Source organism: Vidua chalybeata, chromosome 21 (assembly GCF_026979565.1).
Source record: "Vidua chalybeata isolate OUT-0048 chromosome 21, bVidCha1 merged haplotype, whole genome shotgun sequence".
NCBI classification, from domain to species: Eukaryota; Metazoa; Chordata; class Aves; order Passeriformes; family Viduidae; genus Vidua; species Vidua chalybeata.
Window position 1 is genome coordinate 8,475,385 of NC_071550.1, and position 143,051 is coordinate 8,618,435.

General features: G+C 45.9%; 1 protein-coding gene and 1 long non-coding RNA gene across 7 annotated transcripts; one reads left to right on the forward strand and one right to left on the reverse strand.

The window, feature by feature from the left end:
* The first annotated feature begins 44,502 nt into the window (after positions 1–44,502).
* TNC (tenascin C) lies at positions 44,503–116,506 on the forward strand. Of its 6 annotated transcripts, XM_053961928.1 has the most exons (27): positions 44,503–44,637; positions 68,642–69,234; positions 70,187–71,407; positions 72,682–72,945; positions 73,958–74,073; positions 74,154–74,310; positions 74,889–75,158; positions 76,194–76,379; positions 77,126–77,215; positions 77,855–78,118; positions 87,181–87,453; positions 89,332–89,604; positions 90,672–90,944; positions 93,209–93,484; positions 95,082–95,354; positions 97,010–97,282; positions 101,479–101,601; positions 102,809–102,952; positions 104,132–104,251; positions 104,804–104,947; positions 106,030–106,160; positions 107,104–107,236; positions 109,155–109,306; positions 110,134–110,230; positions 111,602–111,763; positions 113,850–114,013; positions 115,203–116,506. In XM_053961928.1, the coding sequence occupies exons 2-27, from the start codon at positions 68,772–68,774 to the stop codon at positions 115,311–115,313; spliced, it is 6,153 nt and encodes a 2,050-aa protein (XP_053817903.1). In that variant the 5' UTR covers positions 44,503–44,637; positions 68,642–68,771; the 3' UTR covers positions 115,314–116,506. The 6 variants fall into 6 exon arrangements, with proteins under 6 accessions (XP_053817903.1, XP_053817905.1, XP_053817906.1 ...); XM_053961930.1 differs by lacking the exon at positions 87,181–87,453; XM_053961929.1 differs by lacking the exon at positions 44,503–44,637 and having other exon boundaries at positions 67,021–69,234.
* LOC128798434 (uncharacterized) lies at positions 60,266–66,386 on the reverse strand. Its single transcript, XR_008434423.1, has 3 exons — positions 65,458–66,386; positions 65,025–65,089; positions 60,266–62,478 (listed from the first exon to the last, which is right to left on the reverse strand). It is a non-coding gene; the product is annotated as an uncharacterized LOC128798434 (long non-coding RNA).
* Positions 116,507–143,051: the final 26,545 nt, after the last annotated feature.

Consider the following 143,051-nt stretch of genomic DNA (forward strand, 5'->3'; position numbering starts at 1 on the left):
AATGATGGGTTCACATTTTTGATTCACGTGTAGAGTGGGGGCGGAAGAGGAGCTGCTGTTTTCTGCTCTTCTCGTCTGCTTTTAACCTCAAAACCACTTGGCATGGAAAAACAATTCCCCAAAGACTCTGAAAATAGCAAATCTGAATAAGCAGAATATTTTGCAAGTGAGATAGCACACTCACGGTCTCGGCAACAGCCCTCAGAGAGGAGGAACACCAGCAGTCACCTCCGAGGAATGGAGGCATTAATCTGGGAGCAGGAAACAAAGAGGAAACTCAAGCAGACACCTAAACGTGACTCATTACCGCCATTTGTCTCAATTAACACGCTGAGACAATGGCCTGATTATCTCGGTAGCACTGGGTCACGTTGTACCCACCAGCGAGTGTCAGGGAGGAATTAGCCCCCATCACGGAGTGGGATATAATGCCCTCCTTACACAGCAGCTGAGTCACCAGCCAAGAGAGACAAAATAAATCCTGGAGAGGAGAAGTGGTGAATTGATTAGAGCAGGGGAACAAGGGCCCGGGGCTCCCAGTCCGGCTTTGCAATGACTCACTGGAGCCCTGGTCTGACATGCAGCATCCGACCTCCCCTCCGTGTGCCTCTGCTTCCCAAAAGGACACAGATCCCATCTGCCCCCACCCAGGGCTGCCCTTGACTCACCTGAACTCTGTCCCAGTCATCGCTGGGGATGTGGCTCCCGTTCCTGGGAGGATTGTGAATTTCTGACTTCCAGCTGCAAACCCTTCAGATGAGTTTGGTCTCCACCCTAAAGGGCAATGAAAGGAGATGGAATGAGGCACAAAGGACACGAACACGAGAGAGGGGAGGGAGGGCTCCACCAGGGTGGCTTGAGCATTTGGGTTTTGATCTTTGTTTCACAGTGATTGATACAAGGGATGCTGAATGGGTCCCGGATGAGAACAATATGAAGTTTCTCTTAATAAGCCATTGATGTTGCACTACAATAATTAATGTTGTTGATTTGTGATCTTTATAAGAAACTTTTTCATTTCCAGTTCCTGTTCTGTCTCCTAGAAACTGTAAAGGCAGGGATTTATGAACTTTACTGGTTTTCTGTTTAGCAGAAATCGATTTTTTTTTTCCTTGATGGAGGCGATTCCCAAGCTGAGACATGAGATGCTGCTCCTCTGGCTCGCTTGCATAGATAGGAAAATGGGTGAACGTATTTCAGCTCAGTTCACCAGTGCTTTGGGGAGGGATTTTATTGATGAAACAGATTTGCAGGGACAGCAAGGTGGCAGAAAGTCTTTGTTTTAATACTTAATGAAGGTGGGCAGTTATTTGCAGTGCTGCTTCTCTAGTGGAGTCCTTTAAAGAGTGTGGTTTATTCTCTTTCTGTATCTGTCCTCAGGCTGCTTTGGATTTCAAGAGCTGGCAGACCCTTGCAGTCTGACTCCTGTTACATGATGAAGTGTTTTGAATTACAAGCTGGCCACTGGTGCTGGCATTGAAGTGATTTATCTCAAAGGTTAGGTTGCTTGCTGGATGTGTGGTGCAGCTCCAGGGCTTGAGGGCAGTTGGGATGTTGTAGGGAGGAGCAGCTCTCCTGCAGCCCAGTTCTACCAAAGGATGCTGAACATGAATGGAAATACTAAAAAGTGAGCACAGGATTTACACTCCACTGCTTGTTCCCACCCAGCCTTTCTCATATGTAAAGTACATAAGAACAGACTTAGGAGTAAAGATTTGCTGTTGGCCTTTCTGCCAATTCTGTGCCTCACCTTGAACCACAGTTCTATCTTCTGGTGAGCAATGATGATTCTGCCCCTCAGCTCTCCAAACTGCCCAAAGACACAAGATGGTTGCAAACTGAAAGAGGACAGGTTTAGATTGGATGTTAGGAAGAAATTCTTACTCAGGAGGAGGTGAGGCCCTGGCACAGGGTGCCCAGAGCAGCTGTGGCTGCCCCTGGATCCCTGGCAGTGCCCAAGGCCAGGCTGGACAGGGCTGGGAGCAGCCTGGGACAGTGGGAGGTGTCCCTGCCATGGCAGGGGTGGGATGAGGTGAGTTTTGAGGTTCCTTCCAACCTTTACCATTCTGTGATTCTAAGTTCATATGACAAAATCTATAATATTTACATGTGTGAATGAATGAATGAATGAATGAATGAATATTTATTGACACATTTGTGATCCACCAAGTTCAGTCTGGTTTTCAGACTCTCCTCTCTTCCCTACCTTGTTTTTGTTTTGAGCTGGTTACAGACTGTGATGCTGCCATGGATAGGGAGCTGCATTTTGCTCTCAGTACTTTCTTTGTAGTTGAGACAGTCACAATCCAAAGCAACACTCCATTTGTTTGAAGGCTTCAAACTGTTTTTATTCCAGCCTGTATGCTTTTTCAACATTCTTACAAACTCAGAAGTTTACACTTTATTCATTGGTCATGAGAGACAAACAAAATTGGAACAGGCAGTGACAGGTTTCTCTTATTTATTCCTCTTTCTTTCTTTCTTGGTTTCTATGTCAATGACCTTGGTAGAAGATTCTTTCAGGGGTGAACGTGGAGCCTCTTATCAAACTTCTCTCTGGCTCACAGAAGTCTCTGTAAAATCTCTTCCACATTTCTTCACCACTCCCCTGCCAAGAAGTGCTGTAGGTAAGGAGGGAAAGCAGAGCAGTTGTGCTGGCGAGGACAGGCTGTGCAGGGAGTGCAGGTGGAGCTGCTCTGCTCTGAGCAGGTTCCAGGTGTGCTCACAGCCTCCTCTGGGCTCCCTCGGGTTAATCCCTGGACACCCCTGCTGCTTTTCCTGCTGGGAAGGGGGAATTTCATCCCTTACTGCCCAAACCTAAGGCAGCTTTTGGAATGAAATGGAGATGTTAGCAGGTAATCCAAAGGAAGGGGGCACAAAATGCTCCGATTTCCTCGGTATTTCCCTCGAATGAAGGAGCCCTTTATTCCAGCCTATTTTTAAAGGAAATAAGGAAGTTTCAGTGTGTTTGCATTTTCCAGGGGGATGTCTCTGTGTGGTCGATGCATGAATAGGGTACCTTGCCTGTACAAACAGGTAATGACCATCCCAGCTTAGGCATAATTTTGAGTTTAGCTTTTGATAGTAATGTGACCAAAAAGTATGAGGTAGGTATTGTATGGATGAAAAGTAATGATTTCCTGTGAGACAGTAATGTCTTTAACAGAAAAACATCTCAGGAGGGAGCAGGATCACTGCAGATACTTGATAGCTTTTGCAGGGATTTGTGTTATTAATGCAAACACCACAGAGTCTTCCTTGGAAAAATAATTTAATTGTTGAAATTGTGTGTTGTGCAGAAAATAATTACGGGTGCAACAATGCTGAGCACTTCTAGAAATTCCTGGGTAATTTTCTCTTAAGGGGAGGGAAATGTTTAACTTCCAGATGTGACAAAAGGTGGAAAAGCCTAAACACATTGGCAGGGGATGTAATTGTAGCAAAAAGCCAGGGCAAAGCTGAAGGGCAGTCCCCAGGTTAGAACTGCACATCATTTAGGTTGGAAAAGAGCTCTGAGGTCACTGAGTGCAACCATCAACACATCCCTGCCAAATCCAAGTGAATCAGAGAGGCACAGGACGATTTGGGTCAAAAGGGACATTAAATCCCATCCTACCCATCCTCTGCCCACCTCCAATACCCAAAGCTGCTCCCAGCCCTGTCCAGCCTGGCCTTGGGCACTGCCAGGGATCCAGGGGCAGCCACAGCTGCTCTGGGCACCCTGTGCCAGGGCCTGCCCACCCTCATGATGTGAGGGATGTAAGTGGTACCTGAGCTTGAGGCCATTGCTCTGGAAAGCAGGGCATGGTGAAACGCTGCTCTCCCTGACGGGATTTGTCAGATCCCCCTAGATTGTTCTGATTGTTCAAAGCACACTGGGCAGGACCAGGAAAATGAGGAGCTGCTGCCTCTGGCCTTTTCACCAAATACAGATGTGGACCAACCTGAAAACCAGACAACTAAAAGGCTTCACAATCTGTCCCGAGGAGGTAAAATACACTGTAAAAGTAATTACTCTCTGAGTTTCCAAGGAAAAAACTCTCTCACACTTAGCATCACTTGGATTTCTGGGTTTAGCAGGAAAGCTGTGGTTTCTTGCCTGCCTGCTCCAAGGACAAGTGAGCAGTTTAGGGCTGTGTTCCTCAAAAGCTGCCCTGGCTTGCCTGGGCTGGCTCCTGCTCTCTAATTTTAAATAATCAGCTAAAGAGGAGACAGTGCTGAGACCATCCAAGTTCATGTCTTCTCTGCTCTGCTGGTTCATCCTCACCCAAACTCAAAGCTCCAGCTGGTTCTCCTGACATCAGTCACCACCTACACCATTATCTACCTCAGAGCCTGGCCCAGATTCCCTCAGTCACTCTAATGAGAAGAGAGCTGAGAAATAGTAACAGAAACACTTTGGGGTGAATGAGTTCCCCTCTCTTCCCCCAGAATCTTCAAGAAGTAGCTGCTGTGGCCTTTGGGGAAGGTTGGGAAGTCCATGGTGTTCCCAGGAAGGCTCTGTGAGCACAGTTGGCCAAACAAAATTGTGCTTTGGATTGTCACTTCAGACTGTCTTTAACAGAAGTGGCAGAAACCCAGCAGCGTTAGTGATGAGTGAGATTTGGGGACAGATAATGCTCGACCATCTGCCAGAGTATTTTTCAACTTAGTATGCTGAAACAGTGGATTTTCGACAAAAGTCCTCCATTAAAGTACACTTTAGGCTGGGCTGAGCAGCTCTTGCTGTGGTAATGAGCAAATTCTAAAATGTGAACCTTCTCCAGTAATATCTCTGCCTCAGGTGTTTGCTGGCAGAGCTATTAATGGCCTGAGGAGTGAGTATGGATCTGTTTATATTTTCAGTGAGGTTTTTTTGTGCAGCAGATGACAATACACTGAAGCATTCATTTATTTTACTGTGGTGCAAACAACTGCAGTCGGAACTTGTTTATTTACAAACCAAAATGTTTAGAGAGAAAACATTCCTGGGGAGGCACTCTAAATCCAGGCAGTGACAAATAACCATGGCTTTCAGCTTCCTCTTTTAATGGAAATAACAAAATGAAACAACTCTGATCAGGTGGTGTGTCAGAGCTTGGAGCTGGCTTTAGACATTGGGGTCAACTTTGCTCTTGGGTACAAATGGGAGTCTTGTTTCCTTCCCTGCTAATGAAGAAAAATTATCAGTGTAACACAGCAATTAAGAGCACTGAATTTCCAAGGGAAGATGCTGTACAAATGGTTTCTGATTGCTTTTTGATTTTTTTTTTGGTTTTTTTTTGTAATGAGCTGTTTCCCAGAGATTTCAATATATTTATTATGTGACAAATGAGACTTGGTTCTTTTAAAGACAGTAAAGTAAACTAAACCTGAAATCATAATAAAGCAGCTTGATAGTCTTCAGATGGGAAGCTTGCAGCAATTACTTTTTAGCCTCCTGAACCCAGATTTGTCCAAGTGCAGGGATTTGCTGGGCAGTGTGACCTGCACTGGTGGTATGAGAGCTGCCCTTGCTGCAGGCACACTCTGAAGACCTTCAGAGGAGAGCTCCATTCCAGCAGCTGCTTTTTGAGCTTTAAAAAGGTACTTAAAACACAAACAAACCATCCAAGCCACCTCCAAACAAACAACCAAGGAAAACCCAGACCCAAAGGGAAATCATAAGAAGAACTTCTATTAATCTTCAGATGTGGAAATAGCCACAGTTGTTCTTTGGCCTCCTGCAATGGGGTTTTCCAAGTGGTCTGTTTTACCTTATGGTTTCTTCCTGTTGGCAGCAACATCTTCAAAAATTCCCCTTCAAATTCATCCAGTGCTGCTGGTGTTAGCAGGAAGTGTCAGTGCTCAGTTTCCCAGAGTCAAGCTGCAAACACTGCTGGGATTCTTTAATAAACATAAAGCTCAGTTTGATGCAGGGAGTCATTTTACCAAGAGAAGAAGGCTGAGGGAGTGATTGGGAGCTTTTTAAAACCTTGGTAGATTTCCAAAGCTGTTCTTGGAAATGGAGGTATTTCGATTAAATATATCTGGAAGAGTTCTTTGTCCCTAACCAGAACCAGTGGTGGAAGACAAGGGAAGGGAATGTCCCAGGCTAGACTGGATGAAGTCACCTTCAAGCCATCCTTTTCTTGGAGAGGAGAACTGTGGTAACTCAGTCCCATCTAGGAGGGTGACCAGGTCACCACTTATCTAAAAGTGGTGCAGCTCTGATAAGAAATCTTGCTGTTTAAAATTCTGTCCTGACATGGGACATTCTGAGCAGTGGCTTGACCCCACTTCAGCACAATTCTTGGGAGTGCAATGGCCACTGATTTCTTAGTGATGTCTTGGGCTTATAATTTGTTGTCTGAACAGGATGGAAATTTTTTGATTTCATTGTCTGAATGGAATGGAACTATTTTGATTTCATCCTGATTTGGCATAAAAAAAAATCCTTTGAAGTTTTACCTTTTCTCTAAGATGGATCAATAATTTTTTTTTAATTTTTTTTGGTCAGCTTTTGTAATGGAATATTCTGGTGAAAGTTGCAAGTTCCAGAACATGTTACAGAGCACAGGTGAAAGTGTGAGATATGGTGAATGTGGTGATATTAATGCAGGTCAGCCCCGAGCCTGAACTGGTGAGTGGGGTTGTTCTTCCGCAGCTGCTGATGCTTATGAGGGCTGCCCTAGAGCAGAGGCTGGGCAGAGCTAAAGAATAAAGCAGGGATTTATTCAAAGGCCTCCATGGATCCACCTTGGGCAGCACCAGAGCCCAGCCAGGGCTGCACCCAAGATGAACCAAAATGGTCCCAAAATGCACGAGCGCTCCCGGGGGCTCTCACTGGGATCAGCTCTGCTCCATTTGCACCTTGCAGTTCATTGTCCCATTCCAGCGTTAGCCCAGGCACTCCCATCCTGCTTGTTTTTCTCTCTCCAGCCCACGCTGTTTGTGCTCCTGGGCTGAGCTTTGGATCATTTGTCCTTGGTGCCCAGCTGGAGCAGGAATTGTTTTGTGTCCCTGCTCTGTGCACAGAGCTCACCATGCCCTCATGTGAAGCCCAGACCCACAGACTAAAGCAGCAGAGAATTTGAAAAATAGAAAGGCTAAACCCTGAGGCATCAGTGCAGGACCCTTTATTTGCCCTCACTGAAGTTCAGACATTTTTTCTCTCTTCCTCTCAACCTGCTGAGGTCCCTCTAAAGGGCTGCTTAGCAATTGGGGTATCGGCCACTCCTCCCAGATTTGTGTCATCACTGAGCTGCTGAGGAGGCACGTCAGCATCCAAGCCTCTCATCCAAGCCTTTGATAAATTAATTAAACATTAGTGAGCCCAGTATTGAGCCCTGAGGGACGGCAGCAGTGACTGGCCTCCAACCTCACCCTGTGCCACTGATTCCAACCCTCTGGGATCTGCTGTTCAGCCACTTCTCACTGTCCAAAATAACAGCTCTGACAGTCACTGCACTGATGCAGTGTCATTCTCAGAGAACTACAGAATACCCTGAGCTGGAAGGGACCCCAAGGATTGCCCAGCCCAGCCCCTGTCCCTGCCCAGACCCCCCAACAACCCCACCCTGGGCATCCCTGGCAGCGCTGGCCAAACGCTCCTGGAGCTCTGGCAGCCTCGGGGCCGTGCCCATTCCCTGGGGAGCCTGGGCAGTGCCAGCACCCTCTGGGGGAAGAACCTTTCCTGCTCTCCAGCCTGACCTGCCCTGGCCCAGCCCCAGCCCTTCCCTGGCTCCTGTCCCTGTCCCAGAGCAGAGATGGGAGCTGCCCCTCGGGAGGAAGTTGAGGACCACGGTGAGATGTTCCCCTGATTCAGACCTCGTGTTCCTCTTCCATCTGTGTCGGGATTGCCGCACATTCCTGGTCTGGGCACAGATGGCAGACATGAATTTCCCTCCTCCCAGCGTCCCACTTGCACTCCCAGAGACGTTCCCATGTCGGTGGGATCCATGCCCTGTGCAGATGCTGCCCTGACTTGCTTTAGCCCCGATGCTCTCATGTGTTAAACATCCTGGTCTTGGCCTGGCTTTCACACTGAGTCGGACTCCGAGAAATTTGCAGTGACGTTCATTGCCCCTGCAAATCATCCCTGTCTGCCTCGTATGGAAAAACGGGCCAGAGCTCTGCTCGGCACTAGAAGGGAGCAGAGCATTTCGGAGAATTAATGCTGGACTAATTTGGTTTATAGATTTGTAAGTTCTGAGGTATTTGGCACAATATTCTCTGAGTGTTGCAACAGCCTAGTAGGTTTTAACACTATTTTTATGAAATAGGAAAAAAATTTTCAAGTGTCTAACAGAAAGGAAGTCAAAAGAAATTGAGTTTTCCTGCTCAAAATTTTGCTTCTAGACTACCCCAGTGAATAAGATAGAAACAGGCTGTAAGGAGAAGGAAATTCAGAAGGAGCAGGATTCCTCCAGAAGGCAAAACCAATCAGGTCTGATGCTTGGTTTGGGGGAAAAGAGGACCTTTTAAAATGTGTAGATCCAATTAAAGTCACGATGGACTATGTATCCCATGCTGGAAAGATGCACACACCTGACTAACAGAGGGAATGAGGGTGAATGATTAAGGCAATACTTTTCTTTTTTTTGTTTTAACAACCAAGAATATTCCATTTAGGAGAAAAAGATATGTTGCGTAGGCACACCAGAGTTTCCCTGCATTTTCACTCCTCTGTAAAATTAAAACTGGGAGAAGAATTAGCAGCCACATGGGACAATATAAGGAAGATGAAACTGTTGTAAAAATACAGAGACTAAAACCTTATTTCTGAAAAGTTTTAGGATTGTCCCCCTCATAGCAAAACACTGCATTGGTTACAGTCTCTCTAAATGTCACTGCTCTGCGGGCTCTTCAATGGGATCAGCAGTGAAGGAAGATGAGTGGCTCTAATGGGGCCACTCTAATGGGCTCAACCAACAGCAGACAAACCTCAGGCTCCTGAAATGACAAAAAGTAGGGGCAGCCTTTGAGTAATCCTCACCAAAGTGACTTTGACAACCAGCCTTTTACTGCAAGTCATTTTTTCTGTTTCAATGAGACGAGAAATCAGGCTAAATGTGCACACTGCTGTACCCCTTGGGCTCAGGGTTTAATTTAGGAGTGATAAAGATCACTTTGTCTCTCTGTTTCCTGAAATCCATGTTTTCCTGCATGTCTTTGCTCCATTCCCTCCAGCAGTTTGTTCTGCCTAATTACCCTGAGTGTCAGAGCACGAGCAGGTGGTGAGTGCTGCACAGAGCTGTGCTATCCATTTCCCTGACCAGGAGCTGCTTCTGGTGTCATTAAGATTTCCACAAGGCTTGTTTTGCAATGCGCTCATTCTTTCAGAGCTAACGTTTTCTCCCTAAAATGCTGATTTTTCTTTCTGTCAGCCCTTCAGTTCAAGTGTAATAGCAGCTTACAGGAAATTCACCCCAGTTTTCACAGCCCTTCCAGAGGTTTTGCTGAGGCCTTTTGCACAATTTGCAGATTTTCATCTTTACATTATTAATGACTTGGTTTGGTGCACTCAGCTGCTGAAGGCAGGTGGGTGTTTACACCTCATTATAAACCTTCATGGTATATCTTAAATCATGGAATGCCAGGCTTGTTTGGGTTGGAAATTCATCCCATCCCACCCCTGCCATGGGCAAAGACACCTTCCACTGTCCCAGGCTGCTCCAAGCCCTGTCCAGCCTGGCTTTGGACACTTCCAGGGATCCAGGGGCAGCCACAGCTGCTCTGGGCACCCTGTGCCAGGGCCTCCCCACTCTCTGAGTAAAGAATTTCTTCTTGAAATCTGATCTAAGCCTCTCATCTTTCAGATTAAAACCATTTTGCATCTTTGAGCAGCTTTGCAGTCCTGCTGCAGCTCAGCCTGGCAGCTGTGCTGTTCTCAGGCAGCAGCAGGGCCAGAACCCAGGGAGAAAAGCCTGCAGCAGGCTCTGGATAAGTCACTTTTGGTGCCTGAAGCATGAGGCTGTTTTCTCTGGGAAATAAGGATTGGTGGGTGACCCCAGGGAATGTGCCTGATGTGGTTGCCTCTCTTTATTTCTCTGACTGTGCAAGCAAACCTAAGTCTGTGCAGATTTCTGGGCTCTGAGGAGGTGGTGTGGGTTAACCCAACAGACAATGAGCTCCACACAGACATTCACTCCCTCCCCCTCGGTGGGATGGGGGAGAGAATTGGGGAAAACAGTAAAACTTATGGGGTGAGATAAGGAGAGTTTAATTGGATAGGAAAGGAAGGGAAAATCAAATAAATAAAATAATAACAATAAAAGAGTGCAGAAACAATAAAAGAACACAAAAAGCAAGTGACACTCTGCAATTGCTCCCTGCTTTCCTGAGGGATGCCCAGGCAGTCCCCAGGGAGCTGGCACCCCCAGCAGCTGCCCCAGCTCTAGATGCTGGGCAGGGCAGATGGCATGGAACATCCCAGGGGTCAGCTGGGGTCAGTTTGGGTCAGTTTGGGTCAGCTGGGGTCAGTTTGGGTCAGTTTGGGTCAGCTGGCCTGGCCGTGTGTCCTCCTGACCCCATGCTGGCACACCACGGGGGAGCTGAGAAGTGCTGGACTTGGTGTAAGCACTGCTGAGCAACAACTGAAACAGCAGTGAGTTATCAACATCTTCCCATCCTAAACCCAAAGGAGACCACTGTACCAGCTCCTAGGATGAAAATTAACTCTGCCCAGCAGAAACCAGGAGAGTTTTGTGGTTGGTGTGGAGCTCACATGAGTAACACAACTGCTATGGAAAGAATAACCTCTTTGCTGTCCTAAATTCAAACCAAATCTTGGCTTTTATTTTGCTGAAATACATATTGTTTGTATTTTATTTGTGTGTTCTTGGCACACTTGTGATATGCTGGGACCAAAAAAAAAAAAAATCCCAACCCTCAGACAAAACAACTTCTAACTGAAAGAGGATCTCCTCTCCTTGGTAAGTGAGGCACTATTTGATTTTCTCCATTTGAAGTTTGACTGATGTGTAAAAGAAGGTTACACAACAAACCATGTTCTTAATTTACAAATGAATCAACATCTTGTAAAGAAATAAACCTCATAAAAATCCAGCCAGCATATTGTTATCCATCAGCCTTTATTGTTGCTTTGCTGCTACTGAAGAAGTGCCCAGACTGGGAACTCCAGAGAAGTTCACTGCTGTTTTCTAGATTTGAGGAGCAACATAAGAGTGGGACCTTCATGACAAGTGAACTTTTCTGCTCCTTTTTTACCCACTCAGTCTTGGATGGTGTCAAGGACACACTTTCTACACTTAGATTCTCATCTGAAATAAGAATTAAAAATGTGCATGCAACATTTCTTAGAATCCTGATATGGTTAAAATTAGGACAGATGATTCCTCTGCTCTCACAGCACTGTAATGGGGAAATCCTGAGAAAGCTGATTTTGCACACCCAGGAGAACTTGATTTTACAATTCCAGGCAGGAGAGGAAGGTTTTCTGTAGGACCTTGTGTGTCCCTCTGAACACAGAAATTTTCTGCAGTTATTCTTTATATTCTCACTCAGCTGCCAGCTTGCCCTTGCTGTACCTCAAATCTCTGAACATTTTAACTCCTAAAATCTACAGTGATTACATTTCTGCTCCTCCTTGACCACATTAATGAAGCGGGCAGCTCTTTCACAGGTAAGTTCTGGCACTTTCCATACCAGAGGTTTTGCCTTCTTTTGTGTGGTCTGATTCAACAGCTGAACTTAGAGAGTGCTTTGACCTGCTGGGAAAAAGGCTCAGGTAAAAGTGTTCCATTTTACCCAAAGGCTCTGTGGCAAATTCCTCTGCCTGGCTTAAAGACTTGGATAGAGTCTGCTCCAGCAGCTCATCTGGGGTGAGCTGCCCTCCCATTCCAAATGCTCCACTCGATATGAAATATGATAAAAATATGGGAACAGCTTCCTGTCCTTGCTCCAATAAATATTTAGCCAATTACACAAAGCAGAGCAAGTTCATGAGGAGAAGCTGAGAGGCTGCCAGCTGATAATTAGTAGCTGCTGTGGGAGCTTGGCCTCCAGGGTTCCCATCCTTGCTCCAAATCCAGCAGCTCTGGGTCTTGGTCCTGAGTCTCCTTCACCCTGAATGGCTTTGGCTGTTGGCCTTGAGTAGAAGAGGACAGCACAACTTGTCTCCTCACATTTGTGGGAGATGGGATTCACCTGCACTGATGGCCTCTGAGAAATAAACATCTCCTTTCAGTCCAGAAATTAAAAAAAAAAAAATTAGTTTCAGTTCAGAACGAAACACTGAATTTTCTTCATGGTCCACCTCTCTCTTGTAGTTTTTAATATTTCAGTGATCTGCTGCTTGATATAGTTGGTGTCCTCCTGCAAAACCTTATGAGAGGCCTCCTTTGTTACGGTGATAATTAATGGAGTGTTTGCATTACTCAGTAATCCCAACTGGCTGGGCAAAGGATCAAGAACCTGTCCTTATTTACTCTGTTCTTTGAGGGTTTTTATTCTAAATGTGCAGGTTCTCACCTCAGCTGCAGCTTGGGACGTGAATAGATTAGGGGTAAATGAGGTGTTGACATAAGTGGAATTGAAAACCTATAATTGAGACAGAAGGGGAATTTAAAGGGATATTTTTCAGCTTGTCCAGAAGCATGTCTGCTTTTCTTGCTCTGAAATCAGGGTATAAATCTCATTTGGTTTGAAATTAAAAGAGCATCTCCTCATGTTGAAGATAATTTGCATTGTGGCACCTCTGTAAGGCAGGATGGAGGTTGGGGTTCCCAGGTGAGAAAGAGTGGCAGGAAACCACACGGGGTTTCTGGCTGGGGAGAAATTGTTGAATACACATTTTTAGCTAAGTACCCTTATTTATAACCCCTTCATTTCTGCAGTGAGGTCTCTATTTGGGAGCAGAGAAATGAGTGAAGGTTCAGCAGAGCTGAATCCCATACTGTTAATTGTCCTTCTCAGCTGAAGCTTTCCACCTCTCCTAGAGTCATCTATTGATATCTCAAGTTGTTATTGGGTTAAGGGTTGGGTTTTCTTTGCTCATGAATATTTTATTAGCAATGGGGATATCACTGAACTGACGACAAATACGAAGTGTGCTCGGCAAGAAAGATGTGACCAAGGCTGACATGAAAATCCCTTTTATTTCCATTCTTGGGCAAGAAGAGTGGGAAAGGTCTTCTAGTGTCTTCAGAAGTGCTTCACTGCAAGGAAGTGAGAGATTCTGAGGTGACCTTGAGGGCAAACCTCCATCCTCTGCATCTGAGCAGCATTCCTGGCTGGAGGCTGCTCCGTGGGCCCAGGCAGGATTAGTCAGAAGGCCTGGGTGATTTATGGAGGCACAGGAGATTGCACCACGCCGAAGGCCGTGGGCCTCAGCGCTCTCACCGGATGCACAGTCACGCGAAAACATTGTTCAAACGCTAAAGGAAACCTCAGCACGGGCCCAAACTCCCCAGTTACGATCTGACTGGAGCCCCAGCTGTGCTGGGGAGTGATTTCCCTGCCTTGCCAGCCCTGAAAGCCAAGCTCCAGCTGCGTTTCTGGGACAGAGCTGTCCCGTGTTGCCCCAGGAGTGCCACGCGGAGGTGGCGGAGGAGGAGGAAGCCAGCGGAGCACGGGGATCATCTCAGAGCAGGGCTTGGCTCAACCCTGCCAATGTGATTTGGCCTCTGGCCACGCAGCAGCTCGGGATGACCTTAAAAAGCAGTGGAAGTTGTGTTAGCATGTGCTGCTGGAACGGCAGCGGGACGGCTCGGCTCGGGGTGCTGACTCACGGGCTGGGAGCTGCCGGGGGAAGGTGCATGTTGGGTTATTCATCAGCAGCCAGGCCGGGCTGGCACGGGCTGTCCGTGCTCTCCTGCAGGATTCCACACGTCCCGAGGGCCGTTGCGTCAGGGCCGGTGTTTCTGTGGAATAGGGAACCTTGGCAGGAGGCAGATTCAGCTGGAATCTAGATCAGGCTCGGGAGGTGCTGCTCGGTGTCTGAGCGGCAGCGTGGAGGGTGTTGTACCCACAGGAAGAGAGAGGAAGGAAAACAATCCAGTTTTAATGTGGCTCAGCCAAAACTGGAGCTAGTTATGGATTCCTCCAGTAATTACTCCCATAAACAACAGCACCTGGGTTTGACCCTCAATGAAACAGATGCCAGAATCATCTCCAGGTACTTTTCCAGCAGCACCACTTTTCACCTTGACCCTACAAGGATCATCAGAAGAGAGGGTGAGGACTGCATCAAAACTCATAAAATCATTAGAAAATCATTAATATTTGTAGCCTTATCTCTGCTCTCAGAGCTCAAGGGCACTTGAATAAAATTCTCATGACTGGGAGTGAAAAATGAATGAAATATTTTAGTGAAGGATCATCATGGGCATTTCCATTTGTACAGAATTTTTGTGCTTCAGGGGAAAGACCCAAAATTTAAAAAAAAAAACCACACAACAGCTTACATTTTAAATAAGGCTTCTAAAGTGTGTGCTGGGTGTTTAGGGCATGGTTAAGGTTATGATTTAGGTATGGGGAGGGTGTGGGGGTCTCTGTGGGGACAGGCCAGGGCTGCCCCATGCCCGGCACAGCCTTTTCAGCCTCCTCAGAGCAGGGCGCTGCTGAGCCTGGGAGTTACCAGGGGGTGCCTCTGTGAAAAACGGGAGTTAAAAAGAGCCAAAATATCAGCCAGACAATGAGGGTGAGGAGCAAAGGGTGAGGAAGCAGCCCTGCAAAATCCCAGCAGGGATTTTTCCCAGCCTGGGGAAAGGAGCACAGCAGAGCAGAGACCCTGCAGGGAGCCCAGGCTGCAGCAGGGAAGTATTTGGTGTTTCCTGACAGGAACTGTGGCCTGTAGAGGACCCACACTGGAACAGGTGTAAAATGTAAGGAGGGAAGAGTGTCAGGGAGGAGTGGTGGACTGACCATCACCCTCCATCCCCTGGCTGCCTGCACTGTGCAGGGCTCGGGGGGAGCAGAGGAGTCAGGAGTGAAGCTGAGCCTGTGAATACAGGGGTGGGGTAGGAAAAGATCTTTTAATTCCTCTTTCTTAAGCTATTTTAATCAGCAATACATTATTTTTTTAATATATGTTTTGCCAATGGCTGCAGTTGCTAAGATATCTCCCTGCCTTTATCTCAACCTACACATTTTCCATCTTGTGTTCTTCCCTTGCCCTGTTGAAGAGGGGGAGATATTTTTTCAGTCTCCTGCAATGTAACCAGAATCTCTTGAGGAAGAACTGATGCATCAGCATCTTCCTCAGAAGAGCCACCCCTGCCCACGGCCCTGGCAGCTGCTGCACCTCCCCAAGAGCCTGGGAGGTCTGTGGGAAGCACAGCTGGAAGCCTGGTGAGCACCATTACAAACACCAATTCTAGAGGAGAATATATTGTTACCTTGGGCTAATAGTTTTAAACCACATCATCTGAATCAGAGACACCTGCCCAGGTAATCACCATGGTGACATCAAAACAAACAGTAACCTTAACATGATCAGCCTGAGGAAAATGGAGCTGGGCTGCAGTTTTTGGAGGGTGTTTAAGATTATGCCTATGTGGTTAAATATGAGCTTGTTCAGCTCTGAAGTGACCAAAAGGCACAGAACTGTGTACGGCTCTGTGCCTGAGCCAGCACACGCCAAATCTCTGCAGACCTCATTAGTCTGGACAAAAGGAGCAGGGATATCAAGATGATCAGAGAGATGGAGAACCTCTCCTGTGGGAAAAGGCTAAGATAATTGGGATTGTTCAGCCTGGAGAAGAGACCAGGGGTGACCTAATTGTGGCCTTCCCGTGCCTTAAGGGAGCCAAAAGAGAGAGAGAGAGAGAGAGAGATTATTGACAGCAGCCTGGAGTGACAGGAAAAGGGGAATGGCTTCAAACTGACAGAAGGCAGGGATGGTTGGGATATTGGGGAGGGATTCTTCCCTGGGAGGGTGGGCAGGCCCTGGCACAGGGTGCCCAGAGCAGCTGGGGCTGCCCCTGGATCCCTGGCAGTGCCCAAGGCCAGGCTGGATGGGCTGGGAGCAGCCTGGGACAGTGGGAGGTGTCCCTGCCATGGCAGGGGTGGGATGAGAGGAGCTTTAATGTCCCTTCCAACCCTTCCAACCTGTGATTCCATGAAAAGTCCACAGCTGCAGAAGCTCTGTCTGACCTGAACACAGGCAGAACAAACTCCTGTCACTGTGACAACACATCCACCCTGAATCAGGAGCTGTGGTCCATGGGCTGTCCATGGATCACCCTCCCTGGTGTCCTCCCTGCTCAGGGCATGCTCAGCCCTCACGCTGGGCAGGGAACAGCTCCCTAGCTGTGTGTATACCTACTTTTGCCCAAAACTCACACAGGCAGCTGGCTGAGATAGGATGGATCATTTGAAAGGATCATTTGGCTTAAAGAGGAAAACTGTGAACAGGATTAAATGGTATTAAAAGGAGTCTGCAGGAAGGAAAAGGGCACACGCACCCATATATCTCACTCTGGGGTATCTGCATCAACAAAGCCAGGAAAGCAGCTGCTGGGATTGTTTTGGGGAGCTCTGGAGTGATGATGTTTCTGCAGGAAAATGTGCAGTTAGATCCTGCTGGGGTAGGATCAGCAGCTGCTGGGAGCTCAGGCTCCACATGCAAACCAGCTGAGCTCTGTCTGTCCGCATCGAGGGGGGAATACCAGGCTCTTGGGCTGCTTTCACTGCTGGAAGGATCTGGAAGAATTAACGAGTTCACAGTTCAGGAATGCTCCCAAGAAACCACAACAAGGGAATCTGAGCAACTGCAGACATGGAAAGTCTGTGAAGCACAGACCCGAGCTCCCTGTGGAGAAGCAAAGGAGAAAAGGGAGGTGAGGATGACCCAAAGAAGGAAAACCTCTGGGATTTCTGACACAGCTCCCCTGAGGGCTCTTAGAGCAGCTGCTTATCTGGAGAACGTGGGACTTCCTGGTGGCATCAGGGCCAGGCTGGGCCAGGTCTGGCTCCTCCTGCCCTCCCGTTGGTATCCATGAGCTGTGCTGGGTGTGGATGCAGCACTGGAATGTCACTGGTGGCCTTCCAACACACATGGCAAGGACAAACGTCACAGACCTGTGACTTATGAAAGAAAAAGAACACCAAACCCAACCAAAAATAGAGGGAAAAGAGGAAAACCCTGCCTTTAGAACTGCTGGATGCCAGTTTAACCTGGTTTTAATGGTATCTCTCCTCCATCCATCTGACAAAGCAGATGGGACTTATTTTGCATGGGAGAAGATGTGAGCAATAAAAAGTAATTAGAAGAATGTTTCTGATTATAAAGATGAAAAAAATCCTGCTCTGAGCATTGATTATTATATTTCACTTACTTTTATTCCAAAATGATGCCCTAAACTGGTACAGTTGGTACAGGTGCAAATCTATACAAAATAAAGCATTCTGTGAAAGTGTTTAAATCAGAGAAGAAAAGAAAACAGGGATTTTTATACATAATAGGGATGGTGTATTTTTTCCAATATGTAACATATAAAAGATAGACCAAACAACAAAAAGCAGCAGCATAAAAGATTTGCAGATATTATTTTAATATCAGCCTCACATAGCTTTGATTATTTTTTCCCAGTCAAATGTTCCTAATGGAAAATTCCAGTGTAGCATCAAACAGCTCAGAGTAAACTAATGTGGGGAGAAATCCTGAAGAGACAAACACATGTTTGTAAAGCATGGTAATGATTAACAATTGTAAAAATTGTGGAAATACTTTTTCTAATGCTTTTTTGGCCTAGTGTTCTAAGTTCCTCTGAAGGACAGAATCTTTCAGATGGGTCATGGGGAAAAATTCATATTTGGCACCAAATATTGCTTTGGGTTATAAAATAGTAAACTCTGGGTTATAAAATAGTAAACTGAGTAATAAAAGAGCAAACTCTCCTTCCATGGAGAGCTGTATTCCCACCACAGGTTTCTGTTCTCTTAGTGGGGAAGAACTCTGATAACTCTGAAGTTATCATAAAAAACTAATTAGCCTATTTAGATAGATCAATAGCTCTTGAACAGAAAAAAATGAATATTTTATTCAAATATCCAACAGGTTTCAACAAGGGCTGTCCCAGCTTGGACAATCTTCTTTTCACAGCCCTCTTTCCCCAGCATTGCCAGCTGCTCTGTGAGCTTCCCAGAGCAGTTCTGGATCTGCAGAGCTTCCTGGGGTCTGCCAGCCCTGCAAACCGTGCAGGAGGCTGCTGCTCCTGCTCACCAGCTCCTGCTGTGTGGCTGAGCACTTCCACAGCCCTCAAAGCAGTGCCCTCAAAGCCTGATTCTTTTAGGGAAATGCATTCTGCACATTCCTGATTGTCTGACTCACAGCCCTGGTGCCAGCACTCCTCATTTCTATTTATTCACCACGGGAAACCTAAAGTGCAAATACATTGGATGAGAGCCTGGCTCCAGTGGAGTCAAGGACAGAATTCCCATTGATGTCTGTGGGCAGAGAACTTCACTTCTGTGCTTTTGGTTGTTCTTTACCATTCCTGGCTGTGGGCTAAAGGGACATTTGAAAAGGCTCTGTTGCCCAGAGTGATGCTGAGTCCCAGTGGCACTGCCAAACACAGCCCAAGTGCACAAGAAGCATCTGTTTGCATCCTGGAGGCTTTGTAGCTTCTGAACTGAGGCAGATTCGAAGGAGGGCACAGCAAAGGTTTTTTTCCACACACTCAGACTCTGAGTCTGTTTGAAGTTGTCCCCCAGGCCAGGCCAGAGCAGGGGATAAAGGGACTTGTGACTGGTCCAGGTATTGCTCAACTTTTGGAAACACACAGAGTTGGGTAACAAGGATGGGATGGAGCTTTTGCCCACCTGTCCCACCAGGTCCAAACCATGGACCACCTCCCTCAGAGCTAAAACAGCCCCTTGGTGATGGAACCAGCACAGAATCACAGAATGGTTTGAGCTGGAAAGGACCTGAAAGATCCTCTAATTGCAACCTCCCACCATGAACAGGGATCCATTTCAGCAGAATTAATGTGACTCTAATTTATGCTGCAGTACCTAATGTTACTTCTTCTCTACAGGAGTGAAAACAATTATTTTGAATTTTACACTAGTTAGGGAGAGAGTCTTGGCTCTAGCCTTATTAACACATTGTAAGGGCTCACTGTGTGCTCCATCAAGTACAAATTCTGATAAAGAACATTTGAGAAGTAAAAAACCCCACAAAAATAATCCTAGAAAACAACTAAATCCAGAGCAAATCAAGCACTTAGGAGCATACAATTTCCAGAAAAAAAAAATCCCAAATACCTCCAAGTTCTTTGCATTTGAGTTGAGGAAAGTCCATTGGTTAAAAAAATAACACTGACAGCTCCCCAGTGCTCAATTAATCATTTGCTTTTAACAACAGCCACTCAGAGGCAGCCACAAAAGTGGAGCAGGAAAGCTGGAGAAATGAAATGGGCCTTTGTCTTGGGGCTGAACTTGGTGCCCTTGCCAGGACACAAACAGTTCATCTGGGGAGAGGAACCCACTGGCCCACTTGGCATCCTGCAGCTGCTGGCATGTGCTGAACAGGGCAGTAGGTGGTCTGGCACAGCCCTCCTGGACGTGCTTTCTCACCAGGTCCTCTGCCCTGCAGGCAGGAAAAACAGCTCCACAGAAAGGGTTTTTCCATTGGATTTGTACATTGGTTCGTGGTACTTGGAGCTCTCTGGGAAATATGAATTCTGTAAGGCTGTCCTAGTTATTAGAGTTGTTTCATGCTATCCCATATAATTCCTTTGGAAACCTGTTTGTTTTGTCTCAGTGATCCACACAACCATTTTAGCAGAGAAACTGCAAGCAAGACACAATTTGTGTATTCAGAAATCATTACAATTATCAGGTGAAATAATCTGGCTGAAACTTTCAGATGAAATGATGGAGAATCCCAGTGCTTCTCTCTGCCTTCGTGTCTGACTGTATTTTAGCTCCAAAGGTTGTGACATTTTTCACTTTCTTACTTCAAATCTACTGGAGAGTTGATTGTGCTGGTAGTTACAAGTGTCTTTTAATGCTTTGTTGTTTGTATATTATTATTATTATTATTATTATTATTATTATTATTATTATTATCCTTGCAGGAATATATTCATCTTAATATAAAGGACGCCTGACTTGCACTAAACTCTTGGAAAAATGTTCAGGTTTTAATTGGTGAATCAAATGGAAAAAAGAAGAAAGAAGAAGAAAATTCAGGAGCTATTGACAAGGTTTTCTGTCAGTTTAGTGTTATCTCTTGGAGCTCCTCTGTTCAGGTCTTGTGGAGGGAATGCCAGGCTATGACTTCTGAGGTTGAGACAGGGACACATTGTTTGTTTTTATAGCCTCAGCAGAGTTATTGCTTAGCACCTTACTCAGCAAAAAGGAGACCCAAGGCGGAAGATTGTCTTCCACTGGTGTTTATTCTGGTGTGCTTTTGTTCATTTTCCTCCAACAGCTTAAATTGGTGCCTTTTCCATGAAATACAGAGGATTTATATGTGCTGATGGCCCCAGAAATAGACAACTCCTTATACAGGTGCAGTCCTATTTAGTTTGATAGAACTGTCCCAGTTTTTTGTGTTAAAAATTTGAATTTACTTCAGTTTATTATAAAGTGCATAAGTAATGTCCACCCTTCCTCTGTCAACTCAGCAACTGTTTGGTTCTCTTCTTACAGGATGGTTCCCATCAGTGCCAAAGTTGAGAAAAGCCCTTCCCAGCACGTGAACTGCATGAACTCTCCTGTGACATAAAAAACAAGAATTTTAGCTATCAAACGAGTTTTGGTGGGGAAAAGTGTCAATAACAACAAAGTTAAATGGGATTTCGAAGCTGTCTGAGATGCCCAAATTCAGTCAACACCCCACTTCAATACACCTAGACCTTAGTTTTCCTCTGTCTTTTACAATTAGTGGAGGCAAGTTGCTTTCTTCCATGAGGAATGTTGGGAGTTTACTCTCTTGGGAGCTGTCAGTGCAGGAAAGAGATTCCTAAAATATGTATGAACAACAGCTTTCCATTCAGTCTGTTCTGTCTTCCAAATGAAGAAGTTGAACATGCTGCACAGCAAGATGGAAAAATTAATTAGATTTCTCCTTTTTTTTAGTAGTGGTGAGTGCAGAGAGCTTTTGCCTCGCTGTCAAGCACAGTTGTCTCCATGAAATCTGAAGGCCCTGTCTTTAAACATTGAAGATTTCAGGAGTTCCACCAGCACATTCCAAGTCAAGTCAGCAGAGTGTTTTTGGGACATGTTCCCACTCCCTTTCCAGATAAGTGTGCCCACTTTGTTGGTTGGGATTGCCCTCCTGAATCATCCAATATTTGCATCCACTCCCCATCACCGCCTCCTTTTCCATGTGAATTTCTGCCTGCCTGGTTTTTGTATGAGTCCATAACATACTTTTTCCCTTAAGAATCTGTTCCTCAAGAGGGAAAAAAAAAAAAAAAAAAAAAAAAGTCACTCTTTTCCAAACAATTGTCAAGAGCTCCTAAGCCTTCTGGAGCATCACACAAAAGCAGCTTAATCCTGCTCTCTGCAAATGTCACTTTGCCTTGATCCCTGCGAACAGGAATTTGTTAAGTTGTTGCTCCAACGCTCCAGCAGCCGTGCCCTGTGTCACCGCCTCGTGCCACAAATCACACGCAGGGAGCTGTCGGGGGTAACAAAAACACACCCAGGGTGGAATGGCTTCAGTCCTGTCTGAGGGACGCAGGGTCATCATTCCAGGGCTCTCGTTGGTTTGTCTCTGTTTGCTTCTGCTGGAGCCTTTGAGACTGAATTAGGTCATGGATCTGTAGGGGGGGTGGAATTTGCTGTGTAGAGCAGAAAAAAATTTGAGTTGAATGTAGCTGGGGCTTGATGCCTTCATAAGGATTTACTGAAAGTGGTTTTGTAGTGTGACCTTGTCCAGAGAGGCAGAGGAGAAAGAGTTTGTGGCTGCCTGGCTGCTGGGGCAGAGAAGGGAGCAGAGGAGTCCAGGACTGGTCAGTCAGGGTGAAACTACTGCTGTTCAAGTTCAATTTCCTTTTATTTCCAGTCAGGTCTCTTGTGGACATTCTGCTGAGTGCCTCCACGAGTCCCAGCTCTTGAGAGGGAAGCCTGGGCTGAGGGAAGCCTGGGGGTGGCTGTGCAGCAGGAGGAGGCAAACACGGACCTGGCCAGGGTGAGCTCGGAGCTGGCACTGACACCCCAGGGCGTGCAGGCCATGCTTTATCAGATCAGGTTTAGTGTCAGCCTGTCCCAGTGGGGATTTGCTGGGTTGCAACCTTTGGTTGGCCTTTGGAGGTAAATTGTTACAATCGTGGAATGGTTTGGGAAGGGACATTAAAGCTCATCCCATCCCACCCCTGCCATGGCAGGGACACCTCCCACTGTCCCAGGTCACTCCCAGCCCTGCCCAGCCTGGCCTTGGGCACTGCCAGGGATCCAGGGGCAGCCACAGCTGCTCTGGGCACCCTGTGCCAGGGCCTGCCCACCCTCACAGGGAACAATTCCTGATTCCCAATATCCCATCCATCCCTGCCCTCTGGCAGTGGGAGCCGTTCCCTGTGTCCTGTCCCTCCATACCTTGTCAATTGTCCCTCTAGCACCTCTGCTTTGAGGAAAGGCTGGGAGGATTGGGATTGTTCAGCCTGGAGAAAAGAAGCTTTGGGGTGACCACATTGTGACCTTCCAGTACCTTTGCTGCAGATCTATTCTAGAGTGAGAACTCTTCCGAATGCAGGATCCCTCTGCTAAGCTCTTTTATTCCAGAAATTGCTTTTCACAAGGGAATTCTCTTCACTTGTCAGTGACTGGGTGACACCAGGCGTGTGACAGCGGCAGCACACAGCCTCTGGAGGGGACACTTGGCACTGGATGGAGAAGGAGGTGCTGGAGCTGGGCAGCAAAGCGGGTTTGTACATGGAGTTATGGCTCATTAGTTGCCACTCAGCGAGTTTATTTTGGTGGTTTGACTTTTCCAGTGAAAGATACACAAAAGGTGCAAGAGGAGCCTTCATCTCCATGTCCTGATGAAAGTGTTCTTCATTCCTGGGAGAGTAAGTGGTAAAGGAAACACATATTTATGTGGGAAGAGATCCAGGTCTTCTAAGACAGCTTTGACAAAATTGTCAGCGGGGATTTTTCTGTCCATGCTGCCCATTGAGGGTTTGTAGAGAGCTTGACTCTTCTGTCAGAGGGGTGTGGACTCCTGCAAAGAATTAATAATGTTACTGATGGCCAGATACACCTGCTAGAAGCACCAGCCCACCAGCACTGTGGGGAAAAAATAATTTGTTTTTAGAGAGAATTAAAGGAAAGCAGTTTGTTCTTTTTCTTATAACGTAACAGCCAATTTGCACTTTAAATAGACCTTTGGAGAGAAAGAATTCCCCATCTGGAGGGAAGATGTGGTGTGTAGATTCAGGTTTGCGGCTGTAAAAACAAAATGTGGAGGGTTCTAGCTGATTTTTGCAGCTGAATCACTGAGCCAAGTGTTTTGAACTGGGTGAGGGAAGACTGATCAAGAATGGTCCATAATGTTCTTACAAGATTTTCTCAGGGCTTGCAATTAGAAATTATTGTGTCATCACAGCGAAAGGGCAGCCTGGAGGTCGGCTCTGCTATGGGAAACCCCAGGCAGGTCTTTTAAAATAGCAAGGGCAACTCAAAATGATGAAATAATGAGGGAAGACCAGCTTGTTACTCAGCATGGCTTCCCCAAAATCTGCTGTGCTGTATCAGCACAGAGATGTGGCCCTGAATCCCAAAGCCTGGGCAGTGCATTTAGACTAGAGGATGTCTTGTCCTTGAAAAGTTTAAATCCAAGCAGAGTTTTTTCCTACATAGACAATGTAGGATAATAGAGACTATATAACTATTAAATAACTATGTAACTATTTATAGACAAAAATAGTCTATAAATACAGGACTTATCAATTTGATTATTCACACAAGTACAGATTGATATCTGCCTCACAATTCCAGGTCTGAGCAATTCACAGCAGGGCTCTGAGATGTGGGAAGGGCAATTCTGCCCTGAAGTGTTTGGAGCTGGAGTGTCTGTGGCTGTGACAGCAGCAGATGTTTCTGTGTGGATCCCCACACAGTTTGGGAGCATGGTGTGGCCACTTCATTTGTCTCTGTCCTGTGTGACATTAAAGCAGTGATTCCTCCCTCCCCACGAGGCCAGGATGTGCCTCCAGCCAGCAGAGCAGGACGAGCAGCATCTGGCACGCAGGGCGCGGGATGCTTGGAGAAGAGCAGCACAGGAGACTTTAAAAGCAAACAAAAGGTTGAAACAATCAGGCTCCAGGCAGCTCGAAGAAGAAGAAGAGGGGCTGAGGCTGTGGAATCCCAGCCAGCCCATGCTCTAAGCCCAGGCTGGTGACGTTTCCCAGCAGCAATGTAAAACAAGAACTCTTTCACACTTCAGTCCCCCCAGCTCTGGGCTGTTGTGCCGGGCTAAGTGTGACTTGACTTTGATGTTCTCCAGACAGGCCCCATATTTGTCCATGTTTACATATTTTGACAGGAAAGGAACAGCTCTGCTTAACATCCCCTGAGCTTCCTCACAGCAGATTTAAACACTGCAGGGCAAATAACAAACCCTGCAGGTCCTGCAGAAACCGAACTGCCACGGGCAGGGGTGTGTGGAGAGGGAGCAGGCATTAGTGAGGGCATTTGGGACCTATGGCCTCTCCTGCCTGCAGATGTTTGGAAAGCTCCCATTCCCTCCAAACAGGGAGAGGAAAGTGATGGAGAGGCTGTGCTAGGCCAGCCAGGGAGCTGCCTCCTCCTCCTCACCCCTCAGAATGCCTGGGGAATTCTCCTCACAGGAGCTGGACATTGAGGAGTTGTTCCCATGGCAGGGACCTGCTGGAATTCTGTGTGCAGTCAGTAGTGTCCTGCCTTTAAACCCAGATGTGAATGTGTCACTGAATCCCAGGGTTGTGGGAAATGGGGGTTTGTGGAGTTGAGTCTTTTTGACACTGAACTTAATTCTGATTTGATTCCTTGTATATAAGAACTGGGATGGAGGACATTTACTGAACAATCTTGGTCTAATTTTGTCCTCAATTCCACTGGTTTTGTGCATTACTTGTCTTACTACAGGTCCTGCTTTAATCTGTTGTGTTATGGGCAGAGGACCTGAAAAGTTGGAAGAAATATAGGACAGATACCACTGGATGAGGAAACTCAGGCACAAAGAATATGATTTTTTTTTGTGTGTGTCTTGGGGGTTATCAGGGCATTTATTGCAAGACTGCCTTTCCATATCCTTCTGAACTTTGATCATATTTAATATATTCTGTTTTATTGATCTGTTTTGCCTTTTGATTTAACAAGGAAAAGCAACAAAGAAAGAACAAGTAAACCTGAAATGGATAAAACCTGTACACTGAAGATGTAGCATGCCATCCTCTGAAGGAGCTTTCATCTAAATCCTGAGAAGCTGGATTACCACTACAGGGAATAACAAAGAAATACTTTTATCTGAAAGTCAAGCAAGGGATACAGACACATGAAAATGAGTGACCCCTTTTCAGGCAAAGCTTTTTCTTGGAAACAGCAGCAGATTTGATTTAGGGAATTCCAGCACTACTCTTTGTCTTTTTGAGAACTCACTCTTTTCTTGATTTCTCTCTGAATATTGTGAAACAGAACATTGTGTCACAATGTCAATGGAAATCCAACAAGCTGAAACTTTATTTACATTCAGGATCAATGAGAATAAATGCAGCAAGCCAAAACCTTCATTAAATAGCAATTTCAATGTCCAGTGGGCAGAAACACAAAGAAGCAGCAACTGGAGGAGCTGCTGAAATTACATGACTCAATTTATATTTAATAGCTGTATTTAAAAAAAAAATCCAGTCTTCTCAGTAATTAGAAATATGAGACAAAACTGAGAAGGGTAGAACCTCATTGTCTATAAATTGATATTTTAAGAAAAAACCTGGCTGCTGCTCCTGCAGTAGAATCAGCGATGAGACCTCAAGTCTGTTTAATTTTCTGTGAGGAAGATGAAATGAGAGCAGATTCAGAGCCTTCCTCTCTCCATCCCAAAGTTCCCTTCCATTTGTATATTTACATTTGTAAATAACCCCTTCTAATAAAGGGGGGGGGGGGGGAACCTAAAGCCCTGGGCCAAAAAATGTTAATCCAGAGCTGTGTTTGAGCTGTGCCTTTGGAGAAAGCTGCAGGTGTGGCTCTCAGAAGGGCTGAATTCAGGAGAGGCTTTTTAACTAAACCATGAGAAACCCTCAGCAACTGCAGCAGACACAGCAGGTTCTGGAGCTCTCACAGGACACCAAGGAGACAAGTGAGGTGGTGAGGTCCTAAATATAAAATATACACAAACCCTGATCTGCAGCTGAGGACAATTGGCTGAACTCTCTGTGAGCACAGTTGAAGTGCGCTGCTTTGTATTTCATGGAGTTCTCTGCATTTTGGCAGGGCAATAGTTTAGGCTCTCTGACACACTTAAGTGTGGATGGAACAAAGTATGATTTCATTCAGCCAGTTGTAAATATTTATGAACACAGCCATCATTGGTAGGGAATGCTGTCACTTGGCATTTATAATAATGGAAAGGGCAAACATGGCTGAGGCTCGTGAGGCACATTGGGGGCCAGTGAAATTTATATACTTCCCCAGATTTCTGATACCTTTCTGAGGCTCTGGACAGCTGAGCAGCTTTGCAGTGCTGTAGATGCTCATTTCAGGCTGAGGATTACATATGAGTGTACTGAAGGAATAGAGGAAGTGTTTGGGTTTGTTGAGGGCAGAAGTTTGGTTTCAGTGATGTGTTTGTTTCCCTGCTGGCTCTAATAATCCATAAGCTTTGTTCAGTCTTGTCCTTGTGGCCCCAGTGAGCCAATGTGACACCAGTGCAGCAGATTTGATGATGTGATTGCAGCTCAAAGTGTGTCTACAAGCTCAGGCTCTGACAGACACCGTGAGTCATTAGGAAAAAGTAACTTTTAAAAGATGGGAAAGGATTGTTTGGTTGGTTTTCCTCCTTTTTGAAAAGCTGAAATGGTTTTTTTCCCAGATATGTCCATTCCAAAGAAGGTTTTCTTCTGGTTCTGCCTTGCCCAGAAGCCACACATTCCAGTGCAGCCCTGGGAAGGGATGAAGGGTTTGGTTTGGCTGAGGATGCTCCTGGGTGCTGGGAGATCTGGCTGCTGCTGGCTCTGTCCCAGACACCCTGTGCAGCCTTTTCTGTGTCACAGGGTGGGCACCAGACAGAGGATTTTGAAAAGACAAGGAATAGATTTATGCACAATCCATTGTTTTTCAGGTACAACTTTCAAGCTTAGCCCTGACTTATTGCAGGAAGGATTTTGTGCTGTTTGCTGCACCAGGAAGAACAAGATTTGTATCCCAGAATACTTATTTTTTCTCCTTTAGGAAACTACCTCTACAAATATTTCCACCCTTCACTGAACGACCCTAACATTTTGATATCTTTCTGCAGGAAAAAGCTGCCACAGGAGAGGCTTTTTAACTAAGCCATGAGAAAACCTCAGCAACTGCAGCAGACACAGCAGGTTCTGGAGCTCTCACAGGACACCAAGGAGACAAGTGAGGTGGTGAGGTCTTAAATGTAAAATGTAAAATGCTTCTAACCTGAAGCAGACAAAGCCCAAACCAAACATCTGTCCTCACACAGCTTCATCCTGCACCTCTGGGGCTGGGTTTGTGGGCACAGCTCCATTTGTCAGGCTCTCCTGACTGTCACCCCTGCAGTTCCAGATGTGTTCAGCTCCTTGGCTCGATGTCCCTTGGCTGCCAGAATTGATTCTTGCAATGAGAGCCCAGGAAGAATGTCACCCCCCCACCACCCTGCCACCTTTTCCACAGCCATCCTTCAGCTCCCAGCCTGTCCTGCAGCACCTTCCTGAGCAGCAGCTGATTCCTGGAAGTCTGGACTCACTGGATGAAGGCTTGGCCAGAGCCTGGCCTGTGGAAGTTGGTGGTAAACATTCTCACGAAGGGCTCGCTGTCTGTCACAATAATTTGCTAATCTGTTTATAGCTGGGATTCCTACAAAATGAAATCAGTCCCCCACATAGCCTCTGCATCCAAATGTCTCCAAGAAGTGACTTGATGCCTTTGATGAGATCACTTTGCTTGCTGCTGCTTGACCCCATGGCACTGAGCAATATCCCGCCAGGATTTATCCACTTTGGAGCTCACAAGGTGTAGGAGCAATTAAATCCTACATCCTGTTAAATCCTACAGCTCTGAACTGCAGATGGCACAAGATTGTCTGCCAGACACTGGTTTGCAGTAAATGCTGGTCAGACAGTGCAAATGGGAGCAAAGTCATGTTTGTCAATACATCTGAGATTTGAGTGAGTTACGGAAGGGGAACCATTGGGAGAGGAAGGGATTGAGAGCAGCCCTGGAGAGGGAGCTGGGGCTGCTGTGGGTGAGAGCTGGAGCTGCCCCAGCCCTGAACCCCCTGCCCTGGGCTGAGCCCAGCGTGGGCAGCAGGGCAGGGGGGATTGTGCCCCTGTGCCCTGTGCTCGGGTGAGAGCCCACCTGCAGAGCTGCCCCAGCCCTGGCCCAGCACAGGCAGGAGCTGGAGCTGCTGCAGAGATCCAGAGGAGGCACCAGGGGATCAGAGGGATGGAGCAGCTCTGCTGGGAGGGAAGGCTGGCACAGCTGGCATTGTTCACCTGGAGGGGAGAAGCTTTGGGGTGAGCTCAGTGTGGCCTTGCAGGGCCTGAAGGTGCAGGAAAGATGGAGACAAGAAGGCTTACCTGGCACCTGGAGTGTCGAGTCAGGGGGGAATGACTTCACACTGACAGAGAATAAGTTTGGATTAAATAAATGGAAGAAATCCTTCCCTGGGAGGGTGGGCAGGCCCTGGCACAGGGTGCCCAGAGCAGCTCTGGCTGCCCCTGGATCCCTGGCAGTGCCCAAGGCCAGGCTGGACAGGATCTGGTCTAGTGGAAGATGTCCCTGCTCATGGCAGGGCATGGGATGAGATGATCTTAAGGATCCCTTCCAACCCGAGCCTGTTATTTTGTGATTCATTACCCACTTAAACAATGGAGTGATTTCTGTCACAAAATCACAAAGCCTCTGTAGGCAGAGTGCCTGTGGATATCATTTTGTGGCATAACTTAGGGGATCTTCAACTGCTTTGAAAGGAGCCTGCATTTAACTCCCTGAGAGCTCACCTCCCTCTCTGCCCTCACGTTGGCCAGCAAAACAGAGAGTTGATAAACAAAAACCATCAAAGGGCAGGATTTCCAAGTAACTTCAAAATGTTACTTCAAAATGGGAGGTTTGAATAGTAAGGACCATTAAAATAAGATCAGATTTTAGCACTGGGCAGTCAGAGTCTCCAGCAGGCCCTCAAAGGCAACTTCAGTTGTAGCCAAATCCCCACCACCACCTCCTTATCACAGCCTTTATCTGTGTCACCACAGTGACAGCAGCATAGGAAGTTTTATCTACATTTTGCTGTGCAACTGAATCCCAAAAATATGTTGGGGTGTGTGAACAGGACCCTTTTCAGCAGAGATCACACTGCTGCAAGGCCAAAGATCCCTTTTATTCCAGGGCAGGGCTCACCTGGGAGCTTCTAAAAAGGAGTTGATGTTACAAATCTCTAAAGAAGTCACTAACTGTCAATATAAAGGGTTTCCATATTGCTGAAATTTTTTCCACAGCAAAGATTCTTAGAAAATTTCTGCTACTCTGTTATTTATATTCTTCTCTCAGCTGATAAAAAGGGATGAGTTTCACAGTCTGTTCAAAGCTTTAAAAAAAGTCCATCTTTATTAGCAGTTCCCAATTCAGCTGTCACATTCCTTTCTTTTGTGCTTAAAATGTGTTTGGAAGTGCTCAGAAACTCGAGGGAAGTCACCCCAGCCAGTCAGGAATGCTCATGGGAAGTGGAAAATCCCTGGAAATCAGGCAGGACTGTCCCAGTGCAGAGCCCCTGGCAAAAGGGGAAAGCCCAGCCCAAAAGGCACTACCAAAAATATTTCACTTGCTGGGAGTATCTGGGATTTGGCAAGTACCTTTTGCTTTTCTTTTTCTCATTTTATTTGAAAGAGCCAAACACTTATTTGGAGCCTTTGGGGATGTCTGTTCTGCGGGTCAGTGCTGCAGAAGAGAGAAGTTTAACTTTGGCTCAAGTGTAGACAAATAAACTCCTCAGCTCTGTGATGCTCAGAGAGGGCTTCGAACACTCCTGGCATTCTGAAACACACCTGTGATGTGAGGCAAATGTTAGTAAATAATCTGTATAGAAACTTGATTTTTCTGTGCCTTCACACCCACTCACATCCAGACTAAAACCAGTTGGCATCAGCTGTCTTACAATTTTTAAATTGCATTTTGCCTGGACATCAAAGCATGCTACATCTTTTAAAGGGAATAAAGAGGCTGGAGCTGATTGCAAGAGCTCTGTGTGATCATGGTAGTTCATTAACACCTTTACAAGCTGTTTCTAACCTTTTCCCTGGATCCCAAATTCAGCTTGAATGGAGAGACAAATGGCTGGGGGGACAGAAAGTACCACAGACCTGCTCCTCTACCTCTCATTTCCATTGCAGGCAGGAGGAACCAGAGGGGTTGGTCTGCACAAAGAGTGTAAAATGAACAAGGAAAGATATTTCTCTGAGCAAATTTTGACAGCAATCTGGTGACAGCTGCACATCCTGGACAGGCTTGTCCAGGGCATGGGGGTCCAGGGATCCAGGGACTGCTGGGAGAGCTGTTTGTCCTGAGGATGACAGAGATGTGGAGTTGATTTCTAAAACCTCCTTCCCTCCTCAACCCTGCTGGTTAAGAGAAGAAGAAGAAAGAAAAGAAGAAGTCAAGTCCCAGATGGGAGGGATGAGGAGATGCCTTGATCTTGGGGCTGAAATTCCTCTTGTAAAGCTACAGAGAAAGACTCCTTTTTTCTATAACACATGAAGGTATGGGGAGATGAAAATGTTCAAACTGGTATGGAGCAAAGGGCCTCCATGCCAAAGTAAGCAGATTGTAAAGCAGTTCTAATCTATGAGAAGTTTGAACAGAGAGAGAGAGAAGAGTGATGTGCCCCCAGGGAGAGAAGAAGAAGACCTCTGAGTCTGAGTCTATTCCCAGAGATAAAGATGATTTTAGAGATAGATAATGAGAATTAGTGTAAGCTTTTGCTCCTGGAAAACATTATTTCTGTGGATAATGGTGCCAGGATCTGGTGAGAGGGACAGTGAAGTCCTCTAATATGATATTCCATGATTATCCAGCATTGGGAAGTCACACTAAGAGCCCAGTGGTTTCTAACATGGTGGTGTGCACTCAGACTTGGGGGTGTCAACCAACTCATATCCTTTGCCCACTCTGTCTGTAGAATGGAAATTGTTGGTTCTTCCAAAAAAGAATTGACTTCAGGATGGGTCTGTGATCAGGAACTTTTATTCCCAGAAAAATAAGTCATCGTCATGTTTATGCAATCCTCAAAACCTCTGGTGCAATTTGCATTTAGCAAGGACAAGGAACGATCAAATTATGCTCAGGCAGTCTCTGAGGAGAGCTGGGGGTCCTGCTGTGCCCAGCCTGCTTTCCAAGCCAAACTGACAGGGGGCATTTGGAGAAAGCTTTGTAGAACGGGCCAGATTGTTGACATTTCTCCAAACAGACCTATTAACCTGTGGAGGAATTTGAGAATCACACACCCCGAGTCCTGAGTGTCCCTGAGCCACATTTTCAGTGATCACATTATTCATATTCCCAAGGCGAAAAAATACCCCGGCAATGAATTCTGTCTGGCCTTGTGTTTCCTCCTTCTGCAAAGGAGGCTGCAGCTCTGCATTTCTGATGTCAAATTTGACCACGTTCAGAAAGTTTCTGTCTCCAGGTGGAATTCAGTCTATTGACACAGTTGGATTTTTACAGCGCAGTGAAACATTAACCACTTCCTTTCCTCCTCCCTAACCCTTGACCTGTCATTTAGGGGCAAAACTCATTTACACCAATCAAAACCTGAGTAATGACATGTTTTTTCAGCGAGGCTATTTTTGATTTACACCCCCTTAAGAGCAGAATTTACTCCTGAGTGCTCTCCTTCCTCTCAGCTTCTTCCTGCCCAGTTAAAACATTGGAGTTATTGTAGCTCCCACATTAAATCCCAGCAACCTGGAGGTCAGGCAGTCCTCAACCATTGTGGCAAATATATCAGCTCAACCTGAAACAGATCTGCCTTTCATCAGATTCTTCTTTAATGAGGTAAGAGATTTAATTTCACGGTTAAAAAAGTAAAGTGAAATAAAGGACATGTGATACATGAGCAACTCCATTAGACACCGCAAGGAAATGGGAATTGCCAGACCAGGTCTAGACAGCAGCACAGGCAGCGTCTCTGAAATGGTTAATTATGGAACAAATAGTTCACTTTGAGTGCTGCCTTGAGAGAACTCCCTTAGTCCAGGGTCTGGAGAGAAAATTCCCATTGTAGTGAGTGCATCCTATTCATTCTCACCTTGGCAAAGTGCACTTAAAAAAAAAAAATAAGGTGAAAGGATTGAAACCAGAAAGTTTTGTTGGTTTTTTTCTGTCTGTTTTTTGTGTTTTCTTTTATTTTTTTATACACAGTACAGAAAGTATTCATTCCCTGGATTGCTTTCAGAAGAGGAATCCTGAAAGACTCCTGTTGTTCCTCTCAATATTGCCCTTACACCAACTGCATCCCTTGCAGCCAGCTTCTGGACAGGACATGACTTAAGCTGGAAACCCCAGAACGTTCTGTATGTTCCCTGCTCTCATTACTGGGCTGTTTGCTTTTGTCTGTCAGTCGATGTAAAGAATGTAAAATAATCCTTTTCCTCTTTTACTGTGGGTTATTTTATTCATCTGCACCACAGTGCTGGAACAGGCACAGGTGCCAAGAGTCACTTCCAAGATTATATTTTAACAACTTCCTCAAGTGTCCATTAGCCTGCAGATGCAAATTGCTTCACTGAGGCACTGCTTGTTACTCTCTCTGTACTTATTAAATCTAATTTCTGGATCTGAGACCCCCTGAATCCAAGTTTCTGCTGTCTGAGCCAGTTGCTGAAAGGAGTAAATTCTATTATGCTGTTCTTCCTCAGTTGTAATGTCTCTAAACAAACACAGCTCACAACTGAGAGCCCTAGGGAATAAAAAAGACATATTTTTCCCAATTCTTTGTCTGGCTGCCTCCTTGAGGAGCTTCTTACTTTGATGTTTTCCAGTGTTGTAGAACTGTGGCACCTCCACTAAACAGGACATGGGCTTGCTTATACCTGCTCACACTCTTGGCTCATTAAAAACCTTTATTAAACCTCCTAAATGGGAGTGTTGGAGTGAGTAATGTTGCACTCACACTGCTGGCTCTGTGCTAGAGGCAGAGTGGGTGCAGCAAGGGTTAATCTGCCCCTGGCAGCCGTGCCTGAGGTCGGGAGCAGGGATGGGAGGGGGCACAGGCAGGGAAGATCCCCTCTGGCTCTGGGGGATCCTTTCTGTGCTGCCTCACCTGAGGGAGGAGCAGGCACTGAACAGGTCCTGTGCTCACCCCGTGGGCTGAGCATCCTCTGCTCCAGAGGAAACTTTGTTCCATTGTGGCTGCTCCAAGGATCTGAGATGCTCCAGCTCACTTCCTTACAATGTCCAGATTCCAGAGGTGGGCTCCTAAAGTTGCCTTTCCTTGGAAAAGGAAGCCCCCAAGCCCATCTGGCAGTTCTTTGAGCACACAATATCGTTGTAATTGCCAAATGTTTTCCTCCTGGCTTGCCTTGGGATGGGCAGGCAGGGGAGCACCTGTGGATAATTGGGAACAGGGATTTGTCTGCAGGTAACTGGGTCAGGCAGGAGCAGAGTCCACACAGCCTCCAACATCCCAGCCAGCCCAGCCGGGATCAGGATGGATTTTTCACACCTGTTTCTCCAAATTCAATCATAATAAAAAATTCCATGCGAGCCCAAAGAAGGCAACATTCCAGTAACATTTTGCTTTTACTGACTGAAATTTCCCGTAAGATGGGCCTCTGGCTATAGTGTGGAAAATGTGTCCTCACTCGCTTCCCCCAGCCCGCTGTGGAGACTCTGCCTGGGCTTTGTCCCTGCCCTGGGCTCGGGCACGGCTGCTCCCTGAAGCCACCAGTGTCCCCAGCAGCACTGGAGTGGCGACTCTGGGGACTCTGCTCCAAGGGATGTTCCTAAACCCTGGGTCACAGCAAATTGGGAACAGACTCTGCTCGTGTAGAGAGAACGGGGCGGGGAGGGGGGGAATGAAAATAAAATAAAAACAGAAGTCACAGTACTATCAGAGAAATACGTGTGAAGTCCCCAAGTGCTCCTGAACCTTGGCCAAAAGCCAGTTTGAAATCCCAGACTCCTGATGTGCTGAATTCCAAGTTTCCCACCCCGCTGCTCCTTTTTTTTTTTTTTTTTTTTTTTATTTTGTAGTTTATTTTTATTTAGCAACACATAGTGAGATACAAACTTTTCTGTTGCCATGCTGAGGTTGTGGAAAACTCCAGTAGGAGGCCACGGGCTGAATTTGGCCATAATTGACTGGAATTCATGACATGGAAGTGTCTTTTGTTGGCTTTACAGAATGGAATCACTTCCTAACTGTAATGAGCAATCTTGGACAGGATCATTTTGGGGTAGTAAAGCCCTGGCTGTTACACCAGAGCTTCTAAAGCTCCTTGCACAACAGCCTCTGTAAAAGGCTTTTAGGAGAGAAATAAAATATTTGGAATTTGATACCTATGGAGGTTCTGACTTCTCTCTGTTCTCCAGACATCAGTCTCAGCCTTGTGGGAGGCACTGCCTTTGCCAGAATAAATGCAGTTTGAAACAACAGCAGTACTAAAACCCTCATATGCAGACATTTGTCCTAAAAATTATTTTAGATGAAAAAATTAAACTGCACTCTCACAAATCAGGGCTGTACTGGAGAGGAAAACTTAAATTAGAGATCTTGTTCACAGCAGCAGGAATTTGGTGGTTTTTTGGTTTTTTTCTTTTTTTTTTTTTTTGGTTAAATAATTTTTCTAGGCTAAATAGACAAATGGGGATACAATTCAGCATCATAAAGTCATCCCAAGACAAATCCACATTTCAGTTGCAGGCTTGCCATTAGTTTAGGACAAAAAAAAACCTCTTGATTTTACCCCTTTACAACAACAAGACTTTTCTGCTCTCTCTTGGTCATTTTGGAAACAAAGGAATTGTTAAATTATTGATACTGATGTGCAATATCAGCAGGGAAATTTAAAAAAAGGAAACGTCAGTTCTTTTGTGACAGAACTCATGCATTCAGTTAACTTCAATGCTGTAAATGAAGTTTAGGAGGAGTATTTGTAAATACCATCATAGCACTGGCACTCAAACAATGTGGGGATAAAAGGATTGCATTCAGAATAAAAGCAGCTTACATGATGTCTATTGTTGCACTGTCATAAAATCGACCTTGTTTTAACGTGCAGTGATTTGGATTATTCTCTCCTGGAGGTTTGCTTTATTTGCTGGCTCTGGAACAAAGATAAACTCAAATGTGGGCTGAGAAAGGTGGTTATGAGCAAGAAAGAAAGTTTAAAAGAAAGTTTGAACTAAATTTGCTCTTGTGCTGTTGATGCTGAGAGAGCCCCAAACTTGTGAGGAGGTCACAGGATGCTGCTGGGGTTTGGAGAATGCAGGAAAGGCAGCTGGTATAAGGAGAAGTCAGTCAAGCCTTATCCTGGTTTAGTCTGGTGTATATTTTTCTTTTTCTGTGCTATTTGATGGACTCTGCTCTCAGTCTAAGCTGGATGTGAAGAACAAAAGGATTGTTCTGGGCTCAGTTACAAACTTACTTTTTTTTTGCTCAATCCATGACAAATCCTCGGTCTCATTCTTTTTTTTTCTTCCCCCTCAAAATTCTTGCTAGGCTGGATTTCCAAAGGCCCGGCAGTGACGTCAGCAGTGAGCTCACGCATCCAAAGAAGTCTGGGATTACAGCTGTGTTTAATAAAATCTGAGTTAGCTATAGAGAATGTAAGTAAGCTAAATCCCATCTGCTTTGAGGTTTCCCTTTGGTCCCAGAAGAAGCCAAATGCAGGATATGAGCAGAGGTGTCCGGGCTCCTTCCGGAAATGCTGGGGGAAAAGGCAAGGAAAGAGAGGCTCCCTCTGCTCCTCTGCTCTGGCTTGGTGACGTGACCTCAGCAGAGAGGGGAGAGCAGCAGGAGCTTCATTCAGCTCCCCTCACTGCTGGTTTTTGGCTTCTTTTTTCTACCTCTGTAAAGAGGGATTGAAGCTCTCGAGACAATATTTTGTGTTGAGGCTTAGGTGTTTATTATTTCTTATCTCTATTACAAGTGGTGAGTTCTACAGCATTCTACTAACAAGGAAGGATGTTGAGACACTTGAGCACGTGCAGAGGAGGCAGCGAGGCTGGAGAGGGGCTGGGAGCACAAACCCTGTGAGGAACCACTGAGGGAGCTGGGGGTGCTCAGCCTGGAGAAAAGGAGACTCAGAGGTGACCTCAGCACTCTGTACAGCTCCTGAAAGGTGGCTGTGCTCAGCTGGGGCTGGGCTCTTTCTCCAGGCAGCTCTGACAGAACCAGAGGACTCAGTCTCAAGCTGTGCCAAGGGAAATTTAGGTTGGATATTAGGAAAAAGTTTTTTACAGAAAGGGTGATAAAGTTCTGGAATGGCTGCCTGGTGGAGTCACCATGCCTGGGTGTGTTTAAAACAAGCCTGGATGTGGCACTGTGTCACCCTGATTTTCAAGAGTTTTCTAAAGCCTTCTGAGTTTACATTCTTGTAGAGAACTTTCCCACACAACTTTCTGTAAACAACCTGTTGTTTTGTATTCTTTCACAGAGGCGGAGAAATTTGATGTACAGGTAGTTTGTCCAGTGTCGTTGGAGAGGTGGCACGTTCACCCTCCAATCCACTGGCACCTTTTGGGAACTATAAGAGATTAGAGTCAGAGAAAATAAATTAGTCTTTTCATCGTGACCAAAGCTGTGATGTGTCGTTTTTCCTTGTGCCATCTGGTGACAGCACTGGGTGCCAGGGTTTAGCTGAGGGGTTGGGGCTGGGTTGGACTCGATGATCTTGAAGGTCTCTTCCAACCCAGTGATTCTGTGAATTCTGTGAACAAGCTACAAAATGGCTAACTCTTGTTACAAGGTCTTTTAAGGCTAAACCATCCAATTAAGAAGTGACACCTAAATTATTTTCACTTTTAACCCAATAACTGATCCCCCGAAGCCTGCAATGTGGACTTTTCTGCCCAATTACAAAACATGACCCAAACCCATGGAGAAGAAGGAAGAAGATGAAGAACAACCAGCTATCCTTCCCCATATATATCATTATTTTCTAAAACCTTAGACTCTAAGTCTTTCACCCAGTGATATTACACCCTTCTAATTAAACTACACACCCAAACTACACACTCAGTGCTATCAATTAATTTTGGAAGCCTTCTCCACGGCCCCAGGTCAAATATAGCATTTTCTTGCAGGTCTGTGCCCTTCAGCACAGAAAGTTTAAAATTCTCAGCATCCAGAATTCCAGCACTTCACTGCCAGGGAAATAGGGTCAGAGCTCTGGGAACACACAGCAGCTCTTTGCCCCTTGCTGATTCCACTGAAATCCCAAATAAATGGGACAGCAGCAGGACTTGGGCTGTGCTCCCCTCTCTTCAGACCTGGAGATGAGCAGCTCCTCAGTCCCCACAGTTCTGAGGGCTCCTGTAAGTGAGGGGGGGATGATCATGAGCTGGCTCTTGGCAATATTTAACAATATGGATGTGATCATCCAGATGGTCAGGGGGAAAATTGGATAAAAAACAGAGGAGAGACAGAAACTACTTCAAACTTTCCACTCAAAATCAAGATAAAGCTGGGAAATCCAGTGGAAATTCCCACAAGTCTGCTTTTCCTTGACCATGTTTTTTGTTGTGTTATCAAGCAGTCAGGAAATAATCAGGAAAATTTAGCCATAAAAACCTCCTTGTTGGTAACTGAGGAAGCCAAAATGATGTTTTCATTATATGGCTCTATTGTTCCAAGCAGCCCCCTGCCCCTGCTCCTGGGATTTTGCTCTTGAACATGAGGTTCTACATCCAAAGTTTAGCTCTTCCTTGGAAAATCACAGAGCAGTTCCAAGGTTCACACAAAACCCCTGTGCCAGTGCTGTTTGCAGAGCAAACACTCAGCTCTCCATCAGCCACATTCCCGACTTCTCCTGATGTTTTTATCTGCTGGATGGGGAGGTTAAATATCCCTTTTTTCCCTAATCTATGACCATGGTTTAATACTTGAAAATAATTTTAGGATATGCTTTAAAGGCCAGAGACTTCAGTGTCTAAGGCCAGCACAAACAGGCTTCCAGTTATTTGGGGATTTTTCTTGTCTTCTCAACCACACCTAGAGATTCTCAGCATTGCACAGATGGCTTTCCTCTGGGGGAGATTTTTCTTTTTACTCAAAGGACAGACAGACAGACAGGTCCCTTCTGCACTTATTGGAGTGAATTGAATAGAAACCCTGGGATCCCAGAGTGGTTTGGGTTGGAAGGGTCCAGGCTGGGTGGAGCTCTGGCCTGGTGGAAGGCAGGGAGCTGGAATGAAATGAGCTTTAAGCTCCCCCCAACCCAAACCACTCTGGGATTCTGTGGATTTCCATCAGGTTTTCTATCAAATGTGTGCTCAGGTGTGCTCACATCTGTCTGTGCTGTGTAATTATCCACTCTGTGCCCTTCACTAGCAGCAGGAGTCCTCTTCCCTGTGGGGCACATGCTGGTTTTCATCATATTGGAACATGTTTCTTCTGGAATGGGTAAGAACTATGGATTTTTGCCTTGCTGTTTTCCTTACTTAAGCTTCAGTAGGGAAACTGTGCCTGCGAGACATTTAGGGATATGTTTAACATGATTAGCTGCAATTTTGACACCAACAATCTTAAAAAACATGATTGCAGTAAAGTGCATGTAAGTATTTTGGGATGTGTAGAAGCACTTGAGCATTTTTATGAAGCCAAGCACTGAGAGGGTACAAATTGCTGTGGCACGGGATAAAACCTTTTCAGCAGCCGAGTTGTTTTCCCTGTGCCATCTCTGGAGAAAACACTCTTGGATTGATGCTAACAAGCTGATAAACTTTACACCAGCCCAAAGATCAAGTTTCACTTTCTCCCTCAGTCCTCAGGGATTTGATGTTCTCTTTTTTTTGTCAGTTTTCATACCTTGGTGCATAGCCAAAGCCATATTCTGTCACATAAACTTCTAATAAATCTACTGCAAATATGATAAAAGCCAAAGAAGTCACTCTGTCTCACCGAGTCTGACACCAGCAGTTTGCATGGAAAATATTTATGTACCAGCATAGTCGTCATTGTCTACTTATTCTTTTTATTTTGAATTTCCTCGAGGGAGTTTTGCCCAGAGATTATCTTTGTAAATGTTTGTGATATCACTATCAACACATTTTTTTGTCTGGTCATTATCAGTGTGCTGATGCTTCTCTTGCAAAGGGCTTTTATTTTATGGATCTGGGAAAGAGAGGATCAAGTTCAGGTCCCACTCTCAGGTGTCCCACAGCTTTGGGACACTGATGTGATCAGAGAGCTGGAAGTAACTTTATTAAACACCAATATGTGCTCAATTCCTGCTTGTTTGTCATTAAGCCTGTGGCCTTGCCGGGTTGGCAAAGCCAGCCAGGACATTGTCAGCCCTTGGAGAGGCTGAGGGGGCGTCTGTCACAACCCCAGGCACCGCACAGCCCCGGTGGATCTGTCCCCAACAGCTGCTGTCCCCAACAGCTGCTTCCTATTTCTTCATTCTGGGAACGAATGCAGCCCTTGGGAAATGCCCTGATACAAACAATAAATACAAACAGTAGAGGAAATTTCCTTCTCCTTTTTGGAGATCATCTCTTAAAAATTCCAAAATTGTCAAGTATTTTTTCTTTGTGTTCTTTAGTGTTTGGTGTGATATTTAATACATCAGTGAATATTATGGGGGCTTGCCTTTACAGTTTTCTACTTCTGCAGGAATTGTAAACTTGCACCTTCAGTCTCTGCATTTTATTTAGCTCAGACTTCCCCAGGGTTAGGAATGAGCTTCTGCATTCTCTGGTCCCAAACCTGTGGGCACCTTTTAACATGGGCTGCAATTGCCAGGATCAATCTCTTCCCAAATTAATGTTGTCTTCAGCATGGTAGTCTGACCACTACTCAGAGTATTTGGGAAAACTTTTTCAATATATAATTATATAAATTATAATTATATAAATTAGTATTTCCACTGGAAAAGTGACCAGTGCAGTGTTTAGAAGCCCTTTTGAGCCATCACATCAGGGAAGGGGGAATTTTAGTGTAGAAATAACATGAATTATTGTAAATACGAATTTAAAGCAATAATTGATATGATTTCTGGGGAAGTAACCTGAAGTGTCCTGTTTAATTGTGTTGAGTGGTTGTAAGGAAATGCTCTCATAAAAAATCACTTTGTTTGGCAACAATTGTCAAAGAAGAAGCAAATGGTTTTCTGCAAATTCCTGGGAAACCAAGAGAAAAGTAGCAGATAAGGTGGTAATCCAAGAGCCAGGGTTTTAGCAGGATTGCTGGAATATTGCTTAATTTGAAGCACAATTAACTGAGCTGTATTTGGCTACAGTGGTAAAGGAATGAAGGCAATGCAGGTGGAAAGACAAAAGCATTTTGATTTTGGTTCTGTGCCAGGGAAACCTTGTGAATATGGTCTGGAAAGACAGAAAATTTAGCAAAAGGATACTCAGTGAAAAAGGGTCGAAGAAATTGACCTAAAATCATCAATCTTAAGAATGGAGCACAGAAAGGATCTTAAAGTCTCCTTAAGGATCAGCCTCTGGTATCAGAGTCTCTCTTTAAATCTTGATTTTTCCTCTTCCTCTTGCAATTAAAGGAGTTGTTTTCAGCGGGATGGTTTCCTTGGGACTCTCCTGGGGCTGTTCTCAGGCTCCTGCTCTGCTCTGGGCTCACATCCCCGAGGCTGCTGAGCTCCAGGAGCTCCCAGGGATGCCCAGGGTGGGGTTGTTGGGGTGTCTGTGCAGGGCCAGGAGCTGCACTGGGTGATCCTTGCGGGTCCCTTCCCACTCAGGATATTCTGTGATTGTGTGATTCTATTCTAACATGACTTTTCTCTGATAAATACATTTCCTTCCAGCCACAAGCACTGAATGCTCCTAAAATTGTTCCGATCTTGTCATTTATGTTTCAGATGTTGTACTGCAGTGGCTCACTGCATTCCCATCTGTGTGCTCCTGAAATTGGCTGCACTCTGTGCATGGCAAAAGATTCTCAGGCTCCACTAAGGGTTCTGTTAATTCACATTCAGGGCAGCTTTCACTCTCAAACGTGCTGCTACAAAGCAGATTATTCCTAGGTATTAAATTGGAACTAAATCTAATTACCTGTGTTGTGACAATTTTATCCCATGGTAATAAGGAAGAGGGTTTTTTTGCATTTTACTAATATTTCCCCCAACAATTAGTAGGTCTTTTTTAGGCTTTCATAAATATCAAGCTATTCCTAGATTTGTTTATAATTTATGACTTTTCACAGATCATTGAATTTCATTGCTAACACTGACTTGCAAGCCCATAAAACCACAGCAACAAACTCCAGCATATTCTGCTGAGTGTTTATTTAATCTCTCCCTGTTCTTTTCATTAAAAAAAAAAAATCAATTTCTATTCACATTCATCTAATGAAAGAGGGCACCGCAGGGCACAGAATCCAGTGCTGGTCCTGCTCGTTAGAGATCACAACCTGGAGCTAACTTTCTGATTAAAATACATTTTCCCTGTTCTTTCATGTTATCATTTGTTTCTGACTCAGCCGATGGTTCAATGTTTGCCACAGACTGTGATTAAGGATGGGTGAGCCCAAAAAAGATAAAACAAGAACAAGCCTGAACTCTTACCTGGAACTTATCTTCTGTGGCATTTTTTTTTTTTTTAAGTCAGGCAAGTGGGTGGTGAATTATTGGAGAAAACATTAGTTTAACTTTTAATTCAGCAGCTGTTGGTGGAAAAAAAAAAGGCATTAACAAATGCTCCCAAAATAAATCCCACAAGTTTCTTCCCTCAGTTTGACTTTATCTTGTGTAGACTTGTGTGAATGAACAGGGAGATAAAGTGTTTTGTGAAAGAACTACTGAAATAAGAGACAGGAAATGGTTCATTGTATGGAGAACTGTCATTTCCTGAGTCCCATTCTGATTTTATTGGAAAAATTGTGTTACATCTCCCATGCAGGTTTAGTCTTGAATACACACTTTGTTGAATTAGAAATCATCCTTAAATCACAGAATATTCTGAGCTGGAGGGGACACAGAAGGATTGAGTCCAACTCTGAAGTGAAGGATCAAACAAGCTCAGGGTTATTTCACACCCTGAATTGAAGCAGAGCTGGCCCAGGCTGGCTGCAGGACCAGCTGGAGAAGATTCTGAGAATTGCACACAAAAATTGGAGACCTGCTGATGACTGTATTCAACAACACTTTGGGGTTGGTGGACATGCCCAGAACAAGAGGTTCTTCTAAGAAATCAGTGCTCAAGGAGGGTTCAATGCCTTTAGCAGGAATTAAGTAATATTTCTGACCCTCTTTTCATCACAGGCTCATTTCTTTTCTGAGGGCATGACTGTTATGAACCACAGCATTTCACAAAATTAATGTAGAAATTGGAAATGGGTGTTGATGTTTGGAAAAGACTAAAATTTATGCAGCGTGTGGAGAGCTTGGGGTGAGCTCAGTGATATAATCAGGCACACAGGGGGTCAATGTTGTACAGAAAAGACATAGCAAGGGAAATTTAAGTAGTTCAGTGGGCAAAAAAGCTCTGCATTTTATGGTCTTCTAAAATAGAATTTCAGGGTCAGGGATTCCCCCGTCCCTTTCTACATGTGCAGGATTGGTAGTGCTGTGGAGGAGCAAAAAGGAAAAAACATCCTGAACCACACAATCATGGAATACCCTGAGCTGGAAGAGACCCCAAGGATTGCCCAGCCCAGCCCCTGGCCCTGCCCAGACCCCCCACCAACCCCACCCTGGGCATCCCTGGCAGCGCTGGCCAAACGCTCCTGGAGCTCTGGCAGCCTCGGGGCCGTGCCCATTCCCTGGGGAGCCTGGGCAGTGCCAGCACCCTCTGGGGGAAGAACCTTTCCTGCTCTCCAGCCTGAGCTGTCTGACACAGATTCATGCCCTTCCCTCACTGATGTGCCCATGGAGCCAGGGAAAGGCCAGCTGGGAGGAGATGTGTTCAGAGAGGAATATCATCCAAAATTCCCAGGCAATCCTTTTTTATCCTTTTGAGCATCTTTGCTCCTGAGGAGGATCCCAGGAGCAGAGGTTTGTGTTTTCATGGCCCTCAGAGATGTTTGGGTACTTCTTGCTTTCTAAACCATCCTACAGAAGAGTGACTTCATCTTTTCTCCTGGAAGACAGACCTGAAAGTTCAAGAATCATCTTCCTCTTTCCTCCTCTGCCACCACCTCCCCAACAACAGAACCCAAGGGAAACAGAAACTCAGAGCACAGCGGGATGGGGTACAGGATTTTAGAGTCAGGAGGAGGGAATCCGTGCTAATGAGAATCCTTTAACTGTGATCTTCTCTTTTTTGCCACAAGCCTGAGGTTCAGGGGTACTCAGAGACAACAAAGAGCCCTGGAAAGGTCCCAGCTGAGCGCTCTGTGTGTCACTGATAGCTCCGGGTTGGGAAGCAGGGAAGCCCTGAGCCTCACAGAAGTGCTTGGGTTATCTGTACACACAGACAGCCGCGTAATCTCTTTTTATCTGATCTGAGAAGAAAGGGAATCCCTCCTGTGTTGTCCTCTTTGGGCTTTTATCTCTCCTATTTTAGTTCGGGGATTTTTTGTTTGTGTTTTGTTTTACAAAGACTCAGGCAACGACTCTGCTCACTTTTCTTGTGAATTCCCCACGCTTCTGCCTCCAGCTCTTCAGAGCACGAGGGCAAAAGGATGCAAAAGAGATCACAGGCTTGAAAAGATGGGAATATGCCAGATCCTCTGTTTGTGTAAATCTGAATTTTGCAGTTGATTCGGGGTCTATTTACACCGACATTAAACCCATTAATATCTGTAGGAGTCCCTAGAATTTAAACCCTCCTTGTATTTCCCCTGATTTCATGCAAGCTTGCTACTATTTCACAACGTTAAAATAATGGGGGTGAGGGGATTAAAACTCCTGATAATGCACTCTGCTGATGCTGTAAGGAAAATATTCTGCTTTCTGAGTCATTTGCCCTGAGCTGACTTTCTTTTTGAATGGTTCAGGGGGTTTCCTTCTTTAGCCATAAATCGCATGCAAATTCTTTGTGTGTGTGTGTGTGTGTGCCTGTGGATGACAGCGTGAGTGTGTGAGTGTGTGTGCGCGCCTTTCAGAAGCCACGCCAGAGAGAGAGACAGAGAGGCTGTTCCTTTAAAGCAAAACTGAAAAAAAAAATGCCTTCAGGCGTCCTATTACAGTGGAACGAGCCAAGGATCAGGATTTGCAGCTCAGCTATATAAACCCAGCAGAATCTGGCTGCTCTGACCAGTTTGCCTTGCTGTCAAAGCTCGCTGCCTTGCGCTCGCACACGGCACCGGACAACGCAACTTCGCCGAGTTTTGACAGGACGGCAACAAAGTCAGGAGAGCCCAGCTGGCTTTGAACACCGTATTTATTTCATGGAGGCTGCTCACAGCGGGATCTAAGCTCTGTCAGAGTCTCTAAGGTAAGTCTGCTTCCCCCCTGAATTAAAAAGTGCTCTCACGCAGAAGTCTGCAGTGACCCCGTGCTCCGGCATCACCCTCGTGGCTGTGACGGTCAGGTGAACGGACAGGGATCCTGTTAGGGAATCGTTCTGGATTGGAGCATGCCTGCCTCGAGGTCTGTCTGCATTGTCCGGTGCAGTAATGTCAGAAATGTCTCGATGACATCCACCCGACCCAATGAATGAATGGAGCAGGAGCTGGCTGGGTGCTGGACATCCACACAAGCACAGACAGAGCCTGGACTGACAGGCAGGGCAGGAACGCAGATTTGGGATTTCCTCTTGGCTCCTGGAGTGCTAGAAATGTTTCCCCCATCCTCACCTCGCGAACCAGACTAAATCCACTGGCAGGTTTTAACCCTCCCAAATAACTCTTGTTGTGCTCCTGTCTGTGACCTGATGAGAGCTGGGCCCTTCCCGCTGGTCATTTGCTGTCCCCACACTTTTTTTTTTTTTTCCGAAGCCTTTGTCACCTTCCTCCCCACCCCCACTGGGCTCCAGTTGCTTTTAAAAGTCCGGTAATATTAGCCTGCAGTGGAGAGCAAAGCACAAAGGAAGATTCAAGTGGTATTTTATTACCCCTGCTTTGCTGGGTGGGTTCTGGGAGCGGGAGGGTGAAATTCTCCATCCTCATGGAAAAACAGAGGCACTTGCTCTGTGTCTCAGCTCCTTGCTCCCTGGTGCACTGAGATTTTCTGCATGACTGTGTCTGCACTTACCAGAGAGGCTCAAATTGGCTTAAAAAGGAGAAGCTGGCTGGGAGAAGGTGAACACACTCTAGATTCATTTAGGAGCTAAACTCACTCACTCAAGACTTTGTGTTACATCACCTTTGCAGAGTTTTCCCTGCCTGATTTTCTGTCTGGCTACCAGGACAGAGAAGTTTTTGGCAGTTAATCTAAACTTCTGAAAAGTCTGCCTCATACTGTGGAAAGGAATATTCAGTTTGAAATGATGGTGATGTGTTGTGTTGCACAGTGGAAACATAAAATTAAAGAGCAAAATAAAAACATTGATAAAAGTTTTTCTTAATGAAAAAAACAGAAAACAATGAGGTGGATGTGATTCTATGGTCTGGGTAAAAGCCTTGCTATCCAGCTCTTGGGTTTGGTTTTCTCTCCTGGTTTAATTTTTTAAGACCATAGTAAGTATTGGGAATTAATTTTACACACTTTCTGATTAATGTGACATTAATGAGGGTTGTTTTATTGTGCTGGGTTTGTGCATTTGCCTTTTAAAGCTGTGAAATCATGAAATGGTTTGGGTTGGATGGGACCTTGGAGATCATCCAACTCCAGCCAAGGGCAGGGACACCTTCCACTAGACCAGGTTGCTCAGTTTAGGAGTGCTGGAGTCCAAAATTGAGGTGGACAATGGGGATTAGGGACCATCCTTTGAATCCTAGGGGAACTTGCAGAAATGTGATGGCTTTTGGGTTGTTTCTTACTGATACAGGGAACGTAGGGGCAAATTGAATCTGAAGAAGTTTGACCAGAAGAAAGTTTTTAGCCAAGAGGAGATAACTGGTCTGTCTGCAGCTCAACTTCCCTGGCAAGGAATTTGGGGAGCAGCTGGAAGAGCTGTCAGGGTGTTCCCGGTGCAGGTGCTGCCCCGTGCTCAGGGAAGGATTTGCACCTGAACTGAGCAGAGTGATGGACAGGAGTGACAAGGGCTGTGCCTCCCATCACTGACCCAGGCACAGTCACTCTCCCAAATACCAAACTGGCATTCACTTCCCATATTTTTTGCTCATTAATTTTATCCTCTAAGCTCCTTTCAGCCTAGAGAAATTTCTTTGCAAGTTCCAGACCTTAATCCTGTCACTAGAGTTACTTTATCAGTGTTTCCAGAGCCAAAGGATCTGCTGCAAAGTCCCCAGTCTGCAGATAAGAATGTCAGGTCTCATCTGGAGAGAAAGCAGAAATTCTGCTAAAGAAATCCCTTCCAGGTACACAGTGGTCATGGGCACATGGAAAAGACAAACCAAACCCAAATCTCCTGTTGAAATTGTGATGCTTAATGGTGTTAGAACTTACTGGGAAAATCCCTAAACACAGGCTAAAATGTGCTCCACAAATTCTGAGTAACTGTTAGCTGGAGGCTTTTTGAAAGCCATCCTCTTTTATTAACCTAGCTCTTTAAAACTGGATCATTTCTCCTCAGGATTCACTCAAACTTAACTATCATGTTGCTCTAACATCATTTCTAAAGGTGTCTGACATTCAGCTTTTTTTCATATTAGTGCTTTTCATAAAATATCTAAAAAAAGCCAAAGACTATTCATGGGTGAAGGCATTTTGGCTTGCTATAAAGAGACTGTCAAAGTTTGTTCTTGAGCATTGTCTCACTTTTTGATAAGAAAATGAGATTAAATGGCAGGGTCTGTGCCTTTTGGGACTCTCATCCTTTTCAAGAGTCAGGCAGAACTAAAAAGCAGAAGTGTCTGTGAAACAGTGATGCTGCTGTGGATCCAGAGCTTTAACCCTTTCATCCCTCCTGGCAAAACCATTTGGAAAACCAGCTTGGCCAGTTCTGTGCTGTTTTCCTGGTACAACACCACGGTGCCTCTGTCTACCCAGCCTTGTTGGATGTGTCTAAAGGTTTAAGTGGTTCTGATGGCATTTAATTGTCCTGGGTTGGACAATGGGTGTCTGGTGGAAGTGGATGTAAGGGAGAAAGAGTTTCCATCCAGTCCCATATCCCTTAGAGAGCCCTGGTATCCCTGGAGGAATATTACCTTTGGAAGGAAGATTAATGCAGAGGGTGTGTCTGCTTGGTTATCAGCTACACATTCACCTGTCCTACCTCTGTGCCATGAGAAATCCAGAGTGCTTAAATAATTACTCTAATTTGAAGCCTGTGACTTGATAAATTCCTCCTTGGCTTCGTGCCATCACAGTCTGCTAAGCTGAAGGGCCACTGACAGTTTTAAGGTCTAGTGGCTCATAAAACTCCAGGCTTAGGAGTGGATGATTTACATCCCTGGAAAGTTTGAAATCTCAGCTTTCCAATAATAAAAGGAATTCGTTTTGAACTGTGTCAGTTTGAGATACAGGGCTTTGAAACTGGGCTCTGATTTACCAACGTGTGCTTTCTCAGACTGGTGTGAGTTTAGCACACCCTGCTCAAAGACGGAGCTCTGATCTAACCCTGTGGTTATAAACTGCAGACGTCTGAAACTACTGTAAAATGTAATAGCTGCCTTTAGTGGTTTTAAGGAAGCTGCTGATGTCATATTGCAGAAAAAAATCATTGTTGCTGAAGAGGGAAACTAAGGAAGACAGCAATCTAAGTGAAATAAGTTAATATTTTGTCATCTACCAGGCTCAGAAATCTTCAAAACGGCAGGCAATTATAGGATTAGTAACTAATGAGTTCTGGACAGGAAACACCATAACCTGAGGTCAAGAGCTCAAAATAAGGAATGTGTACAGATTGCTTATGAGTTTTTAAGATGCAATTTAGTTCATTAAACTGCTTGATATTAAAGAGGACTTGTAGTCCATGGCTTTGGTTGGTTGATGTTGTAATATTTGCTCCAGCATTTTAGAACCTCACTAGAAGGAGTGAGGAGGTTTAATAAATTATGCTCTCTGCCACAGAGAACTTCCAATTCCTCTTAGTAGCTATTCCCCAAAAAATTCTTTGTATAGTGAAAATAAAAAGGAAATAAGAAGGCAGTTCTTTGAGACTGGAAAGCAGAGAAATGAAGGGACAATCTTGAGTGGTCACAGTTTCCACCAAGCTCAGGGTTTCTACAAGTGTGAAGCCTCCCCTCCCTCAGTGCTTGCTGTCCACTCGTGTGTCTGACCCCCTGGCCAGTCAGAGCTGGAGTTAAAAGCCTTCCACATGTGGGAAAAGTTAGAGACTGGGCATTGTTCCAGCCACTGAAATCCCTGAGTGCATGATGTAACCCCACGGTGTGGAATGGGCAGACTGGGAGGAGGAGTCAGTGGGATCCTGCCTGACAAGAGGTGGCTCTGGAGCCTGCAGGAAGTGTCTGGGCATTGAAAGAAGGAATAGATGGGGATCCTTCTGCTAAAAGGGCAAAGTTTGAATGATTTAGTGTCACTTTTTAGCATTGAATGAATGATAGATGTGCCCTTAGAATTAGAATTGTCTTTAATGTAAGATTTTCCTGGATTTTGAAATGCGTCGTTTCTCTCTCTATATGCTGCCTGTCCTGTTGCTGACCAACTAACATCAAAAAATCTCCACCTATAGCTTCAGAGAGCATATCCAGATGTAGAATTTGAAAAGTACTTATTAATATAAATTATACCTTCCAACACGCCCCTCCTAAACAAATGTGAGATTTTGCTGCTCAGGTTTTGGAGTCAGTGGGAAATAACTCCCCATTAATGTTCTTGTTTGGCTTATGCATGAGCCAATCACCCAAGACAAATCCATCCTGAGCTGATCTCGTCGCAAGAAATTTCTCCAAGCTCCCATCCTAAATTGTCTGCAGTTTCAATTAAACTAAGGTGGGATGGTGCCAAGTTTTCAGCACTTCCAACGGGAGAGTCCCAGTGCCCGAATAGGCAGTGGCATTTTGTATTCTTTGGGGAGCGGAGGGCAACGTTGCCAAGTTTGCATTCAGTCATCCATCACATATTAGCCCACTGGAGGTCCATTCTTCCCGAGCAATGGGGGAGCTCAGCTTCCTACTTTGAAAGATTACTCACACAGAAAGGCCTTTCCCCAAACCCAGCCCCGCACAGGCCACAGAAAGGAAGCTTTTCTTCGATTCGTACAAGCGCTCGCTTCCCAAACTGCCCACAAAAATGATATTGTTTCATGCTCAGAAAACATATTCTCTTCAGCAACTGAGGAGAAAGTGCAGGGTGATAGGAAAGAAACCTTAAATACAGATTTTTTCCAAAAGTGCTTGATTGAATCCTAGGCTCAACAAAGGTCTATTGTAGTGGCTGCTTCTTCCCATGGCAGGCTGGAGCATTGACTATGTGTGGATAGATATTGGCCAGAAGCCTCCCAGGAGGCTGAAACTGAGAGCCTGGGGAAATTCCATTATAATGATTTTGGCTTTAACTCTGCCCAACATGCACCAGAACTTGCTAAGCTCATAAGCCTAAAATTGCAAATGCTAATTTTGTTATGGAATTAGGATATTTAGCAGAATATTAATCTAAGCAGGCTTGAGTCTTCTTTAAATTTATCTTCTTTTCCACCATGCTGGCAGCACAAAGCTAAAAGGGAACACAAATTTCTTCTTCTGCTTATACATGAAAATCAAACTCTGAGATCCTTTCTCTGGGTGCCCACCAGAACTGGCTAGAGAGTTATTTCCACCATTAAGGAAAGGCTGGAAAAGGGCTAAAAAAAGCTTTATTTCCAAGACATAAGTTCACTTTCCCTTGCCAAGAAATCAAAAGACCTGGAAAGAGGAGATTTTGTTGGTCAGTTTGGGGTTTGTCTCAGGCACAGGATTCAGGCCAGCAGGTGAGGGAAGCTGTGGGCTGAGGACTCTGGGGACAGTGGTTTTGTGCCTCTTTGCTGTGATGAAAAGCCTTTATTTGGACAGGAAAGGGTCACTCTCAGTGTGTGCTGAGCACTTCAGCACCAACCCTTGGTGGTTATCTCCCTCCTCAGGATTTCATCTTGTCAGGAGCTGTTTGTTGGCCTCTCAAAAGGAGCTCAGTGGCCACTTTGCACTGGCTCTTTGTCTCTCCTGGTTCCTTTGGAAGGCCAGCCTCTTCTGGGTATGCTGAATCCTCCTAAATAGCTTCTCTGTGCTGCGGGACAAAGGTCTATGCCAAGAAAGATATAAAGGTAGCTTGTGATCTGCAGGCAGCCCATTCCTCTTGGCCAGAGCCAGTGTAATGCATATTTTCCCTTTGCTTGTGGCTTGTACTTCCCTCCTGCATTGCTTGTACCACAGTAATTCAGGGCTGACTCCCGATGAATGCTGCACACTGTGGGCCACAAGGCACGGGAGAACGGGATACATATGAAGGGAAAGTTCTCAGATCATTTTTCTTACTGAAGGATTTTGGCCATGTAAACAGTTTCCAGGAAAAAAAAAAACCCGCTGGCATTTCCCATGGCAAGCGCTCCTTATGAATGTCCTATCTATTTTTCCAGTTTGGTGGCCAAGTGGAGTGTTTAGAGGAGGATATACCACCTACAAGCCAGGGAATTTATATTTCCACTGCCAAGTGTTAATTATGATGTCGACTTAGCCACTTTACAGGTTAGCAAGTCAATCACAGGGAGCCAGCACTCCAAGTGCTGCAGCTCCAGGCTTGATGGAAAGCCTGCAGCACCCAGAGAGTGCCATTCTCAAACACATCAGCATTATTTGTTGCTTTATTTTTCATTCTCTGGCTGTTACCTCATATATTGTTTATTTGTCTTAGCAAGAGCACATTGGGATTTGCCAGGGTTGCTGTCAGAAAACAAGTAAATTCAGTTTATTACCACCAGCCATGTGGCAGGGACGCCTTTTTGGTTGTTCTGATCCCTGGCCTCGAACAATTCCAGGGATGAGGAATCCCCAGCCTCTCTGTGTTATTTATGCCCTATATATCCTGTAATCCTGTATCCTAATATCCAAGTAATAAACTGAAAAAAGGGGTGGGGGGCTTAATTTAGCTAAAAATTAACTTAATTAACTAAAAACCTATGTGTGTGATGTCAAGCTCCACCTGGGAGAGAGTTTTCCTGCTGACAGGAGCAAGATTGAATTCCCTTTGGTGCTGGGTGCTGGATGCCCACAGAACACACATTGCCTTAATGATATCTTTGTGCAGAGGATGCCTTGGGCTGCTCCAGTTTGGTCTGTGCTCATATAGGTCAGGAGTGCTGCTCCTGGAGCAGCACAGGGACAAACCCAGGCTGCCAGAGGGGAAATCAGAGCCCACGGAGCATTTTCCATGCCCAGAGTGGCCCTTCTTTGCCTGCATTGTCCCCTGTCCCCTCCAGCCTGCCCTGCTGAGGGGATGGGTTTCTCCTGGGCAGACTTCAGGGGCTGCCAGCCAAATTCTCATGTGACACAATGGCATTGATTTCACTGGGGATCTGGTGCTGGATAATTGAGCTCCATGTCCCTCCTTTCACCATCCCACGGCTCAAATTGCTGCCAGCCAAGGCTTTAGCACAGGCAGGGCTCAAGCCACTGTGGGTTAAGAGAACGAGGTCAGAGCTGGTGGAGGTCTCTCAAGCCTCCCAATAATGTGGCAGTGCCCAATTTGTTGACATTTGAGGCAGCTGTGCAGATTTTTGTCCGAGTTCAGTCACTAATCACTGCTCAGGGCTGTGTTTATGGCTGTAATTTCCATTACATTACATAAGTGCCTCTGCTTTGCATCAGAGCAGTGCAAAACATCCCCAGACTGGACTTTTCAGAAGCAGCCTCCTCTCTTTTTCCAAATGCCTTGCACTCAATTTGTTTCATATCTTGTGCCTCTCATTTATATTTCATTTTGCCTTGCCAAGCCATGGTTGATTTCATTCCATCTTCTCTTCATGAAGTGTTTTGCTCTACTCTGAGTTTGCTATCCTTCCCTGGGTTGCCAAAGATGCAAATTCTTGATGCTACCACATGTGACAGAACTAGGCCAGGCAGATCTGCAGCCCGAGGGCGATTACTGGAAGTCAGATTTCAAGGAAATCCTTCTGTGGTCCTGTGAGTTAGAAAAATGTGCACATTCCTGTGTGTTTGAGGTGCTAGTACCAAGGACAGAGGAGCTCCAGCAGGGAGGAAAAGCTGCCCAGGGAAACTCCTAATTGGTTTAAAAGCAAAGAACTGCCTGGTGAAAGGTTACCCATCTGTTTCCTCAGCCTCTTTTAAAACCATGCCCGAAGTCTGCTAATGACAGGAATGACAATTCTGGTCCCTAGGAATAGTGCAGGCTTTTATGGCTGAGTTCTGAGTCATTTTTATTGCTTCAATAAGTATATGGTTAAATCAAAGTAAAATTATAAAGCACATGCAAATATTCATAATGGATTCTGAAAGTACCCTGCTGCCTGCTGACCAATATCATCTGCAGCAATCCATACAATTAAATACTTTCAGTTATTCCAGACCAATATAAATGTAAATTGTTCATGCTTTTAGTTACAGCAAAGCTGTTAAAAGAGAAGAACTCCACCTCTCTTGCTTCTGTACGTGACATTCCTTCAGCTAAAATGATTTTAAATATGGAAAAGTGTGGAGTTGGGTGTGCGGAGCAGAATTTTGGCTCATCAGGAGCTCTTGCTCCTGACCTCCAGGAGAAATTTGAAAACCAGCTTCCTCAGAGGTGCTGTACATAGCAGTGCTGTCTCAGTGCCTATTCACTGTGTATTTGTTTAATATGTCAGTAGTTTATGTGTCTTATAAATGATCCTTATTTCTATTGCACAGATTTCACCAATGTTTTTGGTTTATGTATTAATTTGGCATCTGTGTTTTATAGCAGACCAGCTATTCCTTCACCTATTGTTATTATATTTATTGGTTTGTAGTGATGGCTTATTTCCTACCTCTCATTATCAGTAAAAAAAAGATGATGTTTGTTACCTAAATCATGAATCTGTGAGACAAATTACAATGGCCAAGTTCCCTTCTCCAGGATTGGCTGCTCCTTTGTTCTCAGCAACTCCTGCTTGGCATGAAAGGAGTGGGAAGAAAATTCAAAAGTCTTGAATTTCTGCTCTTCCCATCTCATCCCAAAACCACCTAGAATTTTGTGAAATGGGCTCTGGAAAACTTATAGGTGGTTTTGGAAGTAACAGCGTGGAGAAGGGCCTGGAAATGAAGCCGAGCTGTGTGTGTGGAAGGAACGCGAGTTGCCGTGATTCATGTGAGAGAGCACATGAACCTCATGGTCTGAAACTGCATCAGCAAAGCCCTCAAAGTATTTCAAAGCAAAGCCTCCAGAAAATAATGAGCTCCTGACAAAGTGTAACTTGGCAGAGGAACTTTCCAAAGACAAGTTTAGAAAACCGTAGATCTTTTCCAGCTCCGCGTCTTTGCTGTGAGCAGGGAAAAGCCAAGAGCCCAACCAAATGCTTTTGCTATTAGCAAAGGCTTTATTAAAAGGTACAGGACGTACTTAAGAGGCAGGAGTGGTTTCTGCTGGGAGGTTATGCACAGGAGCTGCTTTTGCTGTGAAAAGTTTTTTTTTTGTTTGTTTGGTGGGTTTTTTTTTTTTTTTTTTTTTTTTAATATTGGAAAAGGCACTAATTGAGGCTTCTGTGTCTGTGGCAGCTCTGCCATGGCCTGCATTCAACTCCCTGTTCAGCAGCCCAGAGTTCTGCTTGTGTCCTCAGAGAGGGATGGGTAAAAGTCACTCCTGTGCTGGAAATGCAAACAGGGGGTTCAGGCAGTAACCAGGTGTTTCTGCAGCCCTGGTTTTGAAAATGCTTAGCACATAACTTCATATGAAGGATAAGGAAGCTGCAGCACACTCTCCATCTATAAATGTGGCCTTAATACACTCCTGGTTTATTTACCCAGCTATGAGATTAGTAGTACACATGATTCATAGAACAGTGAAGGACTAAGTAATTCTTTATATTTGTAAATCAGTCCTAGAGTGGAAAAACATTTCCAGCAGAAGTGCCAAGAATTGCTGCTCTGAACTCAAGCCCACATGCAAAGGTGTGAGAAAGGTATTCCCTTTTCAGTAGCTGCATTTAGGATATGTGTCTGGCCATGATAGCCAGGTGATGAAAACCAGGCAAAAGGAAGGTGTGGCCCATCCACTCTGCTTTCCACGAGTCCCTCGGATGTGACCCATTTCTACAGCCCTGCTTCTGTTTTTAGAACGGCGCCAGTTTTTCTGAATCCATTGTTGTCTTTGCTGTTCCCATCGCTGGTGTGCCCTGCTGTTTCTAATCCACAGTTTTTGTCCAGGCTGTATCAGCCATGGGCTTTTTCTTCCCTCTCTGACAGCTACAGCAAGAACAGAAGTTTCTTTGCAGATGTGAGAAAAAAGTATTTAGCAGATGGCTTTTTTTTCCCCCTCTCCCGAGTTTGTAGCAAATTGCTCCACTTGGCTGATTGCTGTGCCCCCTGCCAGGAGCCTGAATGCAGCTCCAGAGCTCCCCACTGACCTGCTTGTTTTGTTTCTCTTTTCTGAGCTCCCGAAATTGATGCTCAAGCGTCCCAACCTTTAACAAAAACCAAGCTCCAAGGGCAGACTGAATTCCCTGTTAACTTGTGCCTCATCCCAGTCCCTGTGAGTTAGACCAGCTGGCTTTGGTGTGACTTCTCCCATGGTTACCTCTTGTAATGCTGCTTCTCTTTTTTTTACTTTATATGTGACACATTTGAATGATCTGCTCTATAAAATAACCAGGCTGTTTCTTGTGGCTGGTGTAAAATTCCTTCTGTGGTCAGAGCTGGATGAAGGATTCTCCTGCACTTCCCATCCACAGGGGTGAATCACTTGGGTTGTGTAACAGCAGCAAACATTGGCACACCAAGGTGCAGGAGGATCGTGCACATGTGTGGGAATGATCCCTCTGATCCCATAAAATTTCCAGAGATGAAAGGACCTTCAATTGATGTAAGAGAATGAGCTGGACCCGTGCATTTTGGGTCAGTTACAGATTTTTCTCAAATTCTCTGGTGTCTTTCTCTGTGGGTTTTGGTAACCTTACAATTTATTTCCATAGATTCATCTTCTCATTCTGGTAATTGGCCTGGCACAACCTCTGGGCTTCTGAGTAAGGCTGCAGTTTTCTATTATTACCCCAGAATTTCAGACACTCCTGTGGCTCTGTGCATTTGTGCTGCACATCTGGTCAGACTTTCTTCTTCAGAGCAAAAGATTTCAGAGAATCAAACAACAACAGAATGGCTTAGTTTGAAATGGACCTTAAAACTCATCCCATTCTACCACGCCTGCCATGGGCAGGGACACCTTCCACTGTCCCAGGCTGCTCCCAGCCCTGTCCAACCTGGCCTTGGGCACTGCCAGGGATCCAGGGGCAGCCACAGCTGCTCTGGGCACCTGTGCCAGGGCCTCACCACTCTCACAGGGAAGAATTCCTTCCCAATATCCCATTTCACCCTGTCCTCTGTCAGTCTAAATACATTCCCCCTTGTCCTGGCACTCCAAGCCCTTGTAAAAAGTTTCTCTCAATCTTTCTTGTTGGCTCCTTCAGGTCCTGGAAAGCTGCAATTACCCAAAACCTTCTCCTCTCCAGGTGAACAATGCCAGCTGTGCCAGCCTTCCCTCCCAGCAGAGCTGCATCCATTCCCTCTGATCCCCTGGTGCCTGCTCTGGATCTCTGCAGCAGCTCCAGCTCCTGCCTGTGCTGGGCCAGGGCTGGGGCAGCTCTGCAGATTTCCCCTTTCTCTCCTACACTGCAGGGATAACACTCCAGGTCTTTGCTTTTTAATGATGTATTTTCTGACAACTTCACAGTACTCCTCAGGAAGATGTTGAATTATGGAAATGAGGATTTAACAGCACCTTTCCTGTGAGGTCCTTGGAATACTTAATTCACAGGGACACACATTGCCCCTGTGAGCTTTTACCAGAGGTTAAACAGAGGCACAGCAGATGATTTATGAAATCATTTCAGAGCAGGATGCCCAAGTTTCAGTCCTCAGTCCTAACCATGGGACCACACCTTTAACCCCAAGGTTGTGGGCACTTTCTGGAATCTCTGCTGAGAGCACAAGGTTTTGTGGCAATCACATGGGTCCCTTTCTCTTGTTATGGAAAAGACTTGGGGATGGCAGACCCTCAGTCAGGCAGGTTTTATCTCAACCTTTATTGTTGAGATGTAGTTTTTCCAAGCCTGGGGAATCCATTAATTGGGAGATCTGTTCATTCCCACTTTGCAAAGACACCTTAATTCTGTTCCTCTCCATTCCACTAAACTCTAATTCCAAAGTGAACGTATTCCTTGGCTGCCCTATTGGTTCACCTCAAACTTTATTCCAATTTAGATTTCCCCGTCATTCAGCAGACTCCCTGGTAAACCAATCTGGCAATTTGTATTCCCAGATTCCATAAAGGGGATTTTATCTTCTCCAGAAAGGTCACAGCACCACAAGCCAAGATTCTGTGGTAAAGCACAGGTGAGCTCTGTCCCCTTTCCTGTCCATCACCTTCCACAGGTCCCTGCAGGACAAATCCAGAAGGAATTTGTTCCTTTCCTTATGCTGCATGAGAACCAGGATCAAAATCACACCCACATGTGTGCCACTGTGGGAAATGTTAGCTGAAATATATTCTGAAAAATAAGATTACTCCAAATGAGCTTTTGTTCGGCTTTTCCAGCTCAGCATTTAGAGTTTCACCTCCTCACATCCTAAAGGGAATAGATCTAATTCGTAAGAAAAACCCTTTGCTTTTTATAGATGCAGCTTTTTCATTTCCTGGGCTTTGCACCTCTAAGAAAGAGCAACATAAACCATGAGTGAGACATTACTTCAGCCAATCTACTCCAGGCTGCATTACTCCCTTGTACTCATTCAGCAGCATCCTTTTTGCATGCTCTTATCCCTTTTTTTTGCCTCCACAAAAACAGGATTTTTAAAAACATAATACACAGACATATTTTTAGCTGCTGTGAATCCTGTAGTGCCAACGGGTCAAATCCACCAGCTGGTCTAACATGTTTTGGAGGCAAAGGGGAAGTGGAGCTGTCTAAGACACCAGAGCAGCACCAGCAAATCCCAAACCTGAGAAATCTCAGTGTCTGTCTCCTCTGCTGCCCCTCCCCAGCTCTGCTCCCTTCTCTTTGCCCACTCTTCCAAGCTGTTTGTTTTACATCTCGAGCCAAGCTGACTCCCAGCCAAACATCCTGGGGGGCAGGAAAGTGTTATTTATCCATAGTTACAACCCTTTGGTGGGAAACAAGCAGAATTTGTCTTGGGAAAAGGAGAATCCCTGTGCTTGGAGATGGTAACAAGCTGAAGGTAATTGGGCACAGCAGCCAGCAATAAGGAGCCCTCTGGCTCCTGGACCAGTATTTTTGAAGTATTTTGCTGCCTGAAAATTCAGTTTGGCATTTGAAGATGCACTGACGTGTTTTGCTCCCTGATGGGCACAACTCTGAGCTTTTCAAGGTGGGAGTGATCATGAAATTAATTCTCTTTTTTCTGTCCTGGGGTGCAGGAGAGCACGAGCACTGTGGGTTCACTTTGATAAATTTTCACTTAGTAATTGAAGGCCAGGCTGCTCCGGCTTCTATTAGAAAAAGGAGCAGGAATCCTTTGAAGAAATGATTGAGGTGGTTATTCTTTCCAACAGGCCATTTGGTACAAAGCAAGCCATTACTGGTTTCAAAGGTTTACAAAAAAGATTTGTCAGGGAATTTTTTTCTCAAGAATAGGAACGCCTGAAATGCTGCTGACTCCCTCTTAGTTTCCTTCTTGCTGAGTCTTCAGAATCAAATGAAAAATGGCACCTTTCAATGACCAAATATGTGTTGTGAAAAACTTTCAAGCAGTTGTACCTGTTCATTTATCATCGCTTGGCTCCAGTTCTTTTATAGAGACAACTTTTACACTTTCTTTTTTTTTTTTTTTGGACATCCAATGGAGAGGACAATGGAGGGAAATACTGAATGAAATTATACAAAATGAGAGGAACAAAGAGAAATATTTTCTTCTAATATAGGGGACCACTGATGCCACCAAATAACTGATTTGAAATACTGTCATTCTAATAAGTACAGGAGATATAATTTATAAATATCCTTGAGTGCTTACAGAGAGATCAGTGCAAATCAGCCAAGTCTTTCTTCAAGTCAAATAAAAATTGGAGTCCAATTTCAGTTTACCTTCTCCATAATGGAACAAAAGCCCAGTTCTGGTGAAGGGTTTCACGGCTGCAGAAGGTGAGTGCTGGATCACTCTGGCAGGGAGAGGTTTGGGATGGTTTGTGCTGTTTGGGTGCTGCATTGTGACCCTCCCAGGTGACATTTGCCACAAGGATGGGTGTAACTGGTGTCTGCCACAGGGCAGGCTCTGTAGAAACCTTGAAAATAGATTAAGATCTTTGTTCTGTCATCTCAGAAAAAGGAAACCCTGTCTTATCCCCCTTTCCCATCTTATTCCTCTCCACTATTCCTGTCGGGGAAAAAAAAAAAAAAATCAATTTATTTATTCACTTCTCGATTCTGCCTGAGCCTGTTTTTTTTTAAAGATCCTTCTTTTGTGAGTTTAATCAGATGCTTGATAAGAGAAAAAGCGTTGCTAACTAACACAGGCTACAAAGCAGCCCCTTCAGGGAACACATGACCTCATCCCCAGGATTACTCCAGCACAGGAATTCAGCCTCCAGCACACCCAAAATAAACCTTTGCAGGGAAGTGCTTTATCCACCTCCCCTTGGCCGGGCATACACTTTGCCAATGTCCTCCTCAGTGTCTGGGACGAAACACGTATGGAAATTCAGATTTTCTGCTCCCAAACAGCCTGCCCTGCTGGCTGGAGCTGCCTTTGGGCCGCTGCCCTGCTGGGGCAGCCAGCCCTGGCACGGGGATGCACTCATGGAGCAGGGCTGGTTTTCACTCCCAGCTCCCTTTGTGTGTCGGGGTTTTGTTGGATGTTCGGAGCCCTGGCAGCTGGGAACGGCTCTGTGGGGTCACACACAGCACTCCCCAACCTCCCCCTCTGCCAAAAGGTGGCACAAATCCCTCCCTGATGGATGAGAAGTGACACCATTGTGGTGTCCGGGAGCTCTCAACAGAGCTCTGGTGGTCTCCTCCCTGCTGGCGGGTCTCCAGCCAGGTGCTTTGGGATCTCGGTCTGGATGGCAAGACTTAGCTCCTGTTGCCCCTGTGATGAAGAGGAGGATGTGGTGAGCAGCTCCCCATCCTGGCACGCTTTTGCTGAGCAAGGTCTCCAAGGAAATGCAGGAAGGATTCCTGCAGTTCTTGAAGTAAAATGAACCAAAAGGCAATATTTTGTTGATATCTTGAGAGGGCTGCCCTAGGACAGAGACTGGGCAGAGCTAAAGAATAAAGCAGGGATTTATTCAAAGGCCTCCATGGATCCACCTTGGGCAGCACCAGAGCCCAGCCAGGGCTGCACCCAAGAGGAACCAAAATGGTCCCAAAATGCACGAGCGCTCCCGGGGGCTCTCACTGGGATCAGCTCTGCTCCATTTGCACCTTGCAGTTCATTGTCCCATTCCAGCTTTAGCCCAGGCACTCCCATCCTGCTTGTTTTTCTCTCTCCAGCCCACGCTGTTTGTGCTCCTGGGCCTGAGCTTTGGATCATTTGTCCTTGGTGCCCAGCTGGAGCAGGAATTGTTTTGTGTCCCTGCTCTGTGCACAGAGCTCACCATCCCCTCATGTGAAGCCCAGACCCACAGACTAAGGCAGCTCAGAATGTGAAAAATAGAAAATCTAAAACCTGAGGCATCACTGTCAAGTCCCAAGCTGGAGACCTGGTTTAAGCCCCATTATCCCTAGTCAGGAGCTCATAACCATGCTGGAAGGCAGCACATCTGTGGCTCACACTGAGATGTATCATTTATTTGTTTCTAATTATGCACATTTAGCAGGAAATTACATGAAAGATTAAACACCATTACGAGTGTGGTCTGATTAGTTCTGCACCATGTTTCTAAGTCACTCAGCAATTATCGTCACTCATTTTTAATGTAGATAATTTTATTAAATCTGGTGGTACCAAAAATGAGTTAAGAGCTTTGGATTCCTGTTTTTAGTGTGGTCTCTTCCTGAGGCTGGCTGCCTATATATAATTATTACATAATGCCACATTGGATGCTTCTCATTTAAACAACAGCTTAAATAGCTGCAAGGCTCTGACACGAGCCAAGGCAAGCTGGGATATCACAGGGCTCAGCAGATGCCATTTCCTTGGGCTTTGCTCCTGTAAATGTGAATTCTTCATCGTGCTTGGGATACCTGTTGGGGAGAGATGTTGCAAATCCTAGAGGTTTGAATTTATTCTACAAATAATTGGCCTGAAGAGTAAGTACTACCCTAAACACCACGGTGGTGGTGCCAGAGCAGCTCTGCTCCTGCCAGGTTGTACCATTTCCCAAGTTCTCTCTTGTCCTTTTCACCACCAATCTTGTCCCCACCTGTGACCTATTTAGAGGGTGGCTGTGATTAAACCTTAATAAGAGCTGTAGGCACTTGGCTCCTCTTATTTAACACACTTGGGGCTACCTCTAATGCAGGTGGTATATTAAAAGAATTAAGACATTCTAGCATGAAGAGCATAGAGTTTATGCAGAAAAATTGAGAGCAGAGGAAGCCTTTTTATTCAGGGTAAACTGAAGAATCTTTCTAGAGCAGTTGGAAACATAGAATTAGGAAGTTTAGTTATTTGTACTTTGTTTAGACTTCTTAGAAATCAGGGTGAGAATTGACTGGGCTGAAATGGCAGAAGTGAGGGATGATCTCAGCTCTCCCAAGTCCCAACTTGGTGCCATTCCCACATTCCTGGCTCTCCCCTGAGCTCTTGCTCCTTTGCTTCTGATGGAATAGCAATAGCAATGGTATGTTCAGGCAGCATTTCTTTGCTTGTCTCATCATCAGCCAGGTAATTCCTAAGAATCATAAATCAGCAACGTCTGTAGGACCCAGAAACTGGAAGGCACCTCTTGATTGCTGGGTTCCATATCCTGTTTTAGCAGGCACCTCATCACATAATCTGTTTTTCACTTCTCTTTAATTATTGCATGTTTTCAGCAGTCATTTTCTACCAGCTGTATCTCTGCCAGCTGACTTAGTTTTCCATTTAATTGATGAGATTTGCTCAATATATTCAATATTTCATTGACCAAAGTTTATTCCACTGATACTGGAATAAGACCACCTCCCTGAATTTTTACTCTGCTTTGAAAAAGAGCCAAACTCATTGTTTAGTTTGGAAAGTTCTGTTCTCTCTCTGAGATCCTGAACAAGGATAGACCTGGAGAGATTTTCCATGGCTAAGAGGACAAAACTTCTGAAACAAAAGTAGTTTATAATGTAATAATCATGCTAATTTACCTCAAAACAGTAACTGTACAACAGAAGGTTTAGTCTCTCATGGGTCTCCTTTTATGCTTATCATTCAGAATTTACCAGAGCTCCTTCACATTTTATGGATGTTGGCTTCAGTGGATTATTTCTCCTTCCCCTTTGTGGCACTGTCATGCTGATGGCTTTGAAATATGAGCCTTTGCTAAATTCTAAATTGTACACAAAGCAATTAATTAAAATTCCTTCCAAAACAGCCCTGGCAAAGCCCTGGCAGTGCTGCTTTCCAGCCAAGGTAGAATGGGTGGAGGTTAAAATGCATCCAAGTTGTTTTATTTCAAGATGGTGTGCAGTAGGATCTGTGAACCAGAGACCCTACAGCTTCCCCAAAACAGGAACATCATCTAAGGGCCAAAGGTGACAACTGAGCTGGACTGAAGAGTTCAGCTGAGTGATATTTAATGCAGGATCTCAGGGGCTGCACGGGGCAAAAAGTATCCATGAATTGTTTTAATTGCAGTTCTTTGAAAGAGTCTGAGGTGATCACAGGACCTCTCATAGGATTTAAGATAATCTAAAATTCCTCTTGTTTTTATGACTAATTCCAGTGGCATGGGCAAAGCCCTTGGAATGGATGATGGAAGCATTCTGGGCTTGAAAACTGTCCTTTGTGACAGCTCAGGAGTCAATCCTGAATTAACTGGGCAGAGCAGTTCCCATCTCTGCATTCAGAGTGCTCTTGGTTGCGTCTGTCCTCAGTCCCACAGAGTTCCACTGCTCTGAAATGTGCAGTGCCAGCAGCAGATGGGACACAGGTGGCTCCAGGGGGCATCCAGAGCCCTGAGCTGTGGCTGCTCGCCCACATCAAACACAAACTGCTGGTTTGTCCTGAAATGAGAAGGATTCAAGTCACAAAGGCAGGCACATCCAGAGGAAAATGTGCTTTTATGTGCTTTAAGAGCCATAAATGCCTTCTGGGAGGTGTTTGAACCACTGTGGTGGGACTCAGCAAAGCTGCATCAGCTTCCTCTGGCTTGCAGTGGGTAAAATACTTCAACAAAAAGTCAGAGGCTCCTGGGGAGCTTGGGAGTCTCAGTGTCAGCCTCTCCATGTCCCAGTTTTCTGTATTTAAAGTGGAGGAGTGTGCTTTGTTTATTCTTTATAATTAAAAAAGCTTTCAGAGAAGAGGCTCTTTTCCTTCCTCCAGCACATGTGGATGCCATGAGGCTCCTCTTGTGGGGCTGTGAACACCACTGAGTCCCTTCTGTGACTGAAAAAGTGGATTTGTGTCACTTTTATCCCTACACTTCAACTCCTCTAGTTAAACAACTTTTAAAACTTCCTTCCAGTTGTTTCCTCTCTGCCCCTTTCTCCATGGAGTTTTTCCAGAGGAGGCTTTCTTTCTTTTTCCCTCTTTTTCACTCTCATTGCACTCCCACAGCCAGCCAGATCATTTTGGTTAATGCTTATCTCCCTTTGTCATTTCCAGGAAGAGCTTTAGCCTGAAAATCTGGCATAGGTGGGGTGGCAAAGGCTTTTTATTCAGCGCTTTCACATTGTGCTATTTATTAAAGGGAGGTCACCGAGCCTGGGTCTATAATTTTGTGTGGGCTTCCCAGATGTGGGATTTCTTATCTAGAAAGCTGTAGAGCATTTGCAGAGTGTTTATTCTTTGTGACCTGCCCATGAAGGTAGAAGTGATGTTGTTTGACTGTTACTTCAAGGTAAGTCCTCAACCTGCAGCTTGGATGGATTCCTGCTTATCACTCTGCACATTATCTGTTAGAACCGTTGAGAAAAAGGCAATCAGCTTCCTCCTGTCCCCTTTGAAAGTTATTACCTCCTTTTCACCTCTTTGTGCAGCCAATTTAAGACTTTGAATAAAATTCCTGAATTATTAAAATTTCCCTTTGGAGCTTCACACCCTCAGGGCCTGCTCATATCTGCGGGGTCTAATTGGGGTTCAAACAATTGTCACACTTCTTTGCACACATGTTCTCTGGGAGCCTTGGGGAACGCAGTGGATTTTCTGAATTCCTCTAAATTCGGCTGCCTTAAAATTCCTCTCCTTAGAATGGATACAATGTAAATAAAGAAGAGGTGGGGGAAAAAAAAGGCGACAATTTGGCTTTGATCATTTCTGCTGAAAAGATTCAGGCCTGATGTCTTAGGACTGTTACAAATTTCTGCTCTCCACTGTGATTTAATGTAATTTGACCTACACTGAACATCCCTGCTGATTCCTTCACCATGTTGGAATTGGAATGGAAAGAAAATTATTTTCTGCAGTTATGAATGTGTGGAAACAGCAGTGGCAGATGATGAAGTCAGAGCCGTTCATGTTTTGGCCTGACATGTCAAAACTTCCAGGTCCCCCCCAGTTCCTTACTTTAAGAACATTTCAAGTGACTTCAGATTTAATCCACTTTTTCTGGAGAACGTTCCCAGAGCCTCGGGAGTCTCAGGATCTTGGTAAAACCAGCCCAGCCCTCTGCCTTTGAGAGACTGCATCTTTTGAGACCTTGCCTTGTGAAAATGCCCTCTGGCAAATGGTCTCAATTTAGGAGTCCTGTGGAACAGCACTGCTTGCATTCCTTGCAGAAAATGCCCCAATTCCCCATGTCTGCAGGCAGGGAATGGTCCAGGTCAGATCAATATCCCCAGGGGATAGCTCATTTCTGTCTTTGTGGCAGTAGCTGAGGAGAGGGGGCAGTGATAACGTGGTGTCAGTGCCTCCACAGTGCCCTGCTGGGCACTCCAGGCCGCAGGGAACACACGCATCAAGCCTTGGTGGAAACTCTGCAAACATGGACTTCCTGCAGTTAACAGATCACAGAAAACTGTTCTGGGGTTAGCAATTTACAAACCTCAAAATGCTTCTCGTTGTGTTCCCTGGAGAGGGCTTTGGCTCTTCTCCAGCTGAGTCTTCCTCCCTGTCACTATCCAGCCTGCTGCTATTTTACCCAGATTTTAACAAGATGTGCTTGAATCCAATATGGTGCTGACAATATTTGATCCCCTCCTGCTGAAATGTAGGAAGTATCTTCTTAGACAGGAATTGTTTCCTTTTTTCCCCCTCTCTTTTTTCCCTGCCATTTTCATGTCTAATTTCCAAGTCATGACATGTAGAGGGTGTCTGAGCAAATCTAATCAGCCTTCTGCCTTCGTTAGGAAGGACAGCTGAGATAGTTTTTAACACCTCCATCCCTTCCTTGCTGCAATCTGTTTTGATTAAAATTGCACAGGGCTCTCATCTGCATATTTATCATTCCACATACCCACAAATCATCTCACAATTCTGCCACTCCTGAACGTTCAGGAGAGACTGGAGTGCTACCCCAGGACTTTAAAGCATGCAGACATTAATTTCATTTCTCACACCTGCTGCTTTCCAGCAAATATGGCTTTGGGGAAGGGAAATATTCATGCATTACCTTTGCTTAGTATTCCTCAGGAGTCAGGATTCCTGGGGTTTTTTTCAAGATTGATTGAAAATTTCCTATTAAGAAACAAATTTCTAATTAAATGGAAGGTCCTGAAAAAGTTCTGATGCCAGGAGGGGGTGAGGGGAAGGGGGGATGTCTAAACAAAGAAATAACCCTTTTTAATAACATTTTTTCAGCTTTTGACAGCCAGACTGTGACATGCTTTCAGATCTTCAGATGAAAGGGCTGCAGTGGAAATGAAAATTATTCCTTCCCTTTGTGCTATTGACAGTCCACCTTACCTCCATCACATATTATTAAGTGTATCACCAGGCAGTGATCAGGTTTTTAAGAAGTGTTTTCTAGAAATAGCCCTTTTCTGCTCTTTGGTTAAAATCTAACTTTTAAAGTTAATGTTCTTATAAGAAAACTCTTTTCTTACCTGAATCTCATTTTGCCTCAGCTGGTACTGCAGAAATGCTGTGATTTGCTTCTCAATTCATAATCTCTAGTTTTTAATCAGATATTTAAGATGTGTGAGAGGCCACAACACATTTCCTTCTCATTTATATTGAGGTTGTGCCTCAGGGAGCAGGAAAGCAGGAGATAACTCTTGCCCAAGGAGGGTGGGAAGGTGCCAGTGACCAGATGGGGAGAACACAAGCTCCAGATTTATTGTCCTGCATGACAAGCAGAACATTTTGCAGATCATCCACATCATCGTGTCCAGGATTTTTGTAGTCAGGGTGGCAGGAAGACTTGAGGGCATAGCTCATTAGGATGAGAGGGGTTCCCTATTAGACAAAATATTTGTAAAAACAAACACACTCTGGGTCATACAGACCTCTCAAAGTACCTGAGAGATATCAGACATCACCCAGCTCCTCTTACAGACCACAAGGCCAAACTCATGCTGGGAAGGGTCATTTTTTGCCTTTGCTGCAATTCTTTTAGGTGGCCCTAAATAATCCAGCAGCTGATGCTGCAAAGAAAATATCAAGAGGATTTCTCCAAGAAGCAGGTTTAAAATACAATCTACACAAACTGCTCTGAAGGGAAGAGGAGGGAAAATGAAGGGACAGCAGAGCCTGGCAGTTAATGTGGCTCCATTTCTCTCCTGCTCCCGGGTGGTCGATTGTGGTCAGAGCTGTTGTTTGGATGTGTTTGAGGAGCTGGGGTTGGAGAGAAGGATGTCCTCTTTGTTCTCCCAGCCAAGACCATGGCTAATGTATAAAGAACTGGAGGAAGGTGTCTTGTTTTGTAGATGTCAGGTCCAGGAGTGGAGCTCAGCTAACCATGCTGGGCCCTTGGCAGATGGGGAACACCTGATGGGGATGAATTAGTTCAGACATCACACGAGCTGTCAAAGCACAGGGGTCACAGAGCAGGCATGGAATGCTGCCCCTAGACCACTATGATGTTTCTCCAGAAACTTCAAAAGGATGTCAGCCAAGATATGTTAATTCTTCCAGGATCATCTATGAGCTGAGAGGTTTGGCTGCCTCTAATGCAGCAAGTGTCCTCTCAGAGTCCTGGTGTTCATGTGGCTTTCATTAGTAGTGAAGGTGACAGTGACAGTGGCTCTTGCCAGAGCGGGTTTGTCATTTTCCAGGCATATTAAAGAAATCACAGCTTGTACCATGATTAAATGATTTGTCAACTCACATTGGTCAGCAGAAAAAAGTGCAACTTCCTTGGTTTGGGCAAGGCCCGTTTTCCTGTGGTTTGGGGTTTACAGAAGCCATAAGGAAATGGATGCTCAACTTTCACTATAATTCAGTGAGAATGAGATGCAGAGCTGCCTCCAGTTTGTTCCATTTCCCATTGGTGATCCATCTGTCAAGCAGCCTGTCCCTTCAATGACTGCTTGAGGGTTAGGCACCAGTTTTAGCTGTATGACTTTTTCCTGGGGCAAAAGGTGCATAGCAGCACATGGAACTGCATGGGAAGCACTTTGCAAAGCCCAAGTAGGAGTGCTTGAGACTAAAATCCCACTTCAAATACAGTCGTGAACACATTTCATGAACTGGCAACCCAGTTTAGGGATTGAGTCAGAAATGGGAGGTGGATCATGTCTGTCTCTATTATTCTTTATTAATAACCTTGTGATCTCTTCTGGTGCAGGCAGGGCTTGCAGAAGTATTTGAGCAAATGGGGTAAGTGTTAGAAATGCCTTAAAGCTGAATGGTTTTCCGTAACAAGGAAAAAGCCTTCCCTGCTGCTTGTTTACTTCTGATTTATTCCCCAGTAAAAAGAGGTGAAGTTTGCCCTTTGTGAGCTCTACATTCCCTAAAAAACCCACTAAACTTCAGTGAAGTGTCTGATGTGTTATTGCCATTCCCTCACAAAAGCAGCTGGGATAACATGGGCAAAACAATCCCTCCACTTTGGGGAAATCAGAAGGGTGGAAGAGGCTGGTCTCTCATCTGACAAATAAATTAGCATCAAAACTATGATGTTTAGAGAATAAATTGCTGTTTCCTCCATTACTGGCATTTCATAGCTTGCAACCACTGAAAGCACAGTCACTGATCTAACCATTAAACCAAGCTCTTCAGGGAGTGGGAAGGAAAACAAACGCTGAGATGACATTTATTAGGTGTGCTTGTTCAGGCAGTCCATTACTGCTTTGGCTCCTCACTCTACGTGCTGAGGGGCTGATCCTGCATGGAAGTCAGTGGATGTCTTTCCACTCTTCTGGCTCACTCCATTGAAAAGGAACATGCACAGACTGAGGAGGAAGAGGAAATAGTGGAGCTAATTGAAAGGAATGAGTTTCAGGAGGAGCTGTAGAGCCCAGCCAGGTGCTTGTAACTGTACACGAGTTATTGTGCTATAGTTGAGGAAAGATCAGACAGTGGGAAATGCTGCCTGATGGAAAGGGATATTGGCTGCTAAAAAGGCATTTTTACACATGGACTTTTATTGCTGTCTCTGTTGTTGGAATCTCTGCTTCTCTTGTGTCTCACTACTTTTATACTAAAACATCCCTGTGATACAAGCACTGACACCAGAACCTTCCACCTGCAGAGAGTTCCATTTATCTTCATGCTCTTGATAAATCATCATATAGTAGAACTTACTATGGAGCTACAAGCCCCGGAGCTCAGATTCCACAGCAATCTTGGAGTAATTTAAAACATATAGAAAAGGGCTAGAATGAGCTTGGTGGTGCTGATGCACCTTTTGACAATGCCTCGAGTTTCTTGCATGGTCCAATCTTGAGCAGCCTTCAAGCAGTGGAGGGTGAAGGAAATACAGAATTTAATATTGGTTAAATCATAACAGAACACATATATGTTTTATCTACCTCTGTTTTCAGTTGAGCTGAGACTCAGGAGCCATCTTTCCCCAGTCTTCTGCTTGAGGCAGTTAAACTTTCTACAACCCACTGTATTTGCTCTAAACTGCAAATAACGGCAGTTTTCTTCATGTCAGGTGACATTTCCTTCAGAATCACACTGAGATCCAGGAAAACCACTGTTATTATACATCAGGGCAAGCTCAGCAGCTTGGGTGAATTGTGATGGTCCTGTTCTCTGAGGATGCAGCACACAAGCAGTGTCACAACTTTGCTAGGTTGTGTAGCTCCTGTTAATCCCTTACACTGCTCCTTCTTCTTTCAGGGAACAAACGCACCTGGAAAGAAAAGGATCTCCAGCTTGGTTTGGCCTGGCTCTCCAGTTTCTGCTGCAGATTACAAAGGCCAAGCAGACCTAAGACTCTCTCAGCCTCAAAAGGGAACCGGGCACCACAATGGGACTCCCCAGCCGGGTCTTGGCTTGTGCCTTCCTCGCTTTGCTGTCCCAGCACGTCACTGCAGGACTCATCAAGAGAATTATCCGGCAGAAGAGGGAGACTGGGCTGAACGTGACCTTGCCAGAGGATAACCAGCCTGTGGTTTTCAACCATGTCTACAACATTAAGCTGCCCGTTGGCTCCCTCTGCTCCGTGGACCTGGACACGGCGAGCGGCGACGCTGACCTGAAGGCGGAAATTGAGCCTGTCAAGAACTACGAGGAGCACACGGTGAATGAGGGGAACCAGATTGTCTTCACTCACAGGATTAACATTCCCCGCCGGGCTTGTGGCTGTGCAGCTGCCCCAGACATTAAGGATCTGCTGAGCAGACTAGAAGAGCTGGAGGGGCTGGTCTCCTCCCTGCGGGAGCAGTGTGCCAGCGGGGCTGGATGCTGTCCTAATTCCCAGGCAGTAGAAGGTAAGGCAGGCTAGGAAGCTGCTCCTGGGGGAAATTCTTGTGCTGGCTTTAGATGTGGTTTAGAGTGATACTCCAATCTCTTTCAAGAATGAGCACAAGTCAACCTCTTACATTTGAAACATAATCAAAACTGGGAATGTGTTTGGCCAGCGTGCAAGGTACATTCATTCACAGTTCCACAGCATTACGGATCTGTGGGTCAGGAGTTGACCTGGGACCCTTTGTAGCTGTGGCATTGAGCATGGACAGCACTTGGACATGGTAAATCTGTGTCGGAGTTAAGATTAAAACTCACAGTCCAAGCTCTTGGCTCCACTTTTTGTCCCCTTGAGGAAGCTGCCAATGTAACCATTTTCGCTTCCAAGTTTTCTTTAGTAGAGACCAATAAAAATACAGCAGGATATAAGGCAATATACAAGCACAAATAGTTACAGAAGAGGGAAAAATTGTGTCTGTCTGGTTGATTTTTAAATTGAGGGACGGGGTTGGTCATATAAGAGAAGAAATACAAGTCTTCTTCAGAGTGATGTGTCCCTCTGAGCTCAGATCAGCGTCCTAGTTGCTGACACAGCTCATGACACAATGTGCTGCCTGACTTTTTGTGTTCTGGGGTGAATGGATGAACGATGTTCCATCGTGCATGCCCTAATGAAGCAGTCAGGAAAGCTGCTCAGTCAGTGGGAGAGGATTTTGAGAAGGGAGGAGGAATCCAGCATACTCAATTACCAAGTCGTTGGCAGGGGATCTTCCCTGGCATTAGAGCGAATTAAAGCTTTCCTGGTAAAGTAAATCTGGCTGGAGAAAGAAATAGATATTATCATTTAAAAACTTGAAAAACCAATGTCCTGTAGGGAACTAGGAAAATCAGAGCCCTTTTGGGTCATATGTGCCATGCTGGCCTAAGGCATCCTAGTGCCATTGGGGGTAATGAATTTTGGGATCGTTGGTACAGGTCGCCTGGACACCACGCCCTATTGCAGCGGGCACGGCAACTACAGCATCGAGATCTGCGGCTGCGTCTGCGAGCCCGGCTGGAAGGGCCCCAACTGCAGCCAGGCCTCGTGTCCCTCCGACTGCAACGACCAGGGCAAGTGCGTGGACGGGCTGTGCGTGTGCTTCGAGGGCTACACCGGCCCGGACTGCAGCCAGGAGCTCTGCCCCCAGGGCTGCGGCGCCCACGGGCGCTGCGTGGGCGGGCAATGCCTGTGCCACGAGGGCTTTGTGGGTGACGACTGCAGCGTGCCCCTGTGCCCCCACAACTGCCACGGCCGCGGGCGCTGCGTGGACAGCGAGTGCGTGTGCGACGAGGGCTACACCGGCGAGGACTGCAGCGAGCTCATCTGCCCCAACGACTGCTTCGACCGCGGGCGCTGCGTGAACGGCACCTGCTTCTGCGAGGAGGGCTTCACCGGCGAGGACTGCGGGGAGCTCACCTGCCCCAACGACTGCCACGGCAACGGGCGCTGCGAGAACGGGCTGTGCGTGTGCTACGAGGGCTTTGTGGGCGACGACTGCAGCGAGAGGAGGTGCCCCAACGACTGCCACAACCGCGGGCGCTGCGTGGGCGGGCGCTGCGTGTGCCACGAGGGGTACCTGGGTGAGGACTGTGCGGAGCTGCGGTGCCCCAACGACTGCCACAACCGCGGGCGCTGCGAGAACGGGCAGTGCGTGTGCCACGAGGGGTTCATCGGGGAGGACTGCGGGGAGCTGCGGTGCCCCAACGACTGCCACAACCGCGGGCGCTGCGAGAACGGGCAGTGCGTGTGCCACGAGGGCTTCACCGGGGATGACTGCGGCCAGCTGCGGTGTCCCAACGACTGCCACAACCGTGGGCTGTGTGTCAACGGGCAGTGCGTGTGCGATGAGGGGTACACGGGCGAGGACTGCGCCGAGCTGCGCTGCCCCAATGACTGCCACAACCGCGGGCGCTGCGTGGAGGGGCGCTGCGAGTGTGACAACGGCTTCACGGGCGACGACTGCGGCGAGCTGGCCTGCCCCAACAACTGCCACGGGCGTGGGCGCTGCATCGACGGGCGCTGCGTGTGCCACGAGGGCTTCGTGGGTGAGGACTGCTGGGAACGCTCCTGCCCCAACGACTGCAACAACGCGGGGCGCTGCGTGGATGGGCGCTGTGTCTGCGAGGATGGCTACATCGGGGATGACTGCTCCGATGGTAGGTGCAGCGTCCCTCTGAACTGCTTCTCCTTGGGCCAGCCAACAGCCATGGACACTCCACAAAGATTTTTCACAGAGCTGGGCTCTGTTGCTGCTTTTCCAACATAGTCCAAACAGCAGGATCAGAGATGCAATAACACCTGTAGCTCTTGACATCCTGAAATATCAGAGCTAAGTAATGTAGCAGTTTCTGGTGACTTTTGGTGGTCACCAGCACAACAGGCTGCTGATGGTATTGCAGTGCCTTTGTCACCTCCATTTCTGCTCCCACCACAATGTCACTGGTGCTGTAGCCAGCACTGGCTGGGATTTGTCACCATGACCCTTCAGTTTCTCACAGTACCTCTTGATGCTAGAAAAAAAAGCTGGAAGAAGCTGTTCTAGCTAAGGAGAAAAGGGAAATGTTCCAGAGTCTTCTCCACACGTGTGTGTGAATTTATATATCTGTATATATATATGCATATATGTGTATATATATATATGGATGTGTGTATATTAGATCTCACAGAAGTTTAGAGGAAAATCGTGGGATCAGCTGGAGTGGAAACTTAGCTATAAAGTCACATGCTTGGTTTCCCAGGACCACTGATTCTATGGAAATTGATAGAAAATTTTGGCAGCCTGATAATGACAGGCAATACACTGTAAATGAGGTCGTTTTCTTTAGTAGATCCTGGGAGAGAAATTATGAAACTAAATTTTGGTAATCAAAGAGTACTTTGGGGTTGGGAACACTATAAAAAACAATGAATACCCTTTAAAAGAAATTCCCATCGTTCATCTCCTCCTTCTGGAAGGTGCCTAAACTCCACTTTGTGATCTTGCACAGGCAGATCTATTGCAAGTAATTACTCAAATTATAATGTTTTATTTTACTTTGGAAAATCTGTGCGAATCCCAGGACTTCTAGCTCTACAATCACATGCTGCTGGCAGTTGAATTAAACATATGAATCCCTCGGGACCCAGCTATAGCTGTCTTGTGCTGCAGCCATGAGAGGAGCAGCTGGAACACAGTCAGCCAGAGGTTGTGTGCAAGTGTGAGAGCAGAAATTGGCCCACGGCTTCTGGAAATGTCTGTAGTCTCCATCAGCTGAGCATTCCTTTCCTCAGCAGCTAATTTGTGGGACATGCCTTCCCCATTCCCTGTGTGTGAGATGAGCCTTAGGAACCGCTCCTGGGAAAATGTGAAACTGGGCAAGTCATTATTTCCTGAGCCTTGAGAACTTCTTATAACTTTCGTTTGACTTTTTTTTTCCACCCTCACTCCCAGTGTCTCCTCCAACTGAGCTGACTGTGACCAATGTGACAGATAAAACTGTCAATCTGGAGTGGAAGCACGAGAACCTGGTCAACGAGTACCTCATCACCTACGTCCCCACCAGCAGTGGGGGCTTGGACATGCAGTTCACCGTGCCAGGAAACCACACAGCTGCCACCATCCACGAGCTGGAGCCGGGGGTGGAGTACTTTATCCGTGTCTTTGCAATCCTGAAAAACAAGAAGAGTATTCCAGTCAGCGCCAGGGTAGCCACATGTGAGTTTAATATTCCCTGCATTCATCCTTTTGTCTACTCCATTTGCATCTCTCTTTTGGAGTGTTGATTATTTTGTATTTTCTGTTTTCACTTCGTATGCGTTGACTGCATCCCTTTCTTGGGGGTATTTATTCTGCATTTTTTATTTTCAGTTCAGATGTATTGATTTACATTCCATTTTTGAGATATCATTTCTTTTGTATTTTCTACTTCCAATTCAAATGTTGGCCTGGAAAAAACAGCCCTCTGCACTTCCATTTTCTAATTTTTTCCAATACCAGGGACTTTGTTAGAAGCACAGTTCACAAACTCTTCTGCTCTCAATGTCTCCTGTATAGGGTCTTTGTGAATTAAGAACCTTTGTGAATTAAGAACCTTAGCTTCTTTATTAAAATGCATATTTCTTTATTATAATGCACATTTCTTTATTATAATGTTCATTTTAAAAATTCTGGTAATTCTTTCTGAGAAAAAAAAATTAAAATGTAGCAGAGAGTACAAGAGCAATATGAAATCATTTGCATTCAAACTATTTTGGCTAAAGTAGAGGTTATAGTTTTTTTGCATCTTTGCTGTGATTTACTACATCTAACCTTTTATCTGCCTGTCTATACTTCTGCTGTTCATCTTCTTTTTGTCTTGTGCACATCACTGTCACATCTAAACATCTCAATAGAAAAAGGTGCTCTTTGATTTCTGTCACTGAGCTCATTTCTGGAGAGCTGGGGCAGGATTCAGCTCTCCTGACTTCCAAAGTCAACACCAGGCTTCTTTCAAGAGGGCACAAAAAAGAGATTTCAAGGGTAAAATTCTTTTCATTCTAAGGTGACATTTAACCAGCTCAGGAAAGTCTCTCCAAAGTCACAATAACTGGATCTGAGGAGAGTTTAACGCCTCATCTGCAGATCCCCACCTGGCAGATATTTCTAGAAGTGGAAAGATGTCCTACCCCAGTGCCCTATTTATGGGAATTTGCTGCTCATGTGAGAATATCCCTTTCTTCTGCCACAGATCTGCCTGCTCCAGAAGGTCTGAGATTCAAATCTGTTCGGGAAACGTCCGTCCAGGTGGAGTGGGACCCTCTGAACTTCTCTTTTGATGGCTGGGAGCTGGTCTTCCATAATATGGTGAGGAAGCAGTTTCACGTATAGAGCGAAAAATCCTGGATTTTTATGTTTGTACTCACTGATTGTCCCATGTGTTCCAGAAAAAGGATGATAATGGTGACATAACCAGCAGCTTGAAAAGGCCAGAGACATCCTACATGCAGCCAGGTTTGGCACCTGGGCAGCAGTACAATGTGTCCATCCATATAGTGAAGAACAACACCAGAGGACCAGGACTGTCCAAAGTCATCACCACAAGTAAGCACAACCTGTTTTGGTCTGGTTTTAGTTGGCCACCAACAAAACATCTGCCGTTAGGGGGTTTGTAAACAAAGAGAAATTAAAGCTCTACATTGCGAGTTAATAGGGGGAGAAAAGGAAATTGTGGAGTTGCTAATGAATACATGAGGAAAAAATAATTCCCTTAAATTTGAAGCAGAAGGGAAATTTATGTCCAGCTAGAAGGTAGCAGGCAGCATGCACTTTTATTCCTTTTTCAAGATGTACATCAGCAGAAACTAGAATTTCTTGCTAGAATTTGTTTCATCCTGATCACGTTTACATGAAGAGTGTGTGAAGGTGGGGAAACTCTTAGGGTTTCTGCTTGTCTTTCTTTTGGCATCTCCTGGTTTGAAGGAGTTTTGATGGATTTGCTTCTGATGGATTGATTCTATTTGGAGTCTAAAACTACAGGAACTAAAGGAAGAGCGTAAATGAGGATTTATTAATTTTAACTTTGTCCTGAGTCACCAATTAAAAGCATAAGAATATGGGTGTTTTTCATGGCAAGATTCCTTTTTAAAGCCCCTTTTCCCCTCTCTTTTGCTTGGTGACAGAGCTTGATGCCCCCAGCCAGGTGGAGGCCAAAGACGTCACGGACACCACGGCTCTCATCACGTGGTCCAAACCCTTGGCTGAAGTTGAAGGTGTAGAGCTCACTTATGGCCCCAAGGACATTCCAGGGGACAGGACAACCATTGACCTCTCTGAAGATGAGAACCAATACTCCATTGGCAACCTGAGGCCACACACGGAGTATGAGGTGACGCTCGTGTCTCGTCGAGGGGACATGGAAAGCGACCCTGTGAAGGAAGTCTTTGTCACAGGTGAGGGCTGGGAAGGTGCCACAGGCACCACCCATCCTCCTGTGCTGTTTGTGTCTTGTTGCTGGAGTTGGCGGTTGCTGATCAACGCAAAATCAGCCCTGTTTTAGAAGCACATGAAAGTAGAGAATAATTTCCTGTGCCTTTTATGCCCTGTTGGCTCACCAAAATATTTAGACCCCCCCCACAAGAATATAAATGTATCTTAAAAATGGGAATTAGGTTATTGTGTCTTTTATCCTAAATCCCTACTTCAAAAAGCAAATTCCTCTGGATCATTTGTCTGTCTGATGAGCTAAATATCTTCTGTAGTTCCTATTCCATCTTATTTCTCTTTGCCTAATTAGTTTAGAAGCAGAGAACTGTTATTTTTTTCTTCTTCACTTCTGCAAATATTTCCTGCCATTCTTTTATAAATTTACTGCGCTCCTTGGTGGTTCTGGGAATGTTTTTGGAAAGTGTGGGTCCTTTAGCAGGTTATCAAGGCTTGATGCATTAAGAGAGCTGTGAATTACATCCCTTTTCATCCTAAAATACAGTTCTTATTTTGAAGCAGGATTTGAGGCTACTGTAGGTGTGAAAAATGAAAGCTCATTGAATTTCTCTATAATATTCACCTTTTTTTTGAGACTTAGAGTTCCTTCCAGGCATGAATGCAAGATGTTACTGAACAGAAATTCTAGAGATGACCAGTTCTTTGCTCTTTTTTCCTTCCGAAAGCTGAGATAATTGTAAAGGAAAACATTATTTTAATCCAAACACGTTTTTTCCACAAACCTGTTTTGTAATAAAAACTAATTATTGCAAGTGAAAATGTTATTTTTGTCACAGGAGATAGAAGTTAAATTTCTTGAACTGAAGTTGGTGAACTCTGCTTTTCACACTAGAAAACCTCTGTTTTTTGTAATTAAGACATAACAAGATCACGTGTGAGGAAGCTTTATGGGTCATTTCACCTTCTAAAAAGCACTGTCACAAGAGACTGCTGTCAGAAGAGAAATATTCCTAATTATTTATTTATTGCTTGGTTGATTCCAGACCTGGATGCTCCAAGGAACCTGAAGCGGGTGTCCCAGACTGACAGCAGCATCACCCTGGAGTGGAAGAACAGCCACGCCAATGTCGATAATTACCGAATTAAGTTTGCCCCCATCTCTGGAGGGGACCACGTGGAGATCACAGTGCCCAAGGGCAGCCAGGCCACAACCAGAGCTACACTCACAGGTAGGGGAATGGCGAGATTGTCACTAATGTCACATTGTTTTTGTCACCCCAGGGCACAGGACATGGAGAAAAAAATGTCCTTGTGGTCACTATACATTAGAGGTAAAAACAAATTTTGAGTGCTCTCAAGCACATTTTTTGGGGACAAGAGGTTACAAATTTGAAATTAGATGAGATATTAGGAAGGAATTGTTCCCTGAGAGGGTGGGCAGGCCCTGGCACGGGGTGCCCAGAGCAGCTGTGGCTGTCCCTGGATCCCTGGCAGTGCCCAAGGCCAGGCTGGAGCAGCCTGGGATAGTGGGAGGTGTCCCTGCCCATGGCAGGAGGTCAAACAAGATGATCTTTAATGTCCCTTCCAACTCAAACTATTCCATGATTCTATAAATTGAGTAGACCAAATTGAATCTAAAGCCATGTGAAATGGATTTACCAGCCAGCAGAAGATATGTAACCATTTCCCTTCCACATACATCCCTGAATCCAACAAATCAGTTCCCCTAATTCTAAGCAGTTTTGTGGAAGGGGCTTCACATCCTGAGCTCAAAAGGCATTTTCATGTGCTAGGGGTGGGATTCACTGGTGCCAGTCTGCAGCTTGTCAGCTGGAGGGTCAACAGAAACCTCAATTCTCTGCAGAGAGGAAAGCAGATCTCTTACTTTGCATCCATTCAGCCTTCCTTATTCCAACAAATGTCTGCAGGCATATTCCATGGACAGGAACTCACATTTCTTCTCCTCATCTTGTAGGTTTGAGGCCTGGAACTGAATATGGCATTGGAGTGACAGCAGTGAGGAACGACAGGGAAAGTGCTCCTGCTACCATCAATGCTGGCACTGGTGAGTGTCCTGATCCCATCTGAGCTCTGGAGGAGGCAACTCAGGTGGAGCCACTCCTTCATTTCTAAGAGATGCTGGAAGAGATGTTTTAGAAGGTTCTTAATTTCATTTTGCTACATTTCCCGTCAAGGAAAAGAAAAATATTTCCATAAAGGTCATGACCTCTGAATCTGACTTCTTTTTCCTGTCCCTTTTAATGTTCTGGGAGTTTCATCTCCAGGTGAGCTCCCTAATGATAATAATGCTTGCACTATTATCTGTGATCTCTCTGGCCATCCTCTGACTGTGAGGGTTTCTGGCAGGAATGGTGGTGGCCAAAATGTTGATGTGACAAAGAGAGGTTGCAGTACTCCTGATTGACCTTCCAATCCAGAATTTTTCACACAATACTGCCTTTTCCCAGGTGAATTATCTGAAGGCTTTATTTCTGCCTCTCAAGTATAAGGGGGAGAAATTTGTTCTGGTTTTGTCTGTAAAGGAGAGCATCATCATCCTCCACCCATTTCAAAAGGTCCCAAATGTGGGCAGACCCTGAACTGTTGCCAGACCCCCAGTGGAGATGTTCCTCTACAGATGCCTGAAAAACTCTCTCAAAGCAGTTCAGAGACACCTCAACTTTGCTTGTTTTTCACCCTGTAGATCTTGATAACCCCAAGGACTTGGAAGTCAGCGAGCCCACTGAGACCACCTTGTCCCTCCGCTGGAGAAGGCCGGTGGCCAAGTTTGACCACTACCGCCTGCTTTACACCGGTCCCTCCGGGAAGAAGAGCGAGGTGGAGATCCCTGTGGACAGCACCTCCTTCCTGCTGCGGGGGCTGGAGCCAGGCACGGAGTACACCATCAGCCTGCTGGCAGAGAAGGGACGGCACAAAAGCAAACCCACCACTGTCAAGGGCTCCACGGGTGAGTAACAGCTTTTGGTGGTCACTGGGCAAGGACTAGCCCAGGGGTAGCTTCATCTGATTTCCTAATCCGTAGCTGGGGAACCTCCTGCAGAGCAGACAGCTCTGCCAGCATGAGAGAGTGAAGGATAGCTCTGTATGTCCCTCCCTGCTGTGTTCACCTCCATGCTCCCAATGATTTCTTGCTCATCCTTTGAGAGGCCTCACAAAGAGCTCATCCACTGGTCCTGCACGGATGTAGAACTCATTCTTTACTTTAGGTGAGGCTGGGTATTTTTGTACATCATGTCTTTTACATGTTTTGCTTTCCACAGCCAGAATCCTAAGAGGAAGAGCAACCAGAATGTATTTAACTTTGTTTGTTCCTGCCTAATTTATTCTCTTCACAGCAGGCCATCATCCCTCAGCAGGGCCAGCGGGGCTCTGATGTTGCCCTATTTCAGTTTTGTCATCCTAAAGTGGGAAAGGCTCCTGTCCCAATCTGGTCCAAGCCACCATTTCCACTGGGTACTGTGACTTATATTTGTCTGTTTCTGCCTTCTCCATTTGTGCAAAGCACTCCCTCTGACCAGTATCAGATGACTTCTTGAACAAGGTTTTATCCTTTGTGAAACATTTGGAGCCAAATTTTGTTGCATAGAGAATTATATCTCAGTATAGAACACAAATAAGTCCTGAATCTTTAGGTTTCTCAGCCTAAATCCTGTGAGGCAAAGCCTTAACTGCTCTAAGCAAGCAGAGATGGTGAAATCACAATCAGCTGGGCTACAGTTATTGTCTCTATCAGACACCAAGGTGTTTATCCTTTTCTCCCCAAAGACCATCTGTGAGGTGAGCACATACCAGACGTTGTGGATTTTACAAATTAATACCTACACAGCTTAAATGATCAAAGCTGGGTTCATATTCAACACTCCCTGGCAGTGTTCATGCCAGCACAACCTCTGAATGCTTTATAGAGACAGCAATCCACCAGAGAGTTACATGGTCTGGAAACCATCAGTCCAGAACGAGTTGTTTGATGCCTAAGTCAGGCCTGTGTCCAGTGCAGGGAAAAACTGGGAAGCCTTGAGGCACATCCAGAAAAAAGGAAGCTGTAGGTTTGTGTGGCAGGTGTGAGCAAGCTTCAATTTTCCAACTTTCTCTGTTGGAAGACTGAGAGTTTTCAAGGAAGTCTGCAGAGCTGGTGAAGAGGCAGAAACAATGTGCTGTGGAATCTCACAGCCTGGTCTTTCCAGCACCAGCTCCCAAAGCTTCACAAGTTGTCTTCTTTTTCCTTGTTTGCCTTTTTTTTTTTTTTTCTTTAGAAATACCTTCATCTGGCTGCTGTATTTATTTTATGTCTTTACTCAGAGCACCAGTAAACAGAGAAGGCTCTGCAGTGGGCTCCTGGGAGCAGCAGTTGACATAACCTGGCTCTGTGACCTTTCTCCTGCGTAGGAATGGACAAATCCAAACACAGAGCACAGGGAGCACAAATTCTCTGGAAGCCTGGGCGGTACAAGACAAGTGGTCTCTTCAGTTTGCTTTTCCCTCTACCCTCAAGACACTCCTCTTTATCCATGTTCCAGCACTTGGGAGGTCCCAAGTACTCAGGCTAAAGCCAAACAATCTTGTTTTGCCCTCTCTTGTGGAGGCAAGCTGAAACATTCAGAACTCATGAACCTAGAGCAAAGGACACATCACAAAATCTTCCATAATACAGGATGGAGGCCACTGTTGCTTCTGTCTCTTCACAGGGTTGAAGTGCAGCTGAAGTGACAAAGTCCTTTTTAACTGATGTCCCTGATCTTGCACTCAAGGGATGGCAAAGATAATAGAGTGAAGTTTGCTAAATTTTGCTGAAAAGGAAAGAATGAATATTTCATATTTCTGTTTGCTTGTTTGTGTCTTGTAGCTCCATGTAGTGTAACCCTAATGCAAGCATTGAGTCCTGACCCAGAGGATCTCCCTGAAATGAGTTTTTTGCTCCAGAAGGCTTCAGAAATGCAGGAGAATTCCATGAGGGACCTTGTGGTCCTGAGGGGAACAGACCACACAGCTTTAGTGTCTTGTGGTGTGTGAATACAGGAACCCACAGCAGTTTTGTGCTGGAGTACATGGAAGTGTCACAGCCGAGCCTTTCCTGCCCAGAGAACCCCTGGGAGCTGGGATTGACAGCCTCCAAACCAACACTTCCTGTAAAACCAAGGTGTGTGCATTGCCTGGAGAGCAGCACTCTGCTCCTCTGGAAGCTGTGCCTACCACAGGAAACTCCTTTCTGTTATTAGTGAAGGTATCACGAGGGTCCCACCTGCCATTGCACGAAGGTTTGCCTCAGAAATTAAAGATAATGAGCCATTTCACTCCTTGGAGGGACCTTGCCTTGAGCATGTCCCAGCAGATGAGCAGCTCATCTGCAGGGTGAGCACGTAGCCCAGCTCTGAGCAGCCCAGCACTCAGACTGCAGCTTTGTTCTCTCCTGCTCTGCCTCTGGAACCCTGCCTGCAGAGCACAATGTGGGGCCTGGAGCAGGAGGGATGGCAATACATCAGGCATGAGAGGCCTGGGGAGATGAATGAGTGAGCATTAGAGAAAGCATGAGCCAAGCCCAAATTCCTCTGCTGAAGGACCCAGATTGTGCAGCAACTGTTGATGAATGGTGGATGTGATACTGTCTTGCCTCTGGAAGTGAGTTTGTACAGCAGAGCATGGCTTGGAGAAGTGACTTTTCCATTCTGCTGAATGTTTTTCACAAGATTTATGCTGTTTACCAAAGGTCCTTGTCCGTGGTGTGCGTCAGCCCCTCTTCCTCTCCTGGCTTCTCCAAGGCTCAGATTGCGCCACCCTTTTTTATACAAACTCAAAGAAACATTAGCAAGAATGATGAGGTGAGCCAGTTCCATGGGAAAGTGCAGTGCTGAGCACTGGGAAACTAAGTTTGCCAGGGAAGATTGTCCATTTGTTCAGCTGACTCCTCTTCTGAGAGCACCTGGAGCCTGAGTTCAAGATGAGGGTTTTTAGAGGTAGCTACTCCATTTCTGGAGTATTTCTGGCTTGTGATGTGCTGCAGTGGTTTCTTCATGAAATTCAGAGGTGCACAGGCACTGCAAGCCCAATTTAATCAGCTGATTAAGAGAGGGGAAAGTGGTTTGGCCAAAGGGGGCTAAAAAGAAAACCTCACTGGGTCATCATGTCTCACACAAGAGATTAGGAAAGTGGCTGAGAGCCCCTCTTGGGAATAATTTAAAATCCCAGATTCAAAAGCAAGAAGTAATACAGAATACTTCTTGCTCTATCCCAAGGAGTTGGGGAAATGTCATGACCATCCTTTTTAGTAATACCACCAGAGAAACATTCCAGTGGAATTCCTCAAAAGGCCAACACCACACCACAGACATATTCAGGGCAGGCTCAGCCTGGGGATTTTACCAGGAGATATTGAGCTATTTCCTAAGCTGACAGTAAGAAGTATTCCAGCCTGGGAAGGAGTCTATGTTTGTTATCCATCCAGTTTCCCTTTTACATAGCTTCAATCTCTGCTCATTCATCTCACCACTGTGAATCATTCTCTGGCTGTCACCCACCCACCTGAACCTCCCAGAGCTCTCTTTTTTTTTTTTTTTCTGCCCATCTCTTCCCCTCATTGTTAAATCAAGTGTTTGAGCTCCACCACTCTTGTTATTCTACAGTTTGATTGTTTTCCAGATTTTCCATTATCTGTTACAGCATTCTGCCTGCTCAACAAAGAACACTGATATTTCTGTGGTATCAGAGTATTTTCCATGTATTCATAGAATTTAAATTTGTCCATCTCCTGTTTGTTTGTACACAAAGCCACACATTCCCCTGATACACATGAAATGAATGTGGGATATATGAGTGTTAATATCTGTGGTAGAGGAAAACCATTCTTTCTCACCCACAAATTCACTTGTGGAGTCATTAAGTCCAAGGTAATATTCAGAATTATATTCCCTATGTTCCATGGAACAACCTGTACATGGCAACCTCCATGTAGCTCCCAAAGTTGGCACAATACAATAAATCCACTTGTGAATCCAGCAAATTTCTGGATTCAAATCTCACACAGGTGGTTGGTCCCTCAGATTTTTTATAATATACTTGAACTGCTGCTGCATTTTCCACCTAGATTGGAGTAACCAAATCCTTGTGTGGCTGTGCTAGAACAGGCAGGGATGTGGGAGAAATGTGGGGTGGTCAGGGAAAATGAGAGGCCAGTTTTTATGATCTTACACAGGGTTCTCTCACACACCCTCAGAACATCAGGAGTGTAATGCCACCCTAATTTTATATTGTCTCTTGTATTTTTGAACATTTGATTTTCACTTTCCAGTTCAGAGTTCAGTTTCCCAGGGAGCTGTCCCTGTGGGATGCACTGCCACCCTCTCCTCCCCACTGGGCTGCCCACTCTTGTCTTCAGCAGAAACCCTCCCAGCAAAGCCCAGCCACCTCTGTGCCTGTTAAATGAACAACTTTTAGACTAAACAAGTGCCAGTGCTCTTGACGCTGTCATTTTTTGCCTGTTCCCAGAATAAGAAAGACTTGCTTGGCACCTGCTGATGCACAAGCAGCTGGGAGTTGCAGAATGGTTCCAAACCTTCCTGCTTTGTTCCACGAGGTCAGCAGCCCTGGAGCAGCCAGATAACAGCTCTGACAGTGGTTTACTGGGAAAGAGGGGATGATGGCAGTGGTGAGCATTGTAGCTGTGCTGGTGTGATGGAAACATGGTTATCTCCAGATTGCAGCATAGTCAGAGCCTGCTCAGATCATGTCTGGGGTGATTTAAGGGCAGTTCTTACCTAAATCAAGAATATCAATGTCATATGTAAATATACATATTTATATTATATATAAATATAAATCAGTCTTTGCCTTACAGGCTTCTCTTCTTCCCAGAGGTGAGCAGAAAACTCACACTGTGAAAACAATGTTTTCACACCTGTAGTTGACCTGAGAGCATATTTACAAGATAACATTTCTGCATCTATTTGAAAACATTTCTAATTGATTTTGCTCCTCTGAAAATGTATTTCTTTGTGATGAATGTGTGAATTTGGACACCTGTAATGAATCCTGAGTACATATTTGTGCTGAGCTGATGGATGGTGCTCGATGACTTGCTTTCTCTTATTGAATGCAAGTGGAGCATGAAAGCAAGGAAGTCACCGAGGTGTGAAATGATGTGGGTTCCCACTAATGAGGAGATAATTCTGCATGTCAGAAAAATCCCCTGCCTGGTGCCTTGTGGCTAGGATCAGAAACACGTTGCCTGTGACCTCCACAGCTCTCAGATTTCCAGAATCTGACTGTTCTACAGGATATACCCATAGATCATTCAGCGTGTTGAAAGCCAGGCCTTTCCCCTTTCCATTCCTGGATCCCCTATAAGAAATATTTTTAAAGTTCTTTCTATCCTAGTTTTCAGGCAAGAATGTGTGTCCCCTCCACTTTCTTCTGCATGTGTCACAATGGATAACATCTCCAAGCCTGTTTTTGGTAGGATATGAGGAGCTTTAGCATGTTTCTGCTGTGATTTCTCAGCCTGGGTTTGGATGTGTTTGTGATTTTTGGCATGAAATCCCTTCATGGTTTGTATCAGGAGTATTCATTGATGGGTGTTGAAAAAGGGCATGTTTGGATACTCAGGGTTCCAATGTGATGTAAATGAGCAAAGTTCTTTGGAAGTAATCAAAGAGAACTGATTTCCATCAGCTGAGGATGTGCCAGCTCCCTGCTGGAAGCATTCCTGCTCATCTCTGTGTGCTGGTTGTTGCTCTGGATCTGCTGCTCAGGGTGGCTCTGTGAGAACCAGTCTGTGTGTGCTGATGCTCCCTTTGCTCGAGGCCTGGACTCAGCCTCCAAAACCAGGAGAACTCCTCTGTTTGCTTTGTTTCCAGAGCTCCCAATGCACAGCCCACAGAGTGTGTTGGAGCAGATGTTAGCAGATGTTAGATGTTGTTTGGGGGGTTATTATCAGGAAATTTCAGCACTTTTTAGCACTTCTGGTCACCACACCTGGAGAATCAAACAGTGAAACAGGAAATTTCAGCACTTTTTAGCACTTCTGGTCACCACACCTGGAGAATCAAACAGTGAAACACCATTTGATCCTCCCAGCTCAGTTATTTAACATCCCCCAGCTCTGAGCCTCCTGCTCTGCTTTTATTGCCCCCTCACCTGCCCAGCTCAGAAGCCACTGGGGCTCTTCATGACCTTAACATAACCCACAGGACTTCCAGCAGTTTCACCCTGTCCTGGGCAGCACAGGATGAGGTATTTGATCAGTTCCCTATCACTCTGAAAGGCCTGTCCATTTTAAAGAGAACACAGGAAATATTTCTGCTGGGAAATCTTTGAGAAACAGAAATTCCCAATCTCCCAGCTGGCTCACAAGTCCAGATTAACCTCTGTGGAAGTACTCAAAGCCAGTTCTCTTGATCCCTGGAAGCTCTATCTGCTATAGGTATTTCCCATGGATTCACAGCCACGTGTTCCTTTTCTGCTTCAAAATCCAGAACTTCACTTCCATATGGCTTTGGTATGGATTTTAGGCTTTGTGAATGATGCTTTTCCTCTTGGCTGGTTTATTCTAACTTTTGCACGGGATGAAACTCTTACAGCTATGGAATGAGAGCCTCGGGTGGTGCAGCATGGACAATGCCCCATGCCGTTTTGCAGGTGATGCAGCATCAAATCTCTCTTTTTAAATTGCATGCAAAGAGAGACGTTGATGCATCTGCTGCTCATAAGGGATGTGGGAGCAGAGAGATGCTGCATGTGCTTGTCTGGATTGTGCTTAAACACAGGAGGAGTTTGGCATGGAAGTGGTGATTTCAGAGAAAAAAAAAAAAAAGATTGTGACACCTTTCCAAAAACTCCCACCTCTTACCCCCGTTCCATGAATTTCATGAGGTGACAGGGCTGAGCTCAATAATGACCAAAGCACCAGGGTGTGAGCACAGATCTGGAGACTAAGGACTGTACTTCCCTCAAAACCAAATTCCCAACATGAGATAAACTACTTATGTAGAGACACAAAGATTGTTTCACAGAGCCAGAACAGTCTCACCTCTCCATGGTTTGTTCTCTGTGATTTTGGTTTTTTGTTTGTTTGTTTGTTTTTAAATAAGAAACATCATCCCTTGATCTTTACCATGGCACTGTGGTTGCTTTGTCATCTGTGTTGGATGCTGATGGCTGAGCATTTTGGAGCTCCCCAACAATCCTGTTTGGTGCATGATTCCACAGGAGAACCCCTGGTCCCTGGAGAGCATGAGAGGGTTGTTTGCTTTTGTGTCTCTGACATGCATGAGAAACAAATGGCAGGAAAAGGGGCTCTGCATCGTGGAGGAGAATGAAACTGAGCATTTTCAGAGAAATCAGAATTGCTTTCAACCTGTGATGGTTCCTGCATTTCTTGTTGTAAACAAGCTTCTATTTAAAAGATTTAACTTCACTGTAACTTTAGTTTCACTTTCATTTTAAGGAAATGTATTTGTTTTATTTGTTTCTGTTGCCACCAACAGATCGTGATCTCTGATACAATCAGTTCCCTTTCTGTTCTGCTTTCTCTTTTCCAGATAACAGTCCTATTTTGACAGAACTCTTATTTTACCTCAGTGAAAATCCTTTCTGTTCCTGATAAGGGAGGACAGCTCTGGATTATTGCATTTCTTTTATTGCTGTTGAACATTGTCATCATGTCATAAACAATCTCTTTCCTTCTAACAGGATGGGAAAAGCTCAACAGAACTTGTGTTCCTGAATAGCAGCAATTTACTGATTTGTTAATGAATTTTACTGAAGATTGTTATGATCTATGAGTGCTCAGCCTCTGAAAATCCAGCCCCAGCTGCCTGGCTAAGGCTTTGAGCAGTCTTGCAACAATCACTCTGGTTTTACTCCATATGAGTGATGCTACTGAGCCTAAATTTCATTTATTCCAAGGCCCCCTTAACTTCTGTATTACAACACGCATGAAGTTGAAGTTTAGAATTGACAAATCAGATCCATTTCCCTTCATGCAGCATCTCTTATGAATTCTCAGTCATGCAGAATGGGATTATTCAGAGACACTCTGTTCTTACTGTAACACTTATGTGCAACAATTCAAATAAATCAGAAGGGTGCTAGAAAATCATCACAGGCCACAGGTCAGTGATAGAACACACAGGAGTTTCCAGGTAGAGAAACCAGGCAGTGCTCTCTCCTTTTCCCCTCTGACTGTTAATATTAAGGAATCAGTTGTGTCTCCCTTGTAGCAAAGAATTTTCCATTCTTGCTGAGCAAATGACCTCAACTTTCCAGTGTAACAGCAGAGCTACCTCTGATGGCTCCCAGCTTCCTTGGCTACCCCTGTGGGGCTTTGCAAGAATGTTAATTTCTGTGAATGAACATTTTGATTTTAGATTAATATCAGCAACTCTGAAAGTCCTGTCTCCACCCACGGGAAGGGTGTGTGGGTAGAATAATGTGACAAAAGAAGACAAATCCATTAAAGACATGCAGACATGGAGGCATTTTCCTCTTCTTTGTTGTTTTGTATTAGAAATAGTTTGGAAGCATAGGCAGCATCCTTCAAGTGGATGCAATTAAAAGCATAAATATCTGAATCCCAACTACTCTAAGCTGTACCCTTTCCTACCCCTACAACACTTCAGTTACTTCAGAATGGCACTGAAGTAAAGTTGTTTCACAACTCAGTGTATCACACTGAGTGAAGCTGTCACAGTAATACCTACTTATCTCACAGAGACTTGTGATTAATGTTGATAAAACACTCATAGCTGTAAGATTCTCTATGAGCTGCTTTCTCTGGGCAGCCTCTAAAAGTTTATTAATTATTACAGTCCTTCTCTCGCTGTTCTGTTTGCCATGTCTCCAAAGAGGCTTTATTGAAGTTATCTGAGGCAGCTGATAATGTAAATGCAGGGAGGCAGGGGAGCATCTCTGTGGCCTTGATTAAATGTGAAATTCATTAACACAGAACCTCATTAAATAATCCGACATCAGCACCCCTCTGCAACCCAAGTAACAGATTGACTCTCTGTCCTTATCCAGAGGAGGAACCTGAGCTGGGGAAATTCTCGGTAGCAGAGCCTGGCTGGGATGGTTTCCAGCTCACCTGGACAGCAGCTGACGGGGCCTATGAGAACTTTGTCCTCCAGGTGCAGGAGTCTGGCAAGCCCGAGGAGACGCGCAATGTCACAGTCCCGGGGACACTGAGCTCTGTGAATGTCACCGGCCTCAAGGCCAACACTCCTTACACCATCACCCTTCAGGGGGTCACTCGGGGCTACAGGACCAAGCCCCTTTCTCTTGAGACTGCCACAGGTACCTCTCCTGCAGCCCCAGGTTCTTTCTGACAGAGATGTGAGCCGGAGCTCCTGCGAGCGCCGGGCAAACCCTGCTCGCTGGGTCAGCCTTGAGCTCCTTAAAGCTTGGCTGAACATCTCTGGCATGGAGATGCCTCATGGTCAGGCTTCCCAGCCAGAGCCTCAGTGCCCTGGTGCAGCCCTTCCCTCCCTGCTTTCCCCCACCCCACCTCAGAACAGCTTTTTTTTGTTCCCTTTCCTCACTTACATGGCTGACACTAACAGCTGGATGTTGTACCTGCTTGGGAAAGGCCAGGTTGCCTGGTAAAATTATAAAAATCTTTCATTTATTAGCCCAGATACTCAAAGCCTGAGAGTATTTTCAGTTTTTACTCTTCAGAAGCTGCCTCTGCAATTCTGCAGCAGCTTCTGTGTGAATTCAGACTCAATAAAGTTGTGTGTACCTGACTCAGGGCAAGGACAAACACCTTCCATATGTTCTCATATAGGAAAGGACACAAATTAATTCCTAATAAGACAAATAAAAAGCATTAATCCATCTAAGATCACGAAACAGTCTGGCCTGAAAAAGATATAAAGCAAAAGATCAAATTCACCAGAACTACCCTGGGATAAAACTGGCCTGAAAGGAGGCAGGTGAGCTCTGTGCTATCAGGAGTTTGCATGAAGCTCATCAAGGGCCCCAAAATAATTTTCTGGCTGATCATGTGAAACGCAACAGTTTGAAAAAGGAGCTTATCACAGGCTTTGACCATGAGAGATAAATGTATATTTTCATCTCTGCTCTGTGGCTCTCTGATCCTCCCAGGTGTTATGATAACTGCAATGAACAGTGTGAATTAATTGGCTCTAAAGGGGCACCAGTGGCCTTTCCTTCAGATAATTTCTTGCAGACAATTTCTGCTGCCTCTGGGCTCCCCTCCAGCCCTTTGCAGCCTCCTGTCTCTGTGAGATAGCCAGAGCTGGCTCATGCCAGGCTCCCCCAAGCACACAGCAACCAGCACAGAAAGGGATGAAAGCACCTGTGAGAACTAATCAGAATTAAAGCATGAAGTGCAGCAGAGCTTGCTTGTTTCTGTAGTGCTTGGAGCAGCCTGGCTTGGGCAGGAATGTCTGTGCTGTGTCCCAGTGAAAGTGCTGAGCTTTGAGAGTCCTCACCAGGAGCTGGGAGCAGATGCCCGTGGAGAACAGAGCAATGTGCTGGACAAAGAGACAAAGCAGGAAACGCATCATGGGTGTCCTGCCTCAATATGCAACGTGCTCCCTTCCCTTACCCTCGTGAAAACAGCAGAAAGTGCCCTGCTGAGGTTTTCCCTTCCCTTTCTGGGTCAAGCTCAGCACCCGGCTTTTCAAAATCTTCCCTTCTGGGGACTTCCAATTGTTAAAAAATATCTGAACCTTCCTGTAACACTACGGGGATGTCTGCAGAGAGGAAGAAACCCCAAGGCATCTCTCCCTGTTTTGCATTTTGGCTCCAGCTCTGAAATTACAAGCCAGCTTTCACAGACTTAAGCTGAAAGGGAAACTAGAAGAGTAAACAAAACACAAGATTTTCCTTTGGATAAAGCAACAGCTTTGGTTTTAGCTTCTCCTAAAACTGGAAGTTATCTTTTCCAAATGCCCCAGGGGCATTCAAGAAACTCCTTTTGCATCTGCTTTCATACTCAGACCTCAAAGGGAAATAATCATAGTTTTAAATGTTATTTTAATTTTTTTTCTTATCTAACATTTTGTGACACTTTCATTTGATTTCCTCCCCTTAGTACCTGTCTGCTTGTAGCAAGCTTTTACTCACACCCCCTTCCCCAGCTGGCAGTGCCTTTGAGAGCAGGAGGAGGTCGGGGCACCTTCTGACCGGTGTTGTTTCCCTCCCCAGGAGAGCAGCCCGGCGTTGCTGAGCTAATGGTTTCCGACATTACCCCCGAAAGCTTCAACCTCTCCTGGACAGCCTCCAACGGGGACTTCGACGTCTTTACCATTGAAATTATTGATTCTAACAGGTTGCTGGAGCCCATGGAGTTCAACCTCTCAGGCAGCTCAAGGACTGCTCATATCTCAGGGCTTTCTCCCAGCACTGATTTCATTGTCTACCTCTCCGGGATCTCTCGCGGGTTCCGCACACAGGCAATCAGTGCTGCAGCTACCACAGGTACACAAAACCTACCTCAGTGCTAACTCTGCTTTTTTGAACTCTTCCTTACAGGTTGTGCCCCCTTCCCTGCCCTCAGCTACCCCACTGCCCACCCATTTCTCAATCCTCTGCCTCTACGCCTTCCGAGGAAGCCCGGCCGGGGACATTGTGAGCTGTGAATGCTGAGCCACCATCCCATCCAGCAAAGTCAGGCAATCACATCGTGCTGGGATTCTACTCACACAATGAGTCTAGACATCAAGGCTGGGGCAGCCTCTGAGGCAGGAGAGAAGCGAAGCAAATATCCCAAGAACCAAGTGGGAGATGATTTCTTATGGTCACCTTTCAACCTGTGTGTGCACCTGTCCCACAGCTCAGAGAGGACACAGTTTCTCTCAGATAAGCTGATTTCTAGACACAGATTTACCCTGATTCTCCCAAAAGATGTCAGGCACGTTTCAGTCTGTGCCAGCACAATCCTGCAAGGCACATTCAGTGCTTGAATTCAGCTTCAATTATTCAGCTTGTGTTGGGTGAGAGATTGAAAAGTCCATTTGAGTTGATGTCAGAGAAGGAAATAGGCAGGCACTGAGTTGTTGGCACATTGAACATTTCAAGGTTTTACAGTTGACAGTTTTCCCAGAAAAGACAGGGAAATCAAATGTTCAGGATGATAGTGGGAAGTGAGGACTGGACTACAGAAACAGAACGTTGTTATTGCAGGCAGATAATGGCTGGTGGTGTGATCGTTTAACACCTCCACCAAATTCTGCCCCTCTAGGAAAAGCTGTCATAGTGATTTGTCATAAGAATGGAGTAAAGTGGTCAGTGAAAGCGAAATATCAAATCTCAGCTACCTGATAATATAATATCAATTTCCAGCAGCAGCAGACTGTGAAAATCCTCATTTGATGATGGGTAGCAGGGTCAGGGTAACAGCAGGGGTATGGGAAACATAGGGAAACACAAGGCTGGGTGACCCTTGTGACCCGTGGTTGGGTGAATTCAAACTTTTCTATTAATTTATTTTATTGCTTTGGCTTTTAATAACTCTGATAAGTTTCCATTTGTTTTTCTTCCCGTAGTAGAGGAACTTCTCCTTAGCAAACTCAGTGTATCAAACGCTACCTCAGCCAGCCTGTCACTCACCTGGGAGGCACAGGACAAGGCCTTTGACCACTTTATTCTGGAAGTCAGGAACTCTGACTTCCCCTTGGACTCCCTGGTGCTCACAGTGCCAGGGGACTCCCGGCACTCTGTAGTGACCAACCTCAAAGCTGCCACTAATTACACAGTCCAGCTCCATGGGGTAATTGATGGGCAAGGTGGGCAGACCTTGACAGCCATGGCAACCACAGGTATTTCACTGTTTCACCTTCCAGGTTTGCTTTTTATTCTCCTTTCCCTTGCTGTCCACCAAACTGCTCTAAAACGTGGCTCCAACTCATTGTCGTTCCCTTGGGGAATTATAGGGATATCACCATGAGGGGGAGGCTGAAAGGCACTGAGAGGACTTGGAAAAAGATCTTTGGCAACGGAAAAGGCTGAAAAAGTGCCCCCAGCATTAAGAGAGGCAGTAGTAAACCATGATGGTTTCCTTATATATACACACCTCTCTGCAAGTTCAGTGTATATATAATTGCCTTGCTCCAGGTGGTTGATGTGCTTCACTCAGCATCTTTGCACTTGATCTTGAATGAAGTTGTTCATCCCACCCTCCCTTGCTTTGCTGGGGGTGGGAGAGAGGCCTTCATGTGGTTCTCAGCCCGGAGAGGCACCTGCATGTCAGTTTTGTCCTCCTTAAACCCAAATGTCTCCCAAGGCACTTGCATCTCTGGTGGGCATTTCGTGCCGCATGTGAAATGATCAACCCAAACTGCATGGAGTGGTCTGGCCTCCTTCTGCTGGTTCTGATATTTTCTCTGCCCAGGATTTTTATGTTCTCATCACAGAGCAGGGCTCAAAAAACAAATTCCCCTTTTCTTGGTGGTCAGCCCAGCACTCTGCCCCTTGCATTGCTCCCTTTGAGTCTCCACAGCCTGTCTTGTTTCCTTGGGTGGTGGTGATTCCAGGATGGCAGGAGATCACTAAGACTTGCCTGAGGATATGACTCCAGCTCATTTTGCATGTAACATTCCTGGGAGTCATGATGGGAATGTGCCTGACCATGGATGCAGGTGGCATGTGAAGGAATGTGGCCATGCCAGGATGAGGTTGGAAAGGCTCAGTTTGCCCTCTCTGAGCTGCATGTGGGGCTGAGGGCTCAATTTTCCTGGGTTTTCCATCCAAGCCTGTTTGCTTTGTGGATATTTTCTCATCTCCTTGCCTGTCTTCAAGAGCACCATGGTGGCACCTTCCCTGCTGGCCATGAAGGCATCCATGCTCACTGGTTGATAGCATGACATCTGTGACATCTGTGTCCTTAATCGGGGCCACTTCCATTCACCTCTTCCCAGACAATTCCAGAGAACGAGGTGGATTATCATTTAAAAGTCTTGCAATGGGGGACGGGAGTAAAAGTTGGAACATCTTGCAGAAGTACTTGTTTTAGCAAAGGAAAAGATTTCACTCTTTCACCACTCTCTGTCAGTGGGATCCTCTCTCTGACTTCTTTCCCAGCATGAATCACTCTTCCATCATTATTTTTCTGTGTCTCACTGGCTGCATTTCCCAATGTGTTCTTGGTTCCTACGTAATTGGCAACATAAAAATTAGAAAATCAGCCCAGAGAGCAAACACAGGGTTCTCTGACCCTCTGACTGTTGGGTCATGTTTGTTCTCTCTCTGGGCTTTAATGAAGCTTTAATGATTTTTGTGCTAAGTGTAAGAGTTTTAAAAGAGAATGGGTAAGGAGCTCTCCCTCTCCTGAAGGACAAGTTTCTCTCCTGGCAGGGCAAAAATGTGAATTTGAATTTTCTCCAGCAGAAAAGGGAAGTCTTGGTTTCTTAAGGAGGTGCCCTGACCACTGAACAGTCAGGAAGGAGAGCAAGAGCAGTGTTGTGGGGTTTATTGTTTATTAGACATTCTCTGATTGTACCTAATCAGAGGATGAGGAACACTTTATCCATGGAGTCCAGGGAGGTTTTGGGCTGAGATTAGTGCTGATAATATCCCTGAAATCCCTCCTAAACCTCAGAGTCCAAAAATAGAAGTATCTACAACTCCAGGCAACAGAAACACCAAACAGAACCTGGAATGTGATTTCAAGGATTCTTGCCTGAATCCTACTTTCTCTATTTTGGAATTGCTTTGGGTCTGTATTCCCATCAAATTCCCAGTGTGGAGTTCCCACACTTTGTATGTCTATGCTGTTGGTGCTTCTGTAAATCAGGCCCAGATTTCATTAGGCAAGTTGAGTTTATTGAAGAAAATTTAATGAAAAAATATAAAAGTCAGCACTAATTTCATGGCTTCTTTCCAAAACCTGAGAAAATAGCTCTTGCAACACTGCTTTTTTAAAAAATTATTATTTTATTTTAATATTTTTATTCAACCACAGCGAAACAAGATTAAAACATTATTTTTGAGCGCCTACAACCCCCCTCTGCTGATTCCCCCACCCCTTTGAGTAAAAGGGTGTTCCTTTCACCTGTCTGTTCACCTGTGTTCCTTTCTCCCCCAGAGGCTGAGCCACAGCTGGGCACGCTCGCCCTCACAAACGTTACCCCTGACAGCTTCAACCTGTCCTGGACCACCCGAGATGGGCCCTTTGCCACGTTTGTTATCAAAATCCAAGATTCCCTGGCGGCACACGAAGCCCAGGAGCTGACAGTGCCGGGGGGCACCCGCAGCGCCCACATCTCAGGCCTCACAGATCACACTGCCTATGACATTCACATTCAGGGCACCACCAGGGCAGGTGTCCACACTGAGCCCCTCACTGCTTTTGTCACCACAGGTACCTCCAAGCTCTGGAGTCCCTTTCTTGGCTCAGGGAAATGCATGTTCCCAAAAAGGATCTCCCCAGCACGGAGTATCTCGCCAGCAGCGCTGGGTTTGTTTGAAAACCTGGTGCAAAGAGGGGTCAGAACAGGAATGTTGACCTTAAAAAAATTCCTAGGAGCAGGATTAGTTTAAAGGGAGTTAAAAGGCCAGGTTGGATGGGGCTCTGAGCAAGCTGTGATAGTGGAAATTATCTCTGCCCATGGAACTGGATGAATTTAAGGTCCCTTCCAACCCAAATTATTCTGTGATTCCATGATTCTGTCATTAAGACCCCTCTGGAGCCTTTCTCCCATGTCTAATAATCTTTTATAACTCCTGAAGTTTGAGGGAGAAATTTGCCTGCTGCTCAGGAGTTCATCAGACAGGACTGGCTCATGGAACACCTCCTGTCCCAGGATGTTCCCTTCCAGAGACCTACCCAGTATGTGAATCTTGGGGATTGCTTGATTAGAAGTAAATAAGATGCAAAAATATCTCTGAGTACTCAAATGTGTAAATATTAATGCATAAGGAATTCCAAATTATAACTCTTCGGGGGGAATTTTTATGGCGATTTCTAACAAAATCCATTTCAGTGTTTGTGAAATGTCAAAAGCAAACCCAAAGCCCTTTTCAGGAGAAGGTTCTGCCTTTAACTAACTGGTGTTTTCTGAGGTGAGTGGGATTTTGAGTGGTTGGAAGATTGGCTGAATCAGCTCCTGAGCCAACAGAGCTAGGCTGGACAAATACTGTGGAGAAATACAAGCAGAGCCTGGGCTCCAGGATCAAGGCCAGGGCTTAGCAGAGCCACCTGATCTTCCTGTTTGACTTGTCAGATTTTGAGTGAGCAAAATACACTGAGAATCTTGTGAAACTTTGGCCTTTTTTTTTTTTTTTTTTGCTGAGACCTAGTGGATGAATTTTGAAGCATTTTCCACATCTTTTCGCATTGACAAATGTCACACTGATGTGAAAAAAGAGCCCTCAGTGGAATTTCTTTAAGTTGTCAACAGAGCACAGCAGCAGCTGATTTGCACTGGCTGTGACCCTGAGTGATTAATGTTCCTGTTCTGACACCTCTGACCCCTCCAGCACTGAAAACTAAAGCTGGAGATATTCATGTGGAATAGGTAAAGAAGCAAAATACAGGAGTTGTGAATGCCCAAACTGAGGCTTGTCCCTAAAGCACTGACGGTGGAGAGAAGTAAAAATAATTGAAAGCTTTATGTGAAGCATTTCTAAAGCAGTTTTGGTTATAACTTTCTCACAGTGCAAGGGCAGCAGCAGAAATGTGCTTACTCAGGGAGCTGGGAGAGGTTTCAGTGGAGCTTGTGAGAGGAGGTACTGAGACATCCTTGAGAAAAATTCAAAATTGAGTTCCATTGAAAATCCTTATCTTATGGTCCTGGCTATTAAATCCACACTAGGGGGAAAAATGTGATTTTTGTTTGATGGAATCTGTGGCACTTTCTAATTTGCAACGTTTTTCACTTTTTTTTTTTTTTTTTTTTTTTTTTTTTTTTTTTTTTCTTTTGTGTGTGTGTGTGTTTTTGCACCTTCCCTTCCTTTAGAGGCCATGCCCCCACTGGAAAACCTAACAGTGTCTGATATGAACCCCTATGGGTTCACAGTGTCCTGGATGGCATCGGAGAATGCCTTTGACAACTTTCTAGTAGTCGTGGTGGATTCTGGCAAGCTGCTGGACCCACAAGAGTTCCTCCTTTCGGGAGCCCAGAGAGAGCTGAAGCTTAAAGGCCTAATTACTGGCATTGGCTATGAGGTTTTGCTTTATGGGTTTGCCAAGGGGCACCAAACAAAGCCCCTGAGCGCCCTGGCTGTTACAGGTATTTCAATGTGAGCAAATTGTTCCCTTCAGCCCTTTTCTCTCTCACTTCCCTTCTCACATGGAAGGCGTTTTCGTGCAAACCTTGGCTTTTGCATCCTTCTCTCTGCATCGTGGCTCCACGTAACTCCTCGTGACTGATGGGTTCACCAGTGGAATTCTGTTCCCTTTAACTGGATGTTTCCCTCTGAGGGATCCTGTGGAGGAGCATGTGGGGGCCTGAGGGGTGAAAGTTCCTTATGGTCTTGCAGGTACCTCTAACAGAGTCTTGAAAGAAGAATGGCTGCATGCAGAGCTCGTCTTGTTAACAGCTGGGCACATCAGCATTCTCCAACAGCATCATTCTCCCACGTTCCAGCCATCAGGACCTTCAGGAAGAGCCATGGACTTCTTCCCATGGCCTCCTCTCTTTGCCTCTCCGTGTGGGTTCCACCCACAGTGGGATCATTGCCACCCTAAAGCTGGCACCTCTCTCCTCAAAGCAGCTCATGCTTCCAACCACATCAGAGCTGCTGTCTTCCAGCAGCCCTTGAGCTTTCTTGGGAAATGATTGCAGGCTGATTCTCCAGCCCCAGGACCATCAGTTCTTATCTGCACATTCCTGTCTGGGCAGCAGTGAAGCTGTGGGGAGAGGATTGCATTTAGTGGGAGTTTTGAGAGGAAAGAAATAGGAATGGCTGTGTGTGGAAGGCAGGATTGCATTTAGTGGGAGTTTTGAGAGGAAAGAAATAGGAATGGCTGTGTGTGGAAGGCAGGATTGCATTTAGTGGGAGGTTTGAGAGGAAAGAAATGGGAATGGCTGTGTGTGGAAGGAAGAATTGCATTTAGTGGGAGGTTTGAGAGGAAAGAAATGGGAATGGCTGTGTGTGGAAAGCAGGATTGCATTTGGTGGGAGGTTTGAGAGGAAAGAAATAGGAATGGTTGTGTGTGGAAGGAAGGATTGCACTGGAGGTGCTGTAGGACATAACAACTCCAGCAGCATTTCTCTAGCTAACAGTGCCTGACCATATGAGTTAGAGGTGATTTGTAGGTAATTAATAACTTAGAGCCCTTGGGATCCTTTTGCATGGGTTCATTAACCACAGGCAGTAGCTGTTGCATTTAGATTGACGGGTGCTGTTTAAGAGAGGAATTTTCATGATTCCCCTTTGCTGCTTAAGAGCACAGTAAAGAATTCATTAGATCAGAATCATCACAGATGCCAGAAGTGCATGAAATAAGGGGTTTGCATGGAGTAAAAGAATTTTCAGTGGCTTCTGTGTTGTCCTCCTAGCAGAGAGAGGTCTGCCAATGCTCCAGACATGCAGTTCTGTAACAAGAGCTTGTTTTTATTGGCCATAAATGTGTTACACAGGTAGGGAGGGATAAATGCCCAGGAAACTCACCTTTAGCATGTGTAACTCTGCATGTGGGAGACAAACCTGTGTGTCCATGCAGTGGTTTGCTGTTCAAGAATTAGAATGGGCCTGCACACACTCACATTTATCCTGTTCTGTATAACACTAATATTTTTATTTTTTTTAATAGCTGGCAGATTGTTCCCCTTGCTTTGAATTGTGGTCGGATTCGTGCTATAGCCAGACCTCGGGCAGGTCTCTGATCAGCTGATTAAAAAAATCTTTTTTTTTTCCCCACTGCTATCTTCTCCTTTTTTAGAAGCAGAACCCGAGGTCGACAACCTTCTGGTTTCAGACGCAACCCCAGATGGATTCCGTCTCTCCTGGACTGCAGATGATGGGGTTTTCAACAGTTTTGTTCTAAAAATCAGGGACACCAAAAGGAAATCTGACCCCCTGGAGCTGATAGTGCCAGGCCATGAGCGCACCCAGGATATAACAGGGCTGAAAGAGGGCACTGAATATGAGATTGAGCTCTATGGAATTAGCAGTGGACAACGTTCCCAGCCTGTAAACACAGTAGCATCCACAGGTATTGTCTTTGCAGTGGGAAAAGTGTGACATTCCCTGCTCCTTTCAGCAGCTCCTTTTCACAGCCAGCTCGTGCTGTTCCAGAGGTGTCCTGAACTGTCTCCTGCATGTCCCTTGTCCAAGTCACTGGTTCAGTGTGGTGTGGTTATTTGTAATCAGTCCCAGCTTCCCAAGCTTTGTCTCTGTCTATTTAATATGGTTTAATTGAATTACTTTAATGATCAGGAATTAGGCAGCAGAGTGTGGCAATTAAAACACTGTCTTTGAGGGCCAAGAAATATTGTCTCTGCATCAGCCTTTTTCAGTGATTTCTGTGACTAATTACATCTCAGCTCTGCACAACAGTTTACCTCCCTAGGAAAGAGTTATGACAAAATGAATTCACCAGGGCCATTGAGAAGTTTATTTATGGCTTGACCAGCAAAGGCCTAAGCACCATTAATTTAGACTGATCTTACCAGGAGCAACATGTGCTGGGTAATTCAAATTGACTGGAGTTTCTTTGCAAAATCAAAGCTTTGATTCAGGTTCATAATTGAAGCGTTTCATTTTGGCACTTTTGAATGAAGTGTTTCAATCTTTTTTTCCACACCAAAATCATGGTTTCATTCTGTAACACATTCAAACCTGAAACATGTGATGCAATGTCTCGTGAGTCAAATTTGTTCTTTAAAAATTTTTGAGCTTGCTGATGTGAAAATGTGGTAATATGAAATCAAATTAATTATGGGAGGAAAGGAAAAGAATGAGACAGGAGATCTCACCAGGAGTGCAGCTCCTCCCGAGGGGCAGCTCCCATCTCTGCTCTGGGACAGGGACAGGAGCCAGGGAACGGCTGGGGCTGGGCCAGGGCAGCTGAGGCTGGAGAGCAGGAAAGGTTCTTCCCCCAGAGGGTGCTGGCACTGCCCAGGCTCCCCAGGGAATGGGCACGGCCCCGAGGCTGCCAGAGCTCCAGGAGCGTTTGGCCAGTGCTGCCAGGGATGCCCAGGGTGGGGTTGGTGGGGGGTCTGGGCAGGGACAGGGGCTGGGCTGGGTGATCTTGGTGGGTCCCTCCAGCTCAGGATATGATTCTGAGCTCCATGAGCAAGCAAAGGAACAGGAATGCCTAAAGGAGGCATTTGCCAGGCAGCAACAACTCAGCGTTGAACAGCTTCTCCTGAGGCAGCCTCAGAGCCCTCACCCTCCACCCCGAGCCTGTGGGCTCAGCTGCAAGCACAGAAAGGCCCCAGCTGCACTCCTGCCACAAACAGCCAGGCCACCCTCACAACCCCAGACACTTCCATGAAGCAGAACGAGCATCAGCAGCCCCCTTGGCCAGCTCCTGCACGTTGACTCCTAATGGAGAGGGATGTTTAAAGCCCACTGCCCTTGTTAGCAGCAGGTCCCCATCCTCAGTGACTGCCAGGATATTTATGGGAAGCCACTGAGAGTTATCATTTTCCTCATGACTAGTCCCTGTGCAGCCCTTGCAGGGAGATTTAGCACGTGTCACTTACTGGAGCCAATAGCCCAAGAGATGTTTGTCAGCTGTAAATAGCCCATGAATAATGGACAATAGAGCCACAAAAACCCAGCTAAATAATTTGGGCTGCAGGTTACACCACGCTGGGTGGGTGGCTGCTAAGGCAGCCAACTAATTTCTTTTTTAGGAGTGGATTATTGCACAAACATATGGATATTTATAGCATTTCCAGTTTGGTTGCAAGGAAATATTTCTATCCCTGAAGAGGGAATTTATCCACTGCTCCTCTCAGGGTTGGTGTCTTTTAGAATTTTATCTGTAAAATCTCAGTTAAGGTGCAATTTAACCCCTCTGGGAGATCACAACACATCTATGGTCCAATTAATATCCCTGTGGGAGGTATGAGTCTCATGCTGCTCCTTTCCTCTTCTTCCAGTGGTGTTTTGCCACATTGTGACAGCACTTTTTTCCCTGAGATGATCACAAAACAATTCACATGCTCTTGATTTGTGATTAATGCAACCTGCTGCTTCCTGTTGATTGGGAGAAGAAAGCCAGGGAACATCCTCCTCTAGTCTGCTAGAAATGAAAGAACAATTAGCAAAAAGCACCCCTAAAAAACCAGCCTCTCTCAGGTACCATGGGTGCTTTAGCAGCCTCTCAGGAGAGTTCCCTGTCTCTCACACACCTCTTTGGGGATGATGCTGGAGGATAAAGATAATTCACCTGTGCCTGCCCAACAGATGACCTGAGGCTCTCTGTGAGTGCCAGGTCAGGAGCACGCTGCCTGCTTTCTATGCCTGCTTCATTCTGGCTTTCAGGTAGCCCAAGAAGATGATTTCATTCACTTCTTTTTCATTTCCTTGTGCTCAAAGGTGCAGATCTCTCCCATCTCTGGGACTCATTCCAGGACAGATGCTCTGATGGTCCATTATATTTCCTGCCAGGTTCTCTCCCAGGAAAGCTGCAGCTGGGGGACTTGGGGATGTGGAAAACTCACATCAAAGCTCTTCTTACTCTTTGTCATGCAGCTCACCTGGTGCAGAAAACAAGCCTGAGGCCCTTGGAAATGTGCACAGCAGAGTCCAAGTGGGACGGATTGGGGATTTTATTTTCTGGGAAAGGCTGAAATTCTCCATGTGTATGCAAACCAAGTGCTGGTCCATCTGTTTGGTCTCCAAAATCACTGCCTCCCTTTTTCTTCAGCCTCTCAGGCTACCTATAATGTAAAGCAAAACCAATCTAATTTTCATTTCTCGATCTTTCCTACATTTTCTTTATTTTCTCTGTTTTCCTTCAGCCTGTACCCAAATCAGCAGCACCTTTTTGTGCCATGTAGCTTTTCCAACCCCACCTTGCTTCCTTTCTTATCTGTAATTCTTTTCTTCCCTCGGCTTGTCCATGTGAGCAAACCCCACCAACACAACACTTCTAGTGAGCTCCAGAGACATCATTTACATTTCTCTTGAGAGCTCAGTTGTTTTTCTTTCCTTGCCTTTCAGCTGATTTAGTGCCCTGCTGCTCTGGGGACACATGGAACAAACAGCCTCTGACTCCTTTCCCGCAGGCACGTTCTTTCCAAGCTATTTCAAGCCCAAACCCTATTTTTTTCCCTCCTCTGCCCCCCTTCCCCTGCTCTCAGCCTGTCTCCACTCCTCTTCATGTGGCTGATCTTTGGGATCTCTCCTCTTTGCATCCTCTTTGCCTGCTCTGTGTGTGCTGTTTATTTTTTAATACCTCAGGGCTGTTTTGGTTACAGCCAAAAAAAGCTGGAAAGATTGGAAGTGGGATGCTCAATGTAAACCTGGAAGTGGCAGCTCTCTTCACCACGTCCTTCCAAAGCCCTTTCCATGCTTGTTCTGCAGGATCTTAATTAAGCCTCCAACTGGAATGTTTCAGATACATGTTGGGTTTAAGTTTGGGTTATTTTTGGTAAAATTTGGGCTTCATTTGCCCAGCTTACTGATTTAATTTATGTGGGCAAGTGCAGTGCTCAGGTTTTGACAGGGAAAGCCTGAGTTTTATGACAAAGAGCTGCAGTGGAGCCACAGGTGCCTTCCCCATGATGGTTGTACTTGGATGTTCTCTGGATGGATATGTTTGAAAGAAAAATCACGGGCTCAGAGAGAGATTCCAGGAGGAAAATCTTGTTTCTTCTGGTTTGAAGCCAACAGAAGTTCTAGGAGTGAGTCCTTGAGAGGAGCCTTGATGGGCTCCCACACCTGAGTCCAGGTCTCCTTGGAGCATCCTGCATCAGGAACTTTATGCTCAGGAAGAGAGATCTGTCCATGGCTGTAATTGCTGTGTGTCACAGAGGCCTCTGCGACTCAGTGGAAGGTCTAAAAATCCTCCAAGTGAAACTGGAATAGAAAAAATATTAAATACAGCATCCCATGGGTAGCAGAATGTCACTTCTGTGCATTTTCCTCCTGCTTTTCTACAGCACTGAAATCTCTGTTGTTTCTACATGTAGACACATGTTGGTATTTTTAACCTATGCAATACTGGAATGGTCCTGAAAAAAAGGAAAATTTGGACCAAATAGGTTGTTGCTGTAACAAAAAAACCCTTCAGTTTTGTACCCCCTGCATTAATGTTGTTCAGAGCAGAACATTGACAGCAGGAGCTCGTGGTTTAGGGTGATAAAACAAATCAGTTTTCCAGCACTAAGGACTGATAAACAAATGATTTACCTTTTCTTCCTGTGTGGTGTGTTCTCTGTTCTCCCCTGACAGCGGTTGGCTCTCCCAAGGGAATTTCTTTCTCTGACATCACAGAAAATGCTGCCACAGTCAGCTGGACCCCCCCTCGCTCCCGCGTGGAAAACTTCCGGATCTCCTACGTCCCCGTCACGGGAGGTGAGCTGGGCCAGGGGTGCCAGGGAGAGCAGGAAGGGTTTGCTGGGCTGCCAGCCCTCCTTCCAGTGCATCTGCCAGGTGATCTTGCACAGATCATCTCTTCTTCTTCAGGAATGAGGGTGCAGCCAACCTTTGGGCACCGTGTCCACACCCCATGGGCAGGGCTTGTAAGGCAGCCCAGAGGTGAATGCTGGAGTGGCTGTACTCCTAATAAGTCTCTGTCTGAACCTCCTCAGCAAGGACTAGCTTCCAAACTGTCATTATTTTGTAGGTACTTCATGAGCTGAGCACACTGGAAGAGATGGCCCTTGGAAATAATAATCCTAACCCATGGTTATAATAAAGTTTCAAGGCAGTGATTTACTCAGTGCTCCCCAACATTGTCTCATTCCGTTTTAGTGTCCAACTTCAAAAACTTCTTCTACCTCAACAGATTTTTAACCTAATTTAGGGACATCTCTGAAGGGAAACAGCTGAAGAACAAACACTAAAGACATCAGCACCAACAAAACTACTGCTGTTGACTGAGCCAAGGAAAGATTTAGATCTTTAGACAATGTAGCCTGGAACCACACGTGCAGCTTTAAATACAGTGGTCCCACAGAAGAAAAGGAATCCAGTCATAAAGTTAGGCACTTGTCTAAGTGCTTTCCTGGAATAAACCCAGGATTTGGAGTAAATATGGGTGCTAAGTCCTCAGCCACACACAGAGCACCTTTTAAAATAACATATACTGTATCTTTATTCTAAATGAGGAGGGTAAAGGAGAATCTTCCAGCCCTCACCACAAACAAGGCAGATCTAATCTGCAAGTCCTGTCCTTACAGTGTTTGAACTCCCAGGTAGAGACTGCTGGGGTTTCTGCTTACACCTTTTCTGGGAAATTGTATTTTTCTGAACAGAAATCACAGAATGGCTTGCATAGGAAGGGACCTTAAAGCTGATTTCATTCCAACTCCCTGTCACAGACAGGGACACCTTCCACTAAAAATGTTAATTTTTCTTACTGAATACAAAACAACTATTTGCATTTAAGTGTTCTGGCAACAATATTTGACACCAGTGGCTGTAAGTAACTGGAGAAAACTCCTCTCCTGCTGTAGAAGCACATCCATGGTGGCCATAATGTCTTTAACTTGAAAAACACCCTTCAAGCATTTCCTGGAGTATTGTGTCACTCATCCCTTGGCATTTGGCCTCATCCTAGGTACTCCAAATGTTGTCACAGTCGACGGGAGCAAGACAAGGACCAAGCTGGTGAAGCTGGTCCCAGGTGTGGACTACAATGTCAGCGTCATCTCTGTGAAAGGCTTTGAAGAAAGCGAGCCCGTCTCTGGCATCCTGAAAACAGGTAATAATATAAAAGCAGGAAACAGCAGCTCTTTAAATGGATCATCTGACTCAGAGACTGGAGCTGCAGACCCATCAAGATCCCATTTTTGCTGCCCACACAAACTGTAGGAAGCTCTTGTTCCCAGTCCTTCTTTGTCTTTGCATTTTACACGAGGATGGAACTTGTAAATTTGGTCAGGCTCCCATTTGCTAAATGCTAAATAAACCTGTGAGGTGGAGACAAATCATGTATTTACAGTCCTAATTCATCAGAAAAAAAACAAAACAAAACAAAACAAAAGTTTGTTTGTTTTTTTTTTTGTAATTAATGCCGTTTTTGAGATGAGGGAGCAAAGGGTCAGCCCAGCTGAGCAGTTCTGACCAGTTTCTGTTGTGGACTTCACATGTCCCAGGTTCCAGACTATCCTAAGCATAAAAACATTTTATTTCCTGATTTTTTTCTTCAGTATTCTCTCAATATTTTTCTCAGTGGTCTGTCTCTTGATTTTTTTCTTTAAATATCCCTGCAGGAAATGAGAGTTCACTCTGATCCTGCTGATCTCTCCTTGCATTCTTCTTGGGGGCTAACAAACATTCAGAGAGCAAGATGATGAGTACTGGATAATGACAGGAGATTTATAACCCATTCCAGCTGTTCTTGAGTCACAGATCCATCTTAATTCAGGGAGAGCACAAACCTGTGTGAAAAGTGGAGTGCTGTGAGGAGGCAAAGCAGGACGTGGGGGGATTTTGGCTGTCTGGCTGGATGTGGGATTGCTTTGTTCCAAACAAGCTGCTGGAAGGTCACAGTGGCCATCAGCTGCCGTCACTTTGGTTATTTTTCCCAGCTCTGTCTCCTGAATTTGTTCTAAAAAACAACCCAGATTTGAGGGTGTTGAGAGAAATATGTCAGCTTTGACAGAGCTGTTGAGATTGATGGTATCAAGAGTGATCTGAGAACATGGTTGGTTCTGTTTGTTCCCAGACTTTCATCTCTCCCAGCACTGACCTCCCTTTCCAGTGGAGGTTTTGGTGTCTCTTCTTAGGCACTGACATCTTTCCTGCAGAACTCCACTATTCCAAAGGGAGTCATAAAAGCTGCACTGAGTTTTGGGCATTTTCTCTCATGAATTTACAGCAGAGCATTGCACAGAGCTGAGAGTGTTTGTTAAATTCCTTCAATCTGTTTTTCTTCCAGCTCTGGACAGCCCTTCAGGCCTGGTAGTGGTGAACATCACAGACTCTGAGGCTCTGGCAACCTGGCAGCCAGCAATTGCTGCTGTGGATAACTACGTGGTGTCCTACTCTTCTGAGACAGGTGAGAGGAGCTGGGAATGGGTTGGGGAGCTGAAGGGTTAAAGCTCTCAAGAGGTGCTGACTGTAACTCCAGGAAAATCACAGAATATCCAGAGTTGGAGGAACCCACCAGGATCACCCAGGTCAGCCCCTGTCCCTGCCCAGACACCCCAACAAACCCAGCCTGGGCATCCCTGGCAGCGCTGGCCAAACGCCCCTTGAGCTCTGGCAGCCTCGGGGATGTTATTTAGAAAAAGGGCTTTGCTGGAAGCATTTAAAAATTGATCGTCTTAATTCAGCACTCTCGACTCAGCCGGGAACAGAGTTAAGAGAGATTCCTGGGAAGCAGAGGCGGTGTTATAATTCCTGTGAACACTAGAGAGAGCTCACACTTTTAGAGAAAGGGCTCTGGTGGAACCCAGACTCAGCAGAGGTGCCAGCACAGCCATGGGCTCCGAGCTTATAGCATTCTGCACTTGCACCAAGTAGGGATAAAATAAACCAGTGAGTGGAGCACAGAGTTGATGTGTCTGAATGACACCAACATCTCTGTTCTGCTGTGTTCTGTCCTCAGAGCCAGAAGTGACCCAGATGGTCTCAGGGAACACGGTGGAGTATGACCTGAAGGGGCTGCAGCCTGCCACGGAGTACACGCTGAGCGTCCACGCGCAGAAGGACACGCAGAGGAGCGAGACCCTCTCCACCCACTTCACCACAGGTGCCATCCCACCCCAGAGCTGCAGCCCTTCTAGTCCCACTGCTCTGTGCTCCTCTGGCGCCTTTTTCACTGGAAACCTGAATTTCAATGGTGTCTGCATCAATATTTCTCCAGTGGGAGCCTGTTGTGGCTGACCAGAGATAGTTCTGTCACTGATGCCTCAGGTTTTAGCTTGCTTCTTTTTTTTTTTTTTTTTTTTTTTCCCACATTCTGTGCTGCTTTAGTCTGTGGGTCTGGGCTTCACATGAGGGGATGGTGAGCTCTGTGCACAGAGCAGGGACACAAAACAATTCCTGCTCCAGCTGGGCACCAAGGACAAATGATCCAAAGCTCAGGCCCAGGAGCACAAACAGCATGGGCTGGAGAGAGAAAAACAAGCAGGATGGGACTGCATGGAGCTGGAATTTGACAATTAACTGCAATATGCAAATGGACCAAAATATGAGATCACCAGTTCTGCAGAGTCTCACACAGAGAGGAGCAGGAGCTCTTCTTTGGCTCCTGAAGGTGCCCAGCTGGTTTCACACTCCTGGCTTTCCATGAGCATCAATGGAAACAGGGATGGTTCTCATTTTCCTGCCTTGGCTTGTCCCAGGGTATTAATTAGGGAGCCACACCAATCCAGTCCTATAATCACAGAGGGGAAGAGAAGCTGGCAATTGGAGCCAGGCCAAGCAGGAAAAGTTTTCCTATTCTATAAAGGTTTTCTATTCTAAAAAAAGCATAATTGGAACCAGAGTTTTATTTCCTGGGAACATGTAAATACCAATCTGTCTTCTTGAGAGAAATAATGAAATGCACAGTTTTGTCTCAAAAGACATTTCAGTGCAACTGCTCATAAAATAAGGTGCCTGGAACAAGTCAATATTTTAACTTAGATAGAGTTAACACCTTTATTTTAAACTATCAATGGGAATATTAATTCTTAACCACAAAAGCTAAGGTTGAAGTGTTTTTTCATTTCAAATTTCTCTGGAGAGAAGGTTTGTTTTCCTGGCTTGTTTTAATATATGGCCCAGAAGATAACCAGTGGAATTAGCTTTGTATGGATGTGATTGTAATTGCTGTGGTGCCTCCTGCAGGGCTGGATGCTCCAAGGGATTTGAGTGCCACTGAGGTGCAGTCAGAAGCAGCTGTGATAAGCTGGAGGCCTCCCCGTGCTCCAGTCACTGGATATCTCCTGATCTATGAATCCATTGATGGCAGAGTCAAGGTAAATAAACCTGAGGGGCTGTGCCTCAAATCTGGGCAGTGGAGATGCTCTGAAGTGTCCAGCAATGCAACATAATCATGTGCCTCAATTTAAACACTAAATTTAAAAATACTCACTGCCCTTTTCAATGCTAGACTGAACACAAATGGATTTAAAAGCTGTTAAAGGACTTTTGTACATTATACCCTGAAACAGAAGCTCCACTGAAGACTGAATTTTGCCTTTCATCCCTCCTCAATACAGATAAAAGCACAAACATTTTCCTTCATTCCAGACCTGTATCATGGAGTAAACTCACACCCCCAAAGGATTTGATTCACTTTTCTAAATTCAGGGGAATCCCTGTGCAAAGGGGTGTCTAAGGAAGGATGAACTGCCTGTGGAAGTACCTCTTATTCTTCTATAATTTTATTTTGTTCCTACATAATTAGATTACCCTAAATGCTTAAATATGAATCATGTGAATCCCAGAAAAAAAAGAAAATTTTGAATGCCCAGTCTGGATCAATGGAGAGGATTCTAATTTTCAGGAAGGCAAATTCCCTGAGCACACAAAATCAATCTTTTAATGTCACAGCAAAACGGCCCTTTAAAGCCTGGAGTGCAGCATTTCCTTGTTCTAAAGGATGAGTTTCCCAGTTCTTTATGAATTTCACAACCTGTACATTCAGGACATGTAAACATTTATGCTGCCTTGCTTTCAAACCTCCCAGCTTGTACATTATGATGGTAAACACTCATTTCCAGGCAGGCTTTATTGAACTTCTAAAGATTAGCTTGGTAAAAATCTTAGAGGAGTAGCTTTATATTAATTAATCTAGATGGTTAAAGATACCATCAATAATTATGACAAAAATAATGTGACAGACTAAAATATGTAACCATTCTGGTCATTATGATTTATTTCCCTGAGATTTCCCTGTATTATTTCTTTTCTCCACAGGAAGTCATCCTAAACCCCGAGACAACTTCCTACAGCCTGACAGAGCTGAGCCCCTCCACGCAGTACACGGTGAAACTGCAGGCCCTGAGTGGGGCCCTGAGGAGCAAAACCATCCAGACCATTTTCACCACCAGTAAGGACATTAAAACACAGCTAAAATAATCTAAATTCTGCTGAGCTTTGCTATGAGGACACGCAGACCCCACACAAGATTTTAATCCATTTCTAGTGTTGGTGCAAAGTCCCTGTTCCCCCAGACCTGTTCCCCCTTGGCAGGATGAAATTCCAATATCCATCCACATCATCTCACAGTCCTTTCTCTGGTGAAACATCCATGTGAAATATCAGCAGGAATTCTTTAAAATCCAGCTGACACCTTGATTTCTCCCTGTATCAATCCCAGCAAGCAGGGAAAACAAATCAGGGTTTGGAGCTGAAATGAAGCAAACCACAAAGGCACAAATCAGTGCTGGGGGCTGAGGAGATGGATTTCTGGGCAGCTTTTTCTCCTCTCTCTGAGATGGGCTGTCTCAAAGCCCCTCTGCACGTCAGCTCCAGCCCAACAGGACAGCTCTGCAAGGATAAATTGGCTTCTCTGAAGGTCACTTCACAGATGACATTAAAAAAAGGAGTTGTTCTGTACTAGCTGTGACACTTTGCCTGTCATTTGTCTCACTTTTCCCAGTTTTCAGCCTTTCAGGCCCAGCAGGACCTTCAGTCATCCCCATTCCCCCTCCTGCTGCTGGCACCAACTCCAGCCCAAGGACTGCCAGAAGTCACCCAGCCCCAAGTCTGCCCTGTCACTGCTTGTGCAGAGCAGGGTGAACTCACCAACACATCCAGAAACAGGAGAGGAATTAAATCTGGGTGCATTTAGGTGATGTTTGGCAAATTGCCCATGAGCAGGGACTGACCAGGTGCTTTCAGCCATGTGAACAGTGTCAGACTCAGTCAGGCAGAGGCTTAAACCTGGCCTTAACTTTAAAAATACATTTGTGTCTATTTAGTGACAGGGAATCACTGAAGTGACTGTAGAGTCACTTTTCTCCAAATCCCAAAGCTGGTGGAAACTTGCATGGCCTTAAGTCACACCAGGGGAGGTTTAGATTCAATATCAGGAAAAATTTCTCCATGGAAGGAGTTGCAAGAATTGGAATGAGCAGTGTTGGAGTCCCCATCCCTGGAAGTATTCAAAATACCTGAGGAGGTGGCACTTGGGGACATGGTGGTGAACATGATGGTGGGACTGTGTTAATGACTGCACTTGATTTTAAAGGTCTTTTCCAACCTTAACAATGCCATGATTGTGTGAAATTCTCTGGAGCTGAAGCACAGGCAGGGATGTGTAACACTGGCAAGGATCAGCAGTCACTCTGTGAGAAGCCACAGATAAAAACTCTCCTATGGACACACCTGGAACAACACTTATTTGGCTGAAAAAGTTAATGACCTGAGTAAATAAAAAGAAAGAAAGAAAATATTTTGGGGAGGTTAGAAATTATTCTGACTGCAATGATTTTATTGGCTTGTTGTAAGAAAGAAAAGCTTAACAACCTTTTCCTGCAGTTTCAGCTGTTGCTGTTTGCTTTGTTTTTTAGGAGTGCAGCTTTATAGCACATTTAATATTGTCCTTGCTAGCAAAACACTCACAATTAATTTATTTTTGATTGAAGTCCTGTCCTTGTATCCCCCTCCCTTTTCTGTCACATGATCAGAGATTGGTAGATTTATTTTTCCCCAAAAGCTGCTGTAACACAGCTCCTGAATTTCAGCCTTTAGCTGGAGGATGCACTCCCATCCTAGCAGGGAGTAGTTATCTCACATTCCCAGCACTTCCAGAAGTGTAGACAGATGGGAAAAACCAGATTCAAAAGAAGAATTCACCTCACCAGCTGTACCCTGTGGATGTTGTGTATGCAGGATGCAATTACAAACCTGTTCCTGGGATCTGTAGCTGTCCCACAAGGGATTTTCCTGAGCCATCTGCATTTGGCACATTCCTTGTAACTGCTGATTTCCTAAGGAATGCTTTCTCTTCCCTGTGTGTGCAGCTGGGCTCCTCTATCCCTACCCCAAGGACTGCTCCCAGGCCCTGCTGAATGGAGAAACCACCTCTGGGCTCTACACAATTTACCTGAACGGGGACAAGGCTCAGCCTCTGCAAGTGTTCTGTGACATGGGCGAGGACGGGGGCGGCTGGATCGTGAGTATGGGGCAGGGCAGCACATCCCTTCCTGCTCATCCAGGCACCCCAGGGTGTTGTTATCACAGTGGGGCTGTCTGGTCTATAAATCTGGGGAGTTTTATCCTGGGTAGGACACTCCAGTGCCCAGAGCACTACTTTCTGTAGTTGGAGGAGAGAGAGGTGTCTCCAAAGGACGGGTCACACCCCTGGTTTCACCCTGATCCCTCTCCACTGGTGTAAGGGCTGCTGAAATGACCATACTGGATAACACATTTTCTAAATAATCAACAGGGAGAGGGAAGGGTGAACTGATTCTGTAGAACTGAGAGAGGGAGTGAGGGAGGGTAAAGCACAGCCCAGGGGAAGCATTTGTTCAGCAGCCACAGGGTGCAGTGGCTTCCACAGCCACTGTGCAAGGGACACATCCCACCCAGCCAGCAAAGGAATGGCAGTAAATGCCACCTCTCCACACTGACATCCCAAATTTGAACATGCCAAAGGGACCCAGGGCACAGAAAGGCAGGAGGAGCTGGAGGAATGCTTGGCTGGGAAATGAGGGGTGGAAAAACCCTTGGCTGAGAAATCCAGAACTGCAGGATGGATTTAAAAGGGCAGAGAGCAGGAACTGAGAGGCCACGTCATGCAGGGGATCCTGGGATCCCAACAGAGAAACTGGAGACTTAAAAACTACATGGAGCACCCCAGAGCCTGGGTGTAATTCAGTCCCTGCAGTGAGGCTCTGCAGGGAGGGGTAAAGGCAGGGCAGGAGCAACGCTGAGCTCTGTGTTTTAAAAGCTCTTTCCCTCTGGCCAGGGCAGTGTGTCCATAACATTTCCTGGTTTTAGGTGTTCCTGAGACGGCAGAATGGAAAGCAAGATTTCTACAAGAACTGGAATACTTATGTGGCAGGATTTGGAGATCCTAAGGATGAATTCTGGATAGGTAAGTGCTGAAAACTTGTATTTTTGGAAAAAAAAAAAAAAAAAAAAAAAAAAAAAAAAAAAAAAAAAAAAAAAAAAAAAAAAAAACCAAACAAACAGAAACACAGCCCAGAAGTCCAGGAGCCACTGAGAGGCCTCCATTTGGCTGGAAGGAGTATTTGCAAAGGGGAACAGGAGAAAAGGAGCCAGGGACACCCTACATGAGGGAGACTGAAAGGGCCAGAACCTCCAGCTGCAGTCAAAGGATGTCATGTTGGGGTCACCAAATGAACCCACCTGATGCTCACTGGCGCTCTGGGAGAAGTCAGAGGTGACCTGGGCAGCAGGTTCTGCTTCCTGTCCTCCTGGGACACCCCCAGCAGCAAAGGTTTACAATCCAGAGAGGAAAAACAGGGCAAATAGAAGTCATAAACTCACATTTTGGTAAAATAGAAGTAAACTCTCCACATTTTCCAAGGCTGCGCTGCATTTTTCTGGCTGTAAATGAAAGATGATGATGATGTTGAGGATGATGATCACACAGCACAACATTGGTTGTTTTGCCCAACCTGTTTTTATGATTTGAAGGGAAGATCTCTCCCAGTCAACCTGGGACTATTTATTTGCTTTTGTGCTGACATCACCCGAGAGCTGATCCAGCTCAGTGTCCCCACCAGTGCTGGTGTCCTGCTGCATTTGAACAGCCCAGTATGGCCCCGTTTGTGGAATAATGGTGTGGTTTTGCATGGGAGGGAGAGCTCCGGCCACTTCTCTCTTTCAGCAATGTCCAGGGGCAGTTGAATGGCTTTGGGTTCAGTGACCAGCACTGAACCCACCACAGAAGAGAAAAAAAATGGAGAGACTGATGCCTTAAGGAGCCTGGGAACCAAACAACACGTTTTTGAGATAAGATTAGTATAGGAGTAATGTAAAGGTTGATCTTTATTGGAGGCCTCTAGAGGTGAATATGGAAAATGTCCACAAAAGCCCCTCCTCCATGGGGTGAAAACAGTTTTTAAAAGTTTAACCAATTAGTATAATTGACAAAGTCACCAATTAGGAGCACAAGTGGTGATGCAATCTCCCCACAGTTTGAGCCCCCTCTAAATCCTCCCCCCTCAGATGGAACTGAACTTTGTTGATGAAAATGGGTCTCAAAGAGCATTTTTTTGGTGTTGGTTCCCAGGGAGAACCAAGATGGGATAGGGGCTTTGGAATGTGTTTTGTCTTTCTGCCTAGGGAGAAGGGAGGGAAAAGCACTGGGAAAACTAAGTAGGAATGCAACAATAGGCTACAGAGCTCCAAATACATGTGTAAAAATACAGAGAATACAGAAAAGGAAAAAGGCAAAAATCCATTCGGCATCAAGACAAACATTCCTTCCTGCCCACAGGTCTGGAGAACCTGCACAAAATCACTTCTCAGGGGCAGTACGAGCTGCGGGTGGACCTGAGGGACAAGGGGGACACGGCCTACGCCGCGTACGACCGCTTCAGCGTGGGCGACGCCAAGAGCCGCTACCGCCTGCGCGTGGATGGCTACAGCGGCACCGCAGGTGAGGGCAGGCACGGGCTCTCCCTCCCTCCAATAACCCATTTCCTCCCCGCTGACTCAGGGCAACCCTGCGGATGCTGCAGATCAGTGCGTGCCTCTCCTGTGTGAGTGTCTTGGTTGGAAAAGCCAGGTGTCTGCTAAGGAAGGCAGGAGCCTCCCCTGAAGTGGAAAATGTAAACCCCCTCCCTCTGAATTATTGTAATTTTGAAATTAAGGGGCTCTCAGGTAAAGGTATGGGAATAGGAATAACAGTTCTTTATTAGGGAAGAAAATTTTTAAAAATAAAATAAATAAAAATGCAGTAATACAAAACACCACTGCCAGAGTGAGAGCAGGCCCTGGCAGGCTGTGGGTCAGGCTGGTGGCAGCAGTGCCATTCCATGGGGGCTCAGCCCTCCTGCAGTGCCAGCTGTGCTTCTGCTGGAGCAGGATCCTGGACAAGGCTGGAGTTTTCCTCTGGAGCTCCAGGGCTGCTGGAGATGGGCCTGGGCTCCCTCTGGGAATGCAGTGGGGAAGAAAGCTGCTCCTCTGGGAATGCAGTGGGGCAGAAAGCTGCTCCTCTGGGAATGCAGTGGGGAAGAAAGCTGCTCCTCTGGGAATGCAGTGGGGCAGAAAGCTGCTCCTCTGGGAATGCAGTGGGGCAGAAAGCTGCTCCTCTGGGAATGCAGTGGGGCAGAAAGCTGCTCCTCTGGGAATGCAGTGGGCAAAGGCTGCTGTGCTGTTCCAAGGTCAGATTGGATCCAGGTAGGAATGCTTGGCTCCTGCCCTGGGCAGAGCCTCTCCCCATGGGATGCTGGAATTTTCTCAGCCATGCAGGGACACTCAGTGGCCATGAACAGCAGAGATCTCCTGGAGGGAGGATTGGCTGTGGGAGAGATAAAGAAAAGTGCCCAATGAACAGAGGAGAACTGCCCCAGCTCTGACAGATGGGAAATACATACCCCCCCAAACCACATCTTAACAACCCAGGACAGTGAGGTGTTCAAAAATCAAACATACCAACATATTTATGTTTCTGTTTTATATCCTCCAGGCATTTTGGTGCCATATTTTATGGCCTGCTTATGGCAACATTGAAACAAGTGTATTAAACCACAATATATCTCATTTGGCCAATCTTGGCTGTCATTTATACAGCCAATAATAGCCTGGCACAGCTTCTTCTCCTGTCAGTAGAATTTGCAGCAAAGCCTGCTGTAATGTGATTTATGATTTTGCTGAACAAATCATCTGCCTTTTGTAATCACACCGGGGCAAACCCTGCAGCCCTTGGTGAGTCCTCTTCAGGGCTTCACAGGATTAAGAGATAAATCCAGTTTAACAATATGTTTTAAAAGGAGATCATTTCACATTGCTGGGTGCATAAACCAGAGCAAAGGTGAGCTCTGTGACCAGCACAAGAGCTTTTACACAGACTACAGAGATAGACAGGAAATGCAGCAGCAGATTTAATGTCTGTTTAATTTAGATGGGATATTGGGATGAAATCCTTCCCTGGGAGGGTGGGCAGGCCCTGGCACAGGGTGCCCAGAGCAGCTGTGGCTGCCCCTGGATCCCTGGCAGTGCCCAAGGCCAGGCTGGACAGGGCTGGGAGCAGCCTGGGACAGTGGGAGGTGTCCCTGCCATGGCAGGGGTGGGATGAGAGGAGCTTTAAGGTCCCTTCCAGCCCAAACCATTCCATGATTCTGTGATTTAAGGCAAATTGTCTAGTGCAGAGTAGTAGTAGCTGCTACCACGAGTAGGATTCAGTCAGTGTGGAGACTTTGGTCTTGATTCCTTCCTTGTGAACACCTCTTTGGTCTTGGCTTGTCCACACTGTAAAATCCAGCTTTTAGCAAGTACAGAAAATGAGCTGCACAAAAAAAAACCACCTCATATACTGGGGATTAGAGACCACCTGAAAAAATATTTTGATGTGCCTGCAAAACCAAAAACTGTGCATTTCCTTCTGTATTAAAACAAGTCAATTTTTTAAAATTTAGATGCAGACAGGCACAGTCCAAATATTTTCTGCAGAATGGGCACACCCATGCAATCTAAATAAGGCAACCCAGTGACCTTGCTCTTTCTTTTGTCCCCCCATCCAGGTGACTCCATGACCTACCACAATGGAAGGTCCTTCTCCACCTTTGACAAGGACCACGATTCTGCCATCACCAACTGTGCTCTGTCATACAAAGGAGCCTTCTGGTACAAGAACTGTCACCGAGTCAACCTGATGGGCAGATATGGTGACAACAGCCACAGTCAGGTGAGTTTGGCTCTGAAGGCTTCTCTAATGCATGAGAGGAAGGGGAATTGCAATTGTGTGTTTTTCTGATGGCTCAGCCAGACAAAAATCACAGCATCCCCTCCTCCCACTCTCCAGGAACATAGGGAAACGTAGGGGCAGTCACAAACAAGGATTTAATACCAGCTGGTGGAGTCTTGTTGGCTTTGTCTGATTTTCCAAGGGAATACCCCAAGTGTGCAGAGAATAATTGTAGTTTTCAACGTGTGAAACAAAAATATTTTTCCTGCCATGAAAGCCAGGCAAAGAGGGACAGCTCTGAGGGACACAGGTTTAACAAGACCAAGCTCAAGGTGCTGCCCCTGGGTCAGGAGAAGCCCCAGGACCAATCCAGGCTGGGATGAGCAGCTGGAGCAGCCCTGGAGAGGGAGCTGGGGGTGCTGTGGGTGAGAGCTGGAGCTGCCCCAGCCCTGAACCCCCTGCCCTGGGCTGAGCCCAGCGTGGGCAGCAGGGCAGGGGGGATTGTGCCCCTGTGCCCTGTGCTCAGGTGAGAGCCCACCTGCAGAGCTGCCCCAGCCCTGGCCCAGCACAGGGAGGAGCTGGAGCTGCTGCAGAGATCCAGAGGAGGCACCAGGGGATCAGAGGGATGGAGCAGCTCTGCTGGGAGGGAAGGCTGGCACAGCTGGCATTGTTCACCTGCAGAGGAGAAGCTTTGGGGTGTGCCCTTGCAGTGCCTGAAGGAGACAACAGGAAAGATGAAGAGAGACAACTGACAAGGGCCTGGAGTGTCAGGACAAGGGGAAATGCCTTCACACTGACAGAGAATAGATTTAGATGAGATACTGGGAGGAAATTGTTCCCTGGGAGGGTGGGCAGGCCCTGGCACAGGGTGCCCAGAGCAGCTGTGGCTGCCCCTGGATCCCTGGCAGTGCCCAAGGCCAGGCTGGACAGGGGAAGGTGTCCCTGCCCACAGCAGGGCTGGAACAAGTCAATCTTTAAGGTCCCTTCCAGCCCAATCCATTGTGTGTTTCCATGATTCCGTGACCTCATGTGGGTGGGTTTGTACAGGTTGGACGTTCCACAGCCCCTGTGCTTCCCAAAGCTCCTCCACTTTGTGGTGCCTCTGTGCCCAAACCAGAAACATGCCCAGTCTGAACCAGGGGCAGCAAATGAAAGCGTGACCTGCAACCTCTCCCCTCTGCCTTCACAGGGCGTCAACTGGTTCCACTGGAAGGGCCACGAGTATTCCATCCAGTTTGCAGAGATGAAGCTGAGACCCTCCAGCTTCCGGAACCTGGAGGGGCGTCGGAAGCGAGCGTAGAGCCCCGGGGGCTGCGGGCAGGGGCTGGGGAGGGGATGGAGAGGGGGGTGTGGGGAGACCCTCTGGCATCGCTGGCCTGGGGGTGTGAGGAGCTGGGACTGGAACCAAAGCATCGGTGCGCCGTGGCCCGGCAGAGGCTTTGCAGCATTCCAAACAAAAACAGCCTTAAAGCATCCCAGAGTTTCCAGCAGAGCAGCTCCAGCTGCCCACCAGGAACGTCCTCCACACCAAAGACAACGATCTCAAGGGTTCTGTGTTGTTTTATTAATTTTTTTGTTTTTAATTTTTTGCCAGAAAGCATCTGGGATAAAGTTCTTCCAACATCTGACGATCTCTTGGGTGGCCCAGGGGAGGGGAGGGAGAACAGCTTTGTACATTGGTAGTTTGTTTTAGAACCAGCCATATTTTACACACAGAAATGTGTAAGATTAATTGTCATTATTATTATTATTATTATTAGTTATAAGTGAAAATAATTGGTGGTTTGAATGCCTTTTGTTTATATATATCAAGTACCACAGAGAAGGAGGGAATGGGAAGGGAAAGCAGTATGTTTTTAAAGTTAAGCATAAGATTAATATTATTAATATAAAGACAAAGTAATAATAATAATAATGATAATAATAATAAGCTACATTTTGTCATTTTTAAGAGAACCATGCTTTTGGAAACACAGCAGGACAGTGTCTGATTGTAAATTTTTTTTTTATAAATAAAAGCACAATTACTTTTAAATAAATTTCTACCTTTTTTGTTCATCCATGTGGAGTTTGTGCATGTCCAGGAGATATTTACTTAGATGGGGAAATAAAGACAGACTGAGATTAGGCTGCTGAGACCCTACTGAAAACTGTTCCTTTTGTCAGTGACTGGTTGTAATTATTCTGGTGGCTTTGTTACAGTGAAATGCCCATGAGGATTTGGGTTCTTTCAGAACAGAATTTTTTTTTTTTTCCTGCCCAAAAGCTCCTTCCATGTTTTTCTAAGTGTTACTGACCAATGCTTGCTCCATCTAGGTGGGAATAACTAACAAAGCAAAACGAAGAGAACCCAGAGTTGTTGTTAGGTACCATGGGCAGTTTGAACACTTGTGTAAATAAAGGGCTCTCTTTTTTTTTCTATGAATGAAAATCCATGTAGTTCCTCTGTATCACACTCTGCAGTTCAAGACAATAAAAGATCTCTTGTTTTAATCCAGTCTCTCTGCCCTACTTCAAGGTTGCATTTTGCAAACATTTTGCAAACATTTTGTAAATGTTTCTTGCCTCTCTCCTGACTGAAGTTAGGCTCCTGAACATTGTTTGTGTTACACGGGGAACATAAATTTCCTTTGACCCTCCAGGGCATTGGCAGCATTATATTAAATTAATTCTCTGTAATTAATCGCCCTTCCTAGGTGTTTATCACAGTAAATGATAGGCAGCATAAAGGAGAACAAATCCAGTAATGAAGAAATATGCTCTGCTCTCCAGATGCTTTCCAAGCTATTAGGAAATGGCACTGGATCCGTGTTTCTGGGCGCTGGAAAGCTCTGGCAGTCTGTTTGCTGACAGACAGGGGAAGAAGTGACATTTATGGAATGATTTCCTCATTTCTGGTAACATCCCAGAGCTGCCTGGCTCTGCCTCTGGTGTCATTTACCTTGGCAGCTCCAAAGAGCTCCTGGAGACAGGCTCAGGTTTGTGCCTCGCCCCAGACAAGACTCAAACACGCTGCACAAAAGGAAGCTGATATTTCCTGTAATTACTCGCTGACAGATGCCCTGCTTGGGATTCTCCGTGATCCCCACTGTGAGAGGGAAGCTGGCAAATCCTTGGAGTCAGACCTGCCAAAACACCCTTCAGAGCTGACACAAGCTTGATTTGGGACCAGCAGCTCCACCACGGGCTCCTGGAAGAGAAATTCACTGGCTTTTCCCCCTTTCCTGTTTGTAACTCGTGAGAAGAGTTTAAAAACACGCTCAGATTTGAAATCTGTTCATGAACCTGCCAAGCCTCAGTGCTGGTGTTCATCCTTAACGTGATGAAGCAGTTTGGGAGCCTCAAGGGGGCAGGAGAGGAAGGGCTTCAAAATTATTTCCTCAGCCAGATTTAAGGTCCTAAAGGCACTGAAGGGGATATTTGGGGGCATGAGAGGGGTTTATGGGGTTAGGACTGCATCCATGAGGTATTATTGAGACAAGTGAATAGAAAACTCCTTTTCCAGTGTCACTGTCCTAACCTTAACTACAGTCTGAGCAAGGCTTCAGGCTTGATTTCATGCTTTAGTCTGGGTGAGGTGAAAGCTTCAAGCCAGGTGGTCAAAAGTCAGCTGGATGCATAATTTGGGGGAGTGAGGCTGATGGCAGCTTCCAAGTTGTTCAATCCCCTGGCTTTTTGTGAGACTTGGACTCTAAGTGATGTGGTTTCTGACTCCAGGCATGAGTGTGCAGTGATTAGAGAACTCCAGGGTGATGTGGGAGATGACAGATACCTTAAATTCTTCCCTCTGCCACAGCAATACCTTGGTGTCAGCTCAGCTGGAGCACCCACATCTGCTGCATCACCTCTGGGTGCAGCTCCCTCACCTCCTCTCCTGATGCAATTCCAGCCAAGGGAACTAACTGATCTCACCCACTGCTGGGCTAAATGTCACCAGAAAGCCAGGGAATCTCACTTGAGCCTGCAGTAGTGAATAAATAGCCCAGTGATTTGTGACAGAAAGCACAAATTTCCCATCTTTCCTGCCCAAGGACGTCCCTTCAATCAAAATTACAAGTTTGGCTTGGTTTGCTTTAAAAGCAGTTGAGCATAACTGAGAGTCAGAGAGCATGAAAAACAAGAAATTGAGTACACAGTGATCCAGTGGCTGCCCCTGCTACTCATTTGGTATCAGTCTTCACGACCTGAATCCAAAACTGCAGCCTTGAAAAACCTTCTTGCAGCTGCCATGTTAATCCTCTTAAACTCTGAAGGGGCAGTACCTTTTTTCCTTTGGTTTTTTTTTTTTTTTTCCTCTTCCTTTTCTCCTTCTCCTTCTTTTTCTCCTTCCCCTCCTTCTTCTTCTTCTTCTTCCCCTTCTCCTTCCCCTTCCCCTTCCCCCTTCTCCTTCTCCTTCTCCTTCTCCTTCTCCTTCTCCTTCTCCTCCTCCTTCTTCTTTTCATCTTCTTCTTCATCTTTGTCTTCTTCTCCTCCTTCTTCTCAGCACTCTTTGTGCTTGACCCACTGAACATTCTCTACCAGAATTTGATTAGAAAGGAAAGCAGAATAGAAATGTTTAGGTGTCATCAACAAGCAGCAGCTTGATCCCAGAAAATGGCAAGGAGGTGGCATCAGCCTCACAGGTACCTTGCCACTTTTTATTTCTGACTTCCAGGGATGAGGACAAGATGACCCAGGAATAGAGCTGGGATTGCTCAGGTGGTGCTTGGCTGGCTGCTGCTGGTTCTCTGCACTCCATCAGGAGCTCAAGGCAGAGTGGAATTCTTCACAGAGTGTTACAAACACAGGGAATTGATAAAATTATACCATTTATTTAATGGGAAGTGGGAAAAAATAATGTAAAATGAAAATAAAGGAGACATGAATCCCCCAGCAGCTTTGGAATCCCTGTTCAGCACTGCCTTAGCATTTTCTTTTCTGCTCCAGCCTTTGTTCCTCCACCTTTTCCCCGGTGATTTCCCCAGCAGGTACAGAAATGTGAGCCCTTAGAGCTCCAGCAGCTCTGTGTGTGTACAACAAATGTTGGTCCTGATAAACAAGGTGTGGTTTGTCAGCAGGACTGTGAGCAAAGCTCAGCCAGAACTGCACGGATGATCTTTATTCTTGGAGGGCCCTGGAAAAACACACATCTTAATCAGGCCTTCAATCTAAAGCGAAGGAGTTTATGTAGGTGAGAGGGAAAGACGATTCTCAGCAAAAAAAAAAAAAAAAACAACAACAAAAAAAGCAAAAGACAAAATCAGAATAAAAGATGATGTAAGAACCGCTCTGCCTTTCTGGGTCAGCCTCGCCTGCTCACAAGCTGTTCCTGGCTCCATCCCAAAAGGTTTAGGAGTAGAAACACAACCTGATGATTGTACAGTGAGGTTTTCACTTGACTTGCAGCCTTGGTGAGGAATTTCCACAGGGCTGAGAATGAGTCTCCATCCGGGCTTGCATCAATCACGTTCCTGCTGCAAAATGAATCAGGCCTGTTGCACTTTGAGATCCCGAGTGGAGGCTGGAGCAGGCAACCACACACAGGCATTTCAACAGCTCTGTAAGCTAAAGGAAAGTTTCCTGGAGGGGGCAGGAGTTATTGGACAGGAGAAGTAATTGCAAAATAAAGAGGCTGGTGCTGTACCCATCTCGGTATCCCTTCCACTCCTACATTTAGGCCCACTCAGCTGAAAAATCCACTTCAGCTTTAGTCACTTGTGAAGTGTGGGGAGCTCATGGTCTCTCTGAGATGGTATCTGCAGGGTTACTCACTTGTGCCCTTTCAGCTGACACTGAGGATAAGGGTTTGGGTATTTTTAGGGCAAAAGTCCCCTTTCAAGACCTCTGAAATTTCGGAAGTCTGGGCTGAGCTTTTCCAAGGGGTCTTGCAATGGAAGGGGGCACAGGTCTCCTTCCTCAGTGCTGCTGTTTGGCTGTCCCAGCTTGGCTCCTTGGAGAGGGACATGTTTGGAATGGCAGATAAAAATGTGTCTGTCCCTCCCTAAGTGCCTTCTTTGTCGCTCCCCAGGGCCATGTCACACTCCCTGGAGGCACAGAGGGGCCTCCACACCACTGTGGGCAGACTGACTGTGGTTAAGTGGTTTTTGGTGCACAGGGTGCAGCGTCACAAACAAATAAATATCTGCTGTTATTCACAAATCACCAACTGCTGCTGTTACTCACAAATTCAGGACTCCCTTCTCTGGGATTGCCACAGGGAAAAAGCCAATCCTCCTGTGCCAGCCTGCCTGACCTGGCAAAAACCACCTGCAAGGCGTCTTGTTCCAAGGCAGCACCTCCTGAAACCACCACTGAGTGCAGGGGCAGGGATGGCTCAAAGGGCCTGATGATGACTCTGCTCCTTCACCTCTCCGTCAGGTACTTTCCTCAGAGGAAATCATTCAGCTTCCTGTGTTTTTACTGTAAATTCTGTGCTGCAAAGAGGAAAGAGAGAAAGAGACCAACACAGATAGAGAGATTGGGGTGGGGGGGAAAACCAACACCCGGTGGTTTCGGTGCAGATAATCCCTTTCACTCCCACTTTCATGGCTCCCTCTGCCAGAGGCATCCCCCTGTTTTAGAGCAGCAGGGAGGGTTAAAAGCAACAACCTGAAAATTGGTCCCCTGCTTAAACTGAAACTACTTTCAGGACTCAAAAGTGCTCATTTCCTCCCCACCCTTCCTCTGCCTCTACTTTTACTTTACTTCGTGCCTTGTCCTTCTGGTTCTGTGATTCTGTGAAAGTGAGAGGAGAAATAATGTGAAAAAGGCTGGGTTTTGTCCAAGTGAAAGAAAAAATGCCTGGCTGTGTCACTAGAGAGCACAAGCATTCAGATTTAGTCTGAGAGATAATTCCCACTTTGTCATCACACCAATTGCAAAAGTCACAGCTTTAGGAAGAACTGGGACTTTTTCATTAACAAGATATTCTAGGCTTTCATGCAAATAGAATGCTGCTTGCAAAGAAGGTACTCAGCAAAAATAAAGCCACCAGATCTTCCCTAGAAAAAGGTTTTAAAAGACAATTTTGATTGTTTCAACTCCATTATGGCTAACCAAGGAAGTGTAAATGGCTGAGAGAAACTGGAAACAAAAATAAAAAAAAATCGTATTCTGAGTTGCCTTACATGCTGAACCATTTGACTTTTCCCTAGGAAATAAATAGTAAAAATTAGATTGGACCCCTGAGATTATAATTTTAATTTGTTTTCAGTGTAATCTATGTATATCCTCTGCTTTATGGTAGCCAGACTACCTGGAAATTACCCCCCCCACACAATGTAGCACTGGCACAGCAGTCAAATTAATTGCAATTATTTAATGATAAAAATTACACACAGGTGGCAGCTCAGTGTTTTGGCAGTCTCACATCAGCCCTGAGGAGTCTCTTCTGAAGCCTTTGTGTGAACATATCCCAACCCTGGCCATACCTGCATTCAGGGGTTCTGCTCTTGCCTTTCCAAGCACTCACAGCTCCAGTCACTTCTCTGAACTCTTCTCACTGAAATGGGGAAAAGCCTCTCAACCACCAAAATTTCAGTTGTTCCTGCGCAATTCTGACCCCAAACCATCTCCCTCATGCCAAACCCTTCTCATCTCACTTGGCCTTGGAGGGAAAAGCAGCTCTTGGATGTGATGATGCCTTTTTGGGCTACCTAAAAACAGAAGCCAGACAAAATAAAGTCAATAAAAAGCAGGAATATTTATTGAAGGCCCTTCAGGTACATTTCAGGCAGACAGAGCCCCCCAGGGGCTACACCCAAAATGGACAATGGGTCACGGGTTTCACACTTTTATAAGTTTGGCCCATTTGCATATTGGGGGTTCATCTGCCAATTCCAGCTTCAGCTAATGAAGTCATTGACCCCAGGTTTGCTCCCCCCAAGTCACTTTTGTTTCCATCTCTGAGGGCCTGAGGCAGTGAGGTGTCCTTGATTGCCAGGCCTGGAGAGGAATTGTTGTGTCTGCCCAAACTGGGAAAGCAGCAGCTCCCACTGTGTGTGGAGTTTAGAGTTCTACACTAAAGACCTGCAGGGTTATAAATAGATGGAAAATAGAAAAGCTCAAATCCTAAGGCATCACCAGGACCTCTCCCAACCCACAGCAGCTCTCCCAAGGCAAGCAGGAGGAAAACAGCCCAAAGGGAGTGTTCTGCAGCACGGGATGGAGCAGGAGTGACCGGGCTGTGACACCTGCAGTGAGCCCTGCCATCCTCCAGCACATGGGGTTTACCAGGGCAGCTCCCTGCTGAGTCCTGCCCTCGGTTTGGGGGCAGGAGGGCACAGCTGAGGGGCCCTGGCACTCACAGGCACCCCTGTGGCAGCTCTGCTGTGGGGCAGATGAACTCCCAGCAATCCTCTTCTCTGGAAACAAAGACAGAGCCCCTCTGCATCACTGAATGCCTTAGGATTTTAGCTTTTGTATTTTTCATCTCTTTGTAATCCTGCAATTCTTTAGTGCTTAACTCTAAAGGATATGTGGATGCAGAGGTGTGTATATACATGTAAAGACTATCCATGTCTGTGTTTGCCCACAAACATCCATAAAACTAACTATAAAACCAAATATTAATATATACAAGAATTATAAAATCATAATGATTTCCAGGCTGGGAGCATCACTGGGACTCAGACCCCAGGTGCTGCCAGCTCAGCAGAAATGTCAGTGTTTCCTGCAGCTTAGAAAGCAAGAGGAAACCACCGAGGTTTCAGGTGGCAGCAGGTGCTGATCTCAGAGCTGACAGCACTGCCTGGGGCTGCTGTGGCCCTCAGCCCCACACTGAGGCACTCAGGGATCACCAGCACTCCCAAATATTGGGATGGATCCCCCTTTTCCACTCCATTCTAGTGAGTGAATAATGTTCTTTCTTGTTAAGGTGTGATTATGAGTAGGAGTTCTGTGATTCCTGTAAAATCACTGATGTCTGTGCTTCAAAGGACACGAGAGGAAAAGAAAGGGAGAGCCAAAGGGTGTCTGTGTCCTGAGAGGGACTCAGCCCAGATCAGAGCTTGTGTCGTGTGCCTCAGGCTCGAGCAGGTGGTGAACAAAATTGAAATAAAGGAACAGTAATGGTGCACTCCCAGCTTTAGTGCTCCTATCTGGAAAGTTCTGCATCTCCCACGGAAAAATTTCATCAATCTGTGCCCTCAGAGCTTCTTTCCTTGCTACAGTTTGGCACTTCTCAACAGATTTCCCACCTCAACAGAGTGTTGGTTTTGGAGGCTTTGTGACACCCAGGCTGCTGGAAGAAAATCTATTTTCCTTCTCTGAGCTGAACACTGAATAATCACCACCTGATCAGGGTACCTCTGTGGGTACCCAGGGAATGCTGCAGTGCAGCAAAACTGGGGACACACAGCACCTCTGGGACAGGAAAAAAAACAATTTTCATCTGCAGTAAAAATAAGAATTTCCCTCAGCTGCATCCCAAAGGCACCACAAGCAAAGGCAGCTGCCAGAGCTGGGCTGTCTGGAGTTGGAGCAGAGCAGGAAAGCAAATGGGGGCACACTCAGCTGTGTGAGCAGCAGGGGTTCACATGACAGGGGGTGACTGTGCACACCTTGCTAGGCCATGATCTGGAGAAGAAATAGCAGCAGGGATGTAGTGGCTGGCAAGAGGCTTTTATTGCAACAGCAAAGTGACAGCACACGGCGAGAGTTCAATGTTTCTGCACCAAAAAAAGCTCTGAGCTTTGCATCTGTCCATGGCCAAAGAAACTTTAGCTGCTTTTTCATTTCAAGGCTGCATGAGCAGCTACAAAGCCAGGGCCTCGGCCAGGGCTTTGCTCCCTCCCAGGTGGCCACGCTGCCCGGGCACTGCTGGTACAGCAGATTGCTGGGGGCTGTTCTGCTCTTGGCATCTCTGCACAAAGGTCACCCTGTTGAGGGTACATCTGCCCTGTTAAGTGGCCATGTGGAGATTTGAATACCCTCACTGAGAATCTTGCTTTAGTTCACAGAATCCCAGAACCACAGATCCCAGGGTGGGTCAGGCTGGAGGGGACCTCAGTGGGGTCACTGCTGCCACCTCCCTGCCCCAGCAGGGCCACCCCAGGGCACAGGGCACAGGCCTGATGGTTCTGGAATATTCCCAGTCAGGGAGACCCCAGAGCCTCCCTGGGCTCTGCTCAGGGCTGGCACTGCCCAGGGCAGCAGTTCTGCCTCCTGGGCAGGGAATTGCCGGGCTCAGGCCCTGCCCGGGGCTCTGGGGCCATCGCTGGGCCTGGAGCAGAGCCTGGGGCTGCTCTGAGCTCTGCACACAGGGACAGACTGGGACACACTGGGACAGACTGGGACAGACACACTGGGACAGACTGGGACAGACTGGGACACACAGGGACAGACTGGGACAGACTGGGACAGACAGACAGGGACACACAGGGACAGACTGGGACAGACAGACAGGGACAGACAGGGACAGACAGGGACAGACAGACAGGGACAGACTGGGACAGACTGGGACAGACTGGGACAGACAGACAGGGACAGACAGACTGGGACAGACTGGGACAGACTGGGACAGACTGGGACAGACAGGGACACACAGGGACAGACTGGGACAGACAGACAGGGACAGACAGGGACAGACAGGGACAGACAGACAGGGACAGACTGGGACAGACTGGGACAGACTGGGACAGACAGACAGGGACAGACAAGGGGACACAGGGACAGACAGGGACAGACAGGGACAGACAGACAGGGACACACTGGGACACAGAGGGACAGACAGACAGGGACAGACTGGGACAGACAGGGACAGACTGGGACAGACTGGGACAGACAGACAGGGACAGACAGGGGCACACAGATAGACACAGGGACAGACAGACAGGAACAGACTGGGACAGACTGAGACACTCAGGGACACACAGGGACACTCAGGGTCACCCAGGGACAGACAGGCAGACACACACAGGGCCCCTCAGACATCTCCCGAGGTGTGGATGTGCACACAGACACAGACTCAGTTAAGAGTGTCTATGAAATGAATATATTATAATAGTGTTTTGTCTCATAAATCATTTCTATTTCAAACAAATGAGTTTCTGAAGATGGGTTTTAGATCTTTTATTGGTGACATGACTATGTGGATATATGTATGGGCATAAAATTTTGTGTATATATATATATATATATATATATATATATATATGAGAGACTACAAAAGCAAGTAGTGACAGGACAAATGGGAATGGCTTTAAACTTGCAGAGGGGAAATTTAAATCAGATATTAGGAATAAATCCTTCCCTGTAAGTGTGGTGAGGCCCTGGCACAGGGTGCCCAGAGAGGCTGTGCTGCCCCTGGACCCCTGGAAGTGCTCAAGGACGGGGCTTGGAGCACCCTTGGATAGTGGAAGGTGTCCGTGCCCATGGCAGGGGTGGGATGAAATGATCCTTAATGTCCCTGCTCACCCAGGCCATTGTGTGACTGTAAGGATGTCGCAGGGAGCTGTTCTGTATCTCCTGTAAACAGCCCAAGAAATGCCCCATCAGCACAAACACGAGCAGCACCACAGCAGCCACGGAACCGAGGACATCGTGTGGAGAGCAAACATTTCACAGAAGGCTTTGGTGGTGATTGCTGTTATTTGCCCTGCAGAACTTCCCAGAAGCACTTGCCATCGAGAAGGTGAAGCTGCTTGCAGGGCTGCAGTGGGAGCTCCTCACACCCTGCCTGGCACTGGGCCCGGCTGCTCTTTTCTCAGAACAGCAACTCCCAAAAAGGATCTGAGTGTTCCATCCTTCAGTGGCCAAAGCCATCTCTGCCCAGGTGTTTTTCCACTGACAAATCAACACAGTGCCTGGGCTGGTGTGGCACTGCCACGTTTCTTTGGAAAACAACCTCTCCTTCTTCAAAGCTCAGTGATGTCAGGGATCAAACACGCCAGAAAAACCAACGGGACAAGGTTGTTTGTGGGATCCAAGTGGAGAAACCTTTGTGGTCATCCCTGCTGACCCCAGGAGAAAACAGCAGAGGAGCTGGCAGGTGTTGGCATCTGCAGTGGGCAGAGTGAGAAAATAATAAAGGAAGGCAGGCTGTCAAAGAAGATTTTTAGTACACAGTACTCACGTTAATCCCCTGACCTACTTTCTGAAAGACCTATATAAGGAAGAATATTCTCCACTGAGCAAGCAGCTAATAAGCAGTGCCAGCATGTAAGAGTTGGGAGTGCATCAGTTCTGAGATTCAGTTATCTCTTCCTGGAAAAAATTAAAGCACAGAAAACAAACACTCTTCAAATAGAAAAAAATCCACTGGCCCGTTTATTTCTAATGAAAGCTTTGCACCTCCGACACAGAGATAAGGCATTCTGGTGCCCTAGGGGAAACCAGGCATTTTGGACCACCAGCCCTTCCAGCAGAGGAGTTTTACTGGACCATCCCCAGCAGCAGCTCCCAGATTCAGCTTTCAGCACTGAGGTTCTTCCTTAGCATTTTTGGAACTTTTAAAAATCTGTTATTAGCAAGGAAGCACCAACGCTGCAGCCAAGGAGAGGGACACCCCACCAGGATGTTCTTAACCACAGGCACATCCCTGTGTTGATTATCAGGAATCTGAGCAGGGCTGGGCCTGGTGTAAAGCTGTGCAGCCCCTCCTGGCTCTGGGAAGAGCCAGATCCCCTGGATATTTTATGTTAATACCTCAGTCTTTCTGTGATTTTGATCAGAAATTCCAGTAATCCAAGGCTGTGAGTTGGCACCATGGTCCCAAGGGCTGTGGTTGTGGGTGAGCTGCCCAATGGGCCTCACCAGAAAGAAAAATTCCTGCCCTCAAATTGCCACAGCTTGTTTTACTGGAGGTGCTGCAAACATCCTCTGAGCACAGGCAGCCACAGGTGCAGTCTTGGCACCAAAAGCCTCTCAAGTTCCCTCATGGGCATGGAGCAGGTCCAGAGGAGGGCGTGAAATTGGTGAGGGGACTGGAGCACGTCCCCTGTGGGGACAGACTGGGAGAGCTGGGAATGTTCATCCTGGAGACAAGAGGGTTGTGTGGACACCTCACAGCAGCTGGGAGCCAGAGGGAGCCCCTTCATCAGGACCTGCAGAGAGGGGACAAGGGAGAATGGGTTCAAACTGAAAGAGGGAAATTTAAGTTAGATGTTTGGGACGAAATTGTTCCCTGGGAGGGTGGGCAGGCCCTGGCACAGGGTGCCCAGAGCAGCTGTGGCTGCCCCTGGATCCCTGGCAGTGCCCAAGGCCAGGTTGGACAGGGCTGGGAGCAGCCTGGGGCAGTGGGAGGTGTCCCTGCCCGTGGTGGTGGATGGTCTTTAATGTCCCTTCCAACCCAAACCATTCTGGGATTTTTTGATTCTATTACTCTACTATTCTATAACTCTTTCATTTTTTCATGATTTCAAACTGCATACAGCTCTAAGCTACAGACCTATGGGGGAGGCCCAAGTCTGGCACAAAGGGCTCTCATTCAGCCCCTGTGACCACACCTGGCATTTTGGGAGCCTTCATTTCCACCTGGCCAAGGTGAGATGTTTCAAGGGCTCTTTCTTAGACACAGAACCTCCCCTTGGACTTCCAGTGGGGCTGAAGGTAGTCAGCACATTCTTATGAGGTTCATTGGACTTCAACCAGCAGGATATATAGTGCTGTGTCAAAATCAGATCATTTCTGGGCAGTTTTCATATCTGACAGCTCTCATTTCTCTGCTTACATTGCTTCTAGGGAGTGGACAGCAATGAATTGCACCAGTGTGATTTATATTTTAATAATTTGAAGGCTACACCCTTAGTCCTTGCAAGAGTCACAAGATTATTTTTCATATCTTCATCCTCTCAAGAGTTGTTTCACATGTTGCAGTGTAAGAGACACTGCAGTGTTACAAAGCTGCTTAAGGATCCTTTAAGGCACCTTCCAAACCATTTTGTGATTCCACTGATTAAATGGGTCTGGACAATCTGCCCCTGCTGGGCTCCAGAATGGTTTTATTTATTTAGATATATATTTATTTATGAATTTATGTATTTATTTATTAAGTATGTATGGAACACACCTTTCTGTGTCTATTGCTGCTCCTGGCATAAACATCATTCAGGACAGAGAAATACCAGGAATTCTACAGAAGTGCCTTCCCCTGTGAGAGCCCAGTCCCTTTCTGAGTGCAGAAACATCAGCTCGAAGCAGCCTGGCCCTCAGGATGAGGATGTTTGGGAGGCCCCTGGGAGAAAGTGAAAGTCCATTGTGTGGAGCTGTGGTTGGGGCAAGACAGATGGGTTGGTTCGTTAATCACCCAGTGCCGTTGGCTCTACACCTCTCGGGAATTTTGCATTCTCCTTGCTGTCTCCCACCTAGGGAAGAGGGTTTTCTTCATGGAAAAAGCCTTTTCTTAAAGCTTTGCTTGTATTACTACAAAATTATAATTCTATATTAATAATTCTAATTATTTTAAATTTAATGTTTAATATTTATGATATTTATATTTAAATTAATTATACTTCTTAGAATTATCTAATAATTATTTATCTAATAAACATATCTAATAATGATGTGTTGAAATAATTATATACCTAATTAGATATGTTAATTATATTTATTATCATAGTTATCTATATTATATTATAATAATTATATATTGATATTATGTATATCTAATTATAGATATTAAATAATTATATATCTAAAAATTATATATTTAAATTATCTGGCACAGCCAGATAGAGGTGTCCATGTGGGCATGGCAAGGAAGGTAAAATAAATGTTCCTAATATTTCCTCTTCTTCCGTTCAATTTTTCTTCTCACTGAAAAGTCTGCTGGAAAACACTTCCTACAGGAACCCCTCAAACACAGCAAACCCTGGGGATTTCCATTTCACCTGTGTCAAGAGCCGAGCACAGAGACACAAGCCAGCAGAGAAAATCACTGCCAGAGCCCAAAGCAGCATCCCCTCCCTCCCTGCTCTGCCATCCCCAATCCTCACTCCTCGAGGCGCAGGGCTGGGCAGAGCTCAGCTCACAGACAGAGCCTGCCTGGCTCCTGCTGTAATAATTTCCACCCAATGTCCTCAGTGAAAGAAAAAAACAAACAAAAAAGCAACTAAAAAAGCAACAGAAAGTACCTTAAAACTTTTTTTTTTTTTTCTTTCAAAACTAAACTCTCCAGCACCAGGGGAACATCTGACACAGCCAGCTGCCTCCTCCTGTTCTTTCTGCATCACTGTGTGCACACAAGGTGCCCTGTGGGAGGCTCTGAGATGAATTTGCCACAGGTGCTGGTAAATACAAACCACATTCTCCTTGCAGCTCCTCATTGGCACATCCCAACCCCTGAGGGGCCACCAGGAGCCTCAGGGTGGCTTTGTGCCAAGGGCCAGCAGAGGAGCTGACCAGGGCAGAGACACAATTTGTGCCCCTGGGTAACCTCTCCCCACACTGACCTGTTTGTTAGAGCACTCAGGTACTTGTGGGTTTTTGTAAAGCTGCAAAACAAGAAGTGTCCCCTGATTCTCAGGAAACCTTACAAAACCACACCAGAAATCTGTCAGGCAGCCTGAGGTGTGTGTTCTTACTGTGCCTGCATCTGTAGGGATGGGAGAACGAACACACATCAAAATTAAAAATGACCTGGCATCCGCTGAAATGAAAACAAACCTAAAAAGCTGCCTCAGCTCTTTTAACAAGCAAATACTGCTTCATTTCAGTTTTTCTTCACGATTTTGGAGTTTTCTGCTCTCAGGTAAACCTCTCAAGACCAAGCAGAGCTGCTCAGTGCCTCCCAGCCGGGCTGGCCTCAGGAAGGGCTGCATCCCTGGAGAAGAGGAGGCTCAGGGGTGACCTCATTGCTCTCCACAACTCCCTGAAGGGAGGTGCAGACAGGTGGGGTCGGTCTCTTCCACCGGGCAGCACTGACAGAACAACAGGACACAGTCTCAGGCTACGTCAGGGGAGGTACAGGTTGGATATTAGGAAGAAATTTTTCACTGAAAGAATAATAAAGTACTGGAATTGTCTTTCCAGGGAGGTGGTGGAATCACCATCTCTGGATGTGTTTAAAAAAGACTGGGCATGGCACTTGGTGCTATAGTCTAGTTGAGGTGTTGGGACACAGGTGGACTTGATGATCTTAGAGGTCTCTTCCAACCTCATGATCCTGTGTTTCTGTGATTCTCTGATCCCTGCTGGCTCTTCATGCAGGGGATGGGGTGCAGCTCTGGTTCCCTATGGGGCAGGGTCCTGCAGCTGCTTCATCCTAGAAAAGAGCAAAGACACCTTCCCCTTTCACCCAGGTCACTTTTCCTGGCCTTTGCTCCAAGATGAAAGTGTCCAGGGCCAGGCTGCATGGAGCTCTGAGCACCCTGCCTCAGTGGAAGGTGTCCCTGCCCATGGCAGGGGGTGGAATCAGATGATCCTTTTAGGTCCCTTCCAAACCATTCTGTGATTCCATTGGTTAGGTGGCTCTGGACAATCTGTCCCTGCTGGGCCTCAGAATGGTTTTATTTATTTATCCATGTATTTATTTATGTATATATTCATTTATTTATGTATTATATATGGAACTCACCTTTCTGTGTCTGTCGCTGCTCCTGGCATAGAAATAAAGGTAGAACTTTAAGCCAAGATGGAGTTTCATCTTTACTCAGCTAATATTGAAAGGGTTGTTGATCTCCTGTTGAGTCGAGGTCATCGGTGGCTGAATCCACAGACTCCTCTAATATGTACTCATTCTGGGAGTCCCAGGGAGGGAATTTTAGTTTGCAGTTTTCATGGAATTATTATCATGTATTTTCCTATGCTTTCATTCAGATTATGGTATTCTAATTTGTGCATGCTGTCACAGTCATGATTTCTTGAAGATGGGGGAAGATTGCTCAAATCTGTGCTCTGAATTACTCAGAGAGGAGATTACATCTGTTATTATGGCATCCGTTGGTAAATTAATCAGCCAAGTAATGGATGAGGAAAAATACCTCCATCATCTGTCTCAGGTTTTGGCAAGAGCCAAACCAAGCAAGCAATCTTGGATCTAAACCACTGCTTTATCTTGTCTAATTCTGATGTTTCAGTGCTTCCAAAACTTGTGGTTTCACCTCAACCATTCAGCAAAACCCAACTCAAATTCATGAACAGGCTTGGTCAACCTGAAAGTTCCTTTTCTAATGAATTGATGAGTCACTGAACGATTTTCTCCCAGTTTTAGAGCCCCAGCATCTCCTGGCAGGCAGTTCTTTGCTCACAGAGATGGCTATCACAGCCCATTCCACCGCAGGAGTGTTGAAAGCTTGGGCTGTGGGCTGTGCAGCCGTCTAGGACTGTATCCTGTGCTAACCTGAGCTCTTGGGGCACTTCCTCCTCTACCTTTCAATTAATCCCACAGATTAATTGCCTTTCAATGGCTGCACCCAGTGAACTTCTGGTTGAGGTCACCAGACTCTGCTTCTGACTGGGATTTGCTCTGACTTGCAGGTCCACAATGTGCTCTGTCATTTTGGTTTCCACCTGGCTGCTTTCCTTCCCTTTGTGCTGCACACTCAGCTGGAGGCCAGGCTAAATATTTAGATTTTGACATTATAAGAACAGAGATATAGAAGTCTCAAAGGCTGCTTGTAGAAAATTCCTCTTTGTGCGGAGAATCCCTGATCTAACTGCTGGCTTTAATCAGAAAAACGGTGCCCAAAAGAATTTCCTAAAGAAATTCAGTGTAGTCACCAGTGTTTGCTTGCTGCTCTGCTGGAGCTGCCTGAGCTCTGCCTGGCTCCATCCCCTGGGACGGTGCCCTGCAAGGATGGACACCTTTTCTTGTGCCCAGGTCCCATGAAAACTTCATGACAACATCCTTCCCATTCCCTTGGAGCCACAAGTTTAATCTTTCAGCCACCTAATCCTCACTTATCCCTACAGCGCCTTCCTTCTCCACCTCTTCCTATAATCACCTATTTTTCCTGATTGCAAGTCCCTGTCTCCTCTTGTGCATCGTCATCCAGTCCTTGTTGCAGTGAGGAATTCTTTGTTTCTTCAGGAAATAAAACAAAACTGATCTTTTTCTAAAGTGTTACGAAATCCATTAGATTGGCAGTAAGGGAAGGCTTCCTGAACTGCTGAATAGAAGTGCTGACAGAGTTTGCTATCACTGAAAAACTGCCAGTGATGCAAATGTTTCATCAGGAATTAATTAGCTGTTGTATTTGGTTTGTAATAAGGTAGCTTAAGAATAAAATCTATTTACAAAAAAAAAAAAAAAATCCTAGAAATGTATCACAAGAAAAAAAGTCCCTTTCTCCACTCCTAAATGTAGCAAACATAGATCAAAAGGCTTAATTTTCCCCATAGTTTCAAGCTGAATAAACATATTGAATAAATAAATTAATAACAAGTGGAGTGTTCCAAAACAAAATGTCATTTTTATCGAAAAATGAAATCATTCTGTTCTCTGAATGCTGAATTTGTGTTTTCAAGCTTATTAAAATAAAAGGTTTTTTTTTTTAATTGTTTCTGAATAGATTTATCAGAATGATCACCTTTCCAAAATCCAGTTTTGCTTTTAGTGAAACGGCATTTCTGAGAGGAGGGGAATCCACTGCAATATTTCATAGAATCCCAGAATGGTTTGGGCTGGAAGGACCTTAAATCCCATCCAGTGCCACCCCTGCCATGGCAGGGACACCTCCCACTGTCCCAGGCTGCTCCCAGCCCTGTCCAGCCTGGCCTTGGGCACTGCCAGGGATCCAGGGGCAGCCCCAGCTGCTCTGTGATCCTGTGCCAGCTCCAGCTGGTTTCAGATTTGGTGGTTGAGGTTGCCCTGAAGGTCACTCTAAAGCCTCACTGGCAGATGTATCCCCAGTACATCCCAAACGCCACGGCACCCACAGGCTTTAGGGTATCTTGGGTTTGCTGATGCAGCTGGCACAGATTTACCAGCTGGCACTTTCTGGGACTGTCCCCCAAGGCCACAGCCCACCTGGGCATGCAGAAATGCCTGGGATACCTCAGAGTCCCAACTCCAAAGGTTTTCTCTTGCCCTCTCCCCAAAGGCAGATCCATCCCCTGCAGGACCAGCACTGAAGGCTTTGCTGCCCAGCCCGGGGATGCTCCAGGAGAACAAGGGCAGTTCCTGCACTCCAGACTGGGACAAGAGCCTCAAAACCCTGATAAATGTCCTGTGCTTCTCCTCCTCATCAGCCTCTGCACCACCTGCCCAGGCTGCACTCACCAGACTGCCTCGGAGTGTGCTTGTGCAGCACCCCAGACCACAGGTCTCCATTGCTGGCTGTCACCACGACACCAGCAAGACTTTGCCAAGGCTAAAACACTTCCTCAAGTGCTCTGCTCACCCTCTCCAGCTGATTGTCAATGCCTTATGTCTCATTTCTAGTTTGAGGCTTTCAGGTCTTCGTGTGTCTGCCTAAGTTGTCTTTTGGCAAGAAAAATGCTGATAGGGATATAAATAATATCACAAAGCAGCAATTCACAGAATTCACAGAATCACTGGGCTGGAAGAGACCTTCAAGATCATGGAGTCCAACCCAGCCCCAACCCCGCAGCTAAACCCTGGCACCCAGTGCCACATCCAGGCTTGTTTTAAACACACCCAGGGATGGTGACTCCACCACCTCCCCGGGCAGCCATTCCAGAACTTTATCACCCTTTCTGTGAAACACTTTTTCCTAATATCCAACCTAAATTTCCCTTGGTGCAGCTTGAGACTGTGTCAAATAATCACAGCCCCAGAGCAGCAGTGTGGCTGTGCTATCCCTCCCTCACCTATTTTTGGGTTGTGGTGAGCCCAAACCTGGCTCATCTCAGCCTCAGCCCCTGCCCTCCCCTGCTTCACATTGATTATTAATCACAACAACTTCTTTGTGGGCTGTTTACCACACACAGATATCCACCCCCAAAAAGCCCCAGAGGAAATAACACCGGATAACTTGTTGTGTTTTTTTCTATTTATAAACAGAAAAAGACCATTCCCAGTCATAAAAGAGACTGAGATGTTTATCTGCTACGACAGAAATGTCGAGTCGACTTTTTGAAATTCCAAATGTGAAGTTTCCTCTGCTCATGTCAAAGCTGCTTCATGTTCTCTCACAACCTACACCACCACCTCCTCATGATCTTCACCACAACCCTCCTTGATTCCTTGCCTTGCCCAGCTCAGGCTCAGCTGGGACAACAGGGACAACTCCCTGTCACAAGTGCTCGTGGAGCTTTTCTCTGGCCAGTGGTCCTGTTGGAATTTGGGGAAGAGCCCCACTGCAGCTCCACAGACCTCACTTGCCCAATTCATCCAGCAAAGCTTTTGGAGAGTCTCTGCTCCATTTTTCACTTCTCCACCCCCCTGCCTGAGGTTCTCTGTCTATAAAATTGTAAAAATCAAGAAGATTTTGCTTCTAACAAGATTTGAGCTGTGGGGTGAAAATAGCTGGATTTAGACATGTAGGTATTATCATAATGAGGTGCTTCTGCTCAGAGCTGGTCTCAAACATCTCCCTTCCCAAGGTGTTCATGGAGCAGCAGAAAAGTGCAGAGCACATCTTGGTGGCACTCCTTGCAGAGTGGTCCCTGCTCCTCTCCCACTCTTTTTCCCTTGGGCTTCTGGCCCAAGAAACCCGAGGCAAAGTCCTGAATATCTCCTCTAAAATGATTCTCCACTTCCAAGGGCCGCTGGCACCCTCCCAGGTCATGCCATGCTCCTTTCTCCCAGAGCCACCGGCGTGGGACACCACCATGACACAGCCCTGGGCAGACACCAGATGTGAAACCAGATTTCCTCCCAGTCTGGGTTTTTCCCACAGGCCAACCTTGTCTAGAAAATAGTTCAAACCCAACCAAACCAACCAAAAGCAGCGTACCAAGACACATCCTGAAACTGCCTCGTTACATTTAGCAGCGGCCACAGAGGGAGGGGATATTTTTTGCATTTGTGTGGATGCCTCAAACGTTTCAATAGTTTACTGTGTTTTTATTTCATTCATTCAAAACACTGTTTGAAGCTGCATTTTCCCATCCTGCATGTTTTCAGAAGTCACTCTCTCTGTTGAACAGGGGAAATTGGGTACAGATTTTCCCTGCTCAACAGGAACAGGAGTGAACAAATGGTTTGGGGTCTAGAAAATATCTTTACTAAGAGAAATTTGACAAATTTGGTTTGTTTGTTCATTTATTTATTCCAGCTGGGGAAAGAAGAAAATTAGAACTGGGGTTCATGTAAATTTAGGTTAAAATAAAGTAAGTTTTGACTGGTGGAAATGTGAGTTAATGACAGCTGAGGGAAAATAATCCACAAGGTTTTCCTCTTTTCTCTCTGGCTCTGTCAGTCCAACAGAAAAGAGAAGCAAATCCATCAGACTGGAGTTAGTTAAACATTGTCGTGGCTCCTTGAAAGAAGAGGCAAGTCCATCCTGACTGGAAGCCTTTAAGCTAAAACCTGGCTGTCTTCTAAAATGAAATCTTCCAGTCTAGTTGTTTCTTGGTTCAGTTGTGCTCAATAAGGTAATTCCTAAGGAATTCAGCAGAATGGATTAGTACTGATGTATCCTGGATGACAGAATTGGCTCAGTAGGTGAGACACAGCCTTTGGAAGTGTACCCAGGAAAAGTACACACATCTGCTTCTATATCACTAAAAATGATATATATTTCAAGACAAATTTTCTACAAATTTTCTCCAGTATTGCCCACCCTCCATCTCACTCATGTTTTCATTTCTCTGCTATTTATTTGTCACAAATTCAAGGCTGAAGGTGTCTTCTATGTGCACCACGCTCACATAAGTGTGAAACTCTGAGTTACAAAGTGCTTGATCATTTCCGTGACTTAGAAATTATCCAAGTTTTAATCTCCCCTGGAAGAATCCCCTGTTAGTCAGTAAGAGAGAGCAACACCAGAGTCTCAACATTTTCTAAATCTCTTTAAACCCTGAGATATAGAAGATATAGGCTTGGCTATGCCATGCCTGCACTGATTTCCCACCGTGAGGAAGAATCCATGACTTTTGGTCTTCCAGACATGGATTGAATCCATGCTAAGAAGACCAAAGCAAGGGCCAAAACCAATCTCAAAGCTCAAGACTCAAGGAGGGCAAATAATCAATTTTCACTTAAAACCAGCTGGGGAGCACAGAAATGTCTCTTGGCAGCAAAGATTTCCACCACCAACCATTATATTCCCAGTAGGCAGAAGCGGACAGGCCACAGTTCAAAGATTTGTGTCTATTCTATTTCAGACTCCATGAAATTTTCATAATGAACCCCCTCCCCCCCCGCCAAAAAAAAGGTGAACTGCATGGTTTGGTCTGGAGACCATGAGCAATTCTGTGGTTTTGCTTAGGTTTGTACTGAAACCAGTCCGAACTGGGGAGTTTCTCTTAACTGAATACAACCTGAAGATATTGAATTCATTCACACCTGAAACTGAGAGCGAAATTTAGGGGGCATGAACCCACACAGACTAAAAGAAGGAAAAAGGCTTTGCATGAAACCGCAGGCCAGGTTTGCTCACTGAGTTCAGCATCACCTTGAGTTGCTCTGGAAGCTGTTTGCTGCTGACTCACCGAACCACAGCTCCTGGATCCCACAGGGCTTCAGCTCCTTGGGAATTGTCAGCCAGCTCTGGGAACACACAGGTCCCCAAGTGCTGCTTGGTGGCACCTCTACAGGTGTGGCTGAGCTTCCCCTTGTGGCATTCCTTCTTCTGGGAGAAGAGAAGGCTCTGGGGAGATCTTAGAGCACCTTCCAGTGCTCGAGAGGACCTATGAGAAGGTTGGGAAGAGACTTTCATGAGGATGGGTAGTGATGAGACAAGGGGGACTGGCCTTAAGATAAATGTGGGCAGGGGTAAATGGGACAATGGGAATAAATCCTTCCCTGGGAGGGTGGGCAGGCCCTGGCACAGGGTGCCCAGAGCAGCTGGGGCTGCCCCTGGATCCCTGGCAGTGCCCAAGGCCAGGCTGGACAGGGCTTGGAGCAACCTGGAATAGTGGAAGATGTCCCTGCCCATGGCAGGGGGGGTGGAACCAGGTGATTTTTAAGATCCCTTCCAACCCAAACCATTCTCTGATCTATGCAGGCTGGCAGGGCTCCACTGTGGAAAGCCTAAGTAAAAAGTTTGGAAAAGTAGAACTGCCAGAAAAACGCTTTTTGTTACAGTGGCTCGTGTTGAAGGGCTCTCTTGAGTGTCCTTCAGGCATCTCAGTGCCCAGCTCTTCTGGACAGGGGAAAATCCTGCTTTTCCACCAGCAAAACCTGCTGTGTGTGGTGTGCCCAAGAAGCCCCAAGAGATTTGCACAAAGGCATCAAAGAAAGGAATAAGAGGGAGGCAGAATTCAAGAACGGGCAAGATTAAATTGTTCAGCCTGCATAAACTGAGAGTGACATTGCAAAGATTCTGGGGTTTCATTAATTCAAGAGAAGCTGGCGTAGAAATGATGTGAATATCAATGGGAATGCACAGAGCTTTTGTATGCCCTGATTGGAATCAAAGAAAAATGCCAAACTTAATTCCACAGCGGGCAAACCAAACAGGATTCAGAGTGGATGTGTCCTTCTTGTGGCTAGGAAAAACAGCTCTGAAAAGGCTTTGGATAATTTCAGGGTAACTGTTCCAGAGAAAATGCTGGCAGATGCAGGATTTTACCTGACAAATACCTCTGTAGGGACAAACAAAGACTGTCACTCAAGGCTGAATATTTTAATTTTCCTTTTCCATTCTCCTGTGATTTATACATTTTGTGGCTCATGTAAATGAACAGGCAGTGGTGATGCCCTGGCAATCACGGCTGTTGTGTGACACAGGGATGCCCCAATTCCCTTACCCCACTGTCACTGCTCCCCCCTGGATGTACCTGACTGTGATGGCTCCCAAACCCTGCATCATCCCTTTTCCATGATAGCCTTTCCATAATTTCATTCCCAGGGCAGGGTGGATTATGCTTATTTGATGACTGCTACCCTCAGAAGGGTGATGGCAAAAGTTGGGGGTGATTTTTTACAAGAATGATAATAATTAACCTCCCAGTCTCCACCTGTTAATGAGGCTCCTGCTCCCAAATGAGCTCCTTCTCCCAAATGCCCTCAGTAATTTTCTCTGCCTTTATCTATCTCAGAGATATCTAGAGCAAAGAACTTGTCTGGGCTGTTTCTGTAATCAGCCCTGGTACTGGTAATTAACAAACATTACCAAAGTGATCTGCCAGATAAGCCAGGATGAGCCTCTTACCAAGAAAGCACTGTCTATTTACACAGATGCCACCTTCAGAACTGGCCTGGGGAGCCCAGAATAATTTAATCCTACATATTTTTGAGAATCTTGCCCCTTGTGAATGAGCAGAGCCTGTGAGAAGCCCAGCCCTGCAGAGCAGTGCTGATCCAGAGCTGTGCATTGGCACACCCCAATTAGCATGATCGTTAATTGTGATCTCCACAGCTCTGTTTGGAGATGTTGGTCAGCCAGCTGCTGCACTGCTCCCAGGAGGGAACTTCCCGCTTCCCTTTTGCCTTTTCTGGTGATTTCTGTCCTTAACTGTGCTGATGGGAACCCAAGAGAGCAGCTCCAGCTTGAAGGTGTCCCAGGCCTCAGCTTGTAACCAAAAGCTCTCAGCAGCTTCAAGCTGAACTTATTCCAATCACCATGAATAAAGTCCAGGTGACTTCCATCCTTTCAGGCATTTAGAACATCATTCTTAAGACTTTTACCACTTTTCACATCTGGAGAGAAAGTTCCTGTCCCCCTGAGGAGACAGGTTATATTGCCGTCATTTAACATTGATTTTTTGTTTTTAACATCGATTTTTTGGGGGGGTTTTGACAGCACTCCATCCTTTGCTGCAGCTATTCTGTGTGTGCTAATGCTCTTGAGTCATTTGCATCAACTTTAATTTTCCTTTTCCATTGTCCTGCGATTTACACGTTTTGTGGCTGTGTAAATGAACAGGCAGTGGTGATGCCCTGGCAACCATGGCTGTTGTTGGCACGTCTGCCAATCACGGCATCCCCGAGACACCCCCAGAGTCCTAGGGACTGCTTCAGGGGGGCTTTAGGGGCACAGACACCTAAAGAGGGTCCTCAGACTGGAGGGCATAGCTGTGTTTAAGCCCGAGGTGAAACAGAGGCACTTCCACCTTCTGATGCTTCATTTCAGCCTTTTAACGGGGAGGTAGAGGAGGAACACCAACACTGACCCACCTCAGCAGCTGCTCTGGGGATAAATCCACCCCAGACTGAGGAACAGAAGGTGGCCCTGGCACCTAAGGCACTCTACAGTGGGAATTTTGCAAGATCTTTCCTTATTTGCCCTATAGGTATGGAAAAAATAAACAACTTCACAGTTTCTTGCCTGAGCAGAAGAGTGATGGAGCTTTCTTATTTTGAGAAAGGTGAACTAACAAAGCCTTTCAACCTGCCAGAATTATAAATAGACTTTCACCCCACATTCCTGCACTTCCCTTCATGTACAGGCTGACTCTCAAGCTAGTGGAACTTTGATTTTTCAGTGGTTCTCATATTATTGCCCAGTAGGGTTCAGTGTATGAATGCCATGCTGAGCAGACCCTGTTTGTAGGACACGGGGAGATTTAAGAGCTGTCAAATGCTGACTGCCAGCTTTTGGGGGTGTTTTATTTCTTATCTGGGTACCTTATGCTGCCAGGTGAATTCAGCTGTGAGGTAACTGCTCTCCCAGTGAAGTCTAACCAGAGATGATGTGGTCCCTAGAAAGGTTTGGTTGTTTTCAATCTGACCTCAGATCTCTCATCTCTCTTTTATCAAAAGCTTTCAATACTTACACACAGGGAACACAAATAACAGCTTCTTCCCTAAATTAGACTGACCAATCTTTAGTTGATAGTTCCACTTCTGCCCATGGCCAGTGATTAATATTTCATACTCACACAGGGGGAAATTCTGATTATTACAGCTGAACCATTCCAGAGCCCTGCCTGTCCTAACCCAGATCCCAAAGACACCCAACCTCCCCTTCCCAGTGTCCTCACTTCCAAAACCACTGCTCAACCCCACCCCTGGGTGCCCACAAGCCTCACACTGTCCCTTAGGTGGGTGACAGGGCCACATGCAGGTGCAGGATGCTGCTCCAGTCTGATCCTGCCCCACGGCTCAGCCCCCACCTGATGCTCAGCAGAATTCTCATTTTCCAGGGATTGGGATAAAACTCTGTGCCCTTTCCTGAATAGTGTGTCAAATTATATGATCTAAAAAGCCCTTTCTGGCTTAAACCCTGTTATTCTCCTGCAGATTTTGTGGGTAAGATCCTTTTCAGTGATGCTTTTGTGGTGGTGCTGCCTCTCCGTGCCAGTTCTGGGTGTGTGTGGCACTGTGCCAGTGTCACTGCCCCTGCCCAGCACAGTGAACAGGGGCTTTTCCCTTCACACCCGTGGGCTCCAGTGCTTGTTTCCTCCTGCTACCCAAATCCTTACATTAGCACTTCCTCCTCCTGCCCCAAATCCACCTCATGTATTTGCTCAGGCCAAGATTTCCAGAGACTTTAAGAGTCATACTCACACCAGCAAGTGTAAATGTTCTTTTTCTCTCTCATAATGAACTTGAAATGGATACAATCCTCTTCTATATTTTTTTTATTAATTAGATCCCAGAGCATGCACAAGAGTCTGAATGCACTTCTGTATGGCTCAATATTTTTATTATGCTGCTGAAATCACACAGAAATAGCCTGGTTTTCAAGAAATTATGAGATCCTTGTGGGAAATGAATGTTCTTCTGGTGTTCCATAAAAGATTAAGTAGAATTTCAGTGATTTGAAATCTCTAGACGTGCCTGAAAATCTCATTCTGAATAACTCTGCGTATTTTTTTTTTTTATTTAAACTATATTAATTATTCCATTTCTACCAGCTTTGCAATTCATGCATTATTTTCTTCTGGTCATTAAGCACAGAGGGGTTTAATACCCAGAAATGAGTTTTCCACCTGGATTGACTTTCTCAAGTGCTGCTGAAAGGCACCACAGGCTTGCCAGCTCCCCGGTTTGGGGGATGCCACATGGGAAGGACTCTGGATGTGTTTGAGCAGATGATAATTCCCACTAAGCAAACTCTGACAAATTTGTGGAAGTTATTGCACCTTTATAACTGTTCCATTTGTATTGTTTTATTATTGCATTTTATTATCTCTCTAACACCTCTGCTTTCTACCTGCGCTCCAAAGGAGATGGATGATGCACATCCACTGCAGTATCAAGAGGTGGTTTTTTTTCCCCATAACCAATTTTCAGCTAATTTAATACACCTGATTTTCCATATTCTTACAAGACTGAGTGATATAATTCTTTTGAGCAAGGAGGCAGCAGCACTGTATGAATAAACCCTCTGTAGCTTCCCGAGGAGATAATACTGCTCAGTGGCAGCTTTAACCTTTCCTTTTCCCCCTCATTTTCCTCCTGTCTGATGTCTATTTTTATCCAGTGATCTTATTTGAGAAACAAAATGAGTAAAGAATGTTGCTATTCTTGGAAACCCTCCAAGAGGCTGGGATGAGAGATGGGAGATAGGCAGCATCTCCCTGAAAAGAGTGTTTTGTGCTGACAGCCAAAAGGTATCCTCACAGCAGTGTTGGGAATGAGATATTGGAGTGTCGTTTCCTTCAGACAGAGAGCAGCTTTGCTCAGGACCACGTGAATGGACAGAGATTCTAATCAGCATTCAGGATCACCCAGAGATCAGATTCAGGTTCACCCAGAGATTCTAATAAATGCTGTTAAAAAATAAACCCAAACAACTTTTTCAGCCTTGGCCAAGGGCTGAGATGTGGAATTCAAACACAACCCCACAGTGATTCATGGAGGAAACAAAGCCTCCGGCGAGGTGATTCATCCTCACAGTGCTCAGGGTGTTTTGCAGCCACCTCAATTTACTGATTTTGCATTTCCATATCAAACGCTCTCCACACGTGCTCACTCTGCAATCAGCTGCAGCTCAAAGCGGGCTGGAGAACCCTGCAACCACTGGGGTCTCTCACTGAACATGAAGGATCTTGGAAATCATCTCATTCCAGGCTGGATGGAGCTCTGAGCAACCTGGGGTAGTGGAAGGTGTCCCTGCCCATGGCAGGGGATGATCTCTAAGGTCCATTCCTCCCCAAAGCCCTCTGTGATTCCCTGATTCCACAGAAGCCTGACAGCATCCCTGCTATCAATGGCCCTCAACTGGGGTGATGGCAGGAATCACTCAGGGTAATAAAAGAGACTTTATGGTTCATTTTGTCTCTTAGATCTTGGATGAGGTTCTAGGAGTCAGCTACATGGATGTAAACATGGCTGATGGCTTTGCCAAGAAATGGACACAGTTCATAGAAACCCAGGAACCTCCAAAGGCACCTACACTCTTCACCCCCTGGATTTCAGTGGCAGCTGGATGCCCACACATCTCTCAAAAATTGGGCATTATTGTCTTTGATAAAGGTTTCAGTTATCACAACTTCAGTCAAGGGTGAATTTCCAGTGACCCCATGGATGGGTTCTCAGCTCTCAGTGAGTTCATTTCCTTTCAGCCGAGGAGCAGAACAATAAGTACTAACAATGGGCTGGGATGTTTTGTATTTCTCCTGACAAAGGCAATCACTTGCAATATCTACCAAGAAATAATTAGAGCTGCTGGTTTTGTGGTCAGCTTGTTTTCTGCCTCCCTGCTCTTTTATGCAAAGCTCTTTGCTGCAGAGGACACAGCTCGTGCCAATGCAAATTTGGGGCAAATGTAACTATTTAACCTCTTGAACCAGAACTGGGGAGAACAGATGCAACACTGGTCAGAAGACATGAAATAGTGAACTGTGCTCTGGGAATCAGCATCATACCACAGGTGAGAGTGTGAAAGGTGTGCAGGGTGATGTTATGTTTGAAAACACATCACCACCTCTAAGCCAGAACTCACAGCCAGAGTACCCCAGAACCCCTATTTCATGGGGGGTGCCCCATCCCTGGCAGTGTCCAAGGCCAGGTTGGGCAGGGCTTGGAGCAGCCTGGCACAGTGGGAGGTGTCTCTGCCCAGGCAGAGGGATGAGCTTTAAGGTCCCTTCCAACCCAAACCAGTCTGGGATTCTGTGATTATAGGACCTTCCCAGCCTTTCCAGCTCACCCTGTGGGTTTGCA

Bases quoted from the DNA above. Each gene is read 5' to 3' on its own strand.
- TNC (XM_053961928.1), top strand. From the start codon at position 68,772: ATGGGACTCCCCAGCCGGGTCTTGGCTTGTGCCTTCCTCGCTTTGCTG. The intron at 102,953-104,131 runs GTAATAATATAA...TTTTTCTTCCAG, and splicing joins CTCTGGCATCCTGAAAACAG to CTCTGGACAGCCCTTCAGGC. The intron at 106,161-107,103 runs GTAAATAAACCT...TTTTCTCCACAG, and splicing joins CCATTGATGGCAGAGTCAAG to GAAGTCATCCTAAACCCCGA.